Source organism: Plecotus auritus (genome assembly GCF_963455305.1).
Source record: "Plecotus auritus genome assembly, chromosome: 4".
Lineage (NCBI taxonomy): Eukaryota > Metazoa > Chordata > Mammalia > Chiroptera > Vespertilionidae > Plecotus > Plecotus auritus.
In genome coordinates, this window is record NC_137775.1 from 55,203,016 (window position 1) to 55,341,738 (window position 138,723).

At 43.6% G+C, this 138,723-nt stretch overlaps 2 protein-coding genes across 2 annotated transcripts; one reads left to right on the top strand and one right to left on the bottom strand.

Annotated features, from left to right (window-relative positions):
• Positions 1-26,956: 26,956 nt before the first annotated feature.
• On the top strand, positions 26,957-117,011 carry BACH2 (BTB domain and CNC homolog 2; the record flags this gene model as incomplete). The annotated part of the gene is made up of 4 exons (XM_080665048.1): positions 26,957-27,199; positions 96,848-98,437; positions 111,016-111,222; positions 115,986-117,011. 4 exons carry the CDS (start codon positions 26,957-26,959, stop codon positions 116,466-116,468), a joined length of 2,523 nt encoding a protein of 840 aa, XP_080521174.1. The 3' UTR covers positions 116,469-117,011.
• An 8,458-nt stretch (positions 117,012-125,469) lies between these two features.
• GJA10 (gap junction protein alpha 10) lies at positions 125,470-126,249 on the bottom strand (the record flags this gene model as incomplete). The annotated part of the gene is given in 3 exon segments (XM_080665095.1): positions 125,470-125,782; positions 125,784-125,823; positions 125,826-126,249. Coding segments are annotated over 3 exon segments (777 nt in total).
• Between the last annotated feature and the right edge of the window lie 12,474 nt (positions 126,250-138,723).

Here is a 138,723-nt window from a genome sequence, read left to right on the forward strand (position 1 = left end):
AAAGCCTCCTCATTTTTCTGACTTACTCCAAAAATCCTACAGAGCCCTACTTTTCCACTGGGCATGGGTATGGATTTTATTTTTTTGTCAATGAGTCAGCAAGTTTCCAGATGAGTAACAGACACAGGGTGTGGTGTGTGGCTTTCCTTCTGGTTGTGTATCCAAATCACCCTTGAAATATAATTAATCCCACAATTTTCACCACCATTGAAGTTCTTTTTCTACTTTTATGCAATAATTATTTTGTTGTCACTGGATTCCATTGTGTATGGCTTATTGTGGGTGTTCAATAAGTATTTTGTTAACTGGAGGAAGAAAAACAGAACAACATTTAGCCACTTAGCTGTTGATGGAGGCCTAAGTTTTAAAATTCAACCATTCTAGGGCAAGCAAAATTAGTCTGTGTTTGAAAAACAGAACAGTGATTGCATTGGGCAATGGGGACTGACTAGGATGGGGAATCTCTCTAGAGTATTTATAGTTTATAGCTTGACAAGATTCAGATATATATTCATCAAAACCCAGTGAGTGTGCACTTAAGATCTGTATGTAAATTTTAGCTCAAAAGAAAAAAATTATAAGCTAATCTAGAACTCTAGCAAATGATATGCACAGAAACAATAAGATAGATTGACAGATGGATGGAGTGGTGGATGTAGATGGATAGGTGTGTAATGGAATAAGCATTGTAAAATATTAATTATAGAATCTAGATGTTGATTTATACGTGTTCATTGTAAGATTCTTTAAACTTTTCTGTAAGTTTGAAATTTTTCATAATAAAATGTTAGAAAAATTCTAAGTACAGAACCATACAGGACCTTGCAAATGTGGGACCAAAGTCTACTTGCCGATATTATTCCCTGTCACAAGCTTGAATGTCCACTACTTAAAACAGGGAACAGTATGGCCTGCTAGGAGTCTCCTGGTGAATCCATCAACAGATTTACAGAAATATGCAGGGAGCCTGTTTGATTGCTCTACTGGGAGTAAAGCTTTGGAAAGGGAGTAGTTGAAAAGGGGGAAGGACATTTACATTTCCGTGTGGCATCATACAACATGATCATGGCCCAGAAAGGAAGCTGATTAGGCCCCATCCAAAACAATGCCTGTTTTATAATTGCACTCCTGAAGCAAGAAAACCCGCTTTATTTGGCTTGAAGGAAGACATGAAGAGCTACAGTTCTATGATGTTCTCTTAGACTTACTCTTCCTCTCCCCTCTCCCTATTTTATACTTATCGCCCTTGTGAAAATTAAATGTAAATAAAAGGGCACAAATTTGGAACAAAAAATAGTTTCCAGGTGCTAACCCATGACCCCCTCCTGTATTTTCTCTAATATGATATAGTAGAAGCCTGGGAGTCAGAGATTCTTGGGTTCTCCTATTTCTATTTCTAAGTAATTCTGGAATCTTGAGTAAAGCAATGTCTTTGAACCTACATTTTCACAGTTGTAAAAGGAGCAAATTCCATCAGATGATCTATCTACAAGTCTTTCCTGCACTAGAAAGCAGCTTTGTTTTTTTACCTGTCTCCCTATATCATTTTGGGGCCAGCTGTAATGAAATACTGAATCCAGACCCTGGTATACTCTAGGAGGAATCTCCAGTCGCAGCAAGACCCTCGAAGGACTCTGCTAGGAACTCTTTTAAATGAGGCTTAAGGACTGGGATTTCGGAAGATGGCGGCTGGCAGGACGGAGGTGGGAGAGGAAGTGAGTGAGTGAGGGTATGAAAGGAGAGTGTGTGGATATGTGTGGTGTGTGTGTGAGTGAGTAAGGGACAGTTAAAGCCCCATAGGAGCAGCAGGGGCTGGCAGACCAAGCTCTCTTGGACAAGGAGAGACTACCACCACTGCAGGCACTGCCCGGACTGAGGGACTCCAGCACGGAGCCCACACCATCTTGAAGGGGAGAACGGCCTTTTTTAAGAACTCATTGGCACCACCAACCAGACAGGCCTTGGAACTGCCTGGCGACCCAGCAGCCACTCCAGCCAAAATCCTGCTGCCCCACCCGCAGACCCACGGACCCTGGGACCTCCACCTCCAAAGGTGTACCGCTCGGCAGCAGCAAGTGCAACCTCCCCCTCCCCAGTGGCAGAACTCCCGACAAAACATTTGTGCGTTTCCAGCGCGCAGACATCCAGGGCACACCACTCCATAGGCAGCGCCTGGGAGCCACTGGGAACTCCCGCGGGTGTGATTTTGTACAGACAAGGGCGGGCGACCCTGCAGTAGAAATTCTGAACTCCCTCTTCCTGAATAACTGCCCAGGAACACCCCAGCTGTGCAACTTCAGTGCCAGGGCCCCTCAGAGTGCATCAGAGCTCTGTGCAGGCAAAGGCACCTCCACAGATACACATTTCCAACAGGCAGGCCCCCTGAGCCCATCTATTCACAGCGTGCTTGGGGGAGCAGCTGTGAGACTCTGCTGGGTATGATTCTGCACAGACAAGGGCGCGCTACCCCACAGCAGAAAATCTGAATTTCCTCTTCCTGAATAACTGCCCATGGATACCCCAGGTGTGCAACTTCAGTGCCAGGGCCCCTCAGAGTGTGCCAGAGCTCTGCGCAGGCAAAGGCACCTCCACAGGCATGCATTTCCAAGGAGCAGGACCCCTGAGCCCATCTACCCACAGTGCACTGGGGGAGCAGCTGTGAGACTCTGCCGGGTGTGATTCTGCACAGACAAGGGCGCGCTACCCCACAGTAGAAAATCTGAATTCCCTCTTCCTGAATAACTGCCCACATTCACCCCAGCCGCTCAACCTCAGTGCTAGGACCCCTCAGAGTGCGTCAGAGCTCTGCACAGGCAAATGCATCTCCACAGATGCGAATTTCCAACAGGCAGGCACCCTGAACCCATCTACCCACAGGGCACTCGTGGGAGACACTGTGAGCTCTCCCTGGGTGTGATCTTGGACAAACAGGGATGCACTTGCCCCCAGCAGTAGAAATTCTGAATTCACTCATCCTGGATACCTGCCCACAGGCACCTCAATTACGCGGCTACACTGCCAGGGCCCTTCAGAGTGCTTCAGTGTGCCTCGCATGCAAGCGTACTGCGGGTGCCCCTGTGAGCCGCCACTGGGAGTGAGCACCTCTCCACCACAGGTGCAGCAGCAAAAGCTGAGTCTGCCCACCACACAACTACAGAACTCTGGACACCACAGTCACGCCTTTCCAGAGTGCAGGACCCCTGAGCCCCATCACCCCAACAGATGGTTCCTGGGTGCCACTGTGAGTCCCCGCTGGGCATGCGTGATTTCAAAATTAAGGGTGCAAGACAGCAAAAATTGGGACACTCCCCTCCACGGCTGCTGAATTCTAGACACCGCAGTTGTGCCTCTAAAGCTCACAGGCCTACATCAAGAGAACCCAAATAGCTCAAGTAGGGAGCCACACTAGATTACCAAGCCCAGGAGAACTGAGAGATTACACCAGTAGCACCATCCCCAAAAGAACCTGGGTAGCAAAGCAATTGGATCTACAATTAAAACATTACAGAAAAACATGGGAAGACAAAAAAGCAATCCCCAAAGGAAAGAAAAAAGAGGAATCACCAGAAAGGGAGTTAAATGAAATTGAGGCTAGCAGCTTATCAGAGAAAGAATTCAGAGTAATGGCTATAAGGATGTTTAAACGGCTGGATGACAAATAAACACAACTCAATGAGAATTATAAGGAGCTGAATGAGAATGTCGCCAACATGAAAAGGAACCAAGAGGAGATGAAGAACGACATAGCTGCAATAAAGAACACAATGGAAGGCTTAAACAGTAGACTAGAAGAGGCTGAGGACCACATCAGCAAATTAGAAGACAAGGTAGAAAAAAAACACAAACACAGCAGCAGCTCAAAAGAAGACTTAAAAAGCAAGAGGAGAGCCTAAGGGAGCTTTGGGACAACACAAAACAAAACAATATTAGCATAATAGGGGTACCAGAAGGAGAGGAAGAGAAGCAAGGAATAGAAAACCTGTTTGAAGAAATAATGACAGAAAACTTCCCTGATATTGGCAAGAAAAAAACCATGCAAGTCCAAGAAGCACATAAGAGTCCCAAACAAGATGAGCTCTAAAAGACCGACACCAAGACACATCAAAATTAAATTGGCAAACACCAGCGACAAAGTAAGAATCTTAAAGGCTGCCAGAGAGAGACAGAAAGTTAACTACAAGGGTTCTCCTATTAGAATATCAACGGATTTCTCAACAGAAACATTCCAGGCCAGAAGGGAATGGAATGAAGTTTACAAAGTGATGCAAAGCAAGGGACTGAACCCAAGAATACTATACCCAGCGAAGCAATCATTCAAAATTGAAGGTGGAATCAGGAGCTTCACAGACAAAAAAGGGCTAAGAGAGTTTATCACTACCAAACCAGCAATGCAAGAAATGCTAAAGGGACTGCTGTAAAAAGAAGAAAGAGAAAGGCAAGAAGAAACACAAGCATTAAGGAAAAATATGACAACAAACATGTACTTCTCAGTAATAACATTAAATGTAAATGGATTAAATGCACCAATCAAAAGACATAGGGTAGCTGAATGGATAAGAAAACATGACTCATATATTTGCTGTCTGCAAGAGACCCACCTCAGAGCAAAGGATTCACACAGACTGAGAGTGAAGGGATGGAAAAACATTTTTCAGGCGAATGGAAATGAGAAAAAAGCTGGGGTTGCGATATTATATCTGATAAATTAGATCTCAAAGTGAAGGACATAACAAGAGATAAGGAAGGCCACTTCATAATACTAAAGGGAGCAATCCAACAAGAAGATATAACTCTGGTAAACATATATGCACCCAATACAAGAGCACCCAAATACATAAAACAACTTCTGGAAGATATAAAGGGAGAGATTGATAGCAATACAGTCATAGTAGCGGACTTTAATACCCCACTGACACCACTGGACAAATCCTCTAAACAAAAAATCAGCAACGAAACAGCAATCCTAAATGACACACTAGATCAGATGAACTTAATTGATATCTTCAGAACATTTCACCCCAAAGTTACAGAATATACATTCTTCTCAAGTGCACATGGGTCTTTTTCAAAGACAGACCATATGTTGGGTCATAGGCAAAGTATCTTCAAATTCAAGAAGATAGAAGTCACATCAAGCATCTTCTCAAATCACAGTGGCATAAAACTGGAAATCAACTACAATAAAAACAATCCAAAAAAAGTCAAATACTTGGAGACTAAATAGCATGCTATTAAACAATGACTGAGTTACCAAAGAGATAAAAGAAGAAATAAAAAACATCATGGCAACAAATGACAATGAAAACACAACAACCCAAAATCTATGGGACACAGTGAAAGCAGTCTTGAGAAGGAAGTTCATAGCTCTACAAGCCTACTGCAAAAAAAAACAAGAAACAATGGTAATAAATTGTCTAACTCTACAACTCAAAGAGTTAGAATGAGAGCAACAAGAAAAGCCCAGTGTAAGCAGAAGGCAGGAAATAATAAAGATCAGAGCAGAGATAAACAACATAGAGACCAAAGAAACAATACAAAAGATCAACAAAACCAATAGTTGGTTCTTTGAAAGGATAAACAAGATTGATGAACCTCTCGCCAGGCTTACCAAGAAGCAAAGAGAGAAGACCCAAATAAACAAAATCAGAAATGAAAGAGAAATAACAACGGACCCCACAGAAATACAAAGGATTGTTAAAAAATACTATGAACAACTCTATTCCAACAAACTGGACAACCTGGAGGAAATGGGCGTATTCCTAGAAAAATACTACCTTCCAAAACTCAATCAGGAAAAATCTAAAAATCTCAATAGGCCAATAACTATGGAAGAAATTGAAGCAGTCATTAAAAAGCGTCCAGCAAACAAAAGCCCGGGGCCAGACAGCTTCACAGGGGAGTTTTACCAATTATGCAAGGAAGAACTAAAACCTATCCTCCTCAGACTGTTTCAAAAAATTTAAGAGGAAGGAACACTTCCAAACTCATTCTATGAAGCCAGCATCACCCTAATACCAAAACCAGATAAAGACAACACAATGAACAAGAATTCCCTCATGAACATAGATACCAAAATCCTCAACAAAATTCTAGCAAATCAGATCCAGCAGTACATCAGAAAGATCATACACCATGACCAAGTAGGATTTATCCTAGGGATGCAAGGATGGTACAATATCTGCAAATCAATAAACATGATACATCACATAAACAAATTGAGAGATAAAAACCACATAGTCATATCAATTGATGCAGAAAAAGCATTTGACAAAATCCAACACCCATTTTTGATAAAAACTCTCAGAAAGGTGGGAATAGAAGGATCATACCTCAACATAATAAAAGCCATATATGACAAACTGACAGCCAACATCATACTCAATGGGCAAAAACTAAAACCATTTCCCCTAAGAACAGGAACAAGACAGAGATGCCCACTTTCACCACTCCTGTTCAACATAGTACTGGAAGTACTAGCCATTGCAATTAGACAAGAAGAAATAAAAGGCATCCAAATTGGAAAAGAAGAAGTAAAACTGTCCTTATTCGCAGATAACATGATACTGTACATAGAAAACCCTAAAGACTCCATCAAAAAATTATTAGATTTAGCCAAAACCGGTTTGGCTCAGTGGATAGAGCGTCGGCCTGCGGACTGAAAGGTCCCGGGTTCGATTCCGGTCAAGGGCATGTACCTTGGTTGCGGGCACATCCTCAGTGGGAGGTGTGCAGGAGGCAGCTGATCGATGTTTCTCTCTCATCGATGTTTCTAGCTCTCTATCCCTCTCCCTTCCTCTCTGTGAAATATCAATAAAAAATATATTTTAAAAAAAAATTATTAGATTTAATAAATGAATTCGGCAATGTAGCAGGATACAAAATTAATGCCAAGAAATCTATGGCATTTCTATACACCAACAGTGAACTTACAGAAAGAGAGACTAAGAAAACAATCCCATTTACCATCGCACCAAAAAATTAAGATACCTAGGAATAAACTTAACTAAGGAGGTAAAAGATCTCTACTCAGAAAACTACAGGACATTGGAAAAAGAGATAGAGGAAGACATAAACAGATGGAAGAGCATACCGTGTTCATGGATTTGGAGAATCAACATCATTAAAATGTCCATACTACCCAAAGCAATCTATAGATTCAATGCACTCCCCATTAAAATACCAACGGCATATTTCACAGACCTAGAAAGAACTCTCCAAAAATTCATCTGGAATAAAAAAAGACCCCGAATAGCCACAGCAATCCTGAGAAAGAAGAACAAAGTAGGTGGGATCTCAATACCAGATTTCAAGCTGTATTACAAAGCCACTCTTCTCAAAACTGCCTGGTACTGGCACAAGAACAGACATATAGATCAATGGAATAGAGTAGAGAACCCAGAAATTGACCCAAACCACTATTCTCAATTAATATTTGACAAAGGAGGCATGAACATACAATGGAGTCAAGACAGTCTCTTCAATAAATGGTGTTGGGAAAATTGGACAGACACATGCAAAAAAATGAAACTAGACCACCAACTTACACCATACACAAAAATAAACTCAAAATGGATAAAGGACTTAAACATAAGACAGGAAACCATAAAAATACTAGAAGAATCCACAGGCAGAGAAATCTCAGACATATGCCGAAGCAATTTCTTCACTGATACCACTCCTAGGGCAATGGAAGCTAAAGAGAAACTAAACAAATGTGACTACATCAAAATAAAAAGCTTTTGCACAGCAAAAGAAACCATCAACAAAACAACAAGAAAGCCCACTGTATGGGAGAGCATATTTGCAAATGTTATCACTGATAAAGGTTTAATCTCCAATATTTACAGGGAACTCATACAACTCAATAAAAGGAAGATAAACGACCCAATAATAAAATGGGCAACGGACCTAAATAGATACTTTTCAAAAGAAGACAGAAGGAAGGCCAAGAGACATATGAAAACATGCTCAAAGTCACTAATTATCCGAGAGATGCAAATCAAAATGACAATGCGGTACCATTTCACATCTGTCAGAATGGCAATCAACAAATCAACAAACGACAAGTGCTGTCGAGGAGGATGCAGAGAAAAAGGAACCCTCGTGCACTGCTGGTGGGAATGCAGACTGGTGCAGCCACTGTGGAGAACAGTATGGAGTTTCCTCAAAAAACTAAAAATGGAACTCCTATTTGACCCAGTGATCCCACTTCTAGGAATATATCCTAAGAAACTAGAAACACTAATCAGAAAAGATATATGCACCCCTGTGTTCATAGCAGCACAATTTACAATAGCTAAGATTTGGAAACAGCCTAGGTGCCCGTCAGCAGATGACTGGATCAGAAAACTATGGTACATCTACACAATGGAATACTATGCTGCTATAAAAAAGAAGGAATTCTTACCATTTGCAGCTGCCTGGATGGAAATGGAGAGCATTATGCTAAGTGAAATAAGCCAGGCAATGAAAGAAAAATACCACATGATCTCACTCATTTGTGGATAATAAAGAACATTATAAACTGATGAACAAAAAGATAGATACAGAGGCGGTAAAGCATCAAACAGACTGTCAAATTACAGCGGGAAGGTTGGGGAGGGGTGGGGGAAATCAACCAAAGGACTTGTATGCATGCATATAAGCATAACCAATGGATGCAAGACACTGGGGGGTGAGAGCATGTATGGGAGTGGGGTGGTGGGGGCAATGGGAAGATATGTACACATGTAATACATTAATCAATAAAAAATGAAAAAAAATAAAATTAAAATAAAAAATAAATGAAGCTTAAGGTTTTAGTCTCTGTAAATTTTTCATCTGTTTCTCTGTATTAGTCAGTCATGAAGTTAGTTGAATTTTTAATGCATTCAAGAGAGAAAAGCCACAATGTGTTTAGCTCATCTCTTCCAAAAAGTATACAGAAGAGCAGAGAAGAAAGTGATTTTTTTATGCATGGAACTGTATGTTTCCTTTATGTGGATTGATCCTCAATTGGAAATTTCATTCAAATACTGATTATGAGAAGAGTTATCAGTTGTTAGCCAGGTATTTTTACCAAGGAATGAAAGCAGAACAGAATAAGTATTCCTAGCAGGAAGAGTCTATTTTCATTCTCAGGGTGTAGTAAAGCTCAAAGACAAGAGTAGTTTGTTGTGTCACAATATGTAAACAACCCAGAGAGGGTAATTGGATAAACTTTGAATCTTCTCATGTGCTATTTACTCAACCGTATTGCCAAAGGCAGAGACCCAACTTTCATAATGTGGGTCCATTGGCAGGTCTAATTACCTGAGGGGCAATTACACAGATGTGTGTGTGTGTGTGTGTGTGTGTGTATTCATAGTCACACCACATAGAAGTTGTATACCAAATTTACTGGTATTCATATTGTATCTTATTTATGATTGTTTCCATGTTTGCATATTTCAGCATGAATACCTACATATTTTCTCCCTTCATCTACTGTAACCAAATGTGAATAGTGGGACTACTTAATGAAAGAGGCTAATTATCAAGGACTTGACTTTACTAATGTACTCAAGTTGGTGATGTTTTAGGTGAGAAGAACATGGGCAAGCCATCTGATTTGGTCCATTATTATATTTTCAATTATCCTTGGTGCTCAAAGAGAGACATTAATATAGCTGAGGATGACATAGCAAATTACCACAGCTCTCTAACCTTTTAAATTGCTAACACTGTTGTAATCTGTAATTATAGAAATCAGTGTGAGAATTGTGGCACTGCATAATTATCTTTCCTGATACTTTATTGCTGAATGAATTATTAATCAGAATCTAGTCTTGTATAGTATTTGCAGCAACTCAGAAGAATAATGTATAATTAAATTTCATTATTCCCTATTTTTGTGCTAATGTTTTATGATGTTGTAATTGATAATTAATTGGCCGAAAACTCACACACTACGACTTGAGAGTTTCAGGTGGCTGGAAAATGTTCAGTATGCTGAGTTCATTAACTAAATAATGATCATCCTGTAAAGACCACAGGTCTAGTCTAGTCTGTATGAGAGAGCTTTTGAAATTAGTATATTAATCATTAAGCCTTTCATGTTTTCTTAAAAGAAAGCAGTAACCGTGGGTACATACGAATAATTAAGAAAACTTAATAGGTTTCAAATCTGGTCAAATTTAAGTACTCAGATGTTGGTTATGAATATCAGGTTAATGCACTAGATACAGTTGCTGTGCTTCTCTGTGGATCAGCTTCCATAGTAATTAAACAGCGATCAGTCTCCATATAAACCACAGTTTCAAAAAGAGAATAACAGCGCTGTAGCCTGGAAAGCCAGTTCTGCTTTTGGTGAGCATAACCCAGGGTGCAGCACATCTTGATAGACAAAGTCTGGTCTAATCTTCTTTTCCAATTGTCCTAAACACTAAATGGCGATTCCCCCTCACAGACACACGGAATTTAAAATCTGAAAGGATTATGAACTTTTCCTTGACTGGCATTTTAACGAAGAATTCCTGGTGTGAGTCTCTCCTAGTGTCCTTTGCAACCTAGGTAACCAGCCAACGCTCCGGTTCCAAGAATGTCTTCCATTCAGCCTGAGTCCTATTGAAAAGAAACTTTATTGGGCATTTTATAGGAATTTCTGCTGTGCTATTTTTATTTGATTTTTTTTTTTCAGGAAGATGAGGCTTTTTTCTGGTTTTCAAGTGTCTCCTGTAGAAATATACACCTAAGGAAAAAAAACAAAAACAGGCGAACATTTTTTTCTTTCCAGGGAATTTTGAAGGCATTGTGAGAGGGCACTTTACAATGCATACGCTGTTTTTCAATCAACCCTTTTCTAAGCTGGTCAGAAAACCATCCACAGGAGATTGTTCCTGGTGATTACAATGCAAAGGCACCTCCACACTCCCAGGAAGATTGTGAGGGGTTTATTTTTTTCATTGGTTGTGTTGGCTCCAATGTCATAATTCCAAATTATAAATTATTAAGGATGATCTTGTCCTCAGACCACTGTGAGTAGAACTAAGGCACCTTTCTGTAGCATTTGAGGGAGAGTTACTCAGTGCCCTTCGTGCTTGTCTGATTTTGGAATGAAGATCAGAAACCTTCCTCTAATAATCGTCCCCGAATCCCAGGCCCTTGAGAGCCATGGATGGTCTCAGAGCAGCAGAGGCCCGGGCAGTGGTCCTGCCAAGCTTGGGCGTACTCTGGAAACACTGTCCTGAGGATGCCGATGGAGGTCCTGAGTGCCCATCATCTCCTGAGGGCTTGGATGCTTAGGTGCTGCTGAAACGGAGGGCATGATCGGTCCTCTGGCAGTTTGAGATGGGAGGCTGCCAACTTACAGGGAGGGAATCACAGCCTTCTTTCAGAAGGGGGAGCAAGGAAGTTTTTACCAAGATAGAACAGCTCAATTATACTCTGCAAGGACCCACACTATACAGACCCAATGGATAAAGAATATGTCTCACTATTTGTGAATAGTCGAGCCCAGAAAGCTTTGGAAATACAGCACACTTAAGACCCTTGCACTGAGAAACTCTATAAATGTTCGCTTTTCTTTCATTGTGTCAGTCTAAGCTTTTCCTATGGCTTTTGTACCGTCCATTATCTTGGTTGCGTATCTTGGAGGTCATATCATTAGTTTTCTCTAACATTCGTGTTGCTCACAATAGACTAAGTTTTCTGTGGATAAATGGATAGGCAAGGCGACCTGGTGGCCCAGAAAAGACACAAAGGAAGGTGTGCGAAGCAGAGGTTTGAAGGAGACCTCAGCAGAAACAAAAGTAACATAAAGCCGGGAAGGAGGATAGAGCCGGCAGGAGGCTGGGGTGGGGTTTAATAGGGTGGCCCAGGAGGCCTTCCAGAGACTCTGACATGTGAGCAAAGACCTGAAGGAGGCCAGGGCTCGAGCCATCACCTTTCAGTCTCCAAACAACCTCTTAGGAGGCAGGTTTTCTCTTCCTTTCACCTATAAGGAGACAGAGAATTTAAGTAGCTGGCCATGTCATTGAGCTCTAGGAAGTGGCAGGGTGACATTCCAGTTTGTAGGGCTGCCTTGGATCAGCTGCCATGCAGGTCAAAATGCAGATTTCCAGCCCTACTCCAGTTGCCCTAAATCCATGCGATTTCGGAACGATTGTAATTCCAAGAGGCAGGGAGGTGGCTGGGGGAGTCTGAGCTGGATAGGCAGGGATAAAGCAGGAGATGCCAGTGTGAAAAAAGGACGAGTCATTGGCAATCTGGGAATAAAATGTGAATGGAAAAAGTTGGTGTGGTTGAGAAAAAAGAGCTAATTTTATTGAACACTGTATGTTGAATGAGTGAATGAATGAACTAATGAACAAACACATAGGTGTCATGTTTTAATCCTCATAACCCTACCAGATTGGTGCTCTTTATCATAACCTTTTTGTACAAGTTGAGGCACAAAAATGTTAGGTGTCTTGCCAGAGATTTTGCAGCTCGTGTGGGGCACAATCAAGATTCAGAGCCAGGTCAGGTCGCCTGGCTCCCAATCCTGATTCTCAACCATCACACTACACTCTCTGTTAACCATAACGTACACAGTATTAGTGAGTGCTTTCTACACTCAGAGGGATTGTTCTAAACACTTTGCGTATCTTTGCTTTAAATTGCTGGCTCCTCCTAGCAATTGGATTACCTTGCCGAGAGAGCATGCAGTTTGTCTGAGAGGGCATAGTGGTCAGTATTCATATGCCCGCAGGCTGGCTCCAGAGCATGGCTCGTTACCACTGCACCTCACTGCCTCTCACCATGAAGGAGGATACTGATTTGTAGGAAACAAATGCTAAGGTAGCAGAGAGAGAGCACAGGGAAAGCCTGTAACAAGAAGGTAGACTATCCAGAGCACGCACATTTAGCAAACGGGTGTGGGGGGGGGGGGGGGCTAGAATCATTTAGGGAATGTTATTTGATAGGAAGTAATACTAGTTTCCCATCTGTCAGACGACTTCTCTTGGCATGAAAGAGAAGTATATCAGGGTTAAGTGCCCATAAGAGCAGACATTCTTGGTATAAGCATGTGTAGAATTAGGCAAATGGTGGTGAGGATAATCCCTGATGCAAGCAGATCCACTGCCTTATTTGACCTTCATGGTCAATGTGGGATATTATGGAGGGAAGACTGCAATGGTATTGTTGCCAAAGTTGCCAGAAAGTACCAGTACCCACATATTGTCCCATCATTTTCTCACAAGCCATGGATGGAAATCAAGCGAATTGGCCTTTCCCTTGGTGTTTACGCAGGAGGATCTGGCAAAGATACACATCATTCTTCATGCAGCCCAGGTTTCCTCAGTATAAGAAATGCTCAGTCTGTGCAGAACTACAAGTTAATATAATGTGCAAAGAAATTAGTTTTCTTTGCATAATTATAGCTTTTATTTGTAGAGTGTTAACTGTAAAACAAAGACCATCCCAAACACCTATTTCTTCATCTCATTTCATCTTCATGTAGCTATTTTGCAGATGGAAAGACCAAGGATTACAGAGTCTGACTGATATACCCAAAGCCCTATAGCTAGGAAGTGGGAGAACCACTGTCTGGGGATCGGAGAAGTGGGAAGCAGGTGCATTGTGGAGTGAGGAACAGTCGAGATGAGTCTTCCTGATGGGTGCCTCTCTGTGCTTGTCCGGCACCACCTGGCCACAGGTCTGGCCCTTGTCACACCCTTTCCTGACCATTTAAAAAGAGAGTGTTTTTTCCTTCGTGGAAGTGCAATTTTGACTTTTTATGAGTGAGTTAGAAAAGAATTCTTTCTTTAACATACTTTGCACGATCCAAAGCATATCCTGTAGGGTGCAAATGGTGTATGTGAGTGGTGGTGTATTATCCTATCTAATAAAAGAGTGATATGCAAATTGATGGTCACTCCAACACACAAGATGGCTGCCCCCATGTGGACACAAGATGGCCACCACAAGATGGCCAGCAGGGGAGGGCAGTTGGAAGGGACCAGGCCTGCAAGGGAAGGCAGTTGTGGGTGATCAGGCCAGCAGGGAAGGGCAGTTGGGAGGGACCAGGCCTGCAAGGGAGGGCAGTTAGGGGTGACCAGGCCAGTAGAGGAGGGAAGTTGGGGGTGACCTGACCTGCAGGGAAGGGCAGTTGGGGGGGACCCAGGCCTGCAGGGGAGAGCAGTTGTGGGGGACCAGGCCTGCAGAGGAGGGCAGTTAGGGGTGACCAGGCCTGCAGGGGAGGGCAGTTAGGGGTGACCAGGCCTGCAGGGGAGGGCAGTTAGGGGCAATCAGGCTGTCAGGGGAGCAGTTAGGCATCAATCAGGCTGGCAGGGGAGTGGTTAGGGGAAATCGGGAAGGCAGGCAGGCGAGCAGTTGGGAGCCAGCAGTCCTGGATCGGGCCTAAACGGGCAGTCGGACATCCCTCAAGGGGGATGGAGAGGGTGCAGGCTGGGCTGAGGCACATACACCCCTGTGCATGAATTTCATGCACTGGGCCTCTAAGTAGGCATATAATAGGATTTATATTTTAAACAGCATACTCAGTGTCGGGAAGCATTTGTGTTCCTGCCTTGTTGTAACCATCGTCATTACTCTGAGAAGCTGCCAAGGACAGGACAGGGACTTGGGATGCTCCGAGCACATCCTTCCCCCACCCCCACCATCCCTCTTCCCTGACCTGCCTGTCCCCATACTCCCAGGAGGCCATTTCACATGTGTGTTAATATTCCAGCTCCATTTGATCTCCTGGATGGTGACAGATGGTCCAAGTGCTTTTATTTCCTGATGTGGGATTTAACAAGCTGCCGACCAATGGGTTATCCTCCTGGTTTTAATCATTTTTAAATGGAAAAACAGGAGTGAGGGTACTCAGACTTCAGTGGAAATGCACAAACCTTTCCCAGAGCATTTCCCGAAAGGACCCTCAGGCTGATGACTCCTCTGCCCCGATTAGATGCTGCCTGCCTGGGTGCAGAGTTTTGATTGTTCTAGTTACCAGGTGAACCATCTTGCGATCTAAACTTCACCCTTCCCAGCTTGCATCCCTGCAGAGAAGATATTTCAGGACAGAACCGCGTGGTCCAAAAGACCCTGATGTGTGAAAGATGCAAGTTTCCTTCTATTAAGAACCTTTTCTGTAAAAGCTGTATTTTTGCCAAACCTCAGCGACTCACTTCTGTTTTCTTTCCTACCTGTAAGCAGCATGCCCTCTCAGGAAGCTGGACAGGCGTTGATAGAGATCACAAAGATGAATAGCCACAGAACCATAGATAACCTTACGTACAGGCAGACCTTTCTGTCTCAAGTGCACCTGAAGGTCACCCCCCTGAGAAGGAGTCAGGTTTGCTAATCCAGTCTTTAGCATCATAATTCCTGGTCAGATGAGTCCCATAGACAAGTCAGCACCTATAAGCAATAACTAGCCCAGGAAGCATGCTGGGAACAATGGCATTGCTAATATTGTTTGTTGACTTTACATGGACACCCAGCATTGTCAGGCAGTAATTGTACAGTAAAATCTTTTGAAGCTAATTTAAGGAGCCAGATTTTTTAAGTATAACACTTAGATGTTCTCTTCTTACCTCTCTCCTCCCTTTCTTCTCCCTCCTCCCCCTCTCTCTCCCTCTTCTTCTCCCCAATCAGATTCGAAGTCCGCTAATTGCCGAGTTCAGTTTTCACAGTCTCAGGTTGGACAGTAACACTAAAGTTGGAATTAGACAGACTTGTGTCTCCCTTTTTTTCTGCATTTGACTATCTGTTGTCTTTTCTTAGTCTTTGATTCTCTGTTGTGAGTTTTGACTTGGTTCTTTTCTAACAGAATAATTTCTGTCAGGTTCTGGGAACTCCCCTCCCACCCAAGGGAGAAGTTTTGGGGAGAAGATGCATGCCCTGTGTTGAACTGTGCACTCGGTACAAATCTGCAGTGCCTTCTATTAAAATGTAAAATGATCCGTTGAGTCATCCTCCCTCTGGTTTGACTCAGATGCTTTATGGCGCACTTTGCATGTCATTTCTCTGTAATGATTTCCCCATGGAGAAGGATGTCTGATAGAATCCAGGCAGACTGAAGATTGCTCTGAGTCAAATGGATCTTTTATTCTTTTAGTATTAACCCTTATCTCTCAGTTTCCCGTCCTTGCATTTTCCCTGAAGGAACCTTAATGAAGTAAATAGGTTCCACCACCCTCATTTAGCCTCCTAATCACTGTTCATAATTTCTTCTCACATTAGCAGCATGAAGCTCTAGGGTAATATTTCTCTGTCTGGAGGGGAGGAAGGGGACACTGGGAAAAATATTTCACACAGATGCCCTGATAAAGAAAAATGTAGAAAAGGAATGACTTTTCTCTGTCCTCTAACTCCTAATAGGCAAGAGGCAAATGCTAATAGGAAGCAGAGATTGATGTATGAGAAGTGAATATAAATGGAGAACGCAGATACAAAGAAGTAGCACCAGAGACAAACTGGGAATGACAAGATAGAAAAGAAAACTTGCCAGGAAGAGAAAAGGACCTACCTCCGCAAAATAAGTGAGGGCTTTGACTGCACTCTTAGCTGGGGGCTTACCACCAAAGAACCAAAGGCAAGCACCAAAATATAGACAAGAAGAGCAGGGGAGGAGATCACAAGCTACACATGCAAATCTGCCAATCCCTAATTCCACGCTTTCTCCCTGCCTGCCCTCCTCTCTTGGCCATGCCCACACCCCCACCATCACCCAACCTCCACTAAAAATAATCAAGTATCTTAGCTGACCTGGCGTGTAGTCCATTTCACCCACTGATTTCAAAGCATGTCATGGTTTCATCTAGAGATGACAGTGCATGCCCTATGTTGTTATTGTGCCCAAGCCACAGCCTTTCTCTGACCCCTAAACAGTGTGTCTCGCCTGACTTCCCTGGGTTGAGACTTGGACAAAGGGAGAGGATGGACACCCCGTGTCCATAGCCATGTATCTAATACAACCTGTGAGGACCTACCCTGCCCACCAGAGCACTTTGGGGGCAGGGCAGTGGGGAGAACAAAGTGCTGAACCATTGCTCAGTGCTTATGGGCATTCTGTTCCACTAATATGAGAAAATTGGTCCTTGATTCGTTCTTCCTTCAAGTTGACTCTGTTTATAAGGGGGGAAATGTCAAACTGTCACTGGGTAGGTCTCCCTTTCTTCTTCATCTCTTCCAAAAGCTATGGGCTGTCATTTTTTCCCTTCCAGCCAGCTATATTATTTTGAGCATTTCTAACTTTCTTAAAAAAAAAAAAAAAAAAAAAACTTCTTAAGAACTGTAGTTAGAGAAGCTCATGTTTCAAGTTTTTCCTAAATTTCTGTACTTTCACAGAACCGTGGAACTAGAAACGCCTTGCCAGGTCACTGGGTGCATTTCCTCATTTTATAGCTAAGGAAGTGAAAGTGCATTGAAGTGATTTGGTTTTCATGAGAACGAAGATGAAACGAGGGATCTCGGAAAAGACTTTTCCTCTGAAGCAAAAGCCTGGGCTCGGATTTCTCACCACCTCCCAAAGGGCTTGTCCCGCATTCTGCCCACTTTTACAGTTTCTGATTTAAAACACACAACTTGGAACCAGTTCGATTGGATTACCCTTAAGGACCCTTCTGACCTTAAATTGTAGACTACGTTGTGGGTGTGTGTTTTCATTTAAAACCCGAAGTCCACCCTCCATAATTAAGTCATAGAACCTGAGGCAGATTACTTGAGTTGTTAACCCTTTCCTACAATTTTTAGTTGGGGGTAGCTGAATATTTTTAATTATAAAATAGTAGTAGAATGTACATATTAAAAGTGCATAAGACAAATATATAACTTAACACAAAGTGAACACACATCTACCTATTACCGATGTCAGAAATAGGACATGTGACAGCACCCCAAAACCCCCTAGTGCCACTTTCCTGTGACAGCTCTCTCCCCACTAAGGGAACCTCTGAGGTTTTCCTTTATAGTTTTATCACCTATGATATATCCCTAGATATTTAAGTTATAGTTTATTTTTGAACTTCTTAAAAATCAAATTCAATTGTATGTTATTATTTTGTGTACTGCTTCTGTGGCTTAGTATTCAGCAGTGTTCAACACTAGGTTTGTGAGGCCCCTGCATGTTGTTGCGTGTGGCTCACTTTGCTTCTTGCACTGTGGTCTATTATGAATAGACTGCAGTGCATCTAGTCATTCTGCTGCTGACAGACACTGTGTTGTTTCCATTTGGGAGTTATGCTGAACAGTGCTGCTCTGAATGCTCGCATAGAGTTCCTGTTGCAGACATGCAGGAGTGTCTCCTGGGTGTCACCTAGGAGTGGAATTACTGGGTCATAATCTGTGCACTTCTTCAACTTGACTAGATGCCAAACTATTTTCCAAAGAGGTTGAACCATCAGTGTATGAGAGTCCTGTTGCTTTACATCTTCACAAATACTTGATACTGTCAAATGCTCTTTAGTTTGGTGGGTGTGCAATATATCTTTAATTCTTTACTTCCTTTAGATTAATACATATAATCTGCTACCAACAGTCTAATATTTCTTCTAGCTCAGCCTCTGTATCACATCATGACTCTTCATATAATTTACACTTACATATCTATATGTGTATATCTACACTAATAAAAGATGCAAATTGACTGTACCTTCGCAACACCCACCAACCAATCAGGAGTGGGTATGCAAATTAACCCAACAAAGATGGAAGCTTAATTTGCATACACAGGCACTGAGCGGTGGGGGGCGGTGCAGTGCCATGGTGACGACGCAGGAGTTTCGCACCACCCCAGCTGCTCCTGGCCTCTGGGCAGCATGGGAAGGCAGAAAGGCGGCTCTAGTCCGGAGCAAAGGTGGAAAGGCGGCAGCCAGGGGAAGGAAGGCCCATTCTTGCACGAATCTTCATGTGTGTGTGTGTGTGTGTTTGTATGTATATATGTGCTGGTAGTTGTCACTATTTTATTACGACATATTTTGAAAGTGTGGATTATTTTTTATTTTAATCTGTTTAAAAAATAAGTGAAACAACATCAACAACAAAAATTACCAAAAAACTGGGGTTTATTGTGATTGTCCCTAATTTTTTAAATATTTTCCACTGTGCAATAAAAACATTATCATCAACTATGTCAGTAAATTGAACTTCCTCCTGAAAGTTCAAGGAAAATGGAAGTTTATATTGAAGCACAAGAATCATTCCGAGCTATTAAGGATCTGATGATACAATTGCAAGTGCTTCCTCCTAACAACAGCCTTAAATTTCAGTTCCCTTGGCACTAACTAGTGCACACGCAGATGGAGTGTTTGAGTAAATAAAGAACATGGAACATTTTAGCTGCTCCATGTCAGGCTCTTACTTTAGCTATCCAAAGCATTAGAGACATTAAGTGACAGGCACTGCACTTTTCCATTAGAAAATACTGAAATTGGATTGCTTTCCACTCTAAGTAAGAAGTTTAGGTCTTGATGCAATTGAAAGGTGTTTCTAATCCAAAAGTAATAACGTAGTAATTTTAATGGCACTGTGCACTCTAAAGTTTCTGTAGACTTGACAACTTTCTTGTATAAAAACTAACCCTTCCCATTTCATAGTAAATAACATTTTTAAAAGCATGCTTGATAAGGGCAGAATTTACTGCACAATTACTAAATAATTTAGTGCTTGATTCACAGAAGTATTTATTTAATGCACTGTTTCTAGAGGAAATGTGGTTGGAATTTCAAGTGAAATGGTTTATAATTTGCTCTTTTTCATTACTTGCAAGGCATATTCATTTTTTTTCATCTGAAACATTCTAGACATGACAAGTTGTCTGAAAAACTTAACATTCTACTCTTTTGTGAATTACAGCTTTTCAGAGTTCCCATTGTAGATTTTTTTTCTTCTTTTGGTTCTTTGACTTATTCTTTTACCTTCAGAATGGTTAGATATTTAATTTCTGAATATGACCCAATAATGAATGAACAGTGAATGAATGCATTAACAAGTAGTTTGCCTTCATTAATACTAGATCTCTTACTGATGAGAGTTGTGATCTGTGTAACTTTTTGAGGAGATGAACACACTATGATAAAATAACAGTAACTTACTTTTACTGCTGAACCATATGATAAGACGATTTGGTATATGTATATGTACATGTGCAGCTGGGTTTTTTGGCCTACAAAAAGAAAAATGAGATCCAGCCAAGACCCAAAATCAGAACCTTTGGAAAGCTTCCTTAGAATCTGATTTCAGCTAATGTCTACACACTTTAACACATTGTCTAATGCTTAGCCTGAAGACTGGCTGTCAGACTCGTACATACTATTTTGGGCTCTGTTACTCACTACTGAGTATCTCATTCTTATATCCCATGGATTCTGCTAAAGATTTCAGGATTTGCTGCATTAGGGATAAAATATTGTTTAATTAATATTAGTAAGGCAAGTGAAAAAGGAAAACGGAATGAAACCTAATGCAGTGATAGGGGAAACAGATTTCAGGTTGGCATGAGTCAGTCCAAAACAGGCAAATTGGAGGAATTCCTAGAAGAGCACCCATGATAATCAGGGGATGGGGCGGTCTGAATGATTTCTAAAAGAGGAAGAAACAGTATGTCCCATTATGCTTGAAAAGGAGCCAACAGGGAGGAAAGTGATGAGATCCAATAGGAACATAAAGGCAAAGAGGAATAGAGTGGTGCTGGCGTGGCATAAGGAAAGATTTTCCAGGAATAATGTCATAAAAGCAAGAATATCCTCAGTCAGGTTAAAGTCTAGCAACAGCTTCCTGGAAATGATAGATTCTAGATTATACCATTTGATGAACCAATCTGATATGTTTTAAATGTCTTCTAAAACTCTCTGGAAGGTTTAGCCCAAAAAAGCAGATGTTAATGGGGCTATCATAATCTGCTTTATCGACTCAGGGGCACATATTGCCACATCTCCTTTATTTTCCCAAGCCGGCCCTATGACAGGATATGGAGTCTTTTCTTGAGGCCCCTGCCCCCAGCTGCTTTAGAGCCAGAAAGAGACGATCTTGCCTGTGAGCTGGAATCTGAGGCACCGTGAATGGCTGCTCCTACCTGGTGGGCAGGCCCGTGTCCAGTGCTACAAGACAGTCCTCAGGCCCCTCCTTGGACCTCAGTGGAACTCCACTCTGGGTTACAAGGGTGACATACTCTTTTAGTGTTTATTCCCTTGGTCAACATAGTTCCCAGAACAAACCTCTGGGCTAAGATAACCAAGACTGGAGGAGCTAATAACATCAGTCCACATATTATGCCAAAATATCCTCCTAAGTTTGGATTCCCCATTTCCTAAAGTAATGTCACTTTAAGGGACTTTTCCCTCCCCCCCTTTTCCTCAGGGATATCATGCTCTTTCTCAGCAGATCTTCCCAATTTGGCATCTTATGGGAGCCAGGGACTCAGGTCCTAGTTCCTTTTCTCCCAGAAGACTTTGGTTTCTTCCTGTATATTGTTCACTCTATTCTCTGCTCCCAGCTCTGCAATATCCACAATGAAAGAGGCTCCATGATTGGTCTCTATAAAGTTACAGAAAGCTAACTTGTCTCAACTAAAATGACAATATCTCACTCTCATAATCAGTTAGGTATTTCTTTTATAGACTCTTAGACTCATAGAATTGTAGAATGGTATGAAATTTGCTGGTCTTCTAGTTAATACTTTTCATTTTACAAACATGGAAGCATACCCAGAGAAAAGTGAGTCATCCAGAATCCACACAGTTCCAGAGCTGGGCCAGAAGCCCTGCACCCTGGTCCACTCCTCATTCCACGGCACCTCACTTTCATTTCTCTTTTGATTTTATTTAATTTCATGTTTCTCTGAAAAACTTACAGCTTTGTGTCTGTTATAGTAAGCTTCCCTCTTTTTGGTATAGGTGCATTAATAAATGGATTAGAGAAATGAGATGTCTCATAAATCTCCTGCTTCTTATGAATTATGCACACCATTTACATCCTTGAACATTAATTGTTCCACCTAGTTTTGAGTGCTGCCTGATAACAAAATGTTAGGAAATGGAGTCTGACAACATGTGAAAAGGCACATATATTATGATCAAGTGGAGATTATCCTAGAAATGCAAGATTGGTTTAACATTCAAAAATAAATCCATGTTATTTTCCTTATTAATACACTTTTTTAAAAAGAAAAACTGGGATTATCTCAATAGATGCAGAAAAAGTATTTGTCAGAATCCAGCATCCATTCCTGATTTTTTAAATAAACAAACTCCCTGCAAATTAGGAGAGAAGGAAATTTCCTCAACTCTGTAGGGACATCTGTGAAATACCTAAAGCTACCATCATAAATAACAATGAAAGATGGAATATGTTTCCCCTGACATCAGGAACAAGGCAAGGATATTTGCTCTTACCACTTACAGTTTACACTGTATTAGAGGTACCACTTACAGTTTACACTGTATTAGAGTACAGTGCAGTACTAGTACATCTAGCCAATGCAGTACGGCAAGAAAATACCTTGAAATCATCCAGGTTGGAAAGGAAATAAAATGTCTTCGTTTACAGACAACATAATCTACATAGAACATCTATGGAATCTACCAGAACAAAAAGGTTATGAAAACTAATAAGCACCAGCCAGTGTGGCTCAGTGGGGTTAAGCATTGACCTATGAACCAGGAGGTTATGGTTTGATTCCCAGTCAGGGTTGTGGCCTCGAGCCCCAGTGTGGGGTTTGCAGGAGGCACCCAGTCAATGTGTCTCTCTCTCTCTCACTTCAGCTCTCTCTAAAAATCAATAAAAAATCTTTTTCTTTAAAGTTAAACTTACACATACCAAATGATTTTCCATTCTACCCCTAGGTATTTACACAAGAGGAATGAAAGGATATGGTCATATAAAGACTTATACACTAATCTATAGCAGCTTTATTTGTAATAGCCAAAAACTGGGAGCACCCAAATATCCACCTGTAAGTAGATAAATGGATAAAAAATTGTGCTATGTCCATACAATAGAACACTTTTCATCAATAAAGGAACACACAGTTGGTGCACACAACATGGATGGATCACAAAATATCTATGCATCATAAAAGAAGCCAGAATTAAAAGGATACAACCTGTATGATTCCATTTATATAAAACTAGAGGCCCAGTGCACGAAATTCGTGCATGGGAAGGGGGTCCCCTCAGCTCGGCCTGCACTCTCTCCAATCTGGGACCCCTCAGGACCTCTGGCTCCTAACCGCTCACCTGCCTGCCAGCCTGATCCCCCTAACTGCTCTCCCCTGACAGCCTGTTTGCCCTAACTGCTCTCCCCTGCTGGCCTGGTCCTCCTAACTGCTCTCCCCTGCCTGCCTCATCGCCTCTAACCTCCTCTGCCTTGGCCCCGCCAACATGGCTTTGTTGGGAAGGACATCTGGAAGGTCGTCCAGAAGATGTTCAGTCTAATTAGCATATTACCCTTTTATTAGTATAGATGCCACCTTGTCCTAAAAATGTAGGTTGTTCTCAGGTTTTCCTGTCATGGAAGGGGAGCCTGCAGTAGCATCTTGGGTTCTGACCAGGGCTTATGCACTTGTGCTTTATCTCAGCAGATGTGATTCCTAGAAGAAAACTCTTGGATGTACCTTGAACATTTCTATCGAATTTGCCAAATCATCCTCCAAAAATGTTGAACCACTTTAAACCCCCACCAGCAACCATGCGTGTGCCCTCCGTCCCACTTTGATGCCAATATCATTGATTTCTCCCTATAAGCTTCCATCCTGTCAGCCAAGACTGCTTGGTACTTGAGCCAACCTCATTGTTCAGCTGGGGACTTGATTTCCCGAGATAGAATTATGGAGGAGGAAAAATAGTTTTCCTCTACCTTTCTGAGTTCGTAGTGGAGGCCCTTGTAATGAAAGACAGATCACCAAGAAAAAAACAAGAGTTCATTAAAATGTGTACCTTGTGTATATGTGGGAGATCCCAGGGAAAAATGAGTAACTCCCCAAGGTGGCTTAGAATGCAGATTTAAATACCTTCTTCCTAGGGAAAGGGGACGGGAGATGTAAGCCTCTTAGAGGAGAGTAAGTGATTTTTAGGAAAGATGAATGGGGGTGGGGGGAAATAGTTTGTAACAAAGTTTGGGTGTTATGTCAACTTCTACTCTCCTATCCTGTGACAGGAGTCAGTCTTCTCTGCCTGATGACACTTCTCCCGTCAAGGGGACCTATGACATTTAAGCTCCTTTAGGGTCCAATTTTAGGCAGATCAGGAGACTTCAGTGAAATCCTCTGCATGCATTTGCTGTTTTTCAAGCATCTGCAGCTCAAGATCATCAATATAACAACACAGCATATGTTGGGGTGTCATGTTCTCTGACCTTCAGAATAAACCCAACAAAAGCTTGTTTCCTCTCTTAGATGATTTGCCACAGTAGCATTATTCCCTGGAGATGGTATTCTGACCAGACCTTCCTGGGAGTGGTCATAACATACCCTGTGCTTGTAGAAAGGTGTGGGCCACATCACTGAATAATCCAGGGGCAGTTTTCTCATCTTGTGGAAAGGGAGATAAAGTTATGATAGTTTATCTCCCTTTCCACAGGTTTCTTGTGGGTTTGTGTCTCCGCTACCCCCCCAGCAGCCCCAGCACCTCCGCCTCGGGCCTTAGGGCTGCTGGGTGCCAGGCCTGCGGGTTTGTGTCTCCAATCCGCCCCTGCCACACACACCCCCCCACCAGCCCCAGGTCCGCAGTGGCGGGGCTTGGGGCTGCTGGGTGCCGGCCTCCCTGCTGGTTTGTGTCTCCAATCCGGCCACCCACAGCTCCAGTGGCCATGGCCGCTATGGGCCTCGCCATCTTGGTTGGGTTAATTTGCATACTCACTCCTATTGGCTGGTAGCGTAGCGGAGGTGCGGTCAATTTGCATGTTTCTCTTTTATTAGATAGGATATAGAAAATGATAACTAATATATAGTGTCAGAGCAGACCTGTGGTTTTGGGGGCTGGGATACAGAGAGGTTCAAGGGAGGGACTATTAAGGACTTAAAGAGATTGTTGTTGATGAAGGATGTGTTCATTGTCTTAACTACCAAAATATATCAAACTGCACACTATAAATATATGCAGTTTATTGTATACTAGAGGCCCGGTGCACAAAATTCGTTCATGGTGGTGGGGTCCCCTCAGCCCAGCCTGGACCCTCTCCAATCCGGGACCCTCAGGGGATGTCCAACTGCCAGTTTCGGCCTGATCCCAGGGATCGGGTTGAAACTGGCAGTTGGACATCTCTCTCACAATCCGGGACCGTTGGCTCCTAACTGTTTGCCTGCCTGCCTGCCTAATCGCCCCTAACTTCCCCCCTACCAACCTGATCACCCTTAACCACCTCTGCCTGCCAGCCTGATTGCCCCTAACTGCCCCTCCTGCCAGCCTGGTCACCCCCAACTGCCCCCCTCTGCCAGCCTGGTCACCCCCAACTGCCCGCCCCCCCGGCCTGGTTGCCCCTCACTGCCCCCTTCTGCTGGCTTGGTCACCCCTAACTGCCCCCCCTGCTGGCCTGGTCACCCCTCATTGCTGCCCCCGCCAACCTGGTTGCCCCTCACTGACCCCCTGCTGGCCTGGTCACCCCTCACTGCCCCCCCTGCTAGCCTGGTTGCCCCCAACTGCCTTCCCACTGGCCTAGTCACCCCCAACTTCCCCCCCTGCAAGCCTGGTTGCCCCTCACTGTCCCCCTCTGCCAGCCTGGTCACCCCTCACTGACGCCCCCTGCTGGCCTGGTTACCCCACGCAGCCTGCTGGTCAGTCGTTTGGTTGTCCCTCGCTAACCCCCCTGCCAGCCTGGTTACCCCACGCAGCCTGCTGGTCAGTCGTTTGGTCGTCCCTCGCTAACCCCCCTGCCAGCCTGGTCACCCCACGCAGCCTGCTGGTCAGTTGTTTGGTTGTCCCTCATTGACCCCCCTGCCGGCCTGGTCACCCCACGCAGCCTGCTGGTCAGTCGTTTGGTCGTCCCTCGCTAACCCCCCTGCTGGCTTTGCCGGCCCACACAGCCTGCTGTTCGGTTGTTACTGTGAGGGCATCATGACCAATTTGCATATTACCTTTTTGTTAGTATAGATTAGAGCTGTTAAAAAAATAAATAAGCAAAAAGCCACAAAGAAAATAAGACTCGTTGTTGGAATTCATACTAGTAGGAAACATTACTGAAAAACTACATTATGTAAATTAATTACAGATACTATTATTTTAAATATGTCAGTGGACACTTTTTAAAGCAAAGAATCTTTTTTTTTTTTTTTTTTGTAAAAGTGATCTTCACTGTTGAATACATCTTTGTTTTAACTCCTGTTGTGATATGTTGTGTGTCCTTAAAGAAGATGTACATCAAATCTGTGGATAATGACAGCTCCATTCCACTTCTTTTCAAGAGCTTTTCATGAGCAACAGTGGCATTGTGTTGGTTGTACTTTGTCTTTGGCCAAGGGCAATTGCAATAGCTGGCTACATCTACTCTTTAGTACACAGACCTTTTAGATCCCTTGTTAAATTGTGTATTGTGATTAAATATTTGGTATCTTAACCAAATTTCAACTTAGCAACTTACATGTATTTAAATCAAGAGAGCATTGCTATTACTTCAAAAGTTATTCATTTCCTCTTAACACAAAGCTCAAATGAATACTTGAATTGGGACTGTGTATACATGAAAGTTTCTTTTCAGTCAGTCAAAAATAAAAACTACCAAGTTTTAAAGTATGTATGTGTTTTAAATGTTTTGCATGTTCCATTAAAGATCTGGCTTCATTTCCATGGGATAAAAGGACGCAGTAAATGGAAACAGTAAAGTTAGCCATAAAATCCGACTCTCCAGTATGCTTTCTGAGCTCATTGTGCTGAGCATGAAAATGCTAATGAGCAATTCTGCCCCTTTCTGCCTGGCTCATGGCAATGAGACTCAGGAACCATGAAGTTCTTTCTCACCTTCTCTGTGACTCAGATAGAGATGACCTGGCCTCTCTTTCTTTCAGGGTCTGAACGGCATGTCTGTGGATGAGAAGCCTGACTCCCCCATGTATGTGTATGAGTCCACAGTCCACTGCACCAACATCCTCCTGGGCCTCAATGACCAGCGGAAAAAGGATATTCTCTGTGACGTGACTCTGATCGTGGAGAGGAAGGAGTTCCGGGCCCACCGGGCTGTGCTGGCTGCATGCAGTGAATACTTCTGGCAGGCGCTGGTTGGACAGACGAAAAATGACTTGGTGGTCAGCTTGCCGGAGGAGGTACAGTAGTTTGGTTTGATTGTGTGTGTTGCTAATGGAGACATATTGGCTTGTAGACAGTTGGCTGAATGGGAGCTAGAAGGTGGAACCTGTGCCACATCCCCACTCAGGGGCTGATGTCCAAGTCACCTACATGTTAGGTTTATGTCATAGCCAGTTTCTATTTGATGCATGTAAAGTCTCAGAGGCACAAATCTGAACAGAGCATCTTTCTTGAAGGGAACTGAACCCCACATGTGGCTCACAGCCACTCAGTTTCTGGTTCACTTACTCTTCAGGTTTTGAGTAGTTCACAGCCAAAGTTTGGTACAGTCCTAGATGTGGGATCTGAATCACTGGCACTGTTGCTATGATTTTTCTGTTTCAAATGATTTAAGGAGCACTTGAGTTCCCCTGAGAGTTAAAGAACGAGAGTATTCACAGCACTGTTCTTGCTTGGGGAAAAAGTAAAAAGCAAGCTGTAATTTTAACAGTTAATATAGTAAGATTCTAAGAAGCGTAAACTTGTTTTTCTCACCATTGTTGAAAATACCCTACTCAGGTTTCTTAATTACCTCAGTAAATTGAGTCATTTCAGTCTATTGAGGACACTGGTGGCTGGACCTGATCTGTCCAGAGATGACATTCAATTGGATGGTTTGAGCTGCAGGAATTCAAATGATGGGCTTCACAATAATGACAAACCACTAAATTGGCCACCCGTTGAACTGTGCATACAGTGTCTCTTCTTCCATCATCCTGATTCCCCTTCATTTTCATGGGACCAAGGATAACACTGAGCAGCCTTAGTCTTTGTGTTCAGGGCCAGAATCACTCCCTGTGCACCAGCACAGTGCACAACACCACGGCCACCACCACCACTGCACAGCTCCCAGGGGTGACACTCACGTCCATAGTATACCCCAGAGTTGAGCAGTGACCCACTGAGCAGCTCTTCACAGAAACCAAAGACCCCACCACCCTGATGTGGGGTTCTGATGAGGACCACCAGCATTAAATCCCAGGGTCACAGACCCCAGTGCCTCCAGAGGCCTGGCAGATCATACAAATGAGTAAAGAGGCTATGGATAAGACAATAGGAAGTGGTGGGGCAAGAAAGGCATCTAAATTCAACATAAAAAAACAAATAGCCAGACAAGTAAGACATGGGGGTCGGAGAGGATCAGCAAATCTGGTCCCTTGTTAAGCAGCATCTGCCGTGACTCCTGCAGAATGGGAGAGTGGCCACTTGATAAAGTGAGAACTCATAAAAAGTCTCCTTACTCCTCCTCACAGCACTTACAAATAGGTAACCAGAATGATCCCAATACTAGAAGCCAAAGGACACATCAGTTGAAAGTGATGTAATTGGGGCTGGGGTAGCTTACGTACCAAGTAATGTGGGAAGGCCAAGGAACAGCAGCTCTGGTGTGACTGGGTGATGGGTGCTGGATTTTCCTCATCTGCAAGAGTGGGAAAATACCCATTATTCAGTGGGATGATGAATATGAAAGTTCTCAGCATGGTCCCTATCCCACAGTATATATCTGTCAAATGTAAAACTCTTTGTTCTCTAGGTGAGAAGCAAGAATGCCTTTTGAATTTATTCCAACTCTGGAATTCCCTGGCAATATTTGGAAAACGTTTATTTATCTAAAATGGTCTTAGGAGGAGGGGTGTGAGGCTTATAGTTCATTTATTACCTGTATCTCTTTGAGAGCCACCTCATTTGTATGTTTTTTTCACTGATTTTAAAAAAAAAATTAGATTCTATAAAAATGTATTTGCTGATGGCCCGTCTGGCATGGTTCAGTGGTTGAGCGTCGACCTATGAACTGGGAGGTCACGGTTCAATTCCTGGTCAGGGCCTATGCTTGGTTGCTGGCTTGATTCCCCAGTGCGGGGCATGCAGGAGGCAGTCAATCAATGATTCTCTCTCATCATTGATGTTTCTATCTCTCTCTCTCCCTCTCCCTTCCTCTCTGAAATTAATTGATAAATATATCCTATATAATAAAGAGGTAATATGCAAATTAACCCTCACGCCATCACAAGATAGCTGTGTCCACAGCAGAGGTGGGAGTTCCTATAACACAAGATGGCTGCACCCACAGCTGAGGTGGGGTTCCCGTAATGAGCAATCAGCAGGGACCTGAGGCTGCATGGTGCCAGGCCGGGGCGGGGGACCTGAGGCTGTGCCCCCTGCCCGGGGCTTGACGGGGGACCTCAGGCCACGCCCTTCGCCCCGGGCCAGGGGACTTCAGGCTGCGCCCCCCCACCCCCGCACCGCCGCCCCAGTGCCAGGGGACCTGAGGGTGTGCTGGGGGATGTGAGGCTGCACCTGCCCTGCCCAGCAGGGCTTGACGGGGGACCTGAGACTGCACCCCCCGCCCAGCACCAGGCCAGGGGACCTGAGGCTGCACCACCCCACCCAGCAGGGCTTGATGGGGTTGGGGCTGGCCAGGTCTGGATCTCACCCAATGAGGGTGGGGCCAGCCGGTTCTGGATCTCACCCAATGAGGGTGGGGCTGGCTGGGGCTGGGTCTCGCACAATTTCGAGGCATGTGTGGATGGGCAGGGACTTGACTCTGGGTCCTGCGGCGTACCCCAGACTCTGACAGGAGGAAAATTTTCACATACATTTTACTAATTTTCTTTCATCTCTGACACTTCTATTATAGAGAAAGGGCAAATAGCAATATTAAAATATTTCCTCTAATTAATTCCCTTTTAATATGTGTGAATTTCATGCACCGGGCCACTGGTACACATATTTATACGTATATATACACATGTATATATATATATTTACAGATGAAAATCATGTTTTATGTAATCAGCCTCTCTTCAGTGTCTGCTGGCCCATTTTGAGACTCCCTGGACCGTGTGCCGGAAGCCCTGCCTGCCTGGTTACCTCTGGGAGTCTGATCTAGGCACTAAACCTCTGTGAGCCCCAGTTCTTATCTGTAAAAGCCCCTAAAATTCTGATGTCTTTGAATTATTTATCATAATACGATACCAAGTCAGTAAAGTTTAAAGGAAACTGAGATATAAATGCACACAGCCGTGACCTGAAAGTTTCTTTTTATATCAAAACCCTCGCAATATCTTATTTCCTTGGCATGGGGCACTCTTTAAAGTAAGAGGCACACTGTGCAGTCATCACACAAAAACCTGCTATTTGACCTTTATGATTGATTGTGTTCCAGTTAAGTGGGAATATGCGATGTGTTGATTTTCCTTCTTCCTAGCCATGTAAAAAGATTGCTGTCCCTATATTGTCTGCATTTCCAAACTATGAAAGCATTCTGGTTGCTCAAGTACCTGAAACCTTCATACATAACTAGATACTTCTTTCTTCCTATGAAACATGAATTCCTATTGTCCGTAACCCAGCTCTAAGTATCTTGCTGATGGGGCGTGGGAGCCAGCCCCAGTGGCATATTCCTTTGTGGATTTGTCATTGTTTCTGAAGCCTCTTTCCAGGAGCCCTGTCCCCCTGCTCAGAGCACCCCCCTGTGGCCCCCAGCGCTGGGCATTGTTTTCTTCTCCTTGCTGTGTACACACTGAAATGTCTTTGCAGGCTCTGTGGTCTTGCTGTGTACACACTGAAATGTCCTTGCAGGCTCTGTGGTCACTGTACCTCCTAGCTCAGTGAATGACTTCATAGAATTTGAATTAAGTGGTGAACAGCAAGAAATCCCAAACACTACCTTGGAAAGTAGCTGCCTAGAACTAAGTGGCATTTGGTTCATATGATGTAAGAAAAAGCATTTGATTGGCCCCTTGGAAATCTTTGAACCTTATCATCATTCTCTCACTGAATTCAAATCTGCTTCTGGCCCTGTCCCAGTCTTGTTCACACTTGGCCCACCTCTACACTCCCCGGCCCGACAGTCATTGTGTTTCCCAGGGGCCAGCAGGACTGAGTCTGAGAGCTCCTCCTTGGACTAAGAAACTTCCAGATACAGACTGCCACCACTCCTGCTCGGTCAGTTAGGCCAAACCCAGCTCTGCTTCCAGCCGCTGTCCAATTGTACATTTCTATCCCCAAATCCTGAGTATTGATGGGCAATGCAATTACCAGCAAATTAGAGCCACAATGCTGGTGTAGCCTCTTAACTGGAAGGGGGAGAGACAAAAATAGAGACCTCCTTCCAGAAGCCAAGAAGTAATTGAACTATCTTGCTTTCTTCCCCTTAAAATGGAGTGGCAGATAGTCCCTAGAAGTTATGTGAGTTGATTGTTGGCTCCCCGTTGAAAAACACCCAGGAGTGTGTGTCAGCCAACAGTGGAAGAGAATACATTGTACTTAGTACTTTCATTAAATAATGAAACAGATAATTTAATTTATAATTAGTAAGTATATTTTATGCTAAGAGATGAAGAGAAAGTGGTTGCTGTGCCAAGCATTGCAAGGCCATTATCCCACTGCTCATTAGTATTAAAGTTGGCTCAACAAGCACCTCCTTAGCTATAGTCACTAAAACCGTTTTGGGCTGGATGCCGACCATGTTGGAAGTGCATCACAATAATGAAGTTCATTCTTACAGTGTGTCAAGTGCAGAGGGCAGGAATGGGGTGTGCTTCCTTAGAAGACATGGAGCCCACAATGGGTTTGCCATTCAACCCCATGCATATGGGGCTGCTTGGCTCCCTTCCAAAATACTAGGGGAAGAGCAGCTGTTAAGAGGTTTTTGCCAAGGTCTAATATCAAAGAGTCAAAGATAACAAGTGCTGACGAGGATGTGGAGAAAAGGAAACCCTTGTGCACTGTTGGTGGGAATCTGAATTAATACAGCCACTGTGGAAAATAGTATGGAGGTTCTTCAAAAAAATTAAAAATAGAACTACCATGTGATCCAGCAATCCCTCTTCTGGGTATAAATCCAAAGAAATAAAATCACTATCTTGAAGAGATGTCTGTACTCCTGTGTTCATTGTAGCATTATTCACAATAGCCAAGATTTGGAAACAACCTAAAAGTTTATCGACATTTGACTGGCTAGAGAAAATGTGAAATACATACTTACATACACACATACATACATACATACAATGGAATATTATTCATTCTTGAAAAAAAGGAGCCCTAACCGGTTTGGCTCAGTGGATAGAGCGTCAGCCTGTGGACTCAAAGGTCCCAGGTTCGATTCCGGTCAAGGGCATGTACCTTGGTTGTGGGCACATTCCCAGTGGGGAGTGTGCAGGAGGCAACTGATCGATGTTTCTCTCTCATCGATGTTTCTAACTCTCTATCCCTCTCCCTTCCTCTCTGTAAAAAAAAAAAAAATCAATAAAAAATATATTTTAAAAAAAAAAAGGAAATCTTACTGTTTGCAGCAACATGTGTAAACCTGGAGCACATTATGCTAAGTGAAAAAAAAGCCAGAAATAGAAAGACAAATATTGTATAATCTCATGTAGCAATGTGAGATCATATATGTAGCATCTAAAAAAAGTAAACTCATCTAAACAGAGAGTGCATTGGTTGGGTACCACAGGAGTAGGGGGTAGGGCAAAAGGGGAAATAACTTTCAGTTATAAGATGAACATGTTCTGGAAGCCCAATGTACAGCATGCTGACTGTAGTTAATAGTGTGTTTATATACTTGAAATTTGCTAAGAAGTAGGTCTCAATTGTTCTCACCACACACACAAAATAACTATGGGAGGTGATCAATATGTTAATTAGTTTGATTGTGGTAATCATTTCATAGTTTCTGCATATATCAAAATATCATTGTATACCTTAAATATACACAATTTTTATTTGTGAAAAATAAATATTAAAAACTAGAGGGAAAAGAGGTTATTGCCAAGGCTCCACCACTTTTCTTTGGGCTTTTTCCCGTGTCCTTTCACCCTCTAGAGAAGGGGAAGGGTTCTTGCAGAGAGTAGCTACAGGGTAGGGGTAAGTATGGCCCCTTCAGGTGGACCTTATGCTTTCTTAGGTATAAAGGTATTTCAGACTTCTGCTCACTCACTCTCTAGCCTTGTCTTTTGCGCGCGCGCTCTCTCTCTCTTTCTCTCTCTCTCTCTCTCTCTCTCTCAACATTTTAGGGCAGATCTTGTTTTTCCCAGCGCTAGGCAAAAAAGACAACTGACCCAAAAGGATTCTGAAGAAAAGGCATTTGTTGTTAAGGCTTAACCACAGGGTGCAATAAAGAACGTTCCTGTGGTAGCACTGCCAAGCATAGAGGAAATTATGGCATCCTCTTGTCTGAAAGTTTTCAGAGGATAAGAAAGCTGTTAATGTCTCTGGGATGGCTTAGGTCCAGACTTTTAAAGAAGTAATAAGACAGGCATGATTGTCTTTGAACAATCTTTTCAGTATGAAATACTATTTAACGCTACAGTACAGGATGCCAACAGCATTCTGAGCCTAGGTTTAACTATGGGAGGTGAGATTTGGTGGGAAGCAATGGGTGAGGTCTTTGGGAAGTGGCATGACCAAGATAGGAAGAACAAAACACTCACCTGCCCCAGCGCACAGAGTCAGCCCTTTGTCCTCACCCATTCACTACGTAGACAAAACTCTTAACAGGCAAATATGGAGATCTAAGGCACATCAGTAGTGAGTGACTCAGGAAACCAGAGTCTGGACCTTGGCACTAAATGCATGTAAGTTATTGAGCAAGCCAGTCAACCTCTTTGGGCTTCTGTTTCCTTCACTCATTTATTCATTCATTCAGCAAATATTTATCAAGGCCCTACTATGTAACAGGCATTGTTCTAGATGCTGGGTGAACCTAGTAAACAACAGAGAGCTTACTTTTCAGTGGAAAAACAGAAAATAAATAAATATAATATGTACTTTGTTGGACGCCATCAAGGAAAATAAAACAGAGAAGGGGGTTAAGGAACACCAGGGTATAGGTATTGCCACTTTAAACATGATGGTCAAGAAAGGACCATTTGGGGGATGACTTTTAAATAAAGGCCTAAAGGAGGTGAAGAAGCCAGCTCTGCTGACATCTGGGGAAAGAGTAGTCCAAGCAGAAGGGATAGCAAGTGAAAGGCCCTGAGGTTGGCATGTTTGACACACAGGAGCCGAGTGAGCAAGGAAGTGGGAGGAAGCACCTGAGAAGTAACAGGGCCAGGCTGTGAACCTGTTGGACACATTACCTTTTCTTGGAATGAGCTGGGAGACCATTGGAGGGTTTCACAGGAAAAAATCATTTTGACTTATGTGTGAAAATAGATGGAAAGAGGGCAAGGACAGAAGTAGGCCTGGCATGATGGCCTAGATCAGGATGATAGCAGTAGATGGTGATCAGTGTCAGATTCTGGTGACATTTTGGAGGTAAAGCTTTTGGGATCTTCTTTTGGTTGGACATAGGATGAAAGAGAAAGAGAGAAGTTAGGATTGTTGGAAGAATGGAGTTGCCATTCACTAAGATTGGTGAAGACTGGGAGAAGTAGGTTTGAGGAGGGGGTTGGAATTATGAATTCTGTTTTGTACATATTAAGTTTGAGATGTCTGTTAAATCTAAATAGAGAGATCTAGTACACAGGAGGATACATGGCGGGCATCCATAAGAGAAATCTAGCCTAGAAGTAGAAGTTTTAATACCAAAGTATTGGGGATATTGAAAACCACAAGACAGGACACAATCACCAAGGGAATAAGTGTAGATGGGGCTGGGGGGAGGTTCCAGGATTGAGCCTTGGGCTTTCCAGTATTCCAGTATTAGGAAGTCAGGGAGAGCCCGGCCAGTGCCGCTCAGTGGTTGAGCATTGACCCATGAACTGGGATGTCATGGTTCGATTCCTAATCAAGGGACATGCCCAGGTTGTGGGCTTGGTCCCCAGTAGGGGGCATGTGGGAGGCAGCTGATCCATGATTCTCTCTTATCATTGATATTGATATTTCTCTCTCTTTCTCTCTCTCTCTCCCTTCTTCTCTGAAATTAATTTAAGAAAAAAAATGTCAGGGAGATAAAATGGAACCAGTAGAGTAGACCAAGAGTGCTGGAAGCCAGGAAAAGTATTTCAAGGAGGGAGAGCAATCAAATGATGCTGTTAGTCAATTAAGACCAAGGCTGAACATTGACTATCCAGCAATTTGGAATCCATTTGTGATTTCATTGAGCACTTCTGGGGAAGCATGTCTAGGACAAAGACTAATTCAGTTTAATTCAAGAAAGAATGGTAAGAGTATAGTTTGAAAAAGCTAATGTAGCTACATTTTTAGGTCTTTTATTTGTTTGTTTGTTTGTTGACACTATTACAGATGTTCCCCATTCTCCCCCACACACTTTGCCCACCTCCACCCAGCCCCTGTGTCCCGCCCTTCCCTGGCCTTCACTTCACTGTTGTCTTGTCCATGGGCTATGCATATACTAGTATGTCCTTTGGCTAATCTTTTCACCTTCTTTTATCCAGTCCTCCCCACTCCCCTCACGTCTGAGATCTGTCCATCTGTCCCAGGTATCCATCCCTCTGGATCTATTTTGTTCGTCAGTTTATTTTGTTCACTAGATACCACATATAAGTGAGATTATAATGGTATTTCTCTGACTGGCTTATTTCACTTAGCATAATAATCTCTAGGTCCATCCATGCTATTGTTAAGGGTAAGAGATCCTTCTTTTTTACAGCTGCATAGTAGTCCATTGTGTAAATGTACCAAAGCTTTTTTACTGACTCAACTACTGATGGGCACTTGGGCTGTTTCCAGATCTTGGCTATTGTAAATAATACTGCTATGAACATGGGGATGCATATATTCTTTCTGATTGGTGTTTTGAGATTCTTGGGATATATTCTCAGAAGTGGGATCGCTGGGTCAAAAGGCAGTTCCATTTTTAATTTTTTGAGGAAACTCCATACTGTTTTCCAGAATGGCTGCACCAGTCTGCATTCCCACCAACAGTGCACCAGCGTCCCCTTTTCTCCACATCCTCACCAGCACTTGATGGTTGTTATTTATTGATTCATTCTGACTGGTGTAAGGTGGTATCTCATTGTGGTTTTAATTTGCATCTCTCTGATGATCAGTGACATTGAGCATTTTTTCATATTCATATATATGTGTGTGTGTATGTGTGTATATATATATATATATATATATATATATATATATATATATATGCCATCTGTATGTCCGCCTTTTAAGTTAAAGGGAGCAGAGTAGTTCAATAACTGGAGGAAAATGGTGTCAAAAGAGGTTTTCTTTGTTTGTTTCTTTGTTTTTTGTTTTAAGTAGAAAGAAATTTTAGCATGTTTGCGGTCTGTGGTAAAGATTATCAGTATTCACCCATATCCAATCTTCCTCAATCCTGGACTCACAGGAAGACCAAATTTGCAGTCAGGTGTGTTATGTGACTAGAACTAGCTAATGAAATGTGAATAGAAGTCATGGGTCAATTCTGGTATGAGGCAGTTAAAAGTAGGTATGAGTTATTCATGTTCTTTTCTGTTCTAACTGGTATCAAAAAAAACTTGTAAGGTGGAGTTACTAATTTATGATTAGTAAGTGTATTTTGTGCTAAGAGGTGAAGAGAAAGTGATTGATGTGCCAAACTCAGGCAGCCCAGATCCCCGAATCACTTTTGGAGGAGAGCCATCTGACTCAAATCAGATCTGACATGAATGAGAAATAAATTTTATGTTAAGCCATTAAGATTTGGTGTTTATATGTCACCACAGCAGAGCCTAGCCCATGCTGACTAATACTTGGGTTGATGGGAAAGTTCCAAAAGAGAGAGGAAACTTGCTGATACAGGAGACAGAAAGTCAATTATCAAATGAATGCCCTTGAAAGGACAGGATCTATTGACCAAGCAGGCAGACTCAATTTAGCAAGGTACATCTCTATCTGAAAATGATGGACTCTGGCTGAATGAACTGTGAAGTCCTATCCCATGCTATATATAAATTTGTGAACCTAGGAACTTTTCTAGATCCCTGCTGGAGGGAGAAAAGAAATTCTGCTGGCCGAAACCGGTTTGGCTCAGTGGATAGATAGAGCGTCGGCCTGCGGACTGAAGGGTTCTGGGTTCGATTCCGGTCAAGGGCATGTACCTTGGTTGTGGGCACATCCCCGGTGGGAGATGTGCAGGAGGCAGCTGATCGATGTTTCTAGCTCTCTATCCCTCTCCCTTCCTCTCTGTAGAATATCAATAAAATATATTTAAAAAAAAAAAAAAGAAATTCTGCTGGACAAAAAGAGAGGAGAGATGTTGGGTTGAGAAGGAGGGAAAGACCATGGAGAGTGGTCAGGAAAGAAGAGAACCACACAACTTCAGAAGAGGAGAGAACTCATGTCTCTTATCTTTGTGAATATTCCCTGACTTTTCAGATATGGTCTTATAAGAGTTCACAGGAGATAACAGTGAAAGAACTGTAGAACCACTATTGGATGACCTAGAACCTAGGCAGATTCTAGAAGATGCAGATCATTGCTCTCTAACCATTTCAGAAGGTTTTAGGATTTTGGACACAGTATTTTACATTTAATGACCTTAATTTCAATAGGAGTGTGCAGGGAGTAACAATACCAGTTACCAGCTTGGCATGCAGGGCTGCTGTTCGGATTAATGAAATGGGATATGTTGAACTTCTTAAAAGGATGGTGCTATATAAACAATAGTTGTTATTATTCCCATAAAAGGAATGCACAGTCTTGTCTGATGAAATGACTCTTACCTCAGAATGCTCATTAGAAGCTATGGTGCAATTTTCCAAGTTGCATTAGTGAGACTTGGCAGCAGATGAAAAAAAAAAAAAAAGCAAATAAATAATAAGTCAAAATATTCCAGGTAACTACTTGCTGGCAAGTAAGAAATTTTCAAGTCCTAGAATTGTGCTGATAATTCTGAAATGCCTAAAGGCAGAAGTTATTTATAGTAATGCAAAGGTGACTTCCATCCCTGAAATCCAGGCCCCAGTCTCACACGGGGGCGCAATAAAGCAGAGCCCTGAAGAGAGGAGCTAACACTGTTGCGATTCCATCTCTGAAGGCTGCTCGGCGGTGCTGATACAGAGGGAGGAAAATCTGGTGTGAAAATAGTCACAGCAATAGCTAATTTTAAAACTGAAATGCATAAGCTGTTTCCAAACCTCTTACAGTGTTTAAATCCTGAGGCCAATAAATCCTATTTCAAGAAACTTATGTAGAAATGTTCCTATTTGGGCAAAGTAGAAGGAGTTGAATAGACAAAAACTAAGACATGTCTAAAAATTATTTTTTTTAAGTGACCTGATTTCAAAGCCATGTTTAAGGATTCTTTCACTATAGCTGTTTATCCCTGTATAATAAAAGATGACCACAGTAATCAACATTTTAAGTGGATCTGTAACAAAGCCTCTGACAGTCAATTTGTTTGCATTAAACTTTAGTTACTATCTATTCATTCTAAACCTCTTCTCTGTGTATGAATTAAATGTCCCTTACATTTTCCCTTTCCCCTATTATGGAGTCTCCTAACGATTTCAATTAAAATTAATAATAACCTTAAAGACAAAGTTCAGAGCTGTGAAGTTTCTCACTTGATCAGTAATCATAACTATTATTTTGTCATATTTAATCATAGAACCTAGGCCTTTAACAGGATACTTAATTAAACTTTCAATTCATGATAAGAAGTTAAATAGCACTTGGGAGGGTTTTTAAAAATTATTTCCACTTCCCATCCAGATGACAAAAAAAAAAGGTGTGATAGAGAGACGGAATGGCTGTCAGCCAAGGGTATTGTAGGTCATGCCAACATGAGCTGGCAGCAAGCCATTGTCCAATTAGTATGGCTTCATCGTTGCAGAGTAATCACTCTTGAGTAGATGGTTGAGTCACTTGTGATGTAGTGGTACTTCACTTGAGCCAGTACTTCTTAGAATAGCTTTCTTGTTCACTGTTATTACCTGCCCTACTTTGCCAATAAAAGTGCAGGACCATTTAGGCTGAAAGCCGAACGGAAGAGAAACATCGATTATGTATCTCATTTCTCTTTGCTTCCTGAAAACTGAGATTGCAATTAAACAGTGAAAGCATGGTGTGTTTTTTAAATGAGTTACAAGAAAATACAGTTTCCACACCAAAATACTCAGAACTGGAATCCAAGAGCCGGTTTTTATTCTGTCTTTTCTTTGGCAGCTTTAACACTTGGCACAAATTTGAGGATATCAGTAAAGTTACCTAATAATCTTAATGGATTTACATTCCATTAAAAACTTGGAATGTCACCAAACTGCTTCAGGTTTCGGCTCTATTGTTGGGGGTGTCCATGACATTTCTTGTGGATGTGCAGTTCTACAAGCAGGCAGCTTTTGAAAGAGACCGTTCTTAGGGTGAGAACACCTGGAATCTTGGTTGGACAAGCTGTAAACCAGGAAATTGATTCAGGAATTTCTTAATAAAATGGATTATATCCAGACATTGGAGTGGTACATACTTGTCAGTAGAAAAGGCTGTTCTTAGAAGCACAAAGAAAGTAAAATTAAACCATTGGCACTAATCAGTTAACAACTCTATGTTTATATTTTGTTTGTTTTGGTTCTTAACCAAAGCACAAACTGGATAAAGGGTTGTTTTTACTTTCAGGAGTGGAGCAATTAAATAATGGCACTTTTGGTTTCCTAATATTTCAGAAGTATTCCTTTTTTCTATTAACTAGATGCATATCGTTAAATTTATCACTTTGCCATAGACTCTAAAATACGTTGACAGTCTTTCTAACTGACATTGACACCACCTCCAGACTAACCAGTGATTCAGTGAGCTTTGCTGTTGAGATGGACTTCTGTGTGCAGCCTGGCAAAGAGGCTGTGTGTGAAAAAGTTAATTCATTCAGCACCCTGGGTGGGATGGAGCCAGGCCTCCAATGTGAGCACATTTTTTGACTGATTGGCAGCAAAGAGAAATACTGGCAGCTGTTTCCAAGCAAGCCAAAAGTTGGCCCGAGGGTGAGGGAAAAAAAATGCTGGGGTTTAGCCAACAAAAGATTCCTGCGTTTAGAAGAAAATCAAAGGAAGGATACAGAAGGCCACATTTACAGGCCTCCAGCTTGTTGACTTAACAACTCTTTCATTTTATCTTCTGCTTTATAAAGGATAGTATTCAATGTCATTGCTACTCACTTTTTTTCTGATTCCTTGTATCTGTCTTCATTTCTATTCTATTGATTTCTTTATTTTTTATTTTTTAATATATTTTTATTGATTTCAGAGAGGAAGGGAGAGGAAGAGAGAGATAGAAACATCAATGATGAGAGAGAATCATTGATTGGCTGCCTCCTGCACGCCCCACACGGGATCAAGCCTGCAACCAGGGATGTGCCCTGGCTGGGAATCAAACCTGGGACCCTTCAGTCCGCAGGTTGACACTCTATCCACTGAGCCAAACCAGCTAGGGTGATTTTTTGATTTTTTAAATTCTTTATATGCAGAACCAAATGATGGATTATTTTTCTAAAAGTGTGATATAGATGATCTTTGGGGAGGCGGCACCAGCAACCAGCAGTGAGTGGAGCAGCGCTGGGAGAGCAGTGGCTACACGTGTGCCGAGCCGTGTTGAGTGATGTGGTTTGGAGTGGAATTATGTGTTCAGGTCACTTCAAAGATCTGTCCAAAGAGGCATTCTACAACCTTACAACTTATCTATTTTCTTGTTTTATTCGTTACAAAAAGAGAAGGGTGGGGAAAACAAGAAAGTTACTAAAAGTCCAGGAAAATGTCTGCTAAAAAAGAGGACCTCAATGGTCTTGCCATGTAAAGATGGGCACTCTAGCACCAAGAGAGATATTTTCTTCCTCCCCAATGGATACCTTGGACCATGTGTGAATATTATTTCTGCCAAATGGAGCTGTGGAAGCCCAGGCATTGAATGATGCTTTACAGATAGGAAAATGGAAAGATTAAAAATGTGGGACACCAAGATTCGGGATAAAACTTTCATGGTTTGGAGAAATGAGCAGGATTCTAAGAGAAGATATTTGAAGCACAGCTTTTGTAGATCTGGGGCTCTGGGGGTAGAAGGTGAGTTAAATCCATCAGATTTACGAGATGTTCATGTAGAGAAATGTGATGACCTTTCAAAGTTCTGTTGAACAAAGTTTCTCCTGCTTGAGGCTTTATAGTGGATGTTGACCAGGTATTCTCATTCACTAACCGCAGAAATAGTGTCCCAGCTGCATGTGAGGGATTTCAGCTATATTAGAGGAAAATTTTATAATAGTGTACGATACTAGACACTGGAGTATGGTACAAAAAATATAGAATTACCTTCAGAGGAGTTATGTTGTGTGCATGTACTTAAAACTCAAAAGGTCAAACAAAAAAAAAATCAAAAGGCCAAGATGGCTTCAGTACAGCACTTCATAGAGCCAGAGGAATGTAACATATGGCGCCTTCAGAAGTGACTTTTTTTTTCATCCAAGGACATTTTTCCATTGATTTTTAGGGAGAGTGGAAGAGAGAGGGGAAGACAGAGAGAAACATCGATGTGAGAGAAATACATCGATTGGTTGCCTCCTGCATGAGCCCAGGTGGGGGAGGAGCCTACAACCAAGGTACATGCCCTTGACTAGAATGGAACCCAGGACCCCTTTGGTCCATAGGCCAACGCTCTATCCACTGAGCCAAACTGGCTAGGGCCAGAGGTGACTTCTTTGGGTTATTAATTAGAAATATAAAGCAAGACAATTTCTTTCCGAGAGCTTACAATATAGTTGAAGAATCAAGACAAAATTATAGAAATCGAAAGTGAACAATTCAAGAACACGTGTTGTAAATGCCAAGAGGTATTGGCTGTTGTTTGTTCTACATAGGTTCAGATGGAGGCATGAACAGGATTTCCTTTGCATCTCCTGCACAAAGCTTAAGCCACCTACATGTTAACTGATAGGACTATCTTAGGGAACAAGTGGGGAGAGATCCTGCAGGGGGAGGACATTGGTGTGACAGAGGCCCAAATGAAGCTCTCAAAGGGCATTGAGGAGCCCAATTTGATTAGCACAAATGGTAATTTGGGGAAATAATTCAAAATATGGTCAGATTACTTGGGTCCTTCCTGTGAAAGAATGAAATTTAGACAGAAGAATTCATTCTTGGTCAAGTAAACAATAAGAATCCACTGAAACAGTGTGAAGTGACGTGCTGAGAGACAATTTAAGGAATATTTGGTTAGCAATGGAATGCTTGACAGATGGAACAACAAACCACTCCAGACAGAGGACACAGCCAGGAGTCACACCCTGAGTCTAGCATGAGCCAGAAGAAGGTCTGTGTTTGGTGACGACCTGTGAGAATGATGGTGCCTTTCAGAGATCCTGAAAATTGGGTATGAGAACACACATGTGGGGAAATATGCCATCCGGCCTTGATCTGTACCTATAGTGCTTTCTATGTCCACTGAGAGTGCAGAACTGAAGAAACACACGTGAGGCACACCAGCACATTGGCGATGGCCGACACCACTAGGAATTCCTCTAAGGAAAGAGAAGAGAAAAGAGGGCAGGGCTGAGATCGAACTCCAACACTTACACTGCCATCGCTGGTTCTTCTGTGAGGAACAGTGTACTCTGGATTGCTGGTTTTATGTGTCTTCATTTATTTGGGAAATACCTAATCTCCCACAGTCTATCAGACTGAAGATACACGGAGCTCTCTTAAATTACCTTTTAAGGAGTATGCCTCCCAAGTGATATTGTAAGCACCAACCCTTACTTAGCACAGGTGGATACTGGAACCTGCAAGGAGAGGCTAAATTTCTAGAGGACAAAGCCTTTGCTTCAAGGTTATTTGTAATCCATTGCCACGTATTTTGAAATGTCAGGAATAAATTTAGACAAAGATGATCACTTAGAGTTGAAACCATTATGATGAATGTATGATGGGCATCAGTGGAATAGCAAAGCAACACACAGAGACACAAAGTAACACCCCACACACACTGCCTCCACACTAACCCGGGTGGGTCAACTAGGTATTAGGTATCTTCTGATGCAAATATTCATAAAATGCACAAAATCCCCAATGATGTATTCAGTATAGTATTACTTGACGTTATAAAACCTTTTGATATAACTTCCAGTTAGAGGAAAATCAAGGATTAGAGAAACAAGCTTAACAACACCATTGAGGAAGCACCAGGACCAATCCACAGGGTGGGATGTTATTCAGAACAAATGGCCTGATTTCTTTAATAAGTCAGGGTCATATAAATGGGACTATGCTAAATTAAACAAGATTTAAGGGATTTAAAAACCAGATGTAGTGTATGGTCCTGGGGTGGTTACTGGTTTGAACAAACCAGTTAAAAAGGGCTTTGGGGAAGGGGCTGGGGATTGGAGAAATTTAAATGTGATCTGGGTTTAGATGAAATTTTCCTGAGATGGAAAGATGGTTATGGAAAAGGCAAACTGAGGAGTAGTATGCCCAGTATGATCTCGGTTTGATTAAAAAATACAGCTATGAGTGTGTGTGTGTGTGTGTGTGTGTGTGTGTGTGTGTGTGTGTGTGTAAGGAACCATAAGGACATTTGCTAAAGTGTTAACAATGGTGACCCATGAATTGTGGGACTGTGCTGGATTTTGTTTGTCTGCGTTTCCCAATTTCTTACAGCGTATGTTATTACATTTTTCTAATAATAAAAGGGTTGTTTGAACAGTTCAGTGGATAGAAGGGAAGGGAGAAAGGAAGACCAGATGAAGTATGGAGCATAATACCGGAAAAATAGAACTCTACACTATGGCTTTATGTGTGATTTCACAGGCCTCATCGGTTTTCTCCCTAAAAGCACCAGCACTACCCCATGCGTCCTGGTCCTTCTGCCCAACTCAGGGCTCCCCATCCTCCTATCTATGATACTAAAGTTCTTAACTTGGGCTGAACCAACTTGTACTCACAGTCTCACTGGTTAAATGTAAATCAACCCAAAAAGCAATAAAGGGAATAGATTTCTTCTAGTGCTTTCTTATTAAAATATTCCTTTGCCTTTTCATCTCTGGAAATTATTGGTGTTATTTTTAGCAAAAACAGTTCAGTTGTTTTCCAAGTGCCTGACCCTATGCATCCCCAGACAGAGAAGGAAATTCTCACCATCTAGTCAAATTTTGTGCGACTATGAAGGACGTAGGGGATGTGGGGTGTGTCACTCTTTTCCTGCCACCCTGGTATATAAGTTCTTAAAGTACTGATGAACAGGAGAGTTCTCTCATGGGTATTTTTAAACATGCATAAATATTTATAAAGGTATGCTTTAGGAAGTCACTCGATAAGCTTTCGTATTTACTTCGGGCTCTAGTTGTGTACAGACTATCTCTGAGTAGCTGCTTCTTTAAGGATGTGTCAGAATGTTCAGTAACAAGGACATGTTTTTATATTAATGCGATGTATGATGACATTTTTTAAAAATAACAGTAAAAAAAAGGCTGCTTCCATCCTTAACTAAACTTTATTAAAAGAGAACACCATCACCAGTAACTAATATAAGATATTGAATGTAAACTGTAATTGAAAAATAAAATTTAAAGTTCTTTAAAGAAAGCAAAGGAACACCATAAAGACACCCCTGCTCCTGAAAAGCCTGGACCCCTGGGTGTCCCTAGAACACACCGCTCCTTCCTCTCCACGTTTCCCTGTATCAGAGGGCCACTCACTGGGGGCCCTGCAGAAAGAGGTGGTTTCCCTGCAGCATACCCAAATCCTGGAGGAGTCAACTGACACGTGTGTGATTGGGATTTTAGGAAAGTGAGTCAAAATAGAAATGATGCTCCATTGGATCTGCACCTGGAGGCTCACACTGGAATTTAAACCAATTTAATCCAAACTGTTACCTATTCTGTGGTCAGCGGAATGCTGGTTCTTCCTTATTCCCCGCTCAGGAGCCTCCAGAAGTGTGTGTGTGTGTGTGGGGGGGGGGGGGGGTTAAGTGATTTTCTCTTAAATTAATCTTTATTTTGTTTTCATGGGAGACCTATAGCATTTAACTCCTTTGATACCCATGTATTAGTCTTTTCAAGCTGCCATAACAAAATATCACAGACTGGGAGCTTAAACAACAGAAATTTATTTTTCCACAGTTCTGGAAGCTGGAAGTCCAAGATCAAGGTGCTGTCAAAGTTGTTTTCTGATGAGGCCTCTCTTCCTGGCTTGTAGGCGGCCGCCTTCTCCTGTGTCCTCACATGTGCACAGAGAGAGAGAACACTGGTGTCTCTTCCTCTTCTTTTAAGAACACCAATTCTAGCTGATCAAGACTTTACCCTTATGACACCATTTAAGCTTAATTACCTCCTCAGTAAACCTGTCTCCAAATAGAGTCACATTGGGGGTTAACGCTTCAACATATGAATTTGGCGGGATACAATTTAGTTCTTAACAGCCCACTAAAATACAAAACAACATATGTACAAGATTACCTACATATATGTGTGTACAACCAAACAATCACATAAAAAAGAAAGATCTCCATGAACTAATGTGGAATGATGACCAGTATTTTAGAAGACAAAAATAGGATGCAGGAGAATACATACACTTTATATGGTATGCTTCCTTTTGTACAAGAAACAAAGGAAAATAGGAATATATATTTACAATGTATTAATGTATATAATTTATAAGTATATATACATTTGCACATTTTGTAAAAAGAATCATAGATAAGATAAAAATATGAAAATGGGGGACTCCCCCTCCCCACGTGGGAGTCTGTGCTATGGGACTCTTTCCCCATCCCCACGTGGGAGTCTGTGCTTGTTTCTCAATAAATTTCCACCTTTTGCTAAAAAAAAAAAAAAAAAAAATGAAAATGGTGACCTCTGGAAAGTAAGCGAAAGAGGGTGGAATGGCAGTGACTCTCTGAAAGCATCTACTTTATGTTCACTTTTGAACCTTTTGGGTGTTTTACATAGCTAACAAAATTTAATCAAGAAGATGAAAAGTGGCAAACCTTAAAATGTAAATCAAACGGAAACATGAACTCATGACATATTAAATTGGTTAATTAACCACACAGAATAAAAGAATAAGTCCGATTAACTTTCAAACACACTACTATGGCTAAACACCCTCTATGGGACATTCTTCAAAACAGCTGGCTGGAATTTTTCCTGTCGTGAAAGTTCAAAATGATTGGGGAATGTGTTAGAGTAAATGAGAACAAATGAAATAAGGGATTCTGGATTGGCTCGCAGATTGGAAAAAAAATCTATAAAGGACATCTTTGGAGCAATTTAAAGAATATGAATGTATATTGTGTATAAGTTTATAATATTGTGTCAACATTACTTTTCTTGGGTAGTAAAATAACATTCTTGTTTTCAAGGGATACATGCTGAAGTATTTAGGGGTAAAATGTCATGATTCACTTTCAGATTGGCTCTAAAAAGAAAGTGTACGTGTGTATATACATGTAAGAAGAGAGAACACACATTTAGCAAAATTGAATAGTTGGTGAATCCAGGTTAAAGGTATATAGGTGTACATTTTCTTCATCTTTTGTATCGAGTGAAAATTTCAAGAAAACTAGTTAAGGAAAACAAATAATGGAATTGGATTGTCATGAAGGTGCTCCATTCATTTACAAAGCAAGCCCTGTTCTAAGTGCTAGTGAGGATAGGACAGAGCATATTGGAGTTCTCCTGGTCTACATTTAATGCAAAAGGCAGATAAGAAAACAAGATAATTTTATTGTGAAAAGTGCTAGAGGAAAAATAAAATGGTGATAGGATGCATAGTCATAAAGGGAGAAATGACTTTAGATAGGGTGGCCAAGGAAGGCTTTCCCAAGGAGGAGAGAGATTTGCATTGAGCACCCACTGTACGTATATACACACATAAATTGGTGATAAGTTTACAGAAGAAAATAAAACACAGAGAAGAACATCTAATGAGGGTCAGGAGTTGAAATGGTAGACATGGTAGTTCAGAAAGGGCTCACCAAGCAGGCAACATAGAGGCCAGGGCCAGAGCTGGGGTGTCGGGAGGAGATGGATCACACAGGGCCTGATGGGGCATTTGAATGACTTTGGCTTTTACTCAGTGACATGGAAATCTTTTGGAGGGCTCTGGGTAAAAGAGTGACATAATTCTACTTTGTTTCTAAAGGATGGCTCTGGCACTGCGTTGCACGCAAATAGGCTGGGAAGGGGTGAGGGCAGAAGCAGAGATACCAGTAAAGCACCCGCTGTAAGCAAGAGGTAGTTTGTACAAGGGCGGAAGCAGGGAAGAAATTGCAAAGGTTCGGATTTGGGCTCTATTTTGAAGGCAAAGCTGCCAGGATTTCCCACTAACTGATTAGAAGTAGAATAGGGGAAAAGGAACAAATCCAAGATGACTGAGGTTTTGAGCCCAAGAACCAGAAGGATGGGAGTAGCCACGAACTGAGGTGGGAAAGAAAGACTGCCTGAAGAGCAATTTGAGAGAGGACACAGGGTCAGGTGGGTGGATGGCAAGACCAGGGGGCGATCAGCAGTCCAGCAGAGGGAAAAGGCAAAAACTGTACTGAGAACTCCAGAACAGACTTGTGCTAAGATAATTAGGATTGCCTTGTATAAATCTTTCTACAGAATTTTTTTTCATTTATAAATTGAATTAATGTTAAGTTGAGCTCTGTGGGCTCAGAGGAAGAGGGTAACCCCCATTGTGCACTGACTTCTGCCTCTAAGAGTCTAATCCCTACATGGAGCTTCTGTAGCAGCCCACCCTCCCCACCCCTCTTGTTCTGGGTGCTGGGTGGAAGTTTCTATAGAAAAGAGGGGATTTGTGCTGCAGATGTGGCCCTCTTCACAGTGACATGTGAGGCAGCGTTGGTGGGAGTGGCCCTGCAAGGTTCAGGCAGAGTGTGCAGTGGTTCCCAGACATTTTTTGCCAATGACCCCTTTGACATGTGACTGAATTTCACAGACTGCCTTTCAGCTTTGAACCTAAATTTCCCTTCCTTCTATGCCCCACGCCTGCGTCCATAAGGGACACACATTCTAAGCATAGTTCGTTCCTCAAGAGCAGGCTCTGGCAGCTTTGAGACTATTCATTCACATTCCATTGCTTCTTCTGCTCTCCCTCCGAGATTCCTACAGAGCCTGCTCTTAAAATAATGAGGCTTATTTATTCAGATTCTTCCTCCCCCAGGAAGATGCTGAGCGCTTTTCGTGATAATTCTTGAAGAATTGCTGAGGTTCTGTGGCCTTCCGAGAGTCCTTGAAATGGGAACTCCCCAGTAGACGCTTATTGATGGAGACAATGGTCCTTGAACCTACTCGGCCAGGAGGACCATCTCTGCAGCGTAATGCATCCTGCCAACTGCAGTCTGGCCTAAGAGAGCACTCCAGGGGACTTCCTTTACAGCCAACACCAGAAACAAATGGGAGGTGGATTTGCCCTCTCCCTTCTCCCTCTCTTTCTTCCCATCTCCCTGCGTTTGTTTTAAAAGTCATATTAGTGTAATAAACCAGTGTCAAAAGGACAAATACTGTGTGATTGCACTTACAGGTATCTAAAGTAGTCAAATGCATGAAACAAATAGAATGGTGACTACCAGGGGCTGCGGGGTAGGGGGGAAGAGGAGTTGTTTAATGGTTACAGGTGAAAAACTTCTGGATATTTATTTCACAATTATCTGAATATACTTTACTACTGAACTGTACACTTAAAAATGGTTGAGATGGTAAATTTTGTGTTACATTTTTTTACCACAGTTTTTTTAAAAAGCCACATTAATAGCATTGCTCCATTAAAGTTACAGAAGTTCTAAAGTGTGGGATGCCGTAGGATATAGCAAAGAAATAGAGTCCATGGGGTAAGGTTTTTTATGTTATAAATGTAGATATTTCTCTTATCCACCTCCCCATGATTTTGCTGGAGATATGTGTGTGTGTGTGTGTGTGCGCGCATGCACTGCAGCCTTTTGTAGACAGGTATGGGTCTTCCATGAGTGGTTATCATTATCATTACATCACAATGAAAAGGCTTCAACATCACCCTTGAGTTACCCAGCACCTCCATTGGCCAGTCTTTTGCTAGGTTTAATATCAGAGCAGCAGTCTAATTCAGCTCTACTTGAGGGCAAGTTTCTATTCCAGCTCCTACTTTTACTGAAAACACAATTGTATTTTGGTCCAAACATTCCTGAAATTTGTCCTCTTTTGTGCTTTAGACACTTGGCCCCCTTTTCTAAGCAGTTGTTGAATTGTGTGATTCCCCAGGTCCTATGGAGTCTGGCTTCCATTGTTCCCTCAATCTCTACTATAAGGTTATTTTTGGACCTTAGGATTCATTTCAGTCCTTTTTGGAAACAAAAATGTATGAAATATGTGTAATTATAATGTGCTTTGAGTTAAAGGAGATTTCTGAAAGAGCATAATTATCTTACTATCCAAGGCTTTCTTTCCTGCTCCGTCTTCCAGAACTGGAGGGCAGCTTCTGCACCAGCGCGGCCGTCTGTGATCAGGGATCAGTGTCAAGAGAAGGTCCTTCCAACGCCAACCTCACAGCATGAGGCCTTGGTTCAATTGTTCACCTCAACTTTGTATCTAAGGTTTGAGTTAGAATTACTAATTACATAACAAGGTCATAGACCTGGGAGAAGGAGCCAAAAAATTCCAACCCAGAGTCGGGTCCCAACCATCAACACAGGAAACAGAATGGCCTCCAGGACCTTAGGTGCTCTCATCACTGCATGAGCATCTCTTTTGCCTTTGTCTCAGATCGTTGGTTCAGAACTTTGTTCTCTCCTAAGTGCTTACCATTCTTGATAAATTAATAGATATTTATTGACTATCAACCATGAGTAAACCACAGTACTTGTTGCCATGTTTTAGAGTATGTCCTTCACCCTCGTCTCACTTGTTCATTGCCTTGCATCCTCCATCTCTTCTACTTATAGTCAGATCTTCTGGTTTCTTTTCCACTCATTAGTAAAGATTTTGAGATTACCTGGTTCAGTTCTAAAATCTGTCCAAGAGATTATTAAGGAGGAAAGGCTTTGGGCTATTTCTGCCTGCCATTTTAGGGTGTAGAGAATGGGAAGGTGTGTACAACTTTTATGATATTCTTAAATAGCTGCTATTATGTCAAATCCAGGAAAATACAAGATGGGGCATGCTGCTATCCATTGAAACAAAACCCAGGATCCAGGTGACTGACTGCACTAGCTCCCCTGACAGGTCTAAATAGAAAGGGCTTACTTGTTCAGCAAGGGAAAATCATGCCTGGAAATAATGCCTGTATAAATGTCTTGAAGCTCAGACTGCCAAGTCTGCATTTGTTTAATTTCAAGGTTCTGCAACTGTACAGTTGAATTTTTGTTGAATAGGTATGATGGCCTTTGAAAACTTATATATTTAGGAAATCACTGACTCCTTATATTTTTTAATACTGCCATCCATTACATCCTATCAAGGCTCCCAGTGTTCTCCAGAAATTGTTCATGATCTCAGCAGACTGGTTAGAGTAGGTCAGCATTCCATACTAAAGTAGCTTGAAGGGTGTGTCATTCGTAGACGTATAGGAGACTTGGGGAAGTTCTAGAAAGCTCTTTTGTTTTGTCAGCTCACAAGTCCATATATTTTGCCACTGATATCCGGAGTAAATGAAAACACTATCAACCTCATCTTTCTTCCTTGTCAATTTTTATCCAAAGTTCTTAAGCAATACTCAAAACCATAACTCCTCTTACTTATTGTGGTAAGAAGTGAGGAATGTCAAGGATTGAAGTTTAAAAATAAGGCATGGTAGAAGAAACCAAAATGGCAGCACAGGTAAACACCTAAACTGCTGCCTCACACAACAATTTCAAAACTACAACTAAAAGACAAAACGGACATCATCTAGAACAACAGGAAAGCTGGCTGAGAGGAAATTCTACAACTGGAAGGAAAGAGAAAAGCACACTGAGACTCAGAGGAGCTGCAAGAAACAGAGGTACTGAGACGCACGCATGCACGCGCGGAGAGGGCTGGCAACTGAGTACGTGGCTGGCTTTCTCAAGTGGGAAGGAGACAAAAGCTCCCGACTGCACTGAACTCCAGTTCTGGGCGAGACTCTGGGGACCCAGACTCATTCAGGGAGAAACTGGACTGTCTGGCAGCGGGTGGAACTCGAGGGCGGCTTTCTCTCAGAGTTGCTTGCAGTGATTACCACGGGACACTGAGACACAGGGACCTATTAGGGCAGGGCTGACGGGAAACCAAGGCTGTCTGCTCTGCCCTGAGACTCCGCCCCATTCAAGCTGAGCACAGAGGCTTTTGCAAGTCTTGTCTCATAAGAGTGTCTCCAGCACAAAAGTTCTCCCAGCATAGACACAGCTGATCCTCATAGCCAATTGGCCTGGAGGTCAGTTCCTCCCAGTGATACCAACAACAATCAAGGCTTAACTACAACAAGACTGTGCACACAGCCCACAAAAGGGTGCACCAAGAGTGTCCACCTCAGGTAACTGGGGAGGCTGAGCCACTGGGCCCTATAGGACACCTAGCACACAAAGCCACTCTTATCAACTCAGGGAAGCAGCCAAAATGCGGAGACAAAGAAACAGATCACAAATGAAAGAAATGGAGGAAAACAAACGACTGGGAATAGAGTTCAAAACCACGGTTATAAGGTTTTTCAATAATTTTCTAGAAAAGGCCGATAAATTTAGCGAGACCCTCGAAGATATGAAAAAGGACCAACTAGAAATTAAGCATACACTGACTGAAAAAATAATATACAAAGATCTAACAGCAGACTAGAGAATCACAAGAATCAAGTCAAAGATTTGAAATACAAAGAAGCAAAAAACACTCAACCGGAAAAAAAAAAAAAGAATCCAAAAATATGAAGATAGTGAAAGGAGCCTGTGGGACAACTTCAAGCGTACCAACATCAAAATTATGGGGGTGCCAGAAGAAGAGAGAGAGCAAGATACTGAAAACCCATTTGAAGAAATAACGCCCGAAAACTTCCCCCACCTGGTGAAAGAAATAGACTTACAAGTCCAGGAGGCACACAGAACCCCAAACAAAAGGAATCCAAAGAGGACCACACCAAGACACATCATAATTAAAATGCCAAGAGCAAAAGACAAAGAGAGAATATTAAAAGCAGCAAGAGAAAAACAGTTAGTTACCTACAAGGGAGCACCCATACGACTGTCAGCTGATTTCTCAACAGAAACTATGCAGGCCAGATGGGAGTGGCAAGAAATATTCAAAGTGATGGATAGCAAGAACCTACAACCAAGATTACTCTACCCAGCAAAGCTATCATTCAGAATTGAAGGTCAGATAAGAGCTTCACAGATAAGAAAAAGCTAAAGGAGTTCATCACCACCAAACCAGTATTATATAAAATGCTGAAAGGTATTCTTTAAGAAGAGGAAGAAGAAAAAAAAGGTAAAGATAAAAATTATGAACAACAAATACATATCTATCAACAAGTGAATCTAAAAATCAAGTGAATAAAAAAATCTGATGAACAGAATAAACTGGTGAATATAATAGAATCAGGGGCATAGAAAGGGAGTGGACTGACAATTCTCGGGGGGGAAAGGGGTGTGGGGAGTGCGGGAAGAGACTGGACAAAAATCGTACACCTATGGATGAGGACAGTGGTGGGGGGTAAGGGCAGAGGGTGGGGTGGGAACCGGGTAGAGGGGAGCTATGGGGGAAAAAGAGGAACAATTGTAATAACCTGAACAATAAAGATTTATTAAATTTAAAGAAAATAAGGCATGGTAGACATCATCTAGTCCAATGTCCCATCCAATTTGGAATCCTTTCACAATAATGACATCAGTGCTTCTTTGGTGTCTGCTGGAACACTTCCAGCAACAGGGATCTCATCACCACTTCACAGCCCCTTCCATTGTATACATTTGTGATTACTACAAAATTCTTCCTCATTTTTAGTAGAATTCCACCTCCCTTAAATTTTCATTGTTGTATTATTTATGCCTTCTGGAATGGAAAAGAACAAATTTTATCTCATCTTTTCATGAGAGCCCATTAACTCTCTGAAGATAACTCTTGAGTGAGTTTAAATCTCCTTTTCTCAAGATTTAACATTTCTGGTTTCACACACCTCCTGAGACATAGATTCAGTGCTCATCATGATCCTTGTTGGTCAGGCCTGGCTCTTAAAATACAGGAGTTTCAATGTGATATGAACACTAAAGAATAAAGTAAAGATATGACCCCATTTCTACATAATGCCTCTTTTTTTAATTTTAGAGAGGTAGGGAGAGGGAGAGAAAGAAACATCAATGATGAGGAGAATCATTGGTCAGCTGCCTCCTGAACATCCCCTGCTAAGGAGAGAGCCTACAACCCAAGCATGTGCCCTGACCAGGAATCAACCTCCTGGTTCATAGGTCGACACTCAACCCATAATGGCCACACCAGCTGGGCCATTATGCATCTCTTGATGTTACCCAAGATTGTGTTAAATTTCCTGGCAACTGTGTCATGGTACTGACCCATCTTGTTAAATCAGGACTCTTCCATCCTGTCCCTACAAAGTTGACTTTTTAACTCCCAGTACAGGATTTGACGTCTATTTTTATTAAATTGCATCCTATACATTTACCCCATAATGTCAGCTTGTGGTCATCATTTAGGGTCTTGATTCTGTCTCCTAGAATATCTTACCAGCTTGCCACTCAGATCTTCTCCAAGTCAAAGATAGAAGTGAAGCATGACAGAGTATGGGTCTCATTACCAGACCCTGTTTGTCAGGTTGAAGTTGACATTGATCCATCACCCAGCAACTGATTGCTTAATTTTACTATCTCCCAGACCCCATTTTTTTCATATTGTTCAAAGAGTGACCTAAGAGATCAGCTGCCTTGCTAAAATCCTGGGATGCTGTTTACTCTGCATTCTCTGAGCAGTAATCCCATCAAAACCAGAAATGAAGTTATTTTAGCATGACTTGTTCCTAATGAAGCTTGAATCATCTGCTACTTTCTTGTCTAGGTTCTGAGTGGGTGATGGTTTGTTTGCCAAACCCAGAAAGATCAAGTGTACAATTCAGACGTAAGTGCTGTTTAAAGACGTAGTTTTACTCATTAAGAGCATCCAAACTCTCAGAGAGCTAGTGGGAATATTTAAAAGGGCCACATGCACACCTGGATTGAGTCACAGGGAAAATATCAGGGGTCAAAAATGTTGCATTATGTGTATACATTATACAATAAAAAAATAGTCTCTACAATTCTTGAGAAAATGGCTAATAAAATTGGGATATTATTTAAAAAAACAAAAACAACAAAAACTTTGGATCCCTGAAGCCCATAGTGCTATGGATTTCTAGTAGAGAAAAAGCAAGTTGAATAGAAACTCAATAGGAGGCAGCCCCATCCAGGCAAGGCTATGAGTCAAGGGGGTGGGGCTCCTGAGGCGAAAGATACCTAAAATGATTCCTTGGCTGTGGTATGGGCTTGTAAGTCCCACAGAATGAAACACATAAAAACACACACCAAAAAGAGCCATCCTCACAAAGTTCCTGCAATGTCCCAGCCCGGGCACTAACAGCCCATCCCCCTGCGTGCAAGGGGCTGAGTTCAGTTCACCACCAGCACCAATCTCCCTTACCTTGTCTTTCCATTTTCTTGTGGACACCAGGTTTCTGAGACAGGCCGTGTAAGTCCTGCTGTAACAGGGCTGGGCACGTGAGCAGAGCCCAGTGTCCCTCAACGCTGCAGCCCCTTTGCTGTTTCATAGAGTTGTACTTTAGTTCCTCAAGTTCCTTTTCAGCACCAGAAATGATTGAATCCTGAAAAATGCTGCTGTGGAGTTATTTCTGGCTCCCTTCCTTCCAGCCCTGGTGCCTGCTTGCTCACTGACAGCCATTAACAGCTGTTAGAAGGGGCTTTCAATTGCCTGGCTTCTCGCTGAAGTGCTGTAACACCAGTTTTCTAAGTGCTCAACTACACTGTGGAGGGGAGAAAGATGGCAGGAAAGTTACATAAAATCCCCTTCATTTGGGGAGTCGGGTTCTTCTCCCCTTTTTGCAGGAAAACTAAGCCTCTGGCTGAGCTGTAGAGGTGCTGTCCGCTGAGTCCCTGCGGAGGCTAATTCAGGGGTCACCTCTGCCAGCCCAGACGTGGCCCTGTGTCATTCTCAAGGACACGATTAAAGGGTGCTGGACATTGGTGCATCCTTAAGGTATGAATTTTAGCATCCCACCCTCACTGAGCTGCTGCCACCTCACTGCATCTGACGTTCAGGGCCAGACAGAGAGGCAATGGCCTGCACCACAGAGACTGGAAGCTGCTGCCAGGGCCCCCTCAGGCCCCCGCAGACCCGGAGCCGTCAGCGCCTCCAGAAGCTCAGTGCTGCCAGTGAGGCTCCCAGGTGGCCTCCTTCTCAGTTGTTACTTCCCCACAAAGGGCTAAGAACTACAGTAGACGTTTGGAAAATTCTGTGCCTGTAGTTTGGGCAACACTCCATAATGCAGTTTTCTGTCCACTAGTCCTGTCTGTCTTGTACGATTTCTATTCAAAGAAAGCCACAATGGCATTTCATTGGGAACACAGGGTCGTGCCTATTTTCATAAGTTTTGTATAAAATATAGGAACAGGCTTCTTGCATTAAGTACATTAGGATGAAACCACTTCTTGTGTGTGTGTGTTTCTTTCAATCAACCATTCCTGGTTGTCTGATTTGTGTATTTCTTCCAAAATATCCTGGCCCTTCTGCTTGGGTCCCTCAGCAGCTATGCTGCTACCTCACCTGTTTCTGAAGCCCTCCTTATGGTGAGGAATGATGCTCTCCCTCACCACTGCTTTGTGTTGCAGAATTTCTTCAGGACTAACTTAAGTGATTTACGCTTCTATCTCAGTTCTCTGTGACCACACCTCTGCCTCTCTCCCTCCTTCTGATGTTTCAACCCAGCGAAGTTCTAAAGAAGGCCTATTTGTTTGGCTGATGTGGACATTCTTATCATTTTAGATGTTCTTCCAAAGAATGGATATGGAGGACAATGGGTTTGCTATAATAACCCCATTTTCTGTTGCTAAAGTGTAGGGTAGGGAGAGAACATGGCAGGAGACGAGGCAGGATAGATCAGCTATAAACAGCCTTGAGGCCCAGCCGGCGTGGCTCAGTGGTTAAGCGTCGACCTATGGAGCAGGAGGTCATGGTTCATTTCTCGGTCAGGCCATATTCCCCGGTTGTGGGCTCGATCCCCAGTGTAGGGCATGCAGAAGGCAGCCTATCAATGATTCTGTCTCATCATTGATATTTCTATCTCTTTCTCCCTCTCCCTTCTTCTCTGAAATCAATAAAAATATTTGTTTAAAAGAGCCTTGAGTGCCATGCTGAGGGGTTGGGTTTTATCCTGTAGGAAGCAGGGAGATAAAATGATTGGCATTACGAAAATGAATCAGGCAGCAATACAAACGAAGAGTTTAGGGAGGAAGCAACAATGGTCAGGTTGTTGCAAGGGTCTAAGCAAGAAGTAATAAAGCCACAGAATAAGGCATGTTTCTTGGGAAAGAGCTAGGTGGCTTTTAAAGACTGAAGAAAAACAGGCAAGACCTAAATTGCATAATTTTCTGTTGTACATTTCTTAACTTATTTATTTGTTTATTACCAGCTTCTTCCTCTTAAGTCAAGGTTGTCCAAAAGCATTTTCTCTGATGAAGAAAAGGATCTGTGTTGCTCAGTATGTACCCGCTAGCCACATGTGGTATTGAGCGCTTAGAATGTGGCTTCTATGACTAAGGAACTGAATTTTTAGGTTTATTTAATGTTAATTAAATTTAAATAGTCGCCTGTGGCTAGGGACCACCATCCTGGACAGTGCAGGACTAGAGACAAATGCCAGCATCATGCCTGCCTGTCATTCTGTCCTTGGAGCCCAGAACAGTGAGCTTCTTCATGTTTTTCACCAACAAACTTGATGGAGAATTTTCGTTCCCACTTGAAACAGAAGAAGGAGAATGGAGATTTCCCATACACATTTAGGGTATCTCCCACACATTAAAATTGAAGCTCTCAGCATGTGCAGGTGGAGGAAAGTCACACCAAAGGGGACAGGTGAACGTCAGCTGTGTGGTGGGAAAATCCAAGTTCAGGGTCTGTGCTATGGTCCCTGCCTTCTTGGTCTTCATTTCTGGCTCTTACAGTGCACAATGCCCACACTTTTTTCTTGAAATGTGTAAGGGTAATAATCAAAATGGGAAAAGCATTTTTAGAGGAATGAGAAAAAGAAAACGTGTTCGAGTTGCTTTGTTAGAATGTGGGGGAGATGGCACACGATCTGTGAGGAGCTCAGGATTCAAGCCCGTGACCTTGGCCATGTTGCATAAGCTCTCCAAACCACAGTTTCATAGAAAATGAGAATAAGAATCATAACACTTCACTTACCAAATTGTTGGGAGGAAGAAATGATATAGGAGAAAAAAAATGTGTTTTATAATACACAAAGTTCCATTCAGATGTTGGTTATAATTCACACATACTGGAATTCTACCCAAATGCATACCTGAAAGACACTATTATGTTAAAACTAGAGGCCCAGTGCACAAAATTTGTGCACTGGTAGGGTCCCTAGCAGCTGCCAGCTGCCATCTAGGTACTCCCTCCCTTCCCCTGGCCTCCTGCTACAGCCACCAGCTGGGGCCTCCCTCCCTTCTTCTGGCCAGCCCCGCCCCCTGGTCAAACACCTGGACAACTCCTGGTAGAGGGGATAATTTGCAAACTACGCTTTTATTATATAGGATACAATTCTGATGTGTGCCTTTCAGAAAAAGAAAAATAATAAGTCATCAACTTCTGGACTCCTCCATACAAAACAGAACCTAAATGATCCAAAAAGACTTTTATCTCTCTTAATATTACAAAAAAAAAAAAAAAAAACTATGAAAAAGCTGATACCACAGCCTCCTTCTTATAGCTTATTATGATTCAACTAGAGGCCCAATGCACGAAATTTGTGCAAGGGGTTCGGCCCTCACAGCCCTGGCTGCCTCGGCTGGCCCTCGCAGCCCCGGTTTCATCTGGAAGGTCGTCCAGGCGGTTGTTCTGCTGTTCGGTCTAATTAGCATATTAGCTCTTTATTATATAGGATAGTGCTGCTACCAGGAAGTTCTTTGTGCATTTCCATCCTATCTCTGCCCTTCTAGATTCATTGGCTTCCTCTTCCTCCCAGTTTGCACAAGACCACCTCTCACTTGCCATTGCAGCTCTTTATACCCTTCCCTCACCTCCCCTGCTCTGTACTTTCATCAACATCTCTAGCCCTCTGTGTTAGCAATAAATTTAGATGCTTTTCTCCATGAAATGACCTCCCCAAATGCACACATTCTGCAGCACCTGAAGCTTTCTATTAAGAAACCTCTCTAGCAACCTGAGTCCCACAGAGCACCACTTCCCCCCTCCCCACCCCCGCTCACCTGTCTTCAGTCTCCATGATTATAGCAAAGTTTGTATCATCCCACTGATACTCACCACCCACAGACACGGGGCTCTGCATAACCCTGTCAGACAATATCACATTGACACTGGTGTATCAAATCACATGCTTTCTGTAAGTAACAACTACCTACAGGAAAAGCAAAACTTGGCCCATGTGTCAGGTTCTCATGCTGTGCCCCAGATCCAGGATTTTTTTAGGGATTCCTGCTGAAAAATAGTTATTAAGTTGCCACTAGACTTATTTCCTCATAGTACAAAACCCATTTAATAAGACTTTCTTAAATATGACCTTCTTTCTGATCTTTTTGTCATTTTATTTCTCGGAGCGTAATGTACTTATTAAAATAAGAGGTCATCACTATAAGCAATTTAAATAAATGCTCATCAATTCAAGGAACCTGAACATTTGTTTTCAGGTTTCACCATCATATTCTTCAGTACTCTTCCTCAAGGAGAACATGTTCTCTTTCTGACCATATTTAAAGACGGGAATCACTCTAAACCCATTGGCTTTCAGCATATATATACTTAAATAATTATTTTCTATCTTGCATTTCAGTTATATCTTTTTTCTTCCCAAAATACTTACATTAATTAAGCCTAACCAGGATTCAGACCATTTGTCATATTTAAATTTTAATTCTAATTCAAACATCTCTTTATGGTTAGCACACAAAGGATAAGGCCACACTAACCCCAGCCATTGCTAAAAATACTGAAAATGAATGGGTTTGCAGACATTCAATAGTAAGATACCTGACTGAATTGATAACAAAAGGGTAAAATGGTAAATACCCTAAAATTATTAAAAAAAAAACCATAAACATGAAAATAATATATTTTAGAGCCCTATAATATTAAGAAACAAAAGATGTATGGGGGGGGGGGAATGGAGGCGGAATAGACGTGTCCCGAGCCTTGTCCCGGAGCAGATAGAAAGAACAGCTGAGGGTCGCACGGGGAGTGTCTGTTGGTGAGTTAAGAGACAGCTATACTCCAGGAGAAGGTAGGGGACTGCTGGATGGGGCTCCCCTGACGGGGCAGCCCCCACTACTGCTGGGTTCCCTCCCGGAGCCACCGGCATGGATGCGGAGACTGCATCATCTTGAAGGGGAAAGTGGATATTATTGGAAGGCTGAAAATCTACAACTGCGGCACCCACCGAACAGCTGCGAACCCCAGAACACCGGTCCCCAATTGGCAGAAACATGCGGATTCAGAAGAGCTCTACACTCCACCATGGAAAAGTCAGATTTCGCCTGGGATAAGGAGAGAGAGAACTACATTACCAGACACCCGGAGAAGAGAGACCATGGGGAGACAAAGAAACAGCCCGCATATGAAAGAAAAGCAGGCATCACCAGAAAAGGAAGTAAATGAAACGGAGGCAAGCAACCTATCAGAGAAAGAATTCAGAGAAATGGTCATAAGGTGGCTGAAAAGAATGGAAGACAAATTCCACAATATGAGTAAGAACCAAGAGGAAATCAAGAAGAACCAAGAAGAAATGAAAAATGACATCGCTGCTATAAAGAACTCAATAGAAAGCATCAAGAGACTACAAGAAGCAGAGGACCGCATCAGTGAGCTAGAAGACAAGGTAGGAAAAAATACCCAAGTAGAGCAGCTTCTAGAAAAAAAAATTAAAAAGCAGGAGGAGAACCTAAGGGAACTTTGGGACAAAAGGAAACAAAACAACATCCGCATAATAGGAGTTCCAGAAGGAGAGGAAAGTGAGCAAGAAATAGAAAACTTGTTTGAAGAAATAATGACAGAAAGCTTCCCTGATATAGGGAAGAAAAAACCCACACAAATCCAAGAAGCTCACAGAGTCCCAAGCAAAATGAACCCCAAAAGACTGACGCCAAGGCACATTATAATTAAATTGGCAAACACCAACGACAGAGTAAGAATCTTAAAAGCAGCCAGAGAGAGACAGAAAGTTACCTACAAAGAAACCCCCATCAGACTAGCAACTGATTTCTCAACAGAAACTCATCAGGCCAGAAGGGAATGGAATGAAATATACAAAGTCAGGCAAAGGAAGGGTCTGAATCCAAGAATACTGTACCTAGCAAGGATATCAATCAAAATTGAAGGTGAAATCAGGAGTTTCACAGACAAAAAAGGACTAATGGAATTTATTACCACCAAACCAGCAATGCAAGAAATGCTAAAGGGTCTGCTGTAAAAAAGAAAAAAAAAAGAAATAGGAAACAAAGAAGGAACACAGGGGTAAAGAATAAAAATAACAACAAATAAGTACCTATCAATAATAACTTTATTTTTTTAAATAAATCTTTATTCAGATTATTACAATTATTTCTCCTTTTTCCCCCCATAGCTCCCCTCCACCCAGTTCCCACCCCACCTTCTGCCCTTACCTCCCCTCCACTGTCCTCATCCATAGGTGTATGATTTTTGTCCATTCTCTTCATAAACCCCCCATACCCCTTTCCCCCTGAGAATTATCAGTCCACTCCCTTTCTATGCCCCTGATTCTATTATATTCACCAGATTATTCTGTTCATCAGGTTTTTAATTCACTTGATTTTTAGGTTCGCTTGTTGATAGATATGTATTTGTTGTTCATAATTTTTCTCTTTACTTTTTTCTTCTTCCTCTTCTTTAAGAATACCTTTCAGCATTTCATATAATACTGGTTTGGTGGTGATGAACTCCTTCAGCTTTTTCTTATCTGTGAAGCTCTTTATCTGACCTTCAATTCTGAATGATAGCTTTGCTGGGTAGAGTAATCTTGGTTGTAGGTTCTTGCTATTCATCACGTTGAAAATTTCTTGCCACTCCCGTCTGGCCTGCATAGTTTCTGTTGAGAAGTCAGCTGACAGTCGTATGGGTGCTCCCTTGTAGGTAATTAACTGTTTTTCTCTTGCTGCTTTTAATATTCTCTCTTTGTCTTTTGCTCTTGGCATTTTAATTATGATGTGTCTTGGTGTGGTCCTCTTTGGATTCCTTTTGTTTGGGGTTCTGTGGGCTTCCTGGACTTGTAAGTCTATTTCTTTCACCAGGTGGGGGAAGTTTTCGGTCATTATTTCTTCCAATAGGTTTTCAGTATCTTGCTCTCTCTCTTCTTCTGGCACCCCCATAATTCTGATGTTGGTACGCTTGAAGTTGTCCCAGAGTCTTCTTACATTATCTTCAACTTTTTGGATTTTTTTTTTGCTTTTTGCTTTTTCGGTTGAGTGTTCTTTGCTTCTTTGTATTTCAATTCTTTGACTTGATTCCTGTGTTCCTCTATTCTGTTTCTGGGTCTCTGTATAATATTTTTTATTTCAGTCAGTGTATGTTTAATTTCTAGTTGGTCCTTTTTCATATCTTCGAGGGTCTCGTTATATTTATCGGCCTTTTCTAGGATATTCTTAAAAAGTCTTATAACCGTGGTTTTGAATTCTATATCCAGTCGTTTGTTTTCCTCCATTTCTTTCGTTTGTGATCTGATTCTTTGACCCCGCATTTTCACTGATTCCCTGAGTTGGTAAGGTAGATATTTGTGCTAGGTTTCCAATATGGCCCAGTCGGTCTGCTTCCCCAGTTAACCTGAGGTGGACACTCTTGGTGCACCCCTTTGTGGACTGTGTGTACAACCTTGTTGTAATTAAGTCTTTATTGTTGTTGGTATCACTGGGAAGAATTGACCTCCAGGCCAGTTGGCTGTAAGGATCAGCTGTGTCTATGCTGGGAGAAGTTCGGTGCTGGAGACAGCCTTATAGGATTAGACTTGCCAAATTGCAATAGCCTCTGTGCTCAGCTTGGATGGGGTGGAGTCTCAGTCTTGGCTTCCTGTCAGCCCCGCCCCTGCGCGCATGTGCGCTTTCAGTCGTCCGCCTTCCCCAGCTCGAGTCTCCGCCTGAGAGTCCAGGCTCCCCCCACAAGAGCGTGGGTCCCCAGGGGCTCGCCTGGAACTGGGGTTCACTGCAGTCAGAACTGGGGCTCTGTGCCGTCAGGAGCCTCTGACTCCCTTCCACTAGGGGAAGCCTGTGGCAACCTCCGCAGCCTTTGTGCGCACTGGCACGCGCGCGCGCTTTCAGTCCTCTGCCTTCCCCGGCTCCCGAGTCTCCGCCCGAGAGTCCAGACTCCCCCCACAAGAGCGTGGGTCCCCAGGGGCTTGCCTGGAACCGGGGTTCACTGCAGTCAGAACTGGGGCTCAGTGCAGTCAGGATCCTCTGACTCCCTTCCACTAGGGAAAGCCTGTGGCAACCGCCGCAGCCTTTGTGCGCACTGGCCCGCGTGCGCCTTTAGACTTCTGCCTTTCCCAGCTCGAGTCTCCGCCCAAGAGTCCAGACTCCCCCCGTAAGAGCGTGGGTCCCCAGGGGTACGCCCGGAACTGGGGTTCAGTGCAGTCAGAACTGGGGTTCAGTGCGGTCGGGGGCTTCCTTCCCCCTTCGCCAGAGAAAGTCAGCCAGGCTCTCAGCCGCCCTTCCTCTCTGCGCGCACAAAGCCCCTTTGCCGTACCTCCAATTCTCTGTGAGCTTTTCTCTTTCCTTCTAGTTGTAGTATTTTCACTCAGCCAGCTTTCCTGTGGTTCTGGATGGTGTCCGTTCTGTCTTTTAGTTGTAGTTTTGAAATTGTTGTGCGAGGCAGCAGTTTAGGTGTTTACCTATGCCGCCATCTTGGTTTCTCCCTCAATAATAACTTTAAATGTAAATGGATTAAATGCCCCAATCAAAAGACATAGGGTAACGGATTGGATAAGAAAACACGACCCATATATCTGCTGTCTACAAGAAGCCCACCTCAGAAAAAAAGATGCACACAGACTGAGGGTGAAGGGATGGAAAAATGTTTTTCAGGCGAATGGAAATGAAAAAAAAATCTGGGGTAGCAATACTTATATCTGACAAATTATATCTCAAAGTTAAGGACATAACAAGAGAGATAAGGAAGGCCACTTCATAATACTAAAGGGGGCAATCCAACAAGAAGAAATAACTCTGGTAAATATATGTGTACCCAATACAGGAGCACCCAAATACATAAAAAAACTACTGAAGGATAACAAAGGAGAGATTGGCAGCAATACAATCATAGTAGGAGACTTTAATACCCCACTATCACCATTGGACGAATCCTCTAAACAAAAAATCAGCGAAGAAACATCAATCCTAAATGACTCACTAGACCAGATGAAATTAATTGACATCTTCAGGACATTTCACCCCAAAGCCAAAGAATATACATTCTTCTCAAGTGCACATGGGTCTTTTTCAAAGACAGACCATATGTTGGGTCATAGGCAAAGTATCTTCAAATTCAAGAAGATAGAAGTCACATCAAGCATCTTCTCAAATCACAGTGGCATAAAACTGGAAATCAACTACAATAAAAACAATTTTAAAAAATCAAACACATGGAGATTAAACAGCATGCTAAAAAACAATGACTGAGTTACCAGAGAGATCAAGGAAGAAATAAAAAACATCATGGCAAGAAATGACAATGAAAACACAACAATCCAAAATCGATGGGACACAGTGAAAACAGTCTTGAGAGGGAAGTTCATAGCTCTACAAGCCTACTGCAATAAAACAAGAAACAATGGTAATAAATTATCTAACCCTACAACTCAAAGAGTTAGAAAGAGAGCAACAAGAAAAGTCCAGTGTAAGCAGAAGAAAGGAAATAATAAAGATCAGGGCGGAGATAAACGACATTGAGACCAAAAAAACAATACAAAAGATCAACAAAACCAAGAGCTGGTTCTTTGAAAGGATAAACAAGATTGATGAACCTCTAGCCAGGCTCACCAAGAAGCAAAGAGAGAGGACCCAAATAAACAAACTCAGAAATGAAAGAGGAGAAATAACAACAGACCCCACCGAAATACAAAGGATTGTTAAAAAATACTATGAACAACTCTATTCCAACAAACTAGACAACCTAGAGGAAATGGACATATTCCTAGAAAAATATAACCTTCCAAAACTCAATCAGGAAGAATCTAAACATCTCAATAGGCCAATAACTATGGAAGAAATTGAAGCAGTCATCAAAAAGCTACCAGCAAACAAAAGCCCAGGGCCAGACAGCTTCACAGGGGAGTTTTACCAAACATTCAAGAAAGAACTAAAACCTATCTTCCTCAGACTATTCCAAAAAGTTCAAGAGAAAGGAACACATCCAAGCTCATTCTATGAAGCCAGCATCACCCTAATACCAAAACCAGATAAAAACAACACAATGAAAGAGAATTGCAGGCCAATATCCCCCATGAACATAGATGCAAAAATCCTCAAAATCCTAGCAAATCGGATCCAGCAGTACATCAGAAAGATCATACACCATGACCAAGTAGGATTTATCCCAGGAATGCAAGGATGGTACAATATCCGCAAATCAATAAACGTGATACATCACATAAACAAATTGAGAGATAAAAATCACAGTCATATCAATTGATGCAGAAAAAGCATTTGACAAAATCCAACACCCTTTTCTCTTTTTTAAATATATTTTATTGATCTTTTACAGAGAGGAAGGGAGAGGGATAGAGAGTTAGAAACACTGATGAGAGACATCAGTCAGCTGCCTCCTGCACACCTCCTACTGGAGATGTGCCCACAACCAACTACATGCCCTTGAACGGAATCGAACCTGGGACCTTTCAGTCCAAAGGCCGATGCTCTATCCACTGAGCCAAACAGGTTGGGGCATCAACACCCTTGCTTGATAAAAACTCTCAACAAGGTGGGAATAGAAGGATCATACCTCAACATAATAAAAGCTATATATGATAAACGCACAGCTAACATCATACTCAATGGGCAAAAACTAAAACCATTTCCCCTAAGAACAGGAACAAGACAGGGATGCCCACTCTCACCACTCCTGTTCAACATAGTACTGGAAGTATTAGCCATTGCAATTAGACAAGAAGAAATAAAAGGCATCCAAATTGGAAAAGAAGAAGTTAAGCTGTCCTTATTTGCAGATGACATGATATTGTACATAAAAAACCTGAAAGACTCCATCAAAAAACTAATAGAATTAATAAATGAATTCGGCAATGTAGCAGGATACAAAATTAATGCCAAGAAATCTATGGCATTTCTATACACCAATAGTGAACTTACAGAAAGAGAGACTTAAAAAGCAATCACATTTACCATCGCACCAAAAAAACTAAGATACCTAGGAATAAACTTAACTAAGGAGATAAAAGACCTATACACTGAAAACTACAGGACACTGAAAAAAGAGATAAAGGAAGACGTAAACAGATGGAAGAACATACCATGTTCATGGATTTGGAGAATCAACATCATTAAAATGTCCATACTACCCAAAGCAATCTATAGATTCAATGCACTCCCCATTAAAATACCAACGGCATATTTCACAGACCTAGAAAGAACTCTCCAAAAATTAATCTGGAATTAAAAAAGACCCCGAATAGCCACAGCAATCCTGAGAAAGAAGAACAAAGTATGTGGGATCTCAATACCAGATTTCAAGCTGTGTTACAAAGCCACTGTTCTCAAAACTGCCTGGTACTGGCACAAGAACAGACATATAGATCAATGGAATAGAATAGAGAACCCAGAAATTGACCGAAATCACTATGCTCAATTAATATTTGACAAAGGAGGCATGAACATACAATGGAGTCAAGACAGTCTCTTCAATAAATGGTGTTGGGAAAATTGGACAGATACATGCAAAAAAATGAAACTAGACCACCAACTTACACCATACACAAAAATAAACTCAAAATGGATAAAGGACTTAAACATACGATGAGAAACCATAAAAATACTAGAGGAATCCACAGGCAGAAAAATCTCTGACATATGCCAAAGGAACTTCTTCACTGATACTGCTCCTAGGGCAATGGAAACTAAAGAGAAAATAAACAAATGGGACTACATCAAAATAAAAAGCTTTTGCACAGCAAATGAGACCATCAATAAAACAACAAGAAAGCCCACTGCATGGGAGAACATATTTGCCAATGATATCAACGATAAGGGTTTAATCTCCAACATTTACAGGGAACTCATGCAGCTTAACAAAAAGAAGATAAACAACCCAATCAAAAAATGGGCAACTGATCTAAAGAGACACTTTTCAAAAGAAGCAGAAGGAAGGCCAAGAGACATATGAAAACCTGCTTGAAGTCACTAATCATCAGAGAGATGCAAATCAAAACAACAATGTGGTACCATCTCACACCTATCAGAATGGCTATCATCAACAAATCAACAAATGACAAGTGTTGGCGAGGATGCGGAGAAAAAGGAACCCTCGTGCACTGCTGGTGGGAATGCAGACTGGTGCAGCCACTGTGGAGAACAGTATGGAGTTTCCTCAAAAAACTAAAAATGGAACTCCCATTTGACCCAGTGATCCCACTTCTAGGTATATATCCCAAGAAACTAGAAACACGAATCAGAAAGGATATATGCACCCCTATGTTCATAGCAGCATAATTCACCATAGCTAAGATTTGGAAACAGCCTAAGTGCCCATCAGCAGATGAGTGGATTTGGAAACTATGGTACATCTACACAATGGAATACTACGCTGTGGTAAAAAAGAAGGAGTTCTTAACCATTTGCAACAACATGGATAGAGATGGAGAGCATTATGCTAAGTGAAATAAGCCAGGCAGAGAAAGATAAATATCACATGATCTCACTCATTTGTGGAATATAATGAACAACATAAACTGATGAACAAAAATAGATCCAGAGACAGAGAAACATCAATCAGAACGTCAAACCTCAGGGAAGGTAGGGGAGGGGGGGTAAGGGGGAAAGATCAACCAAAGGACTTATATGCATGCATATAAGCCTAATCAATGGACACAGACAACAGGGGGGTGGGATCATGAATGGGAGGTGGGGGGTAATGGGGAAATAAGGACACATATGTAATACCTTAATAAAGAAATTTTAATAAATAAATAAATTAATTAATAATAAAAGTAAAAAAATTAAAAAAAAAAAGATGTATGGACTTTACAAAAAAAGAAAAAGCAGAGTACAAGTGCAAAACCCAACACCTTCTAGTGGAGGCCAGCAGGGCTCTGCAGATGCACAGTTAGGCAATTCACACACATACACCCAAGATCTGGGTTCTCAGCATCCTCAGGGCTGAAAAGCAGTAAAGAAAAAACACATCTGACCCTTCTCCACCCTCTGGAGGTTGGCCACTCAGACTTGGTACCTGGTAGTAAGGGTTAGCCCTCATGGTCTAGCTGTGTTTCCAGATCCGCTACTGAGATCTTCGGGCAGCGTAACCTGATGATTATCTTCTTACCTAATAATAGACAAACATGTAAATTGACCATACCTCCGCTATTCCCACAGCCAATCAGGAGTGAGTATGCAAATTAACCCAACAAAGATGGAAGGTTAATTTGCATATGCAGGCGCAGAGCGACCGGCCGGGGCGGGACGCCTGCTATGAGGGGGAGGGAGGGAGACAGGGAGCTATAGGAGTGGTGCTCTGGCCGGGAGCAAGGACTTTGCGGCTCCCAGGCAGCCAGGGAGCAGGGACTTGGCAGCTCCCAGGCGGCCCGAGAGCGGGGACTTGGCGGCTCCTGGGCGGCCTGGGAATGGGGACTTTCCAGCTCCCAGGAGGCCGGGAGCAAAGCCAGGGGAAGGAAGGCTTATTCTTGCACGAATATCGTGCAGTGGGCCTCTAATAATCATAATAATACATCAACCCAGGGTACTTATAAAACACTTTCATACACAGTACTGGGTACAGCCAGACATAGTCCCACGTTGTTATACAAGACCAGGTGTGTTTTTCCCTTTTCCTTTCACCAAGGCTGGGGTGGGGCAGGAGTCTTCCCTGAAACAGATTTGTTTTTCATGTGCAAGTTACATGACTGTAGAAGAATCCTCACTTTACATTTGCACTACTTGAAACATTTCCACTGTCTCATGCACTGGTCCATGCAAATGCAGGTTATATTTTTTGGTGGCCCAGTGTCTAAGAAATAAAAGCTAGAACTGATAGTTTGGATAAATTGCACTTCAAGAGTTTGTTAAGAAATTAGTTGTTTGGCCTTAGCCGGATTGGCTCAGTAGATAGAGTGTTGGCCTGCAGACTGAAAGGTCTCGGTTCGATTCTGGTCAAGGGCACATGCCCAGGTTGTGGGCTCCATCCCCAGTGTGGGGTGTGCAGGAGACAGCCGATCAGTGATCCTCTCTCATCATTGATGTTTCTATTTCTCCCTTCTCCCTTCCTCTCTGAAATCAATAAAAATATATTTTAAAAAAAAAGAAATTAGTTGTTTGAAAAAAAGTAAAAATTATTTTTAAAAGAAATTAGTTGTTTGAACTCAAAGTGTATTTTTTTCCTGGAAACATGTTATGAATAGTGGTTAGTTTCCTAAACCATCTTCCAAATCTCATCTCTCTATCACCTTCCATTATTTTAAATGTATTCAGTGAATAAATATTTATCATTATGCAAAGGGAGAAGGAAATTAATTCCATAGTCTAGGATTAAGTTAAGGGCCATGAAAGTAGAAAGGAGGAGTAGATCATCCTAATGAAAGAAGACTTTGTGTAGGAAAGAAGGTGTGGGTAGGATTTCAATGGGTGGGAAAAGGCCATTTGAGTATAGTGTCCCTCATTACATACATGTAGTGCCTTCTCTATATTTCTGTCATAGCAGCTTTTGCATTGTATTGTCATTGAATCATTGCTTACCTTTTCCTCATTTTGCACTAAGATCCTTGTACAAGATTTCTGAGTGGTGGTAATGGTGGTGATGTTGTTTTCAATCTACAAATAGACCATCTAGATGAGGACAATGCCAACATGGGAGCCATTTGGTTAGCGTCTGTCAAATAAATGAAGGATATCCTTTACAGACGTTATGGAGGCAGGAAAGCGTGGTGTGTACATAAGATGAGAAGGAGAGGAAGGATTGGAACCAACTCACTGAGTGCCAGAGGCCTGAATGACAGCAGAGATGATAATCACTGGGTTCCAGTTCTAATGCATTTTTTAAGCCACACTTAACTACTATTTATATCTTGTGTGTTTTTGATTTTTTTTGTTGTTTTTATTTTTATTTTATTTATTTATTTTTCTTTTAAATAAATCTTTATTCAAATTATTACAATTATTTCTCCTTTTTCCCCCATAGCTCCCCTCCACCCAGTTCCCACCCCACCTTCTGCCCATACCTCCCCCCCCCCACTGTCCTCGTCCATAGGTGTATGATTTTTGTCTCTTCATGAACCCCCCATACCCCTTTCCTCCTGAGAATTATCAGTCCACTCCCTTTCTATGCCCCTGATTCTATTATATTCACCAGATTATTCTGTTCATCAGGTTTTTAATTCACTTGATTTTTAGGTTCGCTTGTTGATAGATATGTATTTGTTGTTCATAATTTTTCTCTTTACTTTTTTCTTCTTCCTCTTCTTTAAGAATACCTTTCAGCATTTCATATAATACTGGTTTGGTGGTGATGAACTCCTTCAGCTTTTTCTTATCTGTGAAGCTCTTTATCTGACCTTCAATTCTGAATGATAGCTTTGCTGGGTAGAGTAATCTTGGTTGTAGGTTCTTGCTATTTATCACATTGAAAATTTCTTGCCACTCCCGTCTGGCCTGCATAGTTTCTGTTGAGAAGTCAGCTGACAGTCGTATGGGTGCTCCCTTGTAGGTAATTAACTGTTTTTCTCTTGCTGCTTTTAATATTCTCTCTTTGTCTTTTGCTCTTGGCATTTTAATTATGATGTGTCTTGGTGTGGTCCTCTTTGGATTCCTTTTGTTTGGGGTTCTGTGCGCTTCCTGGACTTGTAAGTCTATTTCTTCACCAGGTGGGGGAAGTTTTCGGTCATTATTTCTTCAAATAGGTTTTCAGTATCTTGCTCTCTCTCTTCTTCGGGCACCACCATAATTTTGATGTTGGTACGCTTGAAGTTGTCCCAGAGTCTTCTTACACTATCTTCAACTTTTTGGATTTTTTTTTGCTTTTTGCTTTTTCGGTTGAGTGTTTTTTGCTTCTTTGTATTTCAATTCTTTGACTTGATTTTTGTGTTCCTCTTGTCTGTTTTTGGGTCTCTGTATAATATTTTTTATTTCAGTCAGTGTATGTTTAATTTCTAGTTGGTCCTTTTTCATATCTTCGAGGGTCTCGTTATATTTATCGGCCTTTTCTAGGATATTCTTAAAAAGCCTTATAACCGTGGTTTTGAATTCTATATCCAGTCGTTTGTTTTCCTCCATTTCTTTCGTTTGTGATCTGATTCTTTGACGCCGCATTTTCACTGCTTCCCTGAGTTGGTAAGGTAGATTTGTGTGCTAGGTTTCCAATATGGCCCAGTGGGTCTGCCTCCCCAGTTAACCTGAGGTGGACACTCTTGGTGCACCCCTTTTTGGACTGTGTGTACAGCCTTGTTGTAATTAAGTCTTTATTGTTGTTGGTATCACTGGGAAGAATTGACCTCCAGGCCAGTTGGCTGTAAGGATCAGCTGTGTCTATGCTGGGAGAAGTTCGGTGCTGGAGACAGCCTTATAGGATTAGACTTGCCAAATTGCAATAACCTCTGTGCTCAGCTTGGATGGGGTGGAGCCTCAGTCTTGGCTTCACGTCAGCCTTGCCCTTGCACGCAGGCGCGCGCCTTCAGACCTCTGCCTTCCCGGCTCCCGAGTCTTCGCCCGAGAGTCCAGACTCCCCCCACAAGAGCGTGGGTCCCCAGGGGCTCGCCTGGAACCGAGGTTCAGTGCAGTCAGAACTGGGGCTCAGTGCAGTCAGGAGCCTCTGACTCCCTTCCACTAGGGAAAGCCTGTGGCAACCTCCGCAGCCTTTGTGCGCACTGGCACGCGCGCGCTTTCAGTCCTCCGCCTTCCCCGGCTCCCGAGTCTCCGCCCGAGAGTCCAGATTCCCCCCGTAAGAGCGTGGGTCCCCAGGGGCTCACCCGGAACTGGGGTTCAGTGCAGTCAGAACTGGGGTTCAGTGTGGTCGAGGGCTTCCTTCCCCCTTCTGCCAGAGAAAGTCAGCCAGGCTCTCAGCCGCCCTTCCTCTCTGCGCACACAAAGACCCTTTGCCGTACCTCCAATTCTCTGTGAGCTTTTCTCTTTCTTTCTAGTTGTAGAATTTTCACTCAGCCAGCTTTCCTGTGGTTCTGGATGGTGTCCGTTCTGTCTTTTAGTTGTAGTTTTGAAATTGTGCGAGGCAGCAGTTTAGGTGTTTACCTATGCCGCCATCTTGGTTTCTCCCCCAGAATTGTTTTTTTTTTTCTCTTGTGTGTTTTTTAAATGAGGAAATTCTCTGGGGTTCCAGCCAGGAAACCCCTCTTCTCTCAGTATCAAGGGTGCACCAGCTTCTTCCAGAGAGGAACAGAGATTTTCGGGCAGCATTATTTATCTCCACAGACTGGGGTGTATGAGCCCGTCAGTCTGTCTTCACCAACCACCCTAGGAGTTCACAACAGAGAACAAAGGGCAGTTGCTCCCGTGAGCCTTCATGAGGTCTTGCCTGCCATTCACCTTCAGCACAGCTTATTCATCAAGTGGGAGCTGCTCATAAGTCAGGAACAGCATGTGTTTTATAAAAATGCTTTCGGTCTCTGATTCTCTTTATTTCCACCACGTGCACAAACATACCTGGCGATTTTTGCTCATCTTTTCTTTGCATTATCAATTTCTTTCCCTCCTCCCTTTTAAAGTCTTAAGTTAATGTTTTTATGTTTATTTTGCATTTTTTCTAGGTTAACACAACCAGGCCAGTAAATTTAGGTTGGAGTAGCACTGCCTTAGCTGATGGCAAATAACCTTGAATGAGGGCCTGGGCAGCCTTCTCTGGCTACCTGCAGAGTTGGCTCTCCAGACTTCAGTTTCACCACTATAATTATGAGCCAGAAGCCGATCGTTAATTACGATGCATGAATGGGAGAAATTCCTGGACTTATTTGCATTGGTTACTTGCTGGTGGTTTCCCTGTTGAGGTCTCCATCCTTGTTTTTACAGAGCTTTTGGCGGGTTTTTGTAGTTGGTGTGTGAATTTTTATGATCTGTTGCATGTTATTCATGCAATTTCCTGCCCCGTAATAGTATCAGTTTTCCAGACGCAGAGGAATACAGAGTAAAACCCAGAAGCCTGCATTAGCATAAAATGTCCTAGTTCTGTCAGTTTGATTAATTTGTCTCTTTGTCTCCACTCTATATGATAAGTGCTATTAATGGTTGCAACACTTCATATGTCAAAGTCTTTCTTCCTAATGACTTGAAAATGCGGTTTATTTCCCCCTTTTTGTATTATTTTTCTCATTTAGCATTCCACTCAAGTATAGATTTATGCCATGCTCTTTCATTATCTTACTGGTTGCAGCACTGGAGTGATTACATATGGTGTAGAGTATGCGTAAAGATGTGATCCCAGGGGCAGCAGCTGCTGATGCAAGCTGAAAATAGATCCAGCGTGCGCTCAGCACTTTTCCCAGAGGCCTTTTATTTATTAGTAACAGTCTTGGTACAGGACAGCTTGGATCCTCATTTAGCAAGATGACTTTTTGCCTTTCCGAACACAGCAGTGACTTTGCTCTATTTACTGACACTGCTGTGTAATTTTTTTTAACCGCCTTGTATCTCAGCAATGACTTAACCCAACAGAAATTGTAATATAATCTCGATATATAATGAACTCAAGAAGCGACAGGCTCCATTTGAAGTAATGGAGCTTGACAGATCTAAGGTTTAAATTAAATAATCCTATTTGTAAGACAGCATTTGTACATGGTACACTGCTTTAAAATGAATTTCTATTCTTCTCTCGTGCTTCTTACACCGTTTTTAGTATTCTCCCTTTCAAAGGGAATTTTTTTGCCCAGAAAAGAAATGCATTGTAAAGCAATGGCTCTTTTATAAGGAGAAATAAAATGAATTTTTTTTTACCCATTTCAATCACTGAACTGGAACCAGCAACATTAATGATTCGAGATGGGTAGTTATTAGTCCAAGCTGGCAAATCCAAGTAGCTCAGACTTTTCTATCAGCACAGAACATCTGTGATATAAATATAATAGTGGAATTTGAGATTAAGATAATAGCTCACCTTCTGCTCATATTTTAGGCTCAACTAGGCATTTTTTTTCACAAATTTCAAATGTCCTAGTAACTAATATGTGAATTTATTTTCTGAATAAATCCAAGAGTGTTGTAATGTCATTCTGCTCTTTGAGAGGAGGCTTCAGACAGAACATGGAGGAAAGTCGCTGTGCGTACGAGCAGAGGCATCAAGACGGCAGTTCCTCGCTGTGTGATAAAGTTTTCCAAAGTGAAAATATAATAACATTAAAAGCTTATAGAGAAACAATAATGTGAGAGTATTATTTATTGGCCAGACCTTGAAAAAAAATGAATTTAGAGAGAGAGAGCAGGCCTCTTTCTGGTGAAGTTGGAAATAGATGAGGCAAGTTAGTAACTTTGCTTTTTGCTGTTTTGCCTGTAATTTTACCTGCTCCAGAATCAAGAAGGCATCAGAGAAGAGGAGGGCAGTTCCCTCCTTAAATTTGTCTTTGCCCTGAAATAGTTCCATGAGTCCTTCTGTTTGGTAACGGAGATTTTATTAATTCCATGATTGAATGAAAGTAGTATGGGGTTAAACACATGATTTCCTGCTGGTCTAGGTTAAAAATTAAAACAGGATTCATGATAAAGAAATAAAGTGTGATTGTTTCATTTTAGTGGGGATATGCCCCATAATGTTGCTGAAAGAGCAGTAATTCAAACCATTCCTACAATAAGCACACCAAGGGGCACTTCAGCAGAGTAGAGGAGAAGCCCCCTTTTCCTGCCCATGTGCACAAATGCCTGAGAAAGCATAAGACCACAGTATTTTATCAGCTTTGCTCATTACAGTTCACGTATTCTTTCCAGTTTGGGAGTCTAGGCTGCTAATAGGCTGGGCTGCTGTCCTGGGAGCAGCAGCCTGGGCCCCGCCTATAAAGATGCCCTCAGCAAGAATAGGCTAATGTGCCTGCTTTCTCAGTCTTTTTATTTTGTCTTCCTTTCTTTCCCTCCGGCCCTGCTTCCCATTCTCACACACAAAGAGCACCCAAGCTTGTTCTCCAGGCTTATCCTTAATTCCCTCTGTTGTGACATAGTAACGTTATAGCCAATTTCATTCTCCGTCTAGTAGCCTCAGAACAGTGGGTGATCTGCTTGCTATGGGAGAAGTGATACTCAGGCATGACAGGATGAATTAAGGATGGGTTTAAGTATTAACTCTTAATTTCCTAGCCATTGTGGTTCTAAATTAGATTCGGTGTTGTTATAACTGGGAGAGTGTGAGCATTTATATGTATGTGTGTCTGTCGCGGAAACCGTGTTTGATCAATTGAATTGACCTTGTTTTTCTGGTGAAACACATCGACTGCATTGTGAAACAAGCAGACCAGATGAAGAAAAACATTTCACATATCTTGCCAAATATTTCCCCGGAACCTCTGCAAGCTGATATTTCCCTTCTGCCACCAGATCTGAAATGAGACAAAAGCACTTCATTTCAATAAGTGGGACTTTGTTTTTCTCTGAAACCTTTTCATTTCCAAGCGGTCTTATGAGAGTTACCTCAGTTTGAGCCAAGCTTCCCAATAAATGGTGTAGTCTGAAAGAGGCTCTCAGAGTTAGTTATGAGCAAGTAGTTTGTAAACTAAAGACTGAAGGAACACATGCATTACCAGTTAGGGGTCAAGCAGATCAAGAAGAAGGAAGAAATTGCCTTTATTGAGCACCTATTGTATGCCAAGTGAATATGCAAATAATTTGAGCAAACTAAAGCTTTCCCATCAGAGGAACAAAAGAAGATCAGTAGGCTTGCAGAGTTGGGATTTTTTTAATGGAAAAGTATGTTTTATAGAAGTGTTTGAATAGAAGAGAGAAAAGACAAGGGTTGGGGAATGAAGTTGTTAAAAATCTATCGAAAAATGTAATAGTAACGTGGAAGAATTTCAGCCGCTAGGACAGAACTACTTCAGTTGAGTTTAATGCCAAGATAGTTGCTAACAAGTAGAAGCGTAGTATTCATTTTTGTTTCTGTATTCCATTAGTAAATTCTGCCTCTCCAGATTCTTTTAAAAATAAAGAAGTCTGCATCTGAAGCTTCACTTGGCTCTCCGTCTAGTGTCTGCCTCACCCAGAAAACATCATCAGGAAGCCCAAAATCAACGGAATTTTTTTCAGTGGATAACTTAAGCCAATTCTGAGTCTGGTTTAAAATTCACTGTATAAATCCACCCAGGCTTGCTACAGCTGTGAGTGTCCTCCCTTTCTATTGCCGACTCTCAGAAAAACATACATCCACTCTACTTCCCACACTTCAGATTTCAAGTGGAAGAGAGCTATTAGAAGGCCCTCCTCTCAAAATGGACTTCTTGGACCTTGTAGAACTTGCCTTAAAAGCTACCACGAGTATAGATGTATATGTGCTTACTGTTTGAAAATTATCTTTGACTCAAGAAAATTACAGCATTTGTATTTATGGGCATGCAATTATGTGCTGAGCTTTCTTAAGATACCGCTGTAAACAAGCCAGAGCCCCATGTCCCTCTAGTTTGGGTTATATACCCTGTTCTACTAAAAAGAAACATACGCTTCATTGAGCTAAGATTTATTAGTGAGGCCAGCAGGTGATAATGGGACAGTAATTTTTACATCTCAGCTTTGACTTGGTACCCTTAATTGGCAGCAAGGAGAAATATTAAAAGATCTTGCTGACGCAGCATGATGCATGGGAAGTGAGAATGTCAAGGGAGTTTATTTCTTCTGTGATATATTGGGAATCATAAAACGTTGGTCTTAAAAATCATCTGACCCAGCACTAAGGAAAAGGTCTATATTTTACCTTTTGTATATCCCTTGTGTCCAGTATGGTGCTCTGATGATAAAAAAAAATAATAGCAATAACCTTTACTGAGCATTCACCACGTGCCAGGCTCTGCTCCATGCACTTTACATGTTTAACTCACTGGCCCTGTGGGATTGCTGTGTTATCTCCATGTGCCAAATGAGGAAGCCAAGGCAGGAGAGGTTCATTAACTTGCTCAACATTCAGCTCCTAAATCTAGGAACATGGGTATAAACCTGGCAGCCCGACTTCAGAGCCCAAGTTCTTAAGCCCTTGGCTCATGATGACAGTAGTAACATTCATTAAACATGCACACGTCTGTGTTTTCATCAGGTGGGAAAATGCAAACCAGTGAGCTGCAGATGTGGGGACAGCGAGTGTCTCCAGCTCTTGTTCAAGGTCTCCTGTGCCACACAGAAGTCACCATGAACCCAGTGCTAGGAATTTCTCTTTACAGAAGAAATAATGAAAAAAGACACTGAAAAGGTTGAAATGTACAGTGATAGCAAAAATAAAATATCTGAAATAAATTTTCATCCTTTTTTTTTTTTTCACTTTACCCATTGATGACTCTTCAGTTCATGCCCCTTGTTCACCTAAGGACCTTACAATCTAGTTCACCTTGACTTACCTAAGGAGCTGCCTGCCTTTATCTGGGGCCTCAATTTTGAGGCACTAAAGGCATAAGACACATAATAACCCCATGTAATAGGCAAAAAACAGCCCCCCCCCCCGCAAGATGTCCACATCTTAATCCCCCCAAAATCTGTAAATATGTTCCATGGCAAAAGGAATTTTGCAAATGTGATCAATTTAAGGATCTTGAGGTGGAGATTATCCTGGATTATGCAGTCGGGTCCAACGGAATTGCAAGAGTTCTCATAAGAGGGAGGCAGGAGGGTCAGAGTCAGAAAGTCCACTTTGAAGTTGAATTTCATTCAAGTGATGATGGAAGAAGCTTCTAGGGAGCCAAGTAGAAATCCTGGCCACAGAACTGTGCTGCTCCACAATTATGATCAAAATCGATGAACAGGGAGGAAAGCTGTCTTTTCCCATCTCTGACCATAGCTGTTTTCAACAAGTCATTTCATAGTATACTAGTTTCCTATCTTCCATTCATCTTTTTTTAAAAAAAATAAAATAAAATAAAATAAAATAAAATAAAAGGACTCCTCGCATTTGGTAAGAACTTTCGCCTCTTTCTCACTGCAGACCAGAATGATTTATTGGGCAGGTTTGCTTTTTTAAAAATTCTGCATCATGCAGTAGCTAAAACAACTGACTAGCATCAATGGTTGTCTTCCCTTAAATAAAGCTCTAGACTACAGGATTTTGAACCATATCCTCCTCAGTAATATGACTCTGAGTCCCAAACTACCTTGGTGACTCCCGTGAACCTTTATCTAATTCCTATTGGAACAATCATGCGATAAAGTGTCCCAAATGGCCTCCAACTGGAACCTTATTTTCGCCACGCTGGTATCCAGGTTATAGCTTTGGTTAATTAGTTAGAAGCAATGTGACCTTTTTAAACTTGTTCACATCACCAACTCCTCCTCCTAGTGGCCTCTCTAATCTGTCTACATCTTGCCACAGCAACTGCCTGTGTTCCAGCCACAGTTGGTGCTTGCCTGGACTTCTGTGACCGGCTTGCCCCCTGCCCAGCTTATTCCCCAAAGGCAGCCAGAGTAATCTCCCAAGTAACCTCCGGCTCGATAGATGCCATTGGCTCTCTTTTGCTGGCCAGCCTCCCCCACAGGACATAGAACAGCCTCCCTGGCCTTCGCCCTGCTCATCTCTCCAGAGTCCCCTTTGGCCACTCCAATGCCATGCCACATCATGTGCTGGTTCTCTCTTTTGTCTTTGCACACTCCTTTCCTTCCACATGCAGCACCTGTTCCCACCCAGTATCTGGCTAGTCCTCACTCAGGCTTCAGTTTGTATGTCACTTCCTGAGTTAGATGTCCCTCTGTCAGCACCCATACTGCTCACCACCACCACCCCCAGTACAGCTCTTATCAAACTGTGTTACCTGTTGACTTGTCTTTGTCCCATCTAGAACCTCTCAGACCAGGTACCCTCCCTTCCTTGTTCACTGTTTTATCCCCACCCCCACCCCCCAGTACCTGAGACTCTGCAGAACCATGGGAGGAGATCAATATGTATTTGTGGAAGGGATAAAGTGATCTGTGCCCTATATTGCAAAGGTGGTCACCAGCAGCATGCCATATAGTGAATTCCTAGTGGGGAGAACGCCTGGTCTCACTGCCTGGTGCTGGGTGACGTGGATTCCTCAGTTACAAGCCTAAGGCAGCTGAGTACTATCATGTAGCTGAGATCTGCTAGGCTTTGCATCACGCTGCACACTTGCCATTTTGACGCATCTGCTCCCTTATCACTGTGTGATGAAGGTGAGCTAAGAGGGGAGTGGCTAGCTATAGAGTGTTCTTCATTGCTGACAGACTCAGCAGTTCATAAGGTTATGTTATCATCCAGGACAAACTAAGAACAAGTAAAATGGCTTTTGGTCTCTAGTCAATGTAATCAGCTAACATTTTATTCTCTATGGTGAACAAATAGGTTTCACATTCCTTTTTCCCCCTAAAAAGGACACCATTCAGAATCCACATATATTTTTTGAGGCAGTTTGCTTCTCTTGCCTTGCCCTCTTTCTATGACTTGCCCTGTGACCCAGATACAGAAACATCTTGTGTCCTTGTGCTCCCTCTCCTGGTCTTGTCTGCCCTTTAGCAAGACCATGCTTCTAGAATTGTGCCCCTTCCACTCCTCAGGTGGGGGCCTGGCATGTGAACAAAGAAGCCAGCCAGCCTGCAGGGCACATTGTAAGATCCGTAGGGGACCAGAAACAGATCTGCTTTTTCCTTGTTTGCTGTCCAGCTTAACTAAGTGAAAAAGGGCCACTCTGGCGCAGAACAGAAACATGCCTGGCATCCTTTTTTGAGAAATGAAATGCTCTCCAGGAAAAAAAATTATAATAAAAAGCACTTGATAGTACATATTTGGAAATATGCCTCTCTGGAGATACACAGATTCTCGCAGGATGTGCCCTATCCATTCACAGGGCTAATTACCTAATTATCTGGTCAGGTGCAATAAAAACCGCTTTGACGTTCTGTTGCTTCCATATGCCAGATAAAGTGTTCTGGTGTTTGCTCTGTGCCTATTGTGAGGAGCACACTACATTCTCTTCCCACCAAGAGGAAGAGTATGGACTGGTCTTCGGGGCTGGCTGGGCGGTGCCTGCCTCAGGGTGTGAGGCAGTAGGAGACCCTATCACAGAGCTGGCAGGATGACTCGCCCTCAAGAGAGAGACCAGATTTCGGAGGACTTCTTGACCCCCAGCATCCCCTGACACGACCTTTGAGTTCTGACTCTGCCTGCCTTCTTTCTCCTGTTGCAATTGTTTCTTAGACATTTCCTAACGTTACCAGTTTACCTTATTTTTTTCCCCATTTGACTTTCTGAAATACCTTCCTTTGCTAACTATGTCATTTTTCCTACTTTAGTGTAAAAGGGGATTCTGCTTTTTCTCAAGCTGGTCTAGAAGAGTCCCCTACTCCCTAGGTATAAAATTCTGATATTCCCCTGAGACTATGGAAGAACCAGTTTTGCTCACCCACTGAACTCCCCCAGTCTTCATTTTCAAACCAGCCTGCAGTCCTGTTTGCTCAGTCCTGCAGCTCCCACGGCGAGGGGCTGTGTCCTCTCCTGAAGTCCCATCTGTCTTGCTCTGTGACTCTGTGCACTGTCAGCCTCTTCCCATGGATGGTTCCTTTTTCTGCCATGGCAATTCCTTTTACGAGGTTCAGGTGAGGTTTCACTTAGATGGGGGATGGGCACTGGTTCTCTCAGTAGAGCAAGGTGTTCAATCCTAAGTGCTTATGGAAGATCCTTTCCTAGAAAGTCCCCAGGCTGTCTTGACAGGATCCCAGTATTTGGAGGGCAACGGAAGACTGCATAGGTTTTGTGCCCCAGTCTTCCAGCCTGCTCAGATTCAAGCTTAGTGCTATCAGACAACCCATGCTCTCCTTCTTCCCTGTCTTCTGTTGCACCAGGAGTCTCAGCAATTTAATTATTCTCTGACTGTGAATAAGACATTGTGAGTTCCTCCAGGGTAAAACTATATTTTTTGCTTCTTTCAAAATCACTTCAGTACCCAACATAGCAAATGCTCAAGTAAATATTTTTGGATTGGATATTTAGTAGTGTTTTGTTTATGCAAGATACCTGGTATATACACAAAAGGCTTCATGGCCCCAGCACTTCTCTATGACCTAATGATTTCCTATTGTTTAATCTTTTTTTAGTACTACAGTATTTAGTACTACAGTATTAGGTTGACATGAAAATGTGACCTTTTGGTAATTCTTTTTATTTTTTAATATATTTTTAAAATTTATTTCAGAAAGGAAGGGAGAGGGAGAGAGAAATAGAAACATCAGTGATGACAGAGAATCATTGATCGGCTGCCTCCTGCATACTCCCCACTGGGGATCGAGCCCACAACCAGACATGTGCCCTGACAGGAAATGGAACTGTGACCTCCTGGTTCATAAGTCAACATTCAACCACTGAGTCACACTGGTCAGGCTGTTAATTATTTTTAAATGTGTAATATTAATTGCCTTCTGAAAGTAACTAACAAACTCTTCTTTACAATGCAACTATTTAACAAATTTATTAAAATACATGTAGATATCACGTGAAAGTATGTAAGACTTGGTCCTTAACTTGCAGGAATTTCTAATCAAGACAGGCACAACATTCAGATAATAAAGCAAAACAACACTCATGTGATTAAAAGCTAACACTGGTGGTCTGTGAGCAGCAGCTATTGTCCAGGGGCTGTGGGTGTCCAGTTTAGTTACCACCTCCTTTGCAAGGGTTTCCCTGGCCCTGGCATTCCACATTGTTGGGCACATATGTGACAGGTACAGTTCGAACCAGAGATGCAAAGTGAAGATTGCATCCTGGCATAAGCATGGCTTGAGCAAATGCTAGAAGGCAGGAGAGAAGCTGGCAGTGTGGCTCAAGAGGATCACAAGATGAGACTAAAAAGGAATGCATTTGGGGAAACCGGGGAGGTCAGACATAAGAGAATTAAGTTTGCTCTCTAAAGCAGGGAATTGCTGCTTGAAACACAGCCCATGTCAGGAACATCCCCCAAAGACTCCCCAGCCTCCCTGTGATCAACGATCCGGAAAGATCATCAAGGTGCAGGAGGGAGGAGAGGTGGTGTTAACCGAGAGGAGAGGTCATGAGCAGAGAAGTGACAGTTTTCCCTTTTGCTTTGAGTCTTAGTACTTTTACCTCAAGGATGACTCTACCTAGAGATTCTTGGGCCCTGCTGCCTACGCTTGCTCAAGAAAGAAATGACGATGGCGTTCTGACACCTGCTAGCTCAGCTGAGGTTTCAAAGCTACACCATTCTGGAAAGTGGCTGTGGCCGAGTTCTGCGATCCTCCCTCCCACGAGCCAAATACGTCCCGCAATAATGGTACAAGGAAGCGGGAGGGCTTGCTTTCCATTTGGTTTGTTAGGTTTCTGACATCCAACCTCGGTGACTAAGATTCCATCAACACTGTGGAACCACCCTGGGCATTGTCGTTACCTTAACCGGCATCGTAAAGGAACAATCTGATTCATCCCGAACAGGAATACCTGGTGTTCTTAAGATTTGGTCTTTGTCAAAAACCAAAGATTCACTTCAGGATGTTTGGATGTCTTTATTTGCAGTGTTTTCTTAGTTAGGTGCTATAAGGAAAGAGGTCTTTTATAACAGTTCAAGCCACCGTTCAAAATAGCCCAGAACAGCTTCCAGGGTGCAGCCCGGCTGCACCTGTGACTTGTATTCTTTAATCACCGTCTTCTGAGTTAGCATGAAAAGTGTGTTTCAGCTGCACAGAAACTGGACATTGTTGGGCGTTTCTGCCTCACCCACTTCAGCAGCAATGCTGCCAAAGATGACACCGTGTTGAAAACAGAATGCTGCCTTCATCTCCAGCACTCTGAGGTCTTCTCAGCAAGGCCTGTTCCCAGTCCGCAGTGATGTCAATTGCAAGCCTAGAGCCCTAATGTCGCAGGAAAGCCTGTGGAAGGCTGCAGGACAAGAGACACACAGACCTGGGCACAAACGGTAGCCGTGGCCATGCTGATGGATAGAATCGGCACCCTCTTCTTTCCCTCCCTTGACAACAGGAATCACAAATAGAAAAGATTAGGATTCGAGGGGAGGGGAGGGGCAGTGGCTGAGTGACAAACCAGGAGTGTGGGTATTGTATCATAACAATTTCTGCAGCACTAATGGCTACAGAGCCTAATGTCCTGTCTGCTAGCTCCCAGCTCAGGGCAGCCATTGTCCAATGCACATATGGGGGTATTGTGTTGGCCGCTGTTTAAATCCTCACAGAGCACAGATGGCACTTGCGTAGTATCAGCAGTAACTCTTCCCCATGGGCAGAGCCCATTGTTGAAATAGGAGAGATGAGGAGAAATCAGAGGTGTATGGTCCCTTTGGTCTGATTTCCACATATGCACTTACCCCACCCAACTCACTGGACAGCCTTGGGTAACCAGTCTCAGCTTCTGTTATGTGGTGGTTAGTAAAGGATTTCAGGGAAGGAGACTGTAGAAATACCGTTATTGCTGTTGTATAAACCATGTCTACAAGGTGAAATCTGGAGCTTTGTTCATGTGTAAGGCACAGTAACACCCACTTCCACTTCAGAGGAAAGCCTGCTGCCAGAGGAGATGATGCACATCTTAGAATCTTCAGTGCTTGTGTCTCGAAAGCCCTTCAAGTGTATTATCTACATTTCCTCAGCATGTCCCTATTTATTTCTGCTTTGCAAATGAAAGGGGGAAATGGCAGCAGAGTTTCTCAAGTAATCAGGGTCGGATTACCTTCCCCTCTTACAGACTAGGGGTCCTCTCCTGTGGCACTGAGTCCTCCTGGCTCCTGGAGTAATCATGAAGTGTAAACCCACTTGCTTCCAGAGGTCAAAAAAAAAATAACATTTTTCATAAGAGATCTGTCAGTTCTTCAGTTTTGATTTCAATGGAAAATATAACTTAGGTTTTTGAAGAAAAAAAAATTCCCTAACCAAGCACAACAGATGTCTTCAAATGTGTGATGGATTGTCATGTGAAAGAGGGATTCAAATTGTCTGCTGCAGTGGGCATTACCAGGGTTAGTGCAATTCAGTTCAACTAATAGTTATGGAGAACCTACAGTGCACAAGGCCCATGATTTAAAAGAAGGGGGGCGGGGGAGATGAATATCCTGCTAAACTCATGACACCAAATTATAGAAGCAAGCAGGTTTGACAGTGATACGAAGGTGTGAAATATTTGGTAAATAATTGGATAAACCAAGGAGAAGGGGAATACAAAAGCAATTCTTTTAGTCTCCAATGTCAATCCAACAACGGGGGAAGCAGGAGTAATAAAAAATTAAATTGGCCCCGTGGGCATGGTTGAGCATAGACCTATGAACCAGGAGGTTATGGTTTGATTCCTAGTCAAGGGCACATACCTGGGTTGCAGGCTCAATCCCTAATGTGGGGTGTGCAGGAGGCAGCCGATCAATGATTCTCTTTCATCGTTGATGTTTCTCTCTCTCTCCCCCTCTCCCTTTCTCTCTGAAATTAATAAAAATATATTTTTAAAAAATTAATTGGAGATTATCACCAGAATAATAAGTAGAATTTCTGAGGTAACCCAAGTAACCTGATAAGCAAAAAGATATCACATTGAAATATGGCTATGAGGAGAAATGCAGAGCAGCAATGTATGTCCACAAGCTCTATAAGAAAGTCCAGAAGCATAAGGACAGGGGCAGCAGAGTAGTAGAAGGAGAGGAGAAGAAAGAGGGGCAGCTTTGCTATTGGTGTAGAGCTCATTTGGGGTTATATAGTGAGGGCCATTTCAGATTCCATGTTCCTATTTCCACTTACAAAATTAGAGCAAATGAGAGGCATGGTGCAGAACTTCAACTGTGTGAATAGCTACCAGAATTCTCTTCGACTAATGTAAGAATACCTGAATGGTTATTGATTTGCCTTATTGGTAATTTCACCTTCAAGAAGGTGGACAATTCAAGGGTAGAATTGCTATTTTGTTCCTAATAATAGTGACTAACTACAAAGAATTCACAAAAGTACTAGTATTGTAAAAGAGATGACATCCCTGGTAACCACCATTCTACTTTCTGGATCAGAAGGCTCTGATGAGGGACTGAACTTCTCATCACTAGAAACCATGTTTTGTTTCTAGTTGAATTTAATTCACATTTTTCTGGTGATTAATGATATTGAGCACCCTTTCATATGTTTGTTGGATACTTTATATCTTCTTTAGAGAAACATATAAATCTATTAAAGTTATTTGATATTTTTATCATTGAGTTGTAGGAGTTCTTTATATATTCTGAATATTAACCTCTTATCAGATAAATGATTTGAAAATATTTTCTCCCATTCCATAAGTTGCCTTTTCACTCTGTTGAGTCCTTTAATGCGCAAAAGTTTTTAAGTTTGATGTAGTCCCACTTGTCTATTTTTGCTTTCGTTGCCTATGCTTTTGGTACCACATCCAAGAAGTTGTTGCCAAGTCCAGTCTCATGAAGCTATGTCCATTAGATGGAAAAGTGAGAAAAACTTGTAGAAAGAAATGGAAACCCCAAGTAGATGAACAATAGAAAACATCTAAGCTCGCAGTCTGGATGAAGTAAAACTCCTAAACTACAGGGGAAAATTAGATATGATTATGGCACAATTTGTTATGGTCAGTTTCTTTGAGGAATTGTGGAGTCCAGGAAAGCATCAGAAGTCTATAGACCAGAAAAGGGTATCATACTAGTAGTTCTTTCAAAAACAAGGAAGAAAGTGAATCTTCAAAGTGTGACTGCAGAGCAACTTGCATAATCTGAATATCTAGACAACTATATACTCTTGGGTCAAAAAAATCAATTTTGCAAGATTATGATGGACACGTGGCTTATCAGTAGCACATGCTGGAAAAAAAAAGCTCAGAGATGTTAATTGACAACACCATCCTATATAATAAAGAGGCAATATGCAAATTGACCATCACTCCAACACACAAGATGGCCACCCCCATGTGGACACAAGATGGCCAGCAGGGGAGGGCAGTTGTGGGCGATCAGGCCAGCAGGTGAGGGCAGTTGGGGGTATCAGGCCTGCAGGGGAGGGCAGTTGGGGGCGACCAGGCCAGCAGGGGAGGGCAGTTAGGGGTGACCAGGCCTGCAGGGAAGGGCAGTTAGGAGCAACCAGGCTGGCAAGGGAGGGCAGTTAGGGGTGACCAGGCCAGCAGGGGAGGGCAGTTAGGGGTGACCAGGCTGGCAGGGGAGGGCAGTTAGGGGTGACCAGGCTGGCAGGAGAGGGCAGTTAGGGGTGACCAGGCTGGCAGGAGAGGGCAGTTAGGGGCAATCGGGCTGGCAGGGGAGCAGTTAGGTGTTGATCAGGCTGGCAGGGGAGTTGTTAGGGGGCAATCAGGCAGGCAGGCAGGCGAGCAGTTGGGAGCCAGCAGTCCTGGATTGTGAGAGAGATGTCCTAGATTGGAGAGGGTGCAGGCTGGGCTGAGGGACACACATACACACACACACACACACACACACACACATACACACACGTGCACGAATTTCGTGCCCCGGGCCTCTAGTAAGTAATAGGTGACAATTAAAAAATCTTTGTTGGTATTCATAGAAAATAGGATCTAAACTCAGGGATGTGAAGGTTCTGTTCTTTATACCAATGATGAGCATTCACTCAGTCCAGATACTCTGCAGGGAGTATAGTCAAACTCAAAACAGTTCAGAGGAGGGTACTTTGGTGTCAGGAGTGGGACTTTTTGGCTTGAGAGAGGAGCCATTAGAAGGCTCTGATGAGGGACTGAACTTCTCATCACTAGAAACCTTAAAAAATGTTTTGTGTTTCTGGTTGAAGATCAAGTAGTTGATGGTGGGTTTGAAATGACTAGAGGGATTGATGAGGTAAAGTCAAACCTTGACTCAAGGAAATTCTGGTCTAGGAAGACCACTGATTTCCTGAATGGGGAGAGGGTCATTTAAAATGGAAATTAGGTAATTTTTTAAATCATTTTAAAAATAGTTTTCTATTGGAGGCAATTTTTCAAATGAAACTGTAAACTTAGATGCAGGTTTTACTACTTTCTGGCTGGTGAGTGGGATGCTTTTCACTTTCATTTTACACTGAAAAAGGTAAAAAGTTACTACCATCTTATACCTATTTTAGGATCTACACTTATACCGAAATTGAGTTTTCAAAAATTATTCCATGAAGTTCATTATATAATGTTTCAGAAGGGAGATTTTTCTATTTTATTATATGCTTTTAGCATAAATATGAAAACAGTGCCTTATATTTGTATCATATGTAACTTTTGCCTGTCACTTCCCTGGTAAATGTAACTATATATACATGAATGAGAAAGTAATTAAGGCCACAGATGAAGGACTTGAGATGAGGGGGTGGTGAAATGAAGGTCCCACGGGGTCAAGGTATTGCTAATTCTCAGGAAAGACAGTGAATGTTTGCTTCCCCTTCTCTGTTCTCATCCACCCTGTGACAATCAGATATACACAGAGTGGCCAGATTATTATGATCTCTGAACGCACAATAATCTGGCCACTCAGTGTATATTCTATGTAATAAAAGGCTAATATACAAATTGTCCCCTCAACCAGGAGTTCGACCAGCAGGCAGTCCGGCCAACCGCCCATGTCCCCTCCCCCTGGCCAGGCTGGCTGGACCCACCCATGCATGAATTCATGCACCAGGCCTCTAATATAGATAGATAGATAGATAGATAGATAGATAGATAGATAGATAGATAGATAGATTATTATGCATTCAGAGATCATAATAATCTGGCCACTCAGTGTATAGACCTGTGGAGCAGGTCCAGCTGACGATTCTGAGCTGACTGACACGGGGGGGGGGGGGGGGGTGCGGGGAGACACATGCCGTTCCCTCTCAACATCAGCTTTGTCAGGCTGCTTTTCTACTTTGGAACAAAGCTTTGGTGCCAAGGCTCCCCATGGAGAAATACATTTCAGCTTTCATGTCGTCCAGATTCTAAGGACTGATGCTGAGCTGATCCTACTAATGTACCAAATTTATATGTGATAAAAACACTTCCCAGGATTTACAGGGCAACAGAGGGACTTAGCAATTATCTTCATTTTTTTAAGAAAAATCTAGGCACTGATTCTGAAGAATGTAAATAATTTTTTAAAATCTTTTAAAACTACAAAAGGGTTTTTAAGTGTCTTTTTACTTTGTGATCACAATGCTCATACATTCCCAAGAGAGAGGACCAGGCATGAAACAGTCGAGATTAATGTTTCTTTCAACAAGTCATTGTGGGAAATAAAATAAGTGCCACTACCTCACAGACCAAAGTTTAACAAGGCACGAGAATCAAGTGTGAGATTCACCCTTCTTCATAGCCACGGAAGGACCACTTGCAGTTGACCAGCCTCCTTTGGATGGAGCGATATAAAATATTTGAAAGGAAAAAAACCTGAATATTTTAGAGAGTGCCATAAAACTCTTCATTGAGTGACAACTATTCCCCTAGGAAATGCCTTTCTTTCCTGGTTCAGTTCAGAGAAGCAGCAACAGATAGGAAGGGGGCATGGTAGTTGAATTCTGCAGTCAGGAGACGAGTTGAGCCCTGGCTGACCAGCCGTGTGACTTTGGGAAACTCCCGTCACCTTTCTGGGCTTTCTGGGCTTCACCTCTTTTGGCTTCCTTCATTGAAAAATGGATGAGGATTGAGTCAGGGAAACAGAAACCATGCCAGGTGTTTCAAACCGAGGGGATATAAAACAGGGAATTGGTTACACAGGTGTTGGGAAACTGGAAGAACAGAAAGGGGAAGGAGAATTAACCCAGTGATTAATGACTGCAGGAAGCAGCTACCCCTGCTAGGGCAGGAGGGCACAAAAGAAACCTGTGAGCGCGGAGGAGGGGCCGATGCCTCAGGAGCTGCATCTGTGGAGGAAACGGCCCCTTCCGGGCACTCCAGCGGGAAGTCCGGAGCAGCCTCTTCCACACACACCACTGAGGAAAGAAAGAAAGAAGGAAACAGAAGAAACCTTGGCATAGCTTCTGCTTTCCTCCTACCTTCTGATCTCCCACCAGTGCCCCCTATTGGCAGAATCCAATAACAAGGAGCCAGGGAACCCCAGTTTATAAACTCCCAGCCTCAGCATTACAAGAGGGAACATGACAAGAATGGACATGAGGCAGAGAGACAATAAATAGTAAAGAAGCAGTTTATGAGTTTATATTGTCAGATGTTAAAGTTAGCAGTTGGTCACAGCTACTTAGATTTTCCTGTTTGTATTAAAATAATGCTATTTTAGTACATAGATCAGATGGATGGATTTGGTTCTGACCTAAACAATTTTGGAATAATTTTAAAGTTTTTTATTTTATTTTAAAAGAAGTTTGTATTTCCCGATTTGGGAGAACCTACAAGATGTACATTCTGCAAACCCTTGAGCCAGGAGAAATTATAGGGAAAGTGTTAGTTATCGTAGGGTCCATCCTACAATAATCCCAGGAATTAATTTCAGGGAGTCTCAGATCATGCCTCTTGATAATGGGGACTCAGGTCAGGTCATTGTTTGCTTAACCTACCTGGTTTTCTTTTTTTGAACTAATCAAAAAAGAAATGCCATGTATTTCAGTTCAAGATACCCATGATCCTGGCAGTCACCACCAACCTACACTGTGATCACAACAGCATGCCAGCTACCCTTTGGGGTTTAACTCAAATACTAGTAGAGTTCCACTGTTTGACCTCCACCCTAGGATGCCATCACCCCCACTGAAATCAGGGAACCAGTTTCAACTGCAGGGGATAGGTAGTGTGTGTGTGCGTGTGCGTGTGTGTGTGCGTGTGCGTGTGCGTGTGTGTGTTGAAAGGGCTGGATTCATGAGCGTATGACATGTGCAATTGCACAGGGACCTGTGTTTAGAAGGATCCTGTACTTGGTTTAAGGTTCTGCTGTCATCATCTTGAAATTCGTAATAGTCTCTGAACAGCATATATGTTCACTTCGTAGCCAGTCTTGGTGTTAGGGCAGAGGAGGGCACTTGTGAACAGAGGCCCAGGAGAGGCCTCACTGAGAAAGCTGCATTTGAAGAAGAGCCTGAAGGAAAATGAAGGAGCAGCCATGACTTTCTTCAACTTTTTCTGATGAACTTCAACTCAGCCTTCAAGATTCATGGCAAAGGTCACCTCCTCTAGGAAGACTTACGCTGATACCTCTCGTAGTTACGCTGATACCCCCAAAACGTCCTTCCTTAGTACCCTGAAAATACCTGTAACACACTCAGGTTCCATTGTAGACATTTGTATTGAACGTTTGTCTCCCTGGTCTCCCTCTTAGCTCCTTGGAGAAAGGGACTATACTTTAGTCTTCTTTGTAACAACAGCTGTAGTAATAGTTGTCACTCAATGCCAGACCCTGTCCCAAAGGTTTTACTACAAGGTAGGCACCTCTGGTGTCCCTGTCTTATAGCCGGAGAACCTTAAGCACAGAAAGGTTAAGTAACCAGCCCAAGTTACACAGCTTGTACACAGTAGGCCTGGAATTTGAATCTAAGAAAGCTGGTTCCCCAGACCTCACACAGTGCACAGTGAGTGCCTGATACATGGTTCATAAATGACTGGATGAGTAAGCGAAAAATAGTAACTAAATGACCAGAGCTTTGTTGAAATAATTAAATTAATTTAACCAATATGTTCTGAGCACAGGATGCTTGTACAGCTTGCTGCTTTGGGGAGATAAGTGTGATAATATGGATATAAATTATAGGAAATTCAGATTAGAAGTGACAGCTCATTGCTAATTCAGTCTTCATCCTACAGAATGGGATGGCAGTGCATTGTGGGGGTGGGGAGGAAGAGTGAGTTGTCACCAGTGTTGTTTTCTTTTCTTTTTTTTTTTTTTTTAATATATATTTTATTGATATTTTACAGAGAGGAAGGGAGAGGGATAGAGAGCTAGAAACATCGATGAGAGAGAAACATCGATCAGCTGCCTCCTGCACACCTCCCACTGGGGATGTGCCCGCAACCAAGGTACATGCCCTTGACCGGAATCGAACCCGGGACCCTTCAGCCCGCAGGCCGACGCTCTATCCACTGAGCCAAACCGGTTTCGGCTCCAGTGTTGTTTTCTTTATTTCACAAGTGCCTTGCTGTGCAGAACTCAACCGAGAGGGGTGGTCAGTGGCCACAGTGTTTTCAAAAGCCCACCAGTACCTGTCTTGTGTGGCTCAGTGGTTGAGCGTCGACCTATGAACCAGGAAGTCACAGTTCGATTCCTGATCAGGGCACATGCCCAGGTTTCAGGCTCAATCCCCAGTGGGGAGGGTGCAGGAGACAGCCGATTGATGATTCTCTCTCATCATTGATGTTTCTATCTCTCCCTCCCCCTTCCTATCTGAAATGAATAAAAATAATAATAATAATAAAAAGCCGGTGTAGGAGAGATCCAGCTTCATCAGGGAATGTGCATGGTATTGCTGAGGGTAAAAGGTTCCCCGTCGTGTAAGGATGTAATTAAGGGACCTTGAGTGTGCCTCCTCTCTCCTGGGAGCAGCCACCAGATCTCCTGATTTGTTGGATCAGCCGTCCACAGATGGCTCAATGCTACAGCCGTGTGTTTACACTGCCGGAACCAACTGAGGAGATCTTAATCACATGGCTTAAGAAGGGAATGCTGTTCCAAGTCTCATAAAAATTCCCAATGCCTGATCTCTGAATAATCTAGAAAGATGAGACTTCGAAGTTCCCTTTCATAAGCTCTGTCCAGCAGCAAACTGGGCACCTCCTGAGAATGAGTGCCCCAGCTCTGCCAACAGCACCCAAACGTGCCCCCTGCCAGTTCAGTTTTCATCAGTTCATCTGCCTTCCATCAACAGCGTAGAGATGATACTTCACAGCCCAGGGGAATACAGGATTAGGGTCATCATTTCACTGAGTCAGATTTTCAACACATTAGCAGCATGTGGGCTCACACCATCGTGCATGACTTTGGTAGTCTGACCTGATTTCTTACAGGCCTGAAACCTGAAGGTCAGTGCCACTTGCCTTGTGTATGCCGACTCCCAGATGAGGGCATTGCCTTCTTGGGAGCAACCAAGACCTCTCCTAGGTCTTAGCCCCCCATGCACACTCCTTTCTACCTCTAGTGTGTGATTCAGCCTCATCTAGAGCACATTATGGAACCAGGTAGTTATTTATTTAAGAAAAAATACTCTTCAACATGTTCCATTCAAAATAGTTCATTCAAAATGCAAGACTGTTCTCCCGAGTTGTCACTAATACTGTATTTTGCATTTGTTTATCATGCCTGTAAGGCCATTCCTGACTAGTGAATTTTAGCCTAGATACGTCTGCTTCCCTTAGAACAGTGGAACACAGTCCATTAACATCAGTGAGATAAAACTAGTGTGCTATTTCTAGTCCACTTCATTCCACTTTAACTTCCTGATCATTACCTTTTTAAATAACATTTTTATGGGTCATTAGTTTTGTGGAAGATTCTCCACCACCCATCTCTTCTTATTTTTTTTCATTATCAGAGCCCTGCTTGTTAAAAAAAATAGAAAGTAAATAACAAGGCTGACTTGTAGTCAGTTTCATAAACATATAGCTTATGGCTTCACATTTGCTTTATGAATATAATTGGTGAGTTTAATGAGTCCTAAAAATGGAAAGATAGTGTAACCTACTCAAGATGGAGCTAAACCAATATTTAGAAAGCCTCTGGCTGCAGGTGTGATGGGCAGTTGCTTTCTGTTTTGTGCTCTTGGAGGAGTTACAGCTGGCCTAGGTTCACCAGAGATGGGTTCCTGGGAGGGACACCTGTGGCAATTCAGAAGGTACCCATTGTATCAAAGCAAGCCGTGACCCAAAGCAGACATAGATAGCGGGAATTCATTGCACTCCAGGTGTCCTGCTCACCAGTGTTCACGGGATTCCCCCTAGACCTCAGCAGTTTCCTCTTCTCCTGAAGCTGCTCTGAATTTCTCAGTTGACAATTAATTATGTAATTTTGTGAGAACCCTTCTATCATTGACTTACATTGTGACTTAATAGTTAACTTTTCATTGTTTTAATACCTCTTCTACAAAGCTGAATTGTAGATTTCATGAGCATATGGCTGGGTCTTGTTCTTATCCATTCCTCACAGCTCTAGGATTGGAATCCCAGCTCTATGACCTTGGATGAATTCCCTCACCTCTTTCTCAGTTTCTTTGACTACAAAACAAGGCAGCCCAGCCAGTGTGACTCACTTGGTTGAATATCATTCCATGCATCAGTAGGCTGCTTGTTCGATTCCTGGTCAGGGCACATGCCCAGATTGCAGGCTCGATCCCCAGTAGGGGACATGCACGAGGCAGCAGACCGATGTTTCTCATGAACATTTCTATATCTCTCTCCCTCTCCCTTCCTTTCTCTGAAATCAATAAAAACATTTTTAAAAGGCAATCATGCCCGCCTTGCAGGGCATTACAGAAACCAGCTAGCACAGTGCTGGGCCCCAGGAGGTGCATGGTGAATGAGAACTTTGACTCACTAGACAGAGCCTGCACACAGAAGCTGAGCAATTGAATATGACAAAGCAGGATTAAACCCATGTGGGAGAAGAGCTAGTTATGGACTAACTCTTGAAATTGCATGGTGAGGGCACCATTTCCCCTGACCTTGGGCTTGGAGGACAGTGTATAGCCGTGTTTTTATTCATGACTCTTTCATGACCATCTGACAATCACTTCAAGCTCATCATTCTCCTAAGTCCAAAAGCATTGGGGATTTGATTTGGGATGTGGAGACTGTGCTCATTGGCATCCTCGTCCAACTCACACATTGAAGCATCAGCTCTTCCCGGAGTGGGGAAGCTTTTTCCAGCTTCTTGCAGCCATGAGGCAAGTGGTGATGCCCAGGACCGATCCAGTGATCCCTATGGGTGTCTCTGACTTATTTAAGAATTACCTTTAAAAGCAACCATAGTGGGGGTTGGTGGTGGGGCCTACTGAGACCAAGAGCATCAAAATAAAAGAGAGATGGTGATAAGAATGAGAGTATGAGGAGGTCTGTATAGAAAACATAAATAGCATTCAGTTGAGTTTTCCCCATTTCCCGTATAGTGAGCACATCTGCCAAAACTAAAAATGTGCATTATCCACGCAGCCTCTGGCAGATTGCCTAGGAGCAGAGCAGAGATGCTTACTTACATAGGGTCACCCCTGCCTTGATTCTGCCATTCCTCTCTTTGTGGTGGAGCTATGTTACAATGAGGAACTGGCCATGTGACATTCTCATTGCCGTCTTTGGTTACTTATAAATACACACTTCTTTGTCTTGCATCCCTTTTAAAGGTTCCTAAGAGAAATGGCAATAGGACAGTATTACATTTGTTGAATCTATTATGATGTCAACTTAGTAGACCACAAAACTGTAGGTTAGATGAGCTCCTTTTTAATACTAGTTCTAGGGGACTGGACAAATAAGGACTGTTGCCTGGCCTGCATGCATTGGTTAGGGTTGGTATGTTGGTTTACTCGATGCCTTGCCCCAAACATAATTTGAGACAACACTTACCAAGCAGTGTTGTCAGCTTCTGCAGTTGTATGTTACAGGCACACTTAGACTTGTGACATACTCAGTAATATGCAAGTTTTCTCAGGCATTTATCATGTTAGAGAGACTCTAGTTAGATGCAGAGTTACAATGAGAAATGAAACAATCCATGATCTGAAGGACCTTGCTGTCTTATGGTAGAAACAGACCCAATCCTATCTAATACAGAGGGAATATGCTAATTGACCATCACTCCATCACAAAGATGGCTGCACCTACTGCTGAGGCCAAGTTCCCATAAGGAGCCTTAACGAGCAATCAGCAGGGACCTGAGGCTATGCCCTCCCCCTACCCAGCAGGGCTTGACAGGGGACCTCAGGCCCCGCCCCACACCCGGCAGGGCTTGACAGGGGACCTCAAGGTGTGCTTTCCGTCCTGGTGCTGGGCTAGGGTACCTCAGGCTGCTCCCCCCGCCCCAGCGCCAGGCCGGGGGACCTCAGGCCTTACCCCCCACCAGGTGGGGCTTGACAGGGGACCTCAGGCCATGCCCCCTGCCCCAGCACTGGGCCAGGGGACCTGAGGCTGCGCCCCCCTGCCTGGCTGGGCTTGACAGGGGACCTCAGGCCGTGCCCCTCACCCAGCAGGGCTTGACAGGGGACCTCAAGGTGCACCTCCAGTACTGGGTCGGGGGAACTCAGGCCATGCCCCCGCCCAGCAGGGCTTGACAGGGGACCTGAGGCTGCGCCCCCCTGCCTGGCGGGGCTTGACGAGGGACCTTAGGCCATGCCCCCCACCCAGCAGGGCTTGACAGGGGATCTCGGGCCATGTCCCCCACCTGGCGGGGCTTGATGGAGGACCTCAAGACACGCCCCCTGCCCCAGTCTGGGCTGGGGACCTCAGGCCACGCCCCCCGTCCTGGTGCCGGGCCAGGGGACCTGAGGCTATGCCCCCTGCCCAGCAGGGCTTGACAAGGGTGGGACTGGCCGGGTCTGGATCTAGCCCAATGCGGGGGGGCGGGGGGGACAGGCTGGGTCTGGGTCTCTCGTGATTTTGAGGTGCATGTGGGTGGGCAGGGACTTGACTCTGGGTCCCATGGTGAGCCCCAGACTCTGACAGGAGAAAGGTTTTCATATACATTTTACTAATTTTCTTTCATCTCTGACACTTCTATTATAGAGAAAGGGCAAATAGCAATATTAAATTATTTCCTCTAATTAATCCCCTTTTAATGTGCACTAATTTCGTGCACCAGGTCACTAGTTAAGTATAACAGAACTGAGATGGCAATAATTTCCCTTGTAAAACTCTAATGTGGGGCTAAGAGTCATGGTTTTTGTTGTATTTCTTTTTTAATCAAATATCTGACAGAGAATTTTTTATTTGGAATTTTATTTAAAGTCCTTCAAAATTCTTAATAATTAAAACCCCATTCAGTTCTGTATCTAAGAAATTTCCCTTATGGGAAAGAATGCAGCGATATAAAACCAGTGCTGCCCTGGAGGATCCACATTGCCTCACTCTGGCTGTGGGGCTGAGAGGGTGTGTCATTCCTTCCATCTAGGAGGTTTGGAGAGGGCTCCCAGAGGAGCTGATGTCCGAGTTGAATCGTGAACAGCAGATATAAGTCCTCATAAGAGTTTTGGCTCTGTGTGCTGTGGTGAATTTAATACATGTGGAAGTCGGCCACAAAGCTTGCCAGTTCCTCCTGCTCTACGCCTTTTCCCCTAGCAGATATTTCACTTGTACAATGGCTTCTTTTACCTGATTTGTACATCTCCAGTTGTAGACTGCTGCCCCTCCCAATGGGGTCAGCAGTGCTTACAAGAACCTCAAGGGTGCCTGGTTTTGCATAGAGGGTAAGGAAGCCTGCCCCAAATACCGGCAAGTTTAATCCACTTCCATCAGGAGAAAAAAACAATTGGCCTTGGGCAATGTATTTCTAATTATCTAAGTTATTTTCTGTGTATGTGCATAAATAGCACATTTTCAATCTGTGTAAAATATAATGGATGAGCAGCACATGACAGCAGGCTTAGCCCCTGATTTACCAGGAAAGACAGCTGTGTGGCAAAGCTGCTGCTTATAATTAGGGAAGGACTAGCCCCTGTCCTGTGCCACTCAGCAGCTTCAACCTGTAACCCCCATTCTTTATGGGCTGGGAGTTAATTTCTTGCGGAGAACACTGCTTTGGATTGTCATCTCCAGTATCATTGTAAGATCGGGTATGACATGATGACTGAAAAGTCCCAACTACAAGCCATGATGAATGAGCAAAATGGGAGTTGCTTTTAATGTCTCCTGTTAACTTTGAGGAAAGACTATTTTGAAACCCTACAGGCTTTCAGTTTTGAACAGGGCCACCCTACCAGTTGTGCGGTTCACAAGCAAGCTAGAATGCCGTCTTTGGCTCCGGGCAGCTGCAACAAGTGTCAGCGCGCTCCTGATGTAGAAGGGCTCTCAACAGGGCCGACTGGGAGGGAAATTAATGGGCATCCCATTGTTACCGTGCATCTTCGCCAGGATATTTCATTAGTGTAAACACTGCACCCGTTGTCGTCTTGTGCAGCCACTTGACCCTGGTGATTTTCAATCCTGTGTGCCGCTGATGAAATCCAGCAGCCGCATGCGCGAGGCAGGCGCTAAGGCGCTAATTATCAGACGCAGAATCACTGCTGACCCAGGACAGATTAACTGCTCCTTTGCAGTCTTTGTTCTGGGACATTAGCACTGTCTGGTTATCTTGCTTCCGTTGAGGGATTCGGGACAATAGATAGCGGTGCTGATGGTAACTTCATGGCCCTTTTCCCTGTTTGTGTTGCAGGTCACGGCCAGGGGCTTCGGGCCGCTGTTGCAGTTCGCCTACACCGCCAAGCTGTTGCTCAGCAGAGAAAACATCCGCGAGGTCATCCGCTGCGCCGAGTTCCTGCGCATGCACAACCTGGAGGACTCCTGCTTCAGCTTCCTGCAGACCCAGCTCCTGAACAGCGAGGATGGCCTGTTCGTGTGCCGCAAGGACACGGCCTGCCCGCGCCCCCACGAAGACCATGAGAACTCCGCGGGAGAGGAGGAGGAGGAAGAGGAGGAGACGATGGAGTCGGAGACGGCCAAGATGGCCTGCCCCAGGGACCAGACGCTTCCACACCCTGTCAGCTTCGAGGCCACGGCCATCCCGGGAGCACAGAAGGAAGAGGCTTTGCTGGTGCCCGAGTCCGACGGGCCCACGGACACCAAGGAGAGCTCCGAAAAGGACGCCTTGACGCAGTACCCGCGATACAAGAAATACCAGCTTGCATGTACCAAGAATGTCTACAATGCATCATCACACAGTACCTCAGGTTTTGCAAGCACATTCAGTGACGATAGCTCTGGCCACAGCCTCAAGCCCGGGCTCGCCATGGGGCAGATCAAAAGTGAGCCGCCCAGTGAGGAGAACGAGGAAGAGAGCATCACGCTCTGCCTGTCCGGGGATGAGCCTGAGGTCAAGGACCGAGCGGGGGATGTGGAAATGGACCGGAAGCAGCCCAGCCCCGCGCCCGCGCCCCCCGCGGGGGCCGCCTGCCTGGAGAGGTCCAGGACCCTGGCCTCTCCCTCCTGCCTGAGGTCTCTGTTCAGCGTAACAAAAAGTGCGGAGCTGTCTGGCTTGCCCAGCACATCTCAGCAGCACTTTGCCAGGAGTTCCGCGTGCCCTTTCGACAAGGGCATCACTCAGGGTGACCTTAAAACTGACTACGCCCCCTTCACGGGGAACTATGGACAGGCCCACGTGGGCCAGAAGGATGCGTCCAGCCTCCCGATGGGGTCGCCCCTCAAGGGCCCTGGGGTGGAGGCTCTCTGTAAGCAGGAAGGAGAGCTGGACCGGAGAAGTGTCATCTTCTCCTCGAGCGCTTGTGACCAAGTGAGCACTTCGGTGCATTCGTATTCTGGGGTAAGCAGTTTGGACAAAGACCTCTCTGAGCCGGTGCCAAAGGGTCTGTGGGTGGGGGCTGGCCAGTCCCTCCCCAGCTCGCAGGCCTACCCCCACGGTGGGCTGATGGCCGACCACTTGCCAGGAAGGATGCGGCCCAACACTAGCTGCCCGGTGCCAATCAAGGTCTGCCCTCGCTCGCCCCCCTTGGAGACCAGGACCAGGACTTCCAGTTCGTGCTCCTCCTATTCCTACGCGGAGGACGGGAGCGGGGGCTCGCCCTGCAGCCTCCCTCTCTGTGAGTTCTCCTCCTCACCCTGTTCCCAGGGAGCCAGATTCCTTGCCACAGAACATCAGGAACCAGGCCTGATGGGAGATGGAATGTACAACCAAGTCCGACCCCAAATTAAATGTGAGCAGTCTTACGGAACCAACTCCAGTGACGAATCCGGATCGTTCTCGGAAGCAGACAGTGAGTCGTGTCCTGTGCAGGACAGGGGCCAGGAGGTAGGGAACCCGCCTAAATTCAAGCATGTCATCCACTCTCTCAGTCCTTTATCTGGACTCTCCCTGCCCTCCTCCCCACCACTCACAGAGTGTTCATATTTGCCAAGATTAAAGGTTACGGTAAAGGGACTGCCTTCCCTTTTCATGGATGGTTCAAACTGACTCCACATTAATCACTTTTGTCCTAGGAAGCACTTGAAATTTATCTAGATTTAATAGTCAACGAGAAGATGCAAACTGCTTATTGAAACAAAGCATGAAAGCATGCCGGGGTACTTCAGACCTCCCTTGCTCCTTCTCCATCTGCTCTGAAGGATGCTGTACCCATCACCTTCATCCTTGCTCCTCACCCCTTCATTGTGAAGGGAAATATAGAAACACTTTAAAAAACAATTAAAACTAGATAGACCCACACTAAACAAGTGCTTTTCTAGCACCCTTTAAGTTTTCCTTATCAACAGAAGACCCTGGGGCCATCCCGTGTCCATAACGCTGCAGATGGACAGCTCACCATCCCTTCTGGGCTCAGGGTCATTGCAGAAGCACTGTAATCAGTCACACGTAACTTAATAACTATACCACTTCCCAGGCTCCCCACAAATGGTGAGAAGTTATTTTGGGGAGCAGTGGGGTTGAGTGCCAGTTTCTGTCCACTCTGAAAGCAAAGTACTTTGTAGATAAAAGTTGCCAGGCTCCATCCGTGTCTCACCAATGCTGGGAGAGGGAGCAGGAGCAATACCAGCCACATTGTCAACAAGACCCACGTGGCTCAGGAGAGAAAGAACATACACCCCATATGTTTCCCCTTCCCCCATAACCTCAGAGGCCCCTGAGAAGATATGAGGGAGTCTGTGCCACAATCTGGCACTACCTAACCGGTTGACAAGGAACCAACCTGAGACTGCCACCTGTGTCTCAGACCTGCCTCTGGAGCTAGAGTGAGCAAATCTAGTGAGAAGTCCCTCTTCAGAGCTGCTTATTCAAAAAACACAGAAGGAGACGAAGCGTGGTCCTCAGGAGGCCTGCGCTCCCTGGATGTCAGCCTCTAGTAAGGCAGGGATGCTAACCCAGCTAGGCAGCGGAAATGCCACACGGGTGAAGTGGCTTTTCACAGAGTCACGTGCTGTCTCTGCAAGATTGGCGAGAAGCACCCAAGGCTTTAGTTCGGGCATGTTTTGAAAATAGATTCCAAAGCCCTCAGTGCCAACTGCAGAAATAACCTGTGGTCACTGCCTTGTTTTGCTGGATAGCCCTCTGTTCATTTTGCCTGGCAAAAAAAACAATGGAGAAAGACAGGCTTTAATTGAGTTAAAGGAAATTTGAATGGGAACTATTTCTACTCAACTATACCATATTCCCTAAGGTTTGGGTGGGGGCTTGTGCCAAGCCAGAGGCATGTCTGTGTCTAGCCTGAGAGGACGGAAGTCTTGTGAGAACAGCCAGAGGTTGTGCTCTCTCCCCTCACTCACTTCTTTCCCTCTGATCACGTCTGTGAGGTTGTCGTCTTTTCCCCTGAAGCTTTCCATAAGCACCCCTGATGCAGAGGCCTGTTCACTGGGTCTGGTTTGTCCACACGGTGATTTAATCTCGCCAGAAAACAATAAGCCTCTAAATCTTTGTTTTTTGTCCCTCCCTCAAGAGGAGCCCTTCTGTTACGCTAAACGGGCTGGGTTTTTATGACATTTCCACATGCTCAAGGAACTGTCAGTTTCAGATAAAGCTCCGTGGTTTCTCTACTAACTCAAAAGAGAGCTGAAAGCCACTTCTTGGAACTAAATGCCACCAACAAGAGCCCATGGTTTTCCTTATGTTTGGGCCATATCTTTCGTCTCCCTTAGAGCTTTTCAGTTCTACATGAATCAGTTTAAAGGAGGATTCATTCAACCTATAAAAATAGTCATGAACAGGACTAGTCTCCCTTTGAAAAATACCACTGCTTTAAGAAATACTTTATTTTTACTTATTTTTAATTGGGGTTTTTGCATATCTAAACAGTGGGAGAAGTGACATTTACCAGAGTTCTGTGCCATTTCAGAAATCATACTTCGCCCCTCTTGGTAGTACATTTAGGACAGGATCAGTACAGGAAAGCTAAGGTTCTTCCAGTTTGACATTTTAGTTTTCCTAGAGTAGAGGAGATTAGGTTTTCCAAGAACTGTTTCAGGGATTCATCATCATGCTCATCTTTGAGTTCATAACTTGCTTACAGGAGTTCCTTTGACCCTGGTGGGAGTGTGGTGCCCTGTAATAACATTGAAGGCAAATCGTTTACAACGTGAATCATAACTCATTTCCCTGCACTGATCCAGAAGAATCCAACGTGTACTGGGCTGATTCTGCCCCAGTTTGCTCTTGTGTAAGGTGCAGGTAACTTCTCTTCCAAGTAACTTCTCTCCCCAGGAGAGATCAGAGTCAGAAGCCAGAAAGAGTTCTCAACTCAGCCAGGCGCCTGTCCAGTACTGCAGCTCAACTCTGTGAGGAGCAAAAGAGGTGTTAGCCTACTTTAACGTGTTCTAGTTCTGCCCTGTTAACTCTCTCATCTCATCAGTGTTGATCTCTCACATCCTTTCTAATGATTCCCTAGCTCTGAAGAAAGCTTAAGTTAGCACAATACTGTCCTTTATCAACAATCGGCTTTTTAAACTTACTTTCTTTTTTTTTAAAATAATCAAACAGCATACCCAGTTCCTGACACACCAAATTCTCTGTGCCTACAACAACATACAAACACATAATCACGTCTCTAGAGACTTGAGTTTTACTTTCATGGTATTTACAGTATAATTACTCAGTGACTTGCTTTTTCACACAGCTGTCTCCTATGTACATGCCTCTAGGAGTCTAGGTCCATCACATGGGGCTTCTTTAACATCCATCAATCCCATAAACCACAATTTACTCATCTATCATCTCAACAGCCATTCCAGTTTCCAATTTTTCCCCTCTTATAAACGCTGCAATAAATATTTTTGTGAATATATTTAGTAGTGGTGCTTTTATTTTTATGGGTTAGAGTTCCTTAAGTGGGTTAAAGGTTATGCTCATTCATTAAATACTGCCTAACTACTCTCCCCAAAGGCTGTAGCAATTCCCATATCCTTTAGCAACTTCCTCCTGTTCTTGCCAGTAGGAGTGAACCGTCCTTTTAATTTTTGCCAATCAAAAAAGGATGACTGCTAATGAGGTTGACATCTTTGTCCATTTTTCTTTTGTGTTGTCTTTAAATCAATGTATAGAATCCTTAATCCTTAACATAGGAATATTAACCCTTTCTGATAAATGTTTTCTATATTTTTTCCAGTGTTTTTTTAACTTAAGGTATCTTCTTCTATATAAAAAAATTTAAGTTTTATGTAGTTATTATCTTTTCTTTATGACTTCTGGGTTTGCTATTTACATAAAAAGTCAGTTTGGAAAATTTTTTTTCTTCCAATGATGAAAAAATGAATAGGTCATATGAAGTAACAAAAGTAACACTTTGCATAACAAAGTCTTAGTTTGACTGAAAATGGGAGGCAAAGTTGGGGAGAAAGAGTATAGGGGAAAGTTTCATTTCTATGTATTTCTATAATGTTTTAATTTTATTATGTATATCTCACACAGGTTCATTTTTTAAATTGAGATATAATTCACATACCATGAAATCCACCCTGTTAAAGTGAACAAGTCAAGGGTTTTGAATGATTCACAAAATTATATGACTATCACCACTCTAATTCCAGGACATTTTTATCACCCCTGAAAGAAACATACCCATTGGTGCCCTCCCTCAACGCAGGAAACCACTACTCCGCTTTCTGCCCCTATAGATATGCCTACGCTGAACATTTTATATCAATGAAATCTTACACTTTGTGGCCTTTTGTGTCTGGCTTCTTTCACTGAACGTAATGTTTTCGAGGTTTATTCTTGCCATTGATATGCCCCCCAATGTCATGTATCAGTTGCTTCATTTCTTTTTGTTGCTGAATAATATTCCACTGTGTGCATGTACCACACTTTGGTGATCCATTCCTCAGTTTGGTGACATTGGGTTGTTTACGCTTTTGGGCTATTGTCAATAATGCTGCTGTGAGCACTTGTGCGCAAGTTTTTTGTAGATGTGGTTTTCAGTTCTCTTCATTACATATCTAGGAGGGGAATTGCTGAATCACATGATAACTCTATTCAACCTTTCCAGGAATTATCAGAGTGTTTTCCAAGGCAGCTGCACCATTTTACATTCCCACCAGCAGTGTATGAGGAATCCAGTTCCTCTACATCCTTGCCAACATTCGTAATTGTCCATCTTTTTTATGATAGCCATTCTAGTGGATCTGAAGTGGTATCTTGTTTTGGTTTACAGGTTCATTTCTAATATTTGAAAGTTATGGAAAAATCACAAGTATTTTCTAAGTAGGAAGCTTCTTAGTGACACAGTTTTGTACCACAAGCATTTCTAATCCATTGTGAACTTTAGTCAGGAAATACTGGAAAAACGGCCAAAAGTATTGATTAGTTGCATTTGCTTTATTAACATGGATCATGTCAAGAGGGATCAAGTATGTGAGTGTGTGTGTATTCTTGTGTGTTTCTATAGGAGCCAGGGGCAGGGAGAAATAAGGCCCAGCACCAGCACTGACACATAATCACCTAGATGAGCTTGTCTGACTGTAACTCTCCCACCCAAATGCTGACTTCCAGACACATGTTATATGTAAAATGTTTACAGTTGCTTTAGTGGTTTGTTGAATCAGGCATCTTTTTTTCACATGTCTGTAATTGGTCCACCTAATGAAAAGAAGGCCTTGCTGGGCAGCATAGATGTCAGCCATATTTCTAACTAAAACAGTCCTTTTGTGATGTCTAGAAAGTTGTGCTTAGCATCTGGAATTTCAAAGCATATGGTATGTCTAGAATAAGGAACCATGTGACAAAGAAAAATAGAGCTGGAGAAACCAAGATGGCGGCATAGGTAAACACCTAAACTGCTGCCTCACACAACAATATCAAAACTACAACTAAAAGACAAAACAGACACCATCCAGAACCACAGGAAAGCTGGCTGAGTGGAAATTCTACAACTAGAAGAAAAGAGGAAAGCACATTGAGACTCAAGGGAGCTGCAAAAGGCTGAGGTATGGAGACTCGCACACGGAGAGGACGGGCGGCTGTGTGCATGGGCGGCTGAGTGCACAGCTGGCTTTCTAAAGCAGGAGGGAGAAGGAAGCTCCCGACAGCACTGAACTCCAGTCCCGGGCGAGACACTGGGAAACCAGACTCATTCGGGGGGAATCTGGACTGTCAGGAAAAAGGAAAGCACACTGAGACTCAGGAGCTGTGGAAGGCAGAGGTCCGAAGGCACGCCTGCCCAGAGAGGACTGACTGCTGAATGCACCGGAGGCTGAGTGCGCGGCTGGCTTTCTAAAGCGGGAGGGAGACGGAAACTCCCAACTGCACTGAACTCCAGTTCCGGGCAAGTTTCTGGGAACCCAGACTCATTCGGGGAGAAACTGGACTGTCTGGCAGCAGGCGAAACTCGAGGGCGGCTTTCTCTCAGAGGTACTTGCAGCGATTACCAAGGGACACTGAGACACAGGGGCCTATTAGGGCAGGGCTGACGGGAAACCAAGGCTGTCTGCTCCACCCTGAAACTCCGCCCCATCCAAGCTGAGCACAGAGGCTTTTGCAATTTTGCAAGTCTTGTCTCATAAGAGTGTCTCCAGCACAGAAGTTCTCCCAGCATAGACATAGCTGATCCTCACAGCCAATTGGCCTGGAGGTCAATTCCTCCCAGTGATACCAACAACAATCAAGACTTAACTACAACAAGGCTGAGCACACAGTTCACAAAGGGGTGCACCAAGACTGTCCACCTCAGGTAACTGGGGAGGCTGAGCCACTGGGCCCTAGAAGACACCTACCACACAAAGCTATTCTACCAACTCAGGGAAGCAGCGAAAAATGCGGAGACAAACAGATCACAAATGAAAGAAATGGAGGAAAACAAATGACTGGATATAGAGTTCGAAACCACAGTTATAAGGTTTTTCAAGAATATCCTAGAAAAAGCTGATAAATTTAGCGAGACCCTCGAGGATATGAAAAAGGACCAACTAGAAATTAAACATACACTGATTGAAATAAAAAATATTATACAGAGACGTAACAGCAGACTAGAGGACCGCAAGAATCAAGTCAAAGAGTTGAAATACAAAGAAGCAAAAAACACTCAACCAGAAAAGCAAAAAGAAAAAAGAATCCAAAAATTTGAAGATAGTGTAAGGAGCCTCTGGGACAACTTCAAGCGTACCAACATCAAAATTATGGGGGTTCCAGAAGAAGAGAGAGCGCAAGATACTAAAAACCCATTTGAAGAAATAATGCCCGAAAACTTCCCCCACCTGGTGAAAGAAATAGACTTACAAGTCCAGGAAGTGCAAAGAACCCTATACTAAAGGAATCCAAAGAGGACCACACCAAGACACATCATAATTAAAATGGCAAGAGCAAAAGACAAAGAGAGAATATTAAAAGCAGCAAGAGAAAAACAGTTAGTTACCTACAATGGAGCACCCATACGATTGTCAGCTGATTTCTCAACAGAAACTATGCAGGCCAGATGGGAGTGGCAAGAAATATTCAAAGTGATGAATAGCAAGAACCTACAACCAAGATTACTCTACCCAGCAAAGCTATCATTCAGAATTGAAGGTCAGATAAAGAGCTTCACAGATAAGAAAAAGCTAAAGGAGTTCATCACCACCAAACCAGTATTATATGAAATGCTGAAAAGTATTCTTTAAGAAGAGGAAGAAGAAGAAAAAGGTAAAGATAAAAATTATGAACAACAAATACATGTCTATCAACAAGTGAATCTAAAAATCAAGTGAATAAAAAATCTAATGAACAGAATAAACTGGTGAATATAATAGAATCAGGGGCATAGAAAGGGAGTGGGCTGCCGAAACTGGTTTGGCTCAGTGGATAGAGCGTCGGCCTGCGGACTGAAAGGTCCCAGGTTCGATTCCGGTCAAGGGCATGTACCTTGGTTGCGGGCACATCCCCAGTGGGAGGTGTGTAGGAGGCGGCTGATGGATATTTCTCTCCCATCGATGTTTCTAACTCTCTATCCCTCTCCCTTCCTCTCTGTAAAAAAATCAATAAAATATAAAAATAAAAAAAAATAAAAAGAAAGGGAGTGGGCTGACAATTCTCGGGGGGAAAGGGGTGTAGAAGGTGCGGGAAGAGACTGAACAAAAATCGTACGCCTATGGATGAGGACAGTGGGCAGGAGATAAGGGCAGAGAGTGGGGTGGGAACCGGGTGGAGGAGAACTATGGGGGGAAAAAAGAGGAACAATTGTAATAATCTGAACAATAAAGATTTATTAAATTTAAAAAAAGAAAAAAATAGAGCTAATAAATTGAAGTGATAATATTATTAACAATATGTCAGATCTAGAAGGCAATTCCAACATTTCAAAGCACTTTCTTCATCTACTATCCAATTTTAGTCTTCGCAGCAGTCCTGTAAGATGAGCAGGGCAGATGTTGACTCTGACTCACAGACCCTCACAGAACTTCAGGACAGAGAGGAGGGAAGACTTGCCTGCAGTCACACGGCTAATTGATTGCAGTGTCACAACTGAATCCCAGGTGTCTGCATTTGCCCATGAGACTCTAGGGTAAAGGACAATTGTTCAGGAAACATTTCTTAGTCTGGGAGGGAGATGTTGTCATTGGCATCTGCCCAGTGCTGAGCTGACTGTCCCCATGCCAGCAGCACTGGAGTCATTAGCCCCAGTGGGCATCTTGCTTCCTCCCCCGACAACTCCCAGAGATCTGGGGTCTTGTAAGAGCGTAGGTGGTAGAAGCTTTGGAGAGCTGGATACTGTTAGTAGGATCAACTCCCCTGGCTTCTACTCAACTTCTGGTACTGAAACCGAAAAAGGAGATAGCAAAGAAGATTCACATACCAGCTTCCACTGGGATTTCTAGAGGAAATAGATGCTTATTTTCGGCTTTTTCTACAACCTTTTATCTTGGTCCTTCTCCAGTAGCCCCCATCCAGCCACCCAGAAACACCAGGCACATGAGATGTGTTAAGAGACACAGAAGGTGATAACAACCTGTCTCATTAAAACCCCTAAAATATTCAGAGGAAACAAGATCACAGGGAAGTCCACCAAAGTAAGAGTGTTATTGTTTGGGGAGAGGAATCTTTTCCCCCTCTTTTGTCTCGTATTTGAACTTTCTGCAAGAAGTTATATTTCTCATATAATTTCTTAAATGATAATTTTTATCTGGGAGAGAGGGGTGTATCGGCTGCAGAAGCTGGGCAGCTGTTTGCAGTGGAGGGGCGTGGAGCCGCTCATTAGTATTTAGTGAGAAGGACGTACTGGCCAGGCCCACGAGGAGGAATATTTAGATTTCATTCACCCTCCAGAAGTCACACAGCATTCTCCCACCTTTTGCCAGCCTCTGGGGCCAGAGGTCCCTCGGCACACGGCAGGGCCACTCATTCCCCTGACTGATCAGGAGCTGGGGTCCCAGAGGGTCTCACCCTCCTCTGGCCACTGCTGAGCCAGCCAGTGCAGGTGCTGAGCTGAAACACCTCTGTCCTGTTCCTCCCATTGTGCTAAGAAAGAAGCTGGGGCCAGGTCAAGTCAACGGGGGCAGACCATGCACGCTGAGGCACCGGCTGGCTCCAGTGCCACAGGCCCTGGGCTTGCTGACTCTCAGAGTCTCTACTGAGAACCAAAGCTTGGGTGGCACCTACACGGCGGCCCCGAGCCTGAAGAGAAATCTGGGCCCTCGATCCCATGGAAAAGCCACAGGAGGGCCCTTCCCCTCCTGTGCAGCCTGCTCAGCCTCCTCTGCTTCGTCTCATATGCCCGTGGTTGAGTGTATAGCTGCAGGCCGGCCATTCGGACAGGGCTGGTGGTAGTTGGCAGGATCTTCATCTTGTCTAGTTGGCTGTTCTGCACTGTCTGCAAGAGTCCAGTGAATGAAAACCAAACCACTGCTGAGAGGTTAAATCTTGGAAGGATAAGTGTGTGGAAGGACAGTAAACAAGATGGGAAGTCCTATTAGGCCTGTTTGGGTTGTAAGAACTCTCTGGAAGAAAGGGAGAAGGGCCTCAGCCTTCTCGATGTGTTTCAGCGTATCCAAAGGCCAAGTAGCATTAGCGGACTTTGCAGTCCCGTTTGAAGAGTGCAGGGGTGCCTGCCAGCCTGAGAATGGAGTATTCCCCCAGCTCCATGAGGGGTCTGTGCCCGCTCTTCATCTCTGGGGACCATGCCCATTGGCTTGGAGCTCACATCTCTGAGCATAGCAAGTAGCCGCAGTGAGTGACCAGTGAGCCTCTCCAAGAACACCTCTGGGACGAACCTCCGGTGTCCGTGGAAATTCTCCCTCACTATAGGGGAAACAGAGCCTTTTAAGAAGAAACAAGAGTGTTTGGGTTTTGCTGTGTTGCTTTTTCCCCCCTTCACATTGAAGAAAGTCTATGGCTGACTATTTTCTTTTCCTTTGACCTCTTTTAAAAAGCAACTGGAGTTGCAACAGCTCTGCTGAAATTTTATATGGCCTTTTGCTTCAAGGACTTTGAAACGAGCATTGTTGATTTTTCTTCTTTCCTGTCAACCTCTGTCCTATTTCCCTAGTGTTTTATATTCACTGCCTGGATGCTTCTGAATATAGTAACTCTCGCTACAGAAGGCCTTCTGACTTTCCCTGTGGCCTGAACTATAGGTATATTTTCTTTCTGAAAATCGGTAAACACAATTGAGAGCAGGAGCAGAACGGCTTTGTGGTCGGCAGAAGGGGAGACTCCAGGCCCAGAACTGCTGCCACCTCTGCTGTGCAAACAAGGCTTCTGCCTGGTGTGGAAACATCCGTGTCCCCGCACACAGACCTCTGTGTTATTTAGGCATCGTCCAGGATCTGAGTGTCTGTTTGTCATCCAAAGGGTATGAAAGGGAAATCAAACATTCTTTCATATCAGTATAAGCCTTGTGCAAACACAGCCCCATGGACAAAGCCCTTTCCCAGGCCCATAACAAGGAGCTGTTTGTCCTGGCTGCCCGTCTTTAGCAGACGGAGCGGGGCTGAGCTGAGAGTGGTGTAATGTGTGTCGTTGTGATTTTGTTCTCTTGGGCCAAAAAGTGTCATAGGTGCCATGGGGCAGAGTTCACCATGTGCAAGTTGAATCACAGCGCCCACTGGCAGCCTTCGGCAAATGCCGCGTCCAGTGGGCTCAGAGCAGCAGAGAAACCTGACAAAGCAGTTGCACCCAGCCGTGGAAAAGCCACATGATCGTTTGTGATTGCCTTTGTGCATGGGAATTCTCTAGTCACAGAAGCCAGGATCTGGGCTCCTGTCCGCCTGCATCTGATACAACCAAAGAAAAAGCCTGAGCTCGGGATAAAATTTCTTCATCACCCTCCCCTCAGCAACGCAGACATAATACTGCAACTTCTGAATATTAGCAAGGGCTTGGTTTCCTCACTCATAAATATTTTGATCAATGAAACTCAGGTTTAATTGACCTATTTTTTCTGATTCCTCAGTTTCATTCAAGTCCAATATAGTAGCCACATGTGGCTGTTGAGCCCCAGAATTGTGGCTGGTCTATGACATGTTGTAGGTGTCATATACGCCTCGGATTTTGAAAATTTAGTGCCTCCCATCCAAAAAAGTAAAATATCACAATAATTTTCTATTAATTACATGTTGAAATATTTTGGCTCTGTAGGGTTTCATTCAATGTTTTATTAGAATTAATTTCACCTGTTTTCATTTCTTTGAATTATTTTAATCAGGGGCTACTAGGAAATGTAGGATCACAGATGCAGCGGGCATTGTTTGCATTGGACAGCGCTGGGCAGGCGCTTGAAGGAAATGTAGGTGCATAGCGCCATCTGCTGGTCTGTCTACAGCAAACTCTAGTGGAAGCAAGCACGAAGCAGTCTGTGCTGGGAAACTCTCGGCAAAACAATGTGCTACCTTCCTTTTATTTTTTTTTTTATAAGTTTTTTTTTAATATATTTTATTGATTTTTTACAGAGAGGAAGGGATATGGAGAGAAAGTTAGAAACATTGATGAGAGAGAAACATCAATCAGCTGCCTCCTGCACACCTCCTACTGAGGATGTGCCCACAACCAAGGTACATGCCCTTGACCGGAATCGAACCTGTGACCTTTGAGTCCGCAGGCTGATGCTCTATCCACTGAGCCAAACCGGTTAGGGCGTTACCTTCCTTTTCTAGGAGCTTCTGTAACAGAAGCAGAACTGAACCCCGAAGTCCCTAGGGTCTTCAGTGAGGATCTTGGAGAGGGAAGCTGCAGTCCCGTGTTTACCTCATGAGTGCTGAGGAGAATCTAGAAGGCTGTGATTCTTACATGTTGCAAACCGCCACAGACAAGGTTGTAACCAAGCATATAACAATAGAAGGAGGACACAGATCCATCCCTCAAGAGACGAGAGTCCTCTCTTTGAATAATGCTGGTTGGCTTTGATTTGTCGAGAGTTTGAAAGTGAGAATCTTGCTGATGATAATATCTGCCTCAGGGAGGAAGAGGGAGGCCACACGGTCAGAAAATCCACATCCTGGGTGGCTCGTTCATGGGACTGGCAAGATGATGCTGGCTGTTGGCTGGAGGCCTCAGGTCTTCTCCACATGGGCCTCTCCACAGGGCATAGCTGGTTTCCTCCACAAAGAGCAATCGAGGAGGCCTAAGGGGAAGCGGTAACACCTTTGATGACCTAACCTCCGAAGTTACACCATCGCTCCTGCCGCACTGTGTTGGTCGAGGCAGGAAGGTGCATCCTCTCGATAGAAGAAGGTCAATGTCACATTGTAAAAGAAAAAGTGAGATGGGATGGCCGTTGCGTTTCGGAAAACACAATCTGCCAAAGAGCCTCACACTCGAAGAGCACTGGAAGCCTAAAGAGCATGGCCCATTTTCCAGATGAGCACACTGAGGTTTAGAGAAGTGAAGTAACTTGTCTGAGGTCTCACATCTGGTAGGAACGACAAAAGTCCAGTCCTAACTCCTTGTCCATGCTGGAATAGCCTATCCCAGTCACCGCCCTGTCTCCCTTATGCCGTGGTAACTGAGCATCGCGCTGATTGTTCCATCTTTCCAGCATCTTCAGGGTGTGTGATGCTCTCTTCATTTGAGTGTTTCAGACCATTCTTTAGGTGGTCTCTTTCTATACATAGTTGTTTTATTGAGCTGAGGCTCAATGGAAGTAGGTTTCAACCAGCTAGAGAATCCTTCTTACTAAAGTGCTGTAGCAATGAAAAAGTTCACATTTTCCAGTGTTTTCCATGCTGCTTGCTTCAAAAGTCTCGGGGATGATAAGCACCGTGTAATTGGTGTGATCACATTCATTTGTGTGATTATCTGAATATTCCATCGTATTTCTACTTGAAACAGGAAGGAATGAATCAGAGCTTGCCTTCAGTAGTTCCCATATTACCCGGTCATCTTAAAAAGGAGGTTTTTTACCATGCTTTGATGTTCTACCTGCCAGAATGAAAACTAAAAATCCAGCTGCCATAATTATCGTTTGTTATTCTTGGTTCCAGGTCAAACTTCCCTTTCCTGTAGATCAAATCACAGATCTTCCGAGGAACGACTTCCAGATGATGATTAAGATGCACAAGCTGACCTCAGAACAGTTAGAGTTCATTCACGACGTCCGGCGGCGCAGCAAGAACCGCATCGCGGCCCAGCGCTGCCGCAAGAGGAAACTGGACTGCATTCAGAATTTAGAATGTGAAATCCGCAAATTGGTGAGTTGGCCCTCCCATTGCTATCTGCACCCTGGAGTGACAGGACTGATGCAAAGTTACAGCAGTGAAGGCTGGAGAAGTCAAGGGAAGGGTCACCATTCAGGGAAGTTTGGGTTCATTTGAAAACAAGTTTCTCAGCAAAAATAATAGCTTTATATCCGCAACGGGTGTGTCTGAGGGTGAGTAATCACGTGTCGATATTTTATATAAAGATAGTTCTTTCCTATTTTCCATTCAACATGTTCTAATAGCTAGCATTTATCACATGCATATGTGGACCAGGTATTATTCTGAAGTATTTCTGCAGGTTAATCCTCACATCAACCCTACGACTTAGATACTATTTTATTCACAGAGGCAGAAACAAAAGTGCAGAGGGGTTAGGTAACTCCCCACTATGTGGCATAACTTGGCTGCCAACCCAGGTGTCTGATTCCAAATCTTTTTCTCCTGCCTCCCACAGAAGAGTGGGTTAGTGGTAGGACACCTGCCTACTGAGAGGCAGCTCAGCTCCTGAGCCCTTCCCTGTCCCAGGGTCCTTGATTTTGCAATTCCGCCTCCACGTGATTATCACATCCTCCCTATGTCTGAGAGTAATTTTGTCTCAGGGAACAAGCTCCCATCCCCCAAGCTTCCTGTCCCTCAGAGCTCTGTGCCCCTTCTTGAGATGCAACCTTAAGCTACAGGAAATAAATCCAGGTGGCCTGACTCCCGACCAGCTTTGCAGGCAACCAGTGCAACCTCATTCAGCTGGACCTTTTTGCTGGCCAAATCCTGGACACTCAGCTCAGGTACTGAGTGTGTGTCAGGGAGGAAGAGGAAGGCCACACAGTGTGGCCATGATCTACCTTTGGGTCTTCAGACTGCACGCAGCAATCCTTTGCCTCCTGGTAAGCCACCGTCCTAAAGCGAACCTAAGAGCCAGGCATTTGAAAAGCATGAATAAATGTTACGAGTTATTTTTTAAGACTTTACTCTCTCTCTCTCTCTCTCTCTCTCTCTCTCTCTCTCTCTCTCTGATTTCAATATATTACTGATTTCAGAGAGAGGAGGGGAGAGGAGAAGATAGAAATATCAATGCTGAGAGAGAATCATTGATCGACTGCCTCCTGGGGATCGAGCCTGCAACCCAGGCATGTGCCCTGACAGGGAATCGAACCATAGACCTCCTGGTTCATAGATCAACGCTCAACCACTGAGCCACACTGGCAGGGCAATGTTATGGGTTAGTAAGATAGTCCTGGACCTCAGAGTCTTTTTTATTATTTAATTAACACCCACCAAGCAGGGAAAACCTGCCTATCTTCAGTGGCTCCTATCACCTACAAATAAAGCCCACACTCCTCAGCGAGACAGCTGGTTCTCTCCATGATTCAGTCTGTCTTGCTCTCCAGCACCCTTCCACTCTCTCCCTACAACTTGATCCCCAACAAAATCAAACTGTCTGCACCCCCCCCCACCCCACAACATCTCCTACTCTTTATACCTCTGTGCTTGTGCCTCTGTTGTTTCCCTCTACCTCGGACATCCCCCCTGTTTATCTTCTGTAACTCTGCCCTTGCTCTTTAAGACACAGGTAACTGCCCCCTCTCCAGGAATGCCCTTTCCTGAGCCTCTGTGAGGCTGGCACCTGCCCCTGGAGCCAGTCTGACCTCTGGCTCTGTGTTTGTCACATTATTGGTCTTGCATTGTCTGTGTGTGTCTGCCGCCCCAGCCCCTTGCCCAAGCCCGTAGGTTTCATGCAACCAGGACAGTTTGGTGATCATCTCTGAATGTCCAGGGCAGACCCATTGAAACCTCTCAGGAAATGTCCGTTGACCTAAAATTGCAACTGGGTCGTGGGATTATGAATTACTTCTTTGTTTCAGATTTTTCTTTAATGTTATTTTAAGAACAACAAAACGTTTTTAATTTAAGCCAAGCACCACATTGCTGCTGGTGAGTGTGGGTCTTCTGAAAGCCTGCTGGGCTTCGATGGATAACCAGGCCAGGCTGGGCCCACAGGTACCAGTCGTCAAGGTCTTAGGCCTAAGTCTGTAGGAATGCCGGGCCTAACTCTTCTTGAGGCGATAGGATAACTCCAACCACCCATGTTTGAGAAATGCCCAATTTTTATAGTTAGCATTCTTCTCCATGCGACTGTGTGATATAAACAGATAGTAAGTCTATGCCACACACCAGGCAGACATCTAAAGCTCTTGCTAATATTGTTCAGTTGGGAAGCCAAGAGGGCATCTGGTTCTCCCCCCGCCCCTCCCACCACCACCACTTTTTTGGAAACCCCTTAAGGAACATGCGGCATTTCACCACCGAATGAGTTTCACATGCTCGTCAGTGTACAGCTAGCTGTGCCCTGGAGCTTCCTGCTTTTCACCAAGTCTCAATGTGTGCAGTGAGCCAAAACACCGGCGCACATAGCGTTTCATCCTCTTCACCCCAGAAAGTGACCTGGGACATGTTGCAGGTCACTAGGTGTGGAGGGGTCGGTGGCTTGGCCAAGATGATGTGGCAGAATTAAGATTGCGATTCCCTCAGAGTCCCCTCCCAGGCTGTGGTGTTGCCTCTTCACAGCCTTCCAGGTTACAGCACAGAAGGTCCAGGCTGCACAGCCTGGATGGTTTTGGCTTCTTACCCACCGCCCTCTAGCTGGGGAGCTGCACCCACTCGCCTGGCCTGAGTGGCAGGTGGCTCTGGCAGGGCCAACTCGGAGCCCGCCCACAAGTCCCCAGCACGACACTCTCACTCCCCACTCCCACGCTGTCTCCGGCATGCCACTCAGCTTCTGCAAACTTGCATAATGTATTTCTCTCGAGTTGCACTTGTACATCTGTTTATTTTTCATTTTTAAAACATGTTTTCTTGGAAAATTTATAAATATTTTAGCAGGTGCCCTTTCCCCGTATAAATCTCTGTCTCTGACAGACTTGCGCACGCTGCCTGCTGGGCTGCATTCGAGATGGGCACGTGCAGCTCGTGTAGGAGCCCCCACATCGGATATGTGCCCCCCACCTTCTCACTCTGTCCCCCGCTTCGTTTTCTCTCCCATCCTCTCCTCCCCCGTCCTGCCCACCCATGCCAAGCGCTGGTGAGGACTCGCTCACTCCATGCTGCCCTCGATGTGTAGTTTCTCCATTTCACTGCGTGCCCACCTTGGAGCCTCCTGATCCTCTCTCCTCACACAAGTAGTTGTGATAAAACCTTAACCCCTCTGCCCTCTGGTGCTAAATTCATCTCTCTGAGGGGGTGATGGCTTTGAGAAGCTCAGGACTTTATGGGATTTCCTTGAAGGAAAACACCTGAGAGCCTTGGTCTCCACAGCTCTGTGTGCCCTCGTGCTGCCCAGGGAGAGTCAGCTTCACTACCGGTCGGTCCCCAGCCGCCCTAACCAGCGTCTGTGTGCTCAGGCTGCGACCAAGGCCAGCGAGCCTGCTGAGGTTGGATGGACTCATCCGAAATTGCCAATAACCACATTTTTTAAATGTTCATAGTTTAAATATTTTCAAGAAGTTTTAGGTTCATAGCTAAATTGAATAGCAAACATAATTCCCATATGCCCCCTGCTCCTACACACTCCCAGCCTCCCCCATTATCAACATGCCCCACCAGTTACATTTGTTACAATCGGTGAACCTACACTGGCGCATCAGAATCGCCCAAAGTCGCCCTGACCGGTTTCGCTCTTTGGATGGAGCAGCTGCCCATGGACGGAGGAGCCCTGGATTTGATTCTGGTCTAGAACATATACCTCAGTTGAAGGCTCGATCCCTGGCCCTGGTTGGGGCCCACCGATTGATGTGTCTCACTCACATCAATGTTTCTCTCTCCCTCTCCCTCTCCCTCTCCCTTCCACTCTCTCTAAAAATAAATGGAAAACTATCCTTGGGTGAGGAGTAACACAAAAAAAATCACCCCAGTGCACAGTTTATATGAGGGCTTACTCTTGGGGTACAGTCTATGGGTTTGGACAAATGTATAATAACATAATACCATGTATCTATCACACAGAATAGTTTCACTGCCCTAAAAATTCTCCATGCTGTGCCTATTCATCCCTCCCACCCCACCCCAATCCCCTGGCAATCACTGATCGCCATAGTTTTGCCTTGCTCAATTATTTTTGACCTTCAAAAATGGCAATCTAATACATCTGGGGGAGATTTTCAGCTCTTGGTTTGAGACCAAGAGTTTTCCAGTTGATTCCCTGCAAACCCCAAATTCCAGGAAACAGGAACCTTGCCTCCCAGAAGTGCTCCAAGCCCTAGCCAGTTTGCTCAGTGGGCAGAGCGTCGGCCTGTGGACCAAAGGGTCCCAGGTTCGATTCCTGTCAAGGGCATGTACCTCGGTTGCAGACTCCCAGCCCTGGTCCACGGCATGTGTGGGGCAACCAATAGATGTGTCTCTCTCACATCTGTGTTCCTCTGTCTCTCCCTCTCCCTTCCACTCTCTCTAAAAAAATCAATGGAAAAAATGTCCTTGGGTAAGGGTTAAAAAATAGTAATTTTGGAAAAATAAGTGTTCTGGTTGGTGGTGATTTTACTGGTCACTTGGCCAGGCCACCGAGAGGGACGAAGAGCTGCCACGGGGGAGGTGTCAAGATCGGTGCCCGTCTGGGTGGGCAGCGCAGACAGGAGACCTGGCAGGAGTGCATGTCCAGGCTCCCTGGATGTATATGTTTTGAGTTTCTAGATCCTGGAAAACCCAGCAACAAGGTCTCGGGTCCGGCGCAGGCTTGACCAGGTGTCTCTTGTTTCCCCGGTGTCCAGGTGTGTGAGAAAGAGAAGCTGCTGTCCGAGAGGAACCAGCTGAAAGCGTGCATGGGGGAACTGCTGGACAACTTCTCCTGCCTTTCCCAGGAAGTCTGCCGAGACATCCAGAGCCCCGAGCAGGTCCAGGCCCTGCATCGGTACTGCCCTGTCCTCAGACCCATGGGTCTCCCTACAGCCTCCAGTATTAGCCCCGCGCCCTTGAGCGTGGAGCAGAACCTTGCCGCCCCTCCGTGTGCGGTTGGGGACACCGTGCCCTGCTGTTTGGAGCAGGGTGCAGCTCCGCCCGGGCCCCCCTGGGCCCCCAGCAACGCCTCAGAGAACTGTACTTCTGCGCGGAGGCTGGAAGGCACTGACCCAGGAACCTTCTCAGAGAGAGGCCCTCCTCTTGAACCCAGGAGCCAGACGGTGACCGTGGACTTCTGCCAGGAAATGACTGATAAGTGTACAACTGACGAACAGCCCAGGAAAGATTACACCTAGGGAGGCGGCCCGCCTCCGCCTTCTCACACCTCCCCACCAGGTGGCGCTGTTCAGCTGTCGTCTCTGGAAGAACCAAGAAGGAAATTGGTGCACACTACAGCAGTCTCAGCAGCAATACTGTTCGCAAGGATTCCCTCCTCTCTCCACGCAGGAGTGATCGTTACCTTCACAATGGTGCTACCCCTTGCCCCGGCAAGGAAAGACAACAGTGATGACACTGTCTGTCTGCGGGTTAATGTCAATCTTAACAGGGATGGACGATAACACCTCTAGGACCCAACCACGGATTTTTTTCTCAGTGGCCCATGTCACAAACCCTATCTCAGGAATTTCTTCTGAATGTTCAATTTTTTTCATTGAAGACAGCTTCTATACACATCAAAGTTTTATAGCTAGACTGTACATATTATATATAATATATATATATAAAATATATATCTCTCCATATGCAAAAGTCCTGCATGCCTCAATTTTCTCATCCTAAAACTGGAAACTTCATTTCTCATTGACAGACAGGTTCCAACATTCCTCTTCTTTTGTCTCTGATGCTAGAACTAGTTTGGTAACTGTTAACATGGTCATTTTTTTTCTTGCTTCACAGTTCAACTTCAATTTGTACTTATTTATGGACAGAATTCGATGTTGGGAGTTTTCATTTTAAGGTTTTGTTTCAGCCTGCCTTTTCTGTTTGGTTTGGGTTTGGCACCGTCAGGTGGTGTCATCTGAGTTCATGGGTTTGTTTGTTTCTGCAGACACTGTACAGTCATGGTCAACTTTGCCACTTGCACTGAGTTTTGGGTCAAACCTATTTTCTTAAATGAAGTTGTAACTTCCGTATAACTCGAGTATACTGTATATTCTTTGCTTTTAGTTTAAAAGTAAAACATTTTAGCTCATTAAAAAAAAACACTCAGGTGATAATTATGTAGGAAAAAAACAATCTTGCCAAATAATGAATTCATCCTAGGATGTGTTGACAATAATCTGCTTGAATATTTTTCTATCTCACCTCCTCCCCACCTTTCCTAAGCAAAGTCGAAATGCAGGTGGAGAGTTTGGAGTTGATGCTGTTCAGATTCCCATGTGGGAGAGAGAGTTTGGGCATCTCACTCAAAAGTGCATCGAAACAGTAGGTGTTGGCTCCTGGAAATAAGTCAGAACTGTTTTCTCACCCAGGGAGTAAGTCCCATTCATTTCAACACTTCACCCTGCCTCTGGGAGTGCAGTGCGGCAGGACCTTCTCCTGGGAAGGACTTGGCTGAGCAGGACTGGCCTCCTGGGAGATCTCACCTGAAGGGGTGACCTGCAGCCCCAAGGCCTTGCCTCTGCACGGCTGCCGGGGTCGGTGCAGCTCACCCAGAGTAGGAGAGAGCAGGTCAGAGTGAGCCTGAGGTCTGTCCCTGACACAGGTGAGAGCATTTCTTCCTCCCTTCTTCTCCAAATGCTTCGAGTTGAACTCTGAGGTTTTCCGCCAGTCTCTTGTCCCCAGGCAGATTTCATTTTGAGTCTTTGGATGTGGTGTGGCCAGGAGCCTGCCCTGACCCTGGCCCCACCACACACACACCTGCCCTCACCTGATGATCATTTTCTTCTCTTGCTGCAAAACTGGTTGGCTTGCAACCCACAGAGAGCAGCTTCCCTTGGCTTGGGGGTAGGGGGGTGGGGGGGAGGGGGGGGGGGGGCCCTGGCCACGTTTACAGGAGAGTGTGCTGAGACCCCGCACCAGCCGCAGAGGAGGAGGAATCAGCTCCCTCGCTCCAGCAGCCTGGCGGGGGAAAGAGTCCCTAAGGGTTTGATGTGGGGATGGGGTGGTGGGCACTGGGGACTAGATGGTTGACTTTGTTTCTTTATTTGTGCCATTGTTTGGACAATATTAAAGCTGCATGTAAAAGGGGGAATTAGTATATGATGTAGGCAAAAGTGAAATCATAGTAACATGTTTTAGTATTATTAACTTCTTCTGTACAAATATTAGCGCTAAACATTGGAATATGTATGAATGCCAGAAATACGTTGGTTCATGCCGTAGGATTAAAACACACAAAAAGGCTTTTCTTTTAAACTAGTTCCACTTTTAAAACCTGCCTCTGGGTTTTCGTTTCCTCGTGTGTGTGCGTGTGTGTGTGTGTGTGTGTGTGTGTGTGTGTGTCACTGAGCTCTGTACCAGAGCTGCCCCTGTCATCGCGGTTGTTGGCATTTCTCCGCCTAGTAGACGGGTCTTGTGCTTCACCAAGAGGTCTGCCCGCCTTTGTGGAAAGCTGGTGACAGCTCGAATTTACACTCAATGTGAATCACGTGATCCATCCCAAGTCTGTGCTATGGTGGAGTCAGCCAACAGTATTTTGTTTTTGAACGCTCTTGTTTCCTTTTTTACGTGACCTCTTTTTCAAAAAAGGAATGTTTTCTGCTCAGATCATAACCAAGTCCAAACAACTTGTTGGCATCATTTATCCTGGTAACAACTCACGTGCAACTGGTAGTCTTGACCACATTCCGTCCATCCCTCCCTGTGGGTCTGTCTGCACAAACCTGTGCCACGGCCACTCCCAGTGGGAGGGGCTCTCTCTCTCTCTCCCCACCCTAACTCTGTTCACCGCCTCTTCCTGCCAGCCCCCACCTCACTTTTATTCCTCTCCCCAACCAAACCCTTGCTGTAGGAACTGGTTAAAAACACTGCTTGAAAAACTGTCATTCGATTTCTTTTTAACAAGTTGTTCCAATTTTGTTCACCATCCGCCATGAACAGCGAATAACTTTGTGCAATGCGACATGTCCATGTCTGTTACTGCTCTGAAACTTGTGTTTGTCAAGGTTATTTCCTAGTTCATTCAAAGGGAGGACTAGCTGGGGACCAGAATCCAAATTGCCTCAAGTGGAATTTTTAAAACCAGCCTGTTCCTTCCCCTGGGGTCCCTTAGTGAAGCCTGAGTCTCCTAGGAAAAGGAAAAGCAAGTTAACCATAAGGAACAGTGTTCTTTAGGGTCTTTCTTACCAAAATAAAGGACCCTCCCGCCATGGGCTGTTTAGGAGGATCCCTACAGCAGCCACGTAGGGGCTCTAAGTGTCTGTGCTGTCAGGGCAGGGACAGTGGAGGTGACGGGCTAAGAGCTGCCTGAATCTAGTCCTCCCCTGGGACCTACCTTTGTTCTATGTGTGTCTCCAGACGACCTCACTTCATTCAGGTTGGTCAGGCTTTGGGCAGGCGAGCGCTTTGTTGTCTGTGTTTGTTTCTCTGCGTTATCTGGGGGTGCCTTGAATAAATGAACTTCATTACATACTGATTCTGGAACAAAGCAGTTGCAAAAAAAAAAAAAAAAAAAAAAAAAAGCTGGCAGTTCCTAGGCCCTCCTGCTTCTCCCCTCTGGGTTCCCTGGCCATGACTCCCGCGTCAGAGGTAAGCTGCAGCAGAAGGTGTGGTTTTGTATAGTGTACAAGTAATTTATTAACTGTCTTTCTGAAGGTATGCTGCTTTTAAGATGCACTATGATTTTGGATTTAATCCTTGTCTTGCTTTCCCAAGGAACTAAAAAAAAAAAAAAGGCTGTTGATTAGGAGGCCAGCTGCCACTTCTTGAAAAGGAGAGCAGGGAGCCGAGAGAGGGCTCGCACGGGAAGACTGCTCAAGGTCAGGTGGGCACAAGGGGACGCTCAGTGCAGCTGTCAAGCGGTACACACCTACACTTTCTCCTTTAATGCTTTATGATGGCCATTCAAGAAGAAGAAACAAAAGTGTAAACGTGATAAGCTGTTGAAGAAACTACCAAGTCCTGCCCTGTGAGCTGATTCACTGTGGGGCAGCATAATCCTCTCTCAAAGCCCGTCTTGGCTACCTAGTTCTATACATCGTACCCCACGTAAACGGAGCTGCTTAGTAAAGGACTTCAAACCGCTCCACTATCGCTTGGTGGGGAGCAGTCAGCTCTAGAAGGAAGCAAGAATCAAGTTTTTTCCTCATCACTGTAACTAGACTAGAGAACATGGTGTGTGTGTGTGTGTGTGTTTAAAGACTAAAGCTGTTCACTGGATCGTGAGTTCGTGTTTCTTCCCCAAGTTGAGGATTTTGTTGTAGGTTCAGTTTCTGGCAGGTCAGTCCACAGCGCAGTGCCCTGGGTGGCCATGGGGAGGCATTCTGTGTTCAAACTGTGTGTTTCTAACACTGCCCAAGCCATCTCATGACCCAAGCATCAAAGACGGATGCTGCAGAATAGAAGATATTTGCACACAAATATGTGCAAATAGTATTTGTACATAGAAAATAACTATTGTGGCAGATCAAGGATAAATTATTCAACTGACGGTGCAAAACATTTCTTGCAAAAAAAAGTTAAATGTATAGTATTTTCCTACACTCCACCCTGGGAGGTAATATTTATATCAAATGACTATCCGTGTGTTTTCATTGTAATATGGAGATGATTTCATGGCATGGCGTGGTGTGCGCATTTCAGTACCAAGCAATGGACAGACAGCTCTGACTCGCACGTTCATTCCAGGTTATTGACCTCAGAGGAAACCGTGGCCCTCCTTAGAAGCAGAAGTGCACCCAGACCATTCATTTCAGGTAGACTGGCATTCAGTGCCAAATGCTCCCGTTGGGTGGTCCGACTATGTGTATCAGGAAAGAGGAAAGGGACTTGGACAAAGAGGGGTTTTCCTACAGACTGATGCTAAGTCTTCTACCGAAACATGTCTGGAGGCAGAGGGGTGACCTCCGCTCGAGTCCTCACAGTGCACTTTGCATGTGTGAATGCTGGGGTGCCCATGCACGCTGGGATGTAGAAGACCTGCAACTTCTAGCGAGTAATCAGGAAGATTCCAGATGCACTTGGGAGCTTTGGGTGCTGGTTAGACACCGTGAGCCATTCAGGGCAAGCACCCACCTTTGCTTGGGAGGCCAAAAGGGCCTGTGAGAATTTGTTCCAGAACCAGTCGGATGCAAGTGCACCTCTAATATATGCCTTACAAACTCCAGAGGCCATATTCAAAACAGGGTCTTCTCAGTGTATGCAAGGGGCCACAGCCCCGCCTCTCCTCCTCCCCAGGTCGAACAATACGGACAGTTTTCACACATATCTACCTGTATAACCCTCTGTACCTCTCATAACTGGTCAACGACTGTAACAGGTTACATCAGGTGTTTTTCTACATACTTTTTACACAGATTCTATGCGATTAATGTAACTTAATTCAGTGCATCAGTTTATTATACTAGTTCTTAGGCTTGTCTTTTATTTTCTAAGTGATTGTGGTTTTTCTTGTGGTTTCTATTGTAAAGATGAAAACGGCTGTTGATGCTTATTCTCTGTAACTAAGAATTTTTACCTTTTTTGGGGGGAAAGCATTGTTATGGACTAATGAATTGAAACTTCATTTACTCGTTGTAAATACACTATTGTGCAAAAAAAATTTTCACTCAATTGAATTGCTAGTGTTAACTAAATTTTGTCTAGACACCATTTCTGTTGATGAAATAAAGACATATCATTATGCATTGTAAACTGATTTTCTCTGCCTCGGATCCCTGTTACAGATGACAGAGCTGCTGGCCTGAGGAAATCTCTGCTCCCAGAGAAGCCATGTCTCTTCCTCTAGTTCATACCCTTACCTGTTACCTGATTGATCTGATTAGAAGTCTAAAAATGTGATCACGCCAAAGTGATTCCTCGACTCTGAATTTTCAAAACCCCTAGTGCCTATGAGAGCAGATGAAAGACATTAAACGCCATTTCCTGGTTTGGGTTTGGTGCTGTCGCCTATGTCACCACTGGGGGGAGCTGTGGGAGGGTGTTGTTTCTTACAATGATGTGAACCTGCAATTATCTCAAACCAAAAGCTAAATGAAAGTAAACAGAGAAAAGAAATCAACAACAAGATACAAGGAGGGACAGGGCAAGGAGTTTCTGGTTTATTCGAGTTTCTGGTTTAATCCCCGAGATTCTGGTTTAATTAGAATCAGGTGAGTCCTGGGCATGAGAAAAAGTAAAGCTCTCAGATGACTGTACTAGTAACTTGTAGCCAGAGTTGAGATCCCTGCTGTGGTTTGGCATAGGGTCCTGAGCACCCATGCATTGATACTGAACACAGTCTCCTAGGTAGATGACTGGTCACTGGCAAGAAATGAGTATCAGTTTGAGAAAAGCATTTAAGGAAAAATCTAGGTAGGATGATTCATACTTGAGGTATGGCTTTGGTGCAGTAAAAAAAAAAAATCTCTAAGTTCATAGGAGATATGAAACTGGGTTAGAGGGATTCAATCACTGTTAACACACAGAAAGAAACAAAGGAAAAACCAAGTGTGTGAGCTTAACCAAGTGAGCTTAACGGGGAAGTTCCACCTCTAAACCTGGAAGAGTTGTTTAATGAACAAAAGCAGTTTGGAGCAGTGGGTAAAGCAAATGTCATTCTTTTTTCCAGAATTGAAAAGAATCTACAATAAATATCTATTATGTCTTACAATGGTCAGGAATGTTTATTCCACAGTGGCTTTTCAGAGAACAGAATTAAAATCGATATGATATTGATTTTAGTCTTTGTGAGATATATCCCCAAATACTTATATATGACTTTTAAATGCCAGAGCTATGAAAACAATGGAGTGAGACAAGGGCACCTCAAGGTTACAAACAATCCCTCCTCTGATCCGGTTTCCACACTGTGGCAGAAAGAGCTTTCTAAAGTAACTCTGACCCAGTCACTCCTCTGCTACACATCCCCTTTGAGCTCTCCATTGCCGCCCTTCCAGGCCTCCATGCTCCCTTCTCCAGCCTTCCCTGTCCCACAGCCCTCCTTCCGCCCTGTGCCCACCAAACCTGACTCCCCAGAGAGCCCTGCTGTCACACCTCTCCCTTTGTCTGTGCTGTGCGCTCTTACTGGGACGGCCTCGTCCATGGACCCCAGTTCTCCTAGACCTGAAAAACTCACATCTTTGACAATGCAGTTCAAAAGTCACTTCAACTATGAAGCTTTAGAAGATGCGGTACATATATATAATAGAATATTATTCTGTCATACTGTCAAACGACAGCGGGAAGGCAGAGGAGGTTTTGGTGGGGGGGGCGCTGTAAGAGATCAACTGAAGGACTTGTACGCATGCATATAAGCATAACCCATGGATAAAAGACACTGGGGGGGGGCAGATAAAGGCATGTACTGGGGGGAAGGGGAGGCTGGGGGGAGGTCAATGGGGGGAAAAAAAGGAGACATATGTACTACTATTTGTAATACTTCAAACAATTAAAAAAATTTAAAAAAAGAATATTACTCTGTCATAATACAGAGTGAAATCTCACCATTTGTGACAAGCATGGATGAACCTAGAGGAATTATAAGTGCAATAAGTCAGAGAAAGACAAATAGCATATTTCACTTATATGTGGAATTTAAAAAACAAAATAAGTGAACAAACAAAACAGAAACAAATGTATAGATACAGAAAACAGACAGGGTAGCCAAGTGGAAGGGGGATGGAGGCTGGGTGAGAAGGTGAAGGGATTAAGAAGTACAAATAGCAGTTAAAAAATAGTCGTGAATGTAAAGTACAACCTAAGGAATATAAGCAATAATATTGTAATAACTTTGCACGGTGCCAGGTAGGTCCCAGACTTATTGGGGATAACCACTTTGTAAGTTACATAAATGCCTATCTAACAACTGCACTGTACACCTGAAACTAACATAATCTTAAATGTCAACTGCAATTTAAAAGTAAAAACTATGGCCCTAACCGGTTTGGCTCAGTGGATAGAGCGTCGGTCTGCAGACTCAAGGGTCCTGGGTTCGATTCCGGTCAAGGGCATGTACCTTGGTTGCGGGCACATCCCCAGTAGGAGGTGTGCAGGAGGCAGCTGATCCATGTTTCTCTCTCATCGATGTTTCTAACTCTCTATCCCTCTCCTTTCCTCTCTGTAAAAAATCAATAAAATATATTTAAAAAATAAAAATAAAAAATAAAAATAAAATAAATAAAAGTAAAAACTATGAAGCCTTTCCTGACCCATCCATAAAGAAGTGACCACTCCCTCCTTTGCAAACCCCGTAACATGCACCTTACACATAATCACATTTACATGTTTACCTAACTTTCCCTTTTATGGCAGAGATAGTATTTTATCTATTTACACATCCAGCACCTAAAAGTTAGATGGATATAAAGTTTTCAATTCAGGTTATCTCTTGAGTTGAATTTCTTGAATGAATGACTTTACCTCTCTATAAATTAACTTCCCCTTCCTCCTCTCCCTCTCTCACAACACAGACATATACACACCATGAAGAAGGAAATGGAAGGCTAAGAAGGGGCCAAAGTGGAACACTTCTTGTAATAGTTCCTTGATCAGTTAGTCTGTCTTTACTCACCATTGATGTTCTGTGCCCAGTGGCTGAAGGCAGAGCAAGGAGCTGTTTGACTGACGCAGAAAGCACGAGCTAGTCCGAGAACTGAAGCTACCTGAATCACTGTGCAGCTGTCCCTTTTCAGATAGCAGCCTGGACAGAAAGCTGCCCTTGCGATTGCCCGAGCGAGATCTGTCTGTCCAGACTCCACTCTCTCTCACGCTGCCATCGCTGTCTCTGCAGTGACTGTGCAAATCTGAGAGGCTCCCCTGAGCGTTGCCAGTCCTGGGACTGCTCCCAGGTTCCTATTGCATAGGATGGACAATGTCTAGGAGGCATCATTGTGCCTAGCCAGTACTGGGACACAGTAGTCTGTATGCCAAAGGAAGAATGGTCTGGTTGCTGTCCCGGGTGCTGAATTCTAGCACAGTCATCCCAGGGACATGGGCTATGGACATGGAGCTGTCCGCTGTGCTGACCCTTCTCAACCCAGTCCTTTTTACTACCTCAAGGATCTACCTCAAGTGGCTTGGGTTGTGGGATTTGTCACAAGGTTTTAGACTTCGGCACACTGACTTGGACGACTTGTTGGTGATTGTTGGCTTGAAGTAGAGAGATTCTTTCAGACAAGGGGGAGCAAATCATGTACTGCTGGGGCAGTGAATATTTTCTCAAATGAAAAGGAGGGCCCTTTCATCATCAATGCCCTCATTGCCTGACTTCTCATAAAATGCCCTCCTGATTTTCCTGATTCCCAGATGGAATATTTCTAGTACATTAAGGAACAAAGAGATGGCTGCAATGCTGTGCATAAAGAGCATGAAAATGGTCTTCTCTGTGGGCCTGGATACAAAGCAATCCACTACATTGGGGCATGGAGGGTGAGTGCATTTGTAGAGGGAGTGCATTTGAAACCCATATAGAATATACTGGCCTACCATAAACCCTACTTCCAGTACAGGTCTGATCAAGATGTGTAAGACAAGTATGCAGTAGACATCCTTTCAGAGGGACTTTATGGATCCTCTTTGCTCTTGTAACCTCCTCAGTTCTCTATCTATCCTTTGTTGCCCCTCCAATTCCAGCCCTGGATTCTCCATGTGGGTTCTAAGGTGTGACTTTTTCCTCTGCCTCTCCTTTTCAAAGGCCCTGAGTCTATAAAGGACATGGCCCATATACACCAGAGAGGGAGAAGACATGAAGATGATCTGTAAAACCCAGAATCTGGTCAAAGAGATAGGAAACGCATCATCATAACACATATTGTTGCAACCTGGCTGCTGAGTGTTGCAGGCAAAGGCTGACTGTTCATCATCCCAGACATCTTCAGCAGCCACACCAAGTAGCAGAATTCGGAAAATGAAGAGGATGGTCAGCCAGGTTTTCCCCACGATGGTTGAGTGGGAGTGAACTTCCTCTAGAATGTCGCCCAATAAGTTCCAATCCCCCATAGTAAGAGACTAATGCCTGAAATATAGAGAACACAGAGGTTAATAGCACCCCTGGATGTAATGTATAAAGACTCAGGCTCATTAAAACAGCAGATTGTTTTTTTCATGCCAGTAAAACTGTGAATGGTTTCCCAGCCCTAATATTTATGGACCATGCTTGATGAAATAGGATGGTTCCAGGGAATATCCAATTTTGAAAAAACACTAAAAACTCTCCTCAATCTGATCCAATATCCTTCCTATCCTGTTCTCTCCCACAGAAAGTTGACTATCATTCTCACATATGCATTGGCCCTCATGTTTGTACAATGCCATCTATTCCACCATTTTACTAATTTTTCTACCATCTGAGATGCCCCATTTACCATACATCCTACATGATCTTAAATAACTCTTACTGTGGCACTGTACCTAACATGAGTTGTGTGATGGTTGTAGCATTTTGGTCTTGACTCATAGAAGGTATCAATAAATAGCAGTGTGCTGAATTGTCTTTTACTTTAAAACTCAGTTCCTCTCATAGAAATAATCATCAGCAGAAAAACAAAGGTCCTCATTATATATTATCCATGGCGCCCATTCAAGACTAAAAGTACAAGTAAGGAAAACAGAAATCAGACAAATAAACCCTCAGAAACTGGCACAGAATAGCAGTAAAGATTAAGAAGACACAGAAATAATAAGCAACGACATATGATTACATGTTTTCATGGAAGCTTTGCTAACTTAGAGGAAAAGTGAATATAAACTGCTTCTCTAACAAGCTTGAGATCTGGAAAAAAAATGGAGACATAGCTGACATGAGTAGGTTATTTGGTTCACAGTGAAAAATTTAATGTTTTTCAAGGTTCAATGAAGCTAAAATACTTGGTAGGTTAAAATCCTCTAAGATGTGGAAGACTTCCGAATGTGAAATATATGGAGGTAAAGCAGGAAAGTGTTACTAGGTTAAAACAAATAATGAAACCATTTTTTCTTTCCATAATTCATTCCTTCAATATTTACCAAAACCTTTCTAGCACCTAGTAGATGCCAGGAAATTCAACAATGAACAAGACATGCCTGGCCCAGCCCTCACAGTACTTGGTCACTAAGGACTCCCACTAACATATAAATGAACCAATGGTGCAAAAAAGCAAATATCAGCCCTGACCGGTTTGGCTCAGTGGATAGAGCGTTGGCCTGCGGACTGGGAGGTTCCAGGTTCGATTCCGGTCAAGGGCATGTACCTGGGTTGCGAGCACATCCCCAGTGGGGGGCGTGCAGGAGGCAGCTGATCGATGTTTCTCTCTCGTCGATGCTTCTAGCTCTCTGTCCCTATCTCTTCCTCTCTGTAAAAAATCAATAAAATATATTAAAAAAAAAAAAAAAAAAAAGCAAATATCAGCTCAAAAATACAAACAAAACAAAACAAAACAAAACATTAAATTGTTAGCCAAAACCGGTTTGGCTCAGTGGATAGAGCGTCGGCCTGCGGACTGAAAGGTCCCAGGTTCGATTCCGGTCAAGGGCATGTACCTTGGTTGCGGGCACATCCCCAGTAGGGGGTGTGCAGGAGGCAGCTGATCGATGTCTCTCTCTCATCGATGTTTCTAACTCTCTATCCCTCTCCCTTCCTCTCTGTAAAAAATCAATAAAATATATTTTTAAAAAAAAACATTAAATTGTTATATTTCCCCAACTTATCTCCAAACACAAATACAGGGTGGGGCAAAAGTAGGTCTACATTTGTTTGTATAGAAAACTAGTGGCCTGGTGCATGAAATTCATGCACGGGGGGAAGGAGGGTGTTCCTCAGCCCGGCCTGCACCTCTCCAATCTGGGACCCCTCGAAGGATGTCCTACTGCCAGTTTACAGGGATCGGGCCTAAATCGGCAGTCAGACATCCCTCTCACAATCCGGGACTGCTGGCTCCAGCCGCTCACCTGCCTGCCTGCCTGCCTGATTGCCCCTAACCACTCTGCCTGACGGCCTGCTCGCCCCCAACTGCCCCCCACCGCCTGCCTGCTCACCCCCAAACCACCCCTTCGCCAGCCTGATCACCCCCAACTTCCCCCCCCTGCTGGCCTGCTCACCCCCACCTTCCCTCTCCACTGGCCTGCTCACCCTCAACTGCCCCCCTGCTGGCCTGCTCACTCCAAACTGCCCCCCCCACACTGTCCTGATCACCACCAAATAAATCCTAGATACTTGCTTCCAGCTGGCCCTGGCCTCTGCTCAAGGAGGTGCTAAAAAAAAGAAAAAAGTAAAAAAGGAGGGGCTGGGACCTTGGGTCGCCGCATGTGGCTCACGAGCCGCAGTTTGCCGACCACTGGTGTAGATAATTACAATAGTCCTATCTAATAAAGAGGGAATATGCTAATTGACCATCACACCCTCACAAAGATGGCGGCGTCCAGTCCCCTCAGCCCCCAGCTGCCCAGGGCCAGCCCAAGGCTCAGGCAAGCCTCGGATGGTGGCTGCCCAGCTACCTAGGGCCACCCGAGGCACAGGTAACCAGGGCCAGCTGAGGCTTGCGCTGCTGGCAGTGGCAGCAGCAGAGGTGTGATGGGGGCATCACCTTCCTCTGATCGCCGGGTTGCCTCCCGCCCCTGAGGGCTCCTGGACTGTGAGAGTGGGCAGGCGGGGCTGAGGGACACCCCCTCCAGTGCATGAATTTTCATGTACCAGGTCTCTAGCTAATAAATAATAATGCAAGAATTAACTTCCGTGTACCCACAACTGTAAACCTACTTTTGCCCAACCCAGTATAAATTCTAGATGGAGTAAAGTATTAAATCTAAAAAGGTAAACTCTGAAAGTATTAAAATAAAATGTAAAAGAATATGTTTTACAATCTTGAAATAGAGGAGGCTTTTTAAGTACAGCAATGGCAGAAGTTATAATTGGAAAAAATATATAGATTTTACCCAACAAAACTGAATGGCAGAGTGGGCACATCCATATAAAAGGATGAAATCTTACCATTTGTGCAGCAGGGATAGACCTAAAGGGCATTATGCTAAATGAAGTCAGACAGAGAAAGACAAATGCCATATGATTTCACTTATATGCAGAATCTAAAAAAAAAAAAAGAAACAGACTCAGATACAGAGAACAAACAGATAGCCGCCAGAAGGGAGGGAAGTTGGAAGACTGAGTGAAAAAGGTGAAGGGATTGAGAAGTACAGATTGGTAGTTACAAAATAGTCATGGGGATGTAAAGTACAGCATATGGAATATAGACAATAATATTGTAATAACTATGGATGGTGCTACTTGGGTACCTGAAATATTAGAAGGGGGGAGCACTTTGTAAATTATGATTGTCTAACCACTATGCTGTATACCTGAGACTAATCCTATCTAATAAAAGAATAATATGCAAATTGACTGTCACTCCAACACACAAGATGGCTGTCCCCATGTGGACACAAGATGGCTGCCACAAGATGGCCAGCAGGGGAGGGCAGTTGGGAGGGATCAGGCCAGCAGGGGAGGGCAGTTGGGGGCGATCAAGCCTGCAGGGGAGGGCAGTTAGGGGTGACCAGGTCGGCAGAGGAGGGAAGTTGGGGGCAACTGGGCCTGCAGGGAAGGGCAGTTGGGGGAGGGGACCCAGGCCTGCAGGGGAGAGCAATTGGGGGGGACCAGGCCTGCAGGGGAGGGCAGTTAGGGGGACCAGGTGGCAGGGGAGGGCAGTTAGGGGCAATCAGGCTGGAAGGGGAGCAGTTAGGCATCAATCAGGCTGGCAGGGGAGTGGTTAGGGGTGATCAGGCTGGCAGGCAGAAGCGGTTAGGGGCAATCAGGAAGGCAGGTAGGCGAGCAGTTGGGAGCCAGCAGTCCTGGATTGTGAGAGGAATGTCTGACTGCCCCTTTAGGCTAGATCCCACTGGGATCAGGCCTAAATGGGCAGTCGGACATCCCTCGAGGAGTCCCAGATTGGAGAGGGTGCAGGCTGGGCTGAGGGACACATACCCCGTGCACAAATTTCGTGCACTGGGCCTCTAGTCTATATATATAAAAGCCCAGTGACCAGACCGGCAGAACAACAAGAATGACCAGAATGACTGGTGGCTATGATGCGCACTGCGGCAGCCAACCAGCCTGATCCAGCCTCTGATTGGCCTCCAACACCCAGATCGGGGGTGGGGCCGGCCAGCCAACTGCTCGCAGCCCCTCCCTCCTGCCAGCCCAGCCCAATGGGCCCCCATTGGGGCAGGCCGGCCAGACCCCACCATGCACGAATTCATGCACCGGGCCTCTAGTATAAAATAATATTGAATGTCAACTGTAATTGTAAAATAAAAATTTTTTAAAATTTTAAGTAGAGATGTCCAGAAAGCATTTGAGTCTAGAGAACAATAAAAAGGTACAAACTAGAGATAAACATTTAAGCATTTGTGAATAATCATTGAATAGGTAGATGAGATCACTTGGGGAAAAGAAAGAAAAATAGCACAGAGAAAAAAGGGGAAAACATGAGAGGAAACCAAAGCAGGACTGAGTACCAGGAGAGAACAGTTGACAATGCCAAGTACACACACACCACTTTTTAAATAAATTAATGGTGGGATATACCATACTCGGGGATTCAGAACTCAATTACTATCCATAAAGATGCCCAGTTTTTCCAAATCAATTGATCCACAGATGCAATGTGAGACTGTTTATCACTGAGTAAAATAAAATCATACATATATACATATTTGCATTTGTATATGAGATGTATAGGTATGTGATTATGAGCATGGAGGAAAAGAACAGAAGGACACACACTGGGAAGTTAATATAGGTTACTGGTGGTCTGTAGGAGGTGATAAGGAAGGGGGAAGTTTGGAGGAGGAAGAGAGAGGCAAAAAGAAAAAGATTCTTCTCGGGAAGCATGACTGATTTTTACCCAATGTGTACATTTATGTAAATTTATACCTGTATGTGCATACATGTTTAAACAATTTCTAAAATAAAAAATAGATTCTTTCAGAATTTGAAAGGGGTATTATTGAGTTTTATATTTTACTCTATGTACTTGTAAATTGTTTCAAATTCAAAAATTATAGTTCCCCAAATAAAAACTTTAAAATCTTGGGCTTATACCTCATTAACTGAAGCAACAATTTGCTAAGTTCTATTCTTTCTTAATCATCCATTTAAATTTTTCTGGCCATTATTCTTTATTAAAAAATAATACCTTTAACACATAAAAATATAGAGCTTTTATCCTATATAATAAAAGCCTAATATGCTAAGTGTCCAACCCTTCATTCGACCATTTGACCAGTCACTATGACACGCACTGACCACCAGGAGGCAGACACTCCGACCAGTAGGTTAGCCTGCTGCTGGGGTCTGGCCAATCGGGACTGGATGAGATGGGCCAGACACACCCCAAAGCAGCCGTGGGCAAACTATGGCCCACGGGCTGGATCCGGCCCGTTCGGCTGTTCTATCCGGCCTGCGGAGCCGAAAGAGCAGAGGGTTCTCTTGCTCTCCCCTCCACTCCTTTACTTTGAATTTATATTAGTTCACACAAACACTCCATCCATGCTTTTGTTCCGGCCCTCCGGTCCAGTTTAAGAAAAAAGTTTGTGGCCCTCGAGTCAAAAAGTTTGCCCACCCCTGATCTAGCCCAATTGGGGGCGGGGGTGCCGGCTGGGTTTGTGTCTCATGCGATTTTGAGGCACATGTGGGTAGGTGGGGACTTGACTCTGGGTCCCGTGGTGCTCCCCAGACTCTGACAGGAGGAAGGTTTTCATATACATTTTACTACTTTTCTTTCATCTCTGACACTTCTATTATAAAGGGCAATATTAAATTATTTCCTCTAATTAATCCCCTTTTAATGTGTACAAATTTCGTGCACCAGGCCACTAGTTTTATATAAAAGCCCTCACCCTAGCCAGTGTTGCTCAGTGGTTGGAGCATCAGCCTGTGCACCACAGGGTCTCAGGATCGATTTCCAGTCAAAGGCCCATACCTGGGTTGTAGGGTTTTTTTAAAAAAAATATTTATTTATTTATTTTATTATTATTATTATTATTATTATTATTATTATTTTAAATTTTATTGTTCAGATTATTACAGGTGTTCCTCTTTTTTTCCCCATAGCTCCCCTCCAACTGATTCCCCACCCCACCCCATGCCCTTATCCCCCGCCACTGTCCTCATCCATAGGTGTAAGCTTTTTGTCCAATCTCTTCCCGCACCCATCACACCCCCTCACCCCTGAGAGTTGTCAGTCCACTCCCTTTCTATGTCCCTGATTCTATTATATTCACCAGTTCATTCTGTTCATCAGATTTTTTATTCACTTGATTTTTAGATTCACTTGTTGGTAGGTATGTATTTGATGTCATTTTGTTGTTCATAATTTTTATCTTTACCTTTTTCTTCTTCTTCCTCTTCTTGAACACCTTTCAGCATTTCATGTAATCCTGGTTTGGTGGTGATGAACTCCTTTAGCTTTTCCTTGTCTGTGAAGCTCTTTATCTGACCTTCAACTCTGAATGATGGCTTTGCTGGGTAGAGTAATCTTGGTTGTAGGTTCTTGCTGTTCATCACTTTGAATATTTCTTGCCACTCCCTTCTGGCCTGCATAGTTTCTGCCGAGAAATCAGCTGACAGTCGTATGGGTGCTCCCTTGTAGGTAACTAACCGTTTTTCTCTTGCTGCTTTCAAGATTCTCTCTTTGTATTTTGCCCTTGGCATTTTAATTATGATGTGTCTTGGTGTGGTCCTCTTTGGATTCCTCTTGTATGGGGTTCTGTGCGCTTCCTGAACTTGTAAGTCTATTTCTTTCACCAGGTAGGGAAAGTTTTCTGTCATTATTTCTTCTAATAGGTTTTCAATATTTTGCTCTCTCTCTTCTTCTGGCACCCCAAAAATTTGGATGTTGGTACGCTTAAAGTTGTCCCAGAGGCTCCTTACACTATCTTCATATTTTTGGATTTTTTCTTTTTGTTTTTCTGGTTGGGTGTTTTTTGTTTCCTCGTATTTCAGATCTTTGGTTTGATTCTTGGGGTACATTGATCTACAGTTGAGTTTCTGTATATTCTTTATTTCAGACAGTGTATGCTTAATTTCTGACTGGTCCTTTTGCATTTTTTTGGCATTCTCATTAAGATCCTTAAAGGTCTCACTAAGTTCCTCAGCAGTTTTTAGAAGATTCTTGAGCAACCTTATAAATGTGATTCTGAATTCTATGTCGTCCAGTAGTTTGCTTTCCTCCATTTCTCTCATTCGTGACATGTTTCTTTGTCTCCGCATTTTGCTGCTTCCTTGTGTTGATGGAGTGGCTTTGTGTGGTAGGTGACCTATAGGGGCCAGTAGCTCAGCCTCCCCAATCACCTGAGGTGGACGCCTTTGGTACTCCCCTTTGTGGGCTGAGTGCAAAGTCTTGGTGTAGTTAAGCCTTGATTGCTGTTGGTACACTGGGAGGAATTGACCTCCAGGCCAGTTGGCTGTGAGGACCTGCTGTGTCTATAATGGAAGTACTGCTGCGCTGGAGACATGCTTATGGTGCAGGACTTGTTTCAGTGGGGCTTTGGTGCTCACTGAGTCTGCCTCTTGAATGTGTCACTTATGGATGTGAGGAGTTGAAATCTGGTGTCTCACTCTGACCACTAGGTACACTGGCTTCTGGATCTCCAATGGGGTGCAGGTCAGCTACTGTCTGAGGCCACCCAGCAGGCACTACAGTGAGAACTACAGTTTTCTCCTCTTTGCTTGGGGTTTGGAGGTTTTGGAGCTGTCTGACCCGGGATGCAAGTTTGCTAGGTTAAGCTGCGATAGGGCAGGTTTTTCATATGCTAAAGCCGTTGCTTGGAGCTTGGGTGGGTTTGTAGGTTGTGCGGGGCGGGGTTTCAGGGCGTCACTAGGCTAGGGCGTGGCAAACAGCGATGGCTGCCAGAAGCTGGCTCTGTGTCTCCGACCACGTCCCAGCGTCCTGTGCCCCAGCACAATAAACAATTATTCCTGCACGCACCCCTGCAAGCAAGCCTCACTCACTTTCCAACCCCACGGCAGACAGTCCAGCTTCTCCCCTTCTCCCTGTAGGAGTTTGGGTCCCCCGCGTCTCCCCAGAAACTGGAGTTCGGAGTAATCGGGAGCTTATCTCCCTTTGGGTTGAAAACAGCTGTGCTCCCGATTCGCGCGTCTCCGTACCTCAGCTTTTCCGCACTTGTGCACCCCTCAATGCTGTTTGCTCTTTCCTTCTAGTTGTAGAACTTCCACACAGCCAGCTTTCCAGTGGTTCTGGGTGATAGACGTTTTGTCTTTTAGTTGTAGTTTTGAAATTGTTGTGCGAGGCAGCAGTTTAGGTGTTTACCTACGCTGCCATCTTGATCCTCCTGGGTTGTAGGTTTGATCTGGCCCTAGTTGGCACATGTGCAGGATGCAACCAATCGATGTCTCTGTCCCTCCCCTCTCCCTTTCAGTCTCTCTAAAAATCAATGAGAAAAATATCCTCAGGTGAGGATTAACAACTACAACATAAAAAAAACTAACAAGAAAAAAAAACCTAAGGTGGAAAACTAATTCATTTAATTACTTATTCTCAAATCCTATAAGGCTGTCTCCAGCACCAAAAATCTCCCAGCCGAAACCAGTTTGGCTCGGTGGATAGAGCGTCGGCCTGCGGACTGAAGGGTCCCGGGTTCGATTCCGGTCAAGGGCATGTGCCTTGGTTGCGGGCGCATCCCCAGTGGGGGGTGTGCAGGAGGCAGCTGCTCGATGTTTCTCTCTCATCGATGTTTCTGGCTCTCTGTCCCTCTCCCTTCCTCTCTGTAAAATATCAATAAAATATATTTAAAAAAAAAAAAATCTCCCAGTGTAGACACAGCTAATCCTCACAGCGAACTGGCCTGGAGGTCAATTCTCCCCAGTGATACCAACAACAATCAAGACTTAACTACAACAAGGCTGTACACACAGTCCACAAAGGGGTGCACCAAGAGTGTCCACCTCAGGTTAACTGGGGAGGCCGACCCACTGGGACATATAGGAAACCTAGCACACAAAGCTACTCTACCAACTCAGCAAAGCAGTGAAAAATGGGGAGACAAAAAAACAGATCACAAACAAAAGAAATGGAGGAAAACAAACGACTGGATATAGAATTCAAAACCACGGTTATAAGGCTCTTCAAGAATATCCTAGAAAAGGCCGATAAATATAACGAGACCCTCAAAGATATGAAAAAGGACCAACTAGAAATTAAACATACACTGACTGAAATAAAAAATATTATACGGAGACCCAACAGCAGACTAGAGGAACTCAAGAATCAAGTCAAAGATTTGAAATACAAAGAAGCAAAAAACACTCAACCGGAAAAGCAAAAAAAAGAAAAAAGAATCCAAAAAGTTGAAGATAGTGTAAGAAGCCTCTGGGACAACTTCAAGCGTACCAACATCAGAATTATGGGGGTGCCAGAAGAAGAGAGAGAGCAAGATACTGAAAACCTATTGGAAGAAATAATGACAGAAAACTTCCCCCACCTGGTGAAAGAAATAGACTTACAAGTCCATGAAGCGCACAGAACCCCAAACAAAAGGAATCCAAAGAGGACCACACCAAGACACATCATAATTAAAATGCCAAGAGCAAAAGACAAAGAGAGAATATTAAAAGCAGCAAGAGAAAAACAGTTAATTACCTACAAAGGAGCACCCATACGATTGTCAGCCGATTTCTCAACAGAAACTATGCAGGCCAGATGGGAATGGCAAGAAATATTCAAAGTGATGAACAGCAAGAACCTACAACCAAGATTACTCTACCCAGCAAAGCTATCATTCAGAATGGAAGGTCAGATAAAGAGCTTCACAGATAAGAAAAAGCTAAAGGAGTTCATCGCCACCAAACCAGTATTATATGAAATGCTGAAAGGTATTCTTTAAGAAGAGGAAGAAGAAAAAAGTAAAGATAAAAATTATGAACAACAAATACATATCTATCAACAAGTGAACCTAAAAATCAAGTGAATTAAAAATCTGAGGAACAGAATAAACTAGTGAGTATAATAGAATCAGGGGCATAGAAAGGGAGTGGACTGATAATTCTCAGGGGGAAAGGGATATGGGGGGGTGCAAGAAGAAACTGGACAAAAATCGTACACCTATGGATGAGGACAATGTGGGGGGAGGTAAGGGCAAAGGGTGGGGTGGGAACCGGGTGGAGGGGAGCTAGGGGGGAAAAAGGAGAAACAATTGTAATAATCTGAATAGTAGATTTATTTTAAAAAATTACTTATTCTCTATGTGACCATCCTAAGCTATTTAATGCTTCTTTTTGCCGCTATAACCTTAAAAACTGGAAATTATTACTTTTAAAATAGCAAGTAAAAGAAAACTAGGCAAACATGAAAACCAGAAATACAATCATACATTCTGGCATGCAAAAGTCATATCCTTTAGACAAATATTCCTGTTTCCTAAAAATAACTACTTTTTACCATTAAATGGCTATAGGTTCTAGAAATATTGTTGACATTTCTTTCACTATCAAATGTTAATTTAGCTCTCCTTTGTAAAAGCTGGTCTTTCCTAAATTGTATTTCAGATGCTATCTTTCTATCCCCACAGGAATTTCCTATATTTCTCATAAACAAGAAAATCTACATATTGACTTACCTTATAAGGTGGACAAAATAATGATGACTGGGATCAAAGAACCTTCAAGTTGAACCATGTCTGGCTAATTAGGGAACTGCCGCTGGTTGCCAATATAAAGGCTCTGATCAGCTGGCTGTGGGGCCCAATCCAGAATGAGCACAGTAATTTTGATCAATGGAGTCTAACCTAGTCCTCTCCCAAGGTCAAAATGTTGTTTCGTGCTTTGCAATTCTCTTGTAATATTTTTTTCTAATTGACACTATGCTGGAGCCATTCCTGGTGTAACGTATTTGGAAATGAAAAGTGAAACAAATGAGAATTTTTTCATTTGTGAATAATTACAGTGATTTGAGTGAGTGCATTTCTTTCATACGATTAATTGCTCTGGGAATTGATGTCACAAATCGATGGGTGGTGTCTGATTTCATCAATAACTGCTCAGAGTGAGTCTACTAGCTTTACCAAATGTGAACACGTAATAATGGAGTGACAGTCAAACCCAAAGTGTTCTTGCAAATCATGCTGTACTGAAAGAAATATCTCAAAAAGAAATGAAGCAATTTTAGACCACTGAGATGTGGGCTGTGTCTGTATGTAGGCTGTGTTCTAGCAATCTTCTATTAGGCTGCAACAGACAGACAGCTAAGGAAAATTTATTTCTTTTTCAATATTGAGTATACTGAAAGTGACAGGAGCACGGAGTAGGAGACTCTCCTATAACCTCTCAGTAATAATCTGAAATGTCCTGATGAGGTAAGTAACCCTGGCACTGCACTGCTGCTGGGAAAGAGAAGGGGCTGCCGGACTATCTCATCCCAGTCTCCAAAGAAATTAGCACACTAAAGGATGAGAACTACTGCCAGAGACTTGTCTACTGGACATCAAGACATAGAAAGCTATAGTAATTAAGAGTGATAACATGGGTGCATGATTACACAAACAGGCCAATGAACAAAATAGATTCCAGAAAGAAACCTACACATTTATGGTCATCCACTTTGTTGGCAAGGTGGCATTAAAGAGCAATGGGGTAGGAATAGTGTTTACAACAAATGAGACTTGTTCAAATTGGATGTTTTTTAAAAATTGAAAAAATTTTAAGAGTATTTTTTGATTCCAGAGAAAGCAGAAAACACCAATGTGAGAAACATCCATCAGTTGCAGCCCACATACACCCCAACCAGGGATTGAACCCTACAACCTGGTTATGTGCCCTGACCAAGAAATCAAACCTGCCACCTTCTGGTGTATGGAATGTTGCTCCAACGTTAACTGAGCCACACCAGCCAGGGTGAAACTCTTCATTTCAGTATGTGTCTAGATGCGGGCACTTCCTTCTCTCTCATTTGGCTCTCTGGCCCTTCAATCTTTTTTCCTCTTCTGGTCTTCTTTTGTTACTCCAATACTGGCACATCTTCTATCCTTCACCTCACTGAAATCTGCATTCATATTTACTATTTGGTTTTGTGTACTTTTTTTTTTTTACTTCTAAAAGTTTCTCAATCTGATTTTCAAACTAATTCATTCTTCAGCTGTATCCATTCTACTTTTACTCCATTTTGTTATGTTCTTTATTTAAATATTATGTTTTCATATATTTACACTTGGTTTATTTCTTATTTTTGTATCACATTACCAAAATCTTTTCTTTTGATGCTTATTGGCTTTATTTTTAAATTCTAGGGTCTTGTTTGTTGTTTTTCTTTGAAACAGTGGCATCTCTTAATTATCACTTTACTTTGGCTTGTGAACTCATTTAACCTGGTGGTATGGGCTTTTCTGGGTGACAGTAGGCACTTGGGAAGAACTGAGGGCCAGCCCTCTAGGCCATGTTGGAAGTTCAAAGAGAGGGAAGAAGATAGGCAATAGGGCAGGCACTACAAA